Source organism: Manis javanica, chromosome X (assembly GCF_040802235.1).
Source record: "Manis javanica isolate MJ-LG chromosome X, MJ_LKY, whole genome shotgun sequence".
NCBI classification, from domain to species: domain Eukaryota; kingdom Metazoa; phylum Chordata; class Mammalia; order Pholidota; family Manidae; genus Manis; species Manis javanica.
In genome coordinates, this window is record NC_133174.1 from 8,115,694 (window position 1) to 8,259,872 (window position 144,179).

A 144,179-nucleotide genomic window follows, 5' to 3' on the forward strand; every position below is an offset into this window, starting at 1 on the left:
TCCAGGTAAGGAATGATGTGTCCTTAATCATGTTAGTTACCATAGGTTTTTGCAGGTATCTAGATAAGAGATGATGGTGGCCCTAACCATGGTATGGACCATAGGATTTTCTAGGTGTCCAGGTAAGATTATCATCTATCGACAACTATGTTACTTATCCTCAGATTTTCTTATGTATTCTGGAAAGAGACAATGGTATTCCTAACAACACTGATGACCTTAGGATTTTGCAGATATCCATCAAGAGATGATGGCATCTCTGTCAATATTGGTGTCTGTGGGAAGGAAAGAAAATGGAATACTTTTTTCGGTTAGCTATGTATTTGGTTAAAGGGATTTTTAACATTCAGTGACTGATAAATCTCATTCACAATCATATTTCCTTATCTCATTTACAATCATATTGTCTTTATTTGTTCAGTTTCTCCATGATGATGTTGGTACCAGGCATCTCAGGCCCACATTTATGAAATTTTTTAATTTCTAGGAACCATCAACACAGATAAATTTCATGTACAATGTGGTTATTCCTAAAGAAAATTAGGCTATAGAGCCACTTCTTAGTTAAAGGGTTGGGGCAACCAAGGGGAGAGGATTACTGGTGTACATATTCTCGAGAAAAACATTTGTGTTCTCACTTTCTTGATGGAATAGATATTAGATGATATGTGGGAAAAATATGTGAAACATGATGTAGATTAATGGGGACTTGAATAGCTCTTATCCAATTAATTCAGTTATTTAATTGCTATTTAGATTATACCATTGAAACGTAGAAAATGAGAGCCAAAGAACTTGGTATTGAACTAGTCCAACACTACCACGAGTGGGAGAGCCCTGAGTGCAGAGAGGTTGATCAAGGTCACACAATTGTCTAGTTGTCAAGTGCTCTTCTACCACCTTGTTTTCTTTGTTCTGAAAGCCTGAGACCGGTTCAAAAGCAATAAAGGCAAGTGCTCCAGTGCTTGTTTGAATCAGTATGTTTCAGGAAATGCATTTCCAATCGGCCAGACTCTCCATCGGGCACTTGGCTTTTTTGCTCATGTATTCAGTGTAAAATTCTCCTTAGGGAAGCCCTGGGTCCTCCTCCTAAACCCCCAGCTACGTGTGTGTCTGGAGAAGGGAAGCAACCTTGTCTAAATCGGTTCAGCCAAGTGGGATCCCTGTGAAGTTCCCTTCTCCTCCTAGGTAACCACTCTGGGGTCCATTTACAACCATTGTAGGTCTGAGTATGGAATCGCTGCTCTGCATCTTGACACCATTGAACATGTCAGGCCAAGACCCCGTAAGTGTAGTCTTACCCACGGGAAAAGAGAGGTAAAGGGGTTAACCCGCAATAGTAGATGAGGATAATGATGGAGAAAGAAAATTAAAGAAATGAGGCTGAATAAACTTGCCCATGTGCCTTCACGCTGGCCCATGCACAGAGTACACACTCAAAAAAATGTTTTTTCAGTCAATGAATGCAGCTTGATAGTTTAGATGATTGTGAATTAGCTTGTTCAACCACCATTCTTTCTTCTAGTGTGTGAAGGCAAGAGAGCAAAAAACTCCATTTCCCAGACTTCTTACAACATGCATGTGAGTGTAATTTAGCTTCTGTCATCAATGTAACAGTATAAAACTTTCATTAGAACTGAGTCCCTGTTAGAAAGGCGGGAAGTGGACATCCATCTTACTGGCACGCGTTGTGGCAGGGGTGCCTTGTTTTCAGACCATTCATAAAAGGGGCAACCCTAGGTTGAAGCTGCAGTTGAGGATCAGATATGCTGCTTAAGGAAACATTCTTTTTCCCATTTTTTTCCTTTGAGTTTTTGAAAATTGTACTGACAGTGTTCTTACAGGGATAAAGAGGTTGAAAAAGAAAATGCCAATCATTGCAACACCATTGCATGAACACCTAAAGTTGTCCTGTTCTTTATCAGTTATTATCCGTATTAATACATATTACATAAGAACCATAAGGTGGATATACAATTTTGTATTCTGATTCCTCTTAAAATTGTAATGTCAGTATATGGAAAAATGAAATGTGTACGTCTATGCACATTTAAGTCCTTCGTTCAACAATAAAGTTCTACCCGTTGTAGGTACAGCTCCATGCTCTGGGGATTGATGGTGAAGAAGCCAGACAAGGTCCATGCCTTAAGGAAGGCTGTGTTCTCTAGTGGGCCACAGCTCCCATGACCCACACATCCTGGTGTCCCTATTATTGCACTGTCCCAGCCTAATTATTAATAGCCCACCCTCTGCAGGGTGTCTCAGTTGGCCCAATACATTACATGGACACACTGGATAGAATAGATAATGTAGGTCTTCACCTGTATATTAATTACTGAGGAATAAGTACTCTACAAGTGATAAAGTGATAGTAACTGGGGAAAGGGGCTTGTTCAGTTTGAGGGGTCAGGGACGTTCTCTCTGAGGACAGCTGAAACGGAATGGCCGGAAGGGGCCAAGCAGCTGAAGAGTGAAGGGGTAAGCATCCTAGGAATAGCAAACGTGGGAGGCTGTGGCCGGGGGACAGCAAGGAAGGGCAAGGGGGTGCAGGGTGTGAGTGGGGGTAGCCCAAGGGGAGGGCTACATTTCTCAAGGCCTTGTGTGTCATGGGGAGGAGCCTGGCTTTCATTGGAACTGCAATGGGCAGCCATTGAAAAAGCAAAATAGCCTGATCTGTGTGTCTTTGCCCAGTTGATTCAAATCCATAGTACAGCAAGTCAGGATCTGCTAAGGCACTCATGCTTCTAGTACTGTGGCTCCTGGAGGAAAGCCAGAGATACCACAATGTATGGGAAAATCAGATCCATTTATTGTCCATTTATTACCAACACTGAAATGAAGGATAAATTGATAGAACTTCAGGCTTAATACTAAGCTTAAATTAAATTCCCAAGAAACACACATATTTACAACTCTTCCCCCCAAAGGATAAAATGTTCAATTTTATAAGTTTAGAACGGACTTGGAAACCAATGCAAATTTTTACAAGTTTAATCAAGCTCTCTTCTCAGTAATGCCATCAGTTAAGGATTATGTAGTTAGAAGGTAGTTGGGACAGGTCTCCAGACACAATGGAATGGCAGTTGGAGACAGACTTAATCATATGGCTGGACCTGGTTTGGAGAGGGAGGGAGGCCCGAAGTCTGGTGGAAGTCCTGGGTATTCTGGCAGCTTCCAGGTTCCTTCTGAGGCACGTTAAAGTGGTACAGCTCAGAGGCACAACTCCGCCCTCTTATGCTTGGCCTCCCAAGGCCCAGCCCTTGGCCACATAGGGTGTGTCCAACACAGGGATGCCAGGCTGCTGCAGAAGCTGGCTTGAAGGCCAAATTCTGAGTCCCCTCTGAGCTGAGAAAGACCTCGTCTGTTTGCCTTTCAGTTGTATAAATCCCAGGCTCCTCAAATATGTGGTACCTCTGCCACGACCCCTTGTCAGTAAAATGGACGTCCACTCCTGCCTTCCTGCCTCTGACTCCGGGAAAGGGCCATGCCCACAGGGACGCCATGAAGCCTTCTGGGCTAAGCAGCACTACATGTCTGGGACATTCCTGGGGCCCTATGGCCTCGGAGCAGTCCCCTTACTGCCTGAGTTTCTTAGCCGATGCACCCTTACCAGCTGGCTGATTCTGTCTCCTGAAGCTCATTCTGGCTTTGAAACCGTAGATTTCTTGTTTCAGCAATATCTGGGGCATCAGAAAAATAGAAGCCTTTCTATGATTTACCACATAAATCATAAGTTGCTCAAGGCTGCCCTGGATGGTAGGACTATACGCAGCATACTGGCTACCGAATCTATCATTATCTTGAGTGCTGCCTTTCCTGGCGCCAGGAGTCCTGTTAGGACCTCCATCATCTCTGTTATCCTTCGGTATTTCTAGTCTTTTCTGTCTCCCTCAGGACCTGTTAAGACAGATGCTAAAGTGTGCAGGAGGTTTTGTAAATAATACTTTTCATTGCAGCGGTTTGAGCTAATGGTGTTTTCCATCTCAAAAATGTTTTATAAATGTTAATTAAGCTGCTAGCTCCCTGGTGAGCTTAGGCCGAGTGTGCTCACCCAGAAAGTGTCTGCTTTTCCCTCAAGCCTGAGAAAGCCCTCGAGGAAATAGGAGGCCTAGGGCTTCCGTCCAACAGTCCCTTTCTTGAAAGAGGGTTTAACGTACTTTTAGAACTTCCCTGATGCTCAGAAAATGAAGTATTTGTGATGCTTCATAAAATGAAACCCCTCAGAATGCTTTATTAAATAGTGAAGTCTAGCCAGCATAAACCACCTGTCAAAAAGTTTTTTTTGTTGTTGTTATAAAAAAGCATGTATGTGTTGAGTTAGTGCAGGAGGAAAATAGAGCCAACTGCAAACCTAAATCAGCTTGATAAGGCAGTACTCATTTCTCAATAGGAAAAGGGGGGAAAAGAAACCCTAGCAGGTATGAGTAAGAAGGAAGGATATGAGAGCAGGAGGTCTGTGAAAGCGCTCCTTCTGTTTCTTCATTCTGACACATAAATGCAAACAGAAAAGCCTTTAAAAGAAACACCTGCAATAACAGAACCTCCAGATTCAAAATGCAGAAACTCAGTCATAATGCCATGGTGAAATTCATTCATGGCCATTTTCATCTAAATCAATGAATGTGTGAGATTTTTGTTTCCCCCCAGCCCTCCAGGAGATTGACAATGTCTGGAGACGTTTTTGGTTGTCATCACTCATGGGGCGGGTGGGGTGATACTGGCGTCTAGTGTATGGACGTCAGGGACGCTACTGTAAACATCTTATAATGCACAGGACTGCTCCCATTGCAAAAAGTGATCGGCCCCAAATAGGAATATCACCAAGGTTGAGAAACCCCACTCTAAATCATTACCCTGTCAGAGGGGAACCCCCAAATGTCCAGATCGAGTTGGAGTTGGTGATATGCCCTTGACAGGCTGACCTCAAGCCCTGCCCTCCCTGCCCTGAGCTCCAAGCAGGCTCAGCACGGCGCCCTTGCTGTAGGTGCCTCTAGCACGCCTTCAATAGGCCCGGGAACCCAGTCTGTGCGTGGAGCCTAAACTCTAACAGGTTCTGAGCTGTTACACTTGATTTTCTCAGAAGGTAATGGCTGTATTTTTATTTTGAAGTGCTCCAGGCTCCTTTTATGCAGAAAGATGGGTATACATTTCTACACAGAGATGTCAGCCAGTTCAGTTCATTTGAGTAGGAACAGGAGCAAATGCCGGGTCAAGGAAAGGCCCCTCTGGTGAATCCTCTAGAGCATATCGTGTTGACTTTTCCAGGCTAACTAAAACTGAGAAAGGGGAGAGTTTGTATTCTGCCTTTGGCCCTTGGTTACAGACCCTTCTGTTGACGTCCCTCTGGCATTGTATTTAACACAGTCGTGCACTGGAGTCCATAGAAAATGCAGTCAAGAGGACGGCGCATGAGGAGAGACAGAAGAGGTAGAACAAACCGTGATGAGCAAAGAACCTCCCTTTCTTTATTGACAAGTTTTACTATGAAGCAAAAAGATGGAGAGATGGTAACTTCAACCAAAACTACATTCGTGTTAGAAAAGGTCTAGGAGCCAGCCCTGCTTATATTTCTTACTCCACTACAGTCAAGGTTTAGTACACTGGCTAGGGCACAGAGACAACTAAATTCTGGTCTTATGAATTCAGCTAAGCAGGGAGATGGGCAATAAAACAGAAAGGAGAAGAAAGGTTACCAGGGCCTGGGGACGGGGAAGGGCAGGGTGGGGGAGGCGAGTTACTGCTTCAGGGTTACAGTCTATTTGGGACAATGACAAAGTTTTAGAAGTAGATCCCAGTGATGGTTCCACAGGTTTGTGAATGTGATGAATGCCACTGCATTTTACACCTAAAAACGGTTCAGATTGGAAATGTTATGTTATATGTAGCTTACCACAATAAAAAACACAACTATGCATGAAGGGTGCCAGCAGCTATAGATGAGATACGCGCGAGAGCTCTTGAGAGTAAACAGAAGGCTCGTTTAAGAACAAAATGTCCTGTGTTCCTGCTTCTTCCCAGGCACTTTTGTAGGCACTTGGCTACTCAGCGGCTCAGTCTGGGTCCTCCAAGAAGCAGGCGCCAAGATCAAATGTGGAATGAAATGTGCTCGAGACGCACTGGGGAAGATACCTGAGCAGGAGAAAGGTGAGGACGCTGGCAGAGGCTCTCCCCACTGCAGTGCAGGTCTGCAGGGGGCAGGAGGAGGGGCCACGGGGCAGGAAGGGGCGTGAGCCCAGCGGCAGCGTTGCGCCAGGTTCCCTGGGAAGCCTTCACACCCAGCTCTCCTGATGGAGGAGGCTCACCCTAGCAGTGGCACATCTGTGGCCAGCACCCACCTGTCACACTGAAAGCTCACAGCCCCTCTTTGAACATTTCATTATCTCCAGTTAACAAAAGGGGAAAAAGCTTTTTTGGAGGCTTTTGTCCAGTTTTGAAAGACCCCAAAACCAGTGTTTTATCTCCTACAATATAGTAGATGAAATGATTGTTCAGCAAGTATTTGGTCTCCCATCCCCTGCAGTCTCTGTGGAGGGATCACCCTGCCCCACGGCCACAAGCTTGGCTGTGTGTCTCATTTTGCTCATGGAATGTGAATGTAAAGGGCCATGGGCCGGTCTAAACCTCACCTTGAGAGGAAGTATGTGTTTGCACTCATCTCTTCCAGGAGAAGGCTGATCCCATCCACCCCAGCCTGAAGCAAAGCACCCCACCTCGCCAACCTGCACACCCAAGAGTGAGAAATAAAGGCTTGTAACTGTAAGCCTTTGAGATTTGTTGCCTTTGAAGGAGTAACTGGTCCTGCCTAGATGGGAGATGGCAAAGGCTTCATGGAGGAAGTAACATTTAAGCAGAATATTCCTTAAAATATAATTACACTTCATCAAAAAGTTTATCTTTTTCATTGTCAAATATTTGTAAAATATGGAAAACTTTAAAAGTGAAATCAAAGAGATTATATCCCTTGATGTTTTTTTTATTAGAATCCTCCGTGTATACTATGCCTTTATGCACTACAAGGCTTTGCCTTTTTTACCTAATATGTTATCAGCAATCTGTGTTGATACATATGAGGAAATATTCTTTGAAAACATAGTTTTCAATAGTTGCATAATATTCATTGTAGCAATGACTTGAGCTTTAAGAACAAGTTGAAGCATACCAGAAAGACATTCTTTCATTCATTTCTTTTGAATTATTGAGTACTTAGTATGTGTCAGGCACTATAAAAACGAGTGTTACAAAGCAGACAAAATCCCAATGTCTATCAATAGGTAATTGATAAACCAATATGGTATATCCATACAATGGAATACTACTCAGCAACAAAAAAGAACTAACCACTGATACATACTACACCATGGATGAACCTGCAAAACATTAGACTAAGTGAAAGAAGCCAGACACCAAAGACATAGATTGCATTTTAATGAAACTCCAGATAAATTCAAACAAATCTATAATGACAGGAAGTAGACTAGAAGTTGTGTGGGAAAGTGGGGACAGGGAAGGGAGAAAAAATTATAAGGGGCATGAGAAACCTTTTGGGGGTGATGGGATGTGTTCATTGTCTTGACTGTGGTGATGTGCTCATGAATTATGCATATGTCAAAACTTAAGTATGTGCAGTTTATTTCATGTCAGTTACACCTCATTAAAGCTGTTAAAAGCCATAGGAGTAGTATGGAGACTGACAAAGTGGAGGATGAGAATCTGAGCAAAAGGAAAAGAACATACAGAGACACAGAGGCATTTTATTTAATAAGCATGTGGGATTTACTGTCTCCTGGGCAATGTTCCAAGAATTTTACAAGTACTAACTCATTTTGTCTTCATAGCATCCCTATGAGGTAAGTCCTATTAATGTCACCCCCTTGCAGATAAAGAAATTAAGGCACAAAGATACTAAGTAACTGGCCCAAGGTAACAGTAATTACTATAGTTGGGCTTTGAGTCTGCAAGCCTAGATCTAGTGTTTATGCTTTTATATATGACGGCATGCTGCCTCCACATATCTGGGAGCATATTTGGTAGTATTGCAGGTATGTTTGAAAAGCCACATGACTGTAGCCAAAAGTGAAGGGGGATGGGAGGAAGATTTGGCAGTGTAGGCTGGGGTAAGTTCATTTAAGTGTGAATAGTCCAGTCATGCTTCGTGAAGATATATTGGAAGCCTTCTGAAGGATATCTTTATTTCGCATGAGTTAATTTTCATTCATTATCAAATACTAATTATATCCTCAATGGAACTCCTCTGGAAGCAACTTCTCCACCACTCTTACAAAGGCCTCAGTCCCAAATGCACAAATTGCTCAGATAGTGTATTATGCTCCGCAAGTAGCTTAGGAATCAGGTGCCATTACTCACACAAAGAGGCATGTTCCCTTTCAGAGCAGGCATTCATGCGCTGTCCTTTATGCCCACTTGGGGAGATGCAAATACAAAGGAGGACGGAGCACAAAGCCTCCCCGTTAGCAATCCCAGACTCCTATTGCCTTTCATTCTGGCTTTAACACAGACCACTTACAACGTCTCCTTTGCCTGCCTTAAACCCTGAGAAGGACAGGACTGGAAAGTGGGCTGTTAATAAAAAATGTAGGCTGCGAAGATTCTTTAAAGTTTATACCAACTACAAAATACACCTTCAGCACAGATGTGTTAGGGACAAGAGCCTTAATGTCCTGTGCCTTCTTGGGTCCAGGAGCTCGTTGGTGCCTGCTCTTGACTGGGCTTGTATCACTTCATCTGGGATCCTAGCCTTCAAATCCAAGACACCTCCTAAGTCTTTTTCAGCTCATTTCATTTGCCACCAAAATACATGTCCAGAATCCTGAAGAGGTGAACGTGGCATCAATATGGTTTCCTGGAGTGGCTCAGCCGCTCATCCTTCACAGGGGCCGGCAAGTTTGACCAGGCTCCCTGTTAGTCTGCTCTGGCTGCCGGAACAAAGCACCATAGACTGGCTGGCCCGAACGGGGGAAACTGATTTCTCGCAGTCATGGGGCCTGGAGGCTGTCGATCAGGGTGCCAGCAGAGCTGGGTTCTGGTGGGAGCACTCGTGGGCCTGGCAGACGGCCTCCTCCCATGTCCTCACGTGGCGTGCCTTCAGGGAGGGAGTGTGCAGAAAGAGATCTTCCTTCTCTTAGACAGGCACCAGTCTTCTGACCTGATTGAACCTGAATGAGTTCCTAAAAGGCCTGTCTGCAAGTACAGTCACACTGGGGATCCTGGCAGCAGCGCAGGAATTTGAGGGAAACACAGATCAGTCCTCGTATTGCCCCTCCTCCCAACCTGTGCTGCACCCACTTTATAGCGTGGATCCCAGCGTCTGTGCCTCGCCTTATACAAAACCATCTTCCCTCAACCCGTGCACTTGGGATTGTAAACTTGAGATCTGTGGGCTTGATTTAGCTTTCACAAATATTTTGTGTGCCCCACAGCGTTTAAACAAACTTGAATTAGTTGTCAACATTTAAAACTTGGCATATAACAAATCTGCATTTGCATTCCCAACTTTTCTTGATGGAAATCTCTAATGGACTGTGTTTAAGCCTTTGTCTTGGCCTTGAAAGCTCAAAGTCAAGCTTGTGTCCAACAGCTAAAAAAGCAGGGCAGGACCTTATAGAATCTACTGGGGGAGCTGAATAGCTTCTGGGCCTGTTTCATTTCTTCTGCCCCTAACTAAGTTTTCTTCTCCCATTCATCAAATTATCTTTTATTACCCCTTATGGATATTTATACTCCACTTCAAAATTACAGAAGTAAAAGCAGATATATATGCATATATATTTAAATCAACCCTCAATGTGTGTGTGCTGCAAGGATGAATGAAATGCATACATATGGATTCTCAAAATGTCTGGAGAGAATATTATTTATCAACTTTGTTCCAATAAAAAAAGAAACATCCAGAGAGAACAACTTATTAAATTCAAAAATAAAATATTTGATAACTTTTTAACAAAACTTTAAGGACTAATATATAATAAGGGAGGAATGTATCATTCATAAGTAAATCCAATGGCACTTCACAGTTTGTGAAGCACTTTGCCATATAATATATCATGTACGGTTCGTATCTGTGAGCCAGCAGGAAGAGCAGGGCTTGATGCTTGCAGCGCATCTGTAAAGATGACGCAACTCCACTCAAGTACATTTGTTGGTTTGTCCCCATTCTGACAGAGGCCCAAAGACATGGGCTCATGGGCACCTCAGACGGGTCAGTGAATCAAAGACATTGAATGTAAGTCATGAAACCATAAAACTCTTAGGAAAAAACATAGGCAAAAATCTCTTGGACATAAACATGAGCAACTTCTTCATGAACATATCTCCCCGGGCAAGGGAAACAAAAGCAAAAATGAACAAGTGCCACTATATCAAACTAAAAAGCTTCCTTTCCGTACAGCAAAGGACACCATCAGTAGAACAAAAAGATCCTACAGTATGGGAGAATATATTCATAAATGACATATCTGATAAGGGGTTGACATCCAAAATATATAAAGAGCTCATGCACCTGAACAAACAAAAAGCAAATAATCCAATTCAAAAATGGGCAGAGGAGCTGAACAGACACTTCTCCAAAGAAGAAATTCAGATGGCCAACAGACACAATGAAAGATGCTCCACATCGCTAGTCATCAGAGAAATGCAAATTAAAACCACGGTGAGATATCATCTCACACCAGTTAGGATGGCCAGCATCCAAAAGACAAACAACAACAAATGTTGGCGAGGATGTGGAGAAAGGGGAACCCTCCTCCACTGCTGGTGGGAATGTAAATTAGTTCAACCATTGTGGAAAGCAGTATGGAGGTTCCTCAAAAAAGTAAAAATAGAAATACCATTTGACCCAGGAATTCCACTCCTAGGAATTTACCCTAAGAATTCAGGAGCCCAGTTTGAAAAAGACATACATGCACCCCTATGTTTATCGCTGCACTATTTACAATAGCCAAGAATTGGAAGCAACCTAAGTGTCCATCAGTAGATGATTGGCTAAAGAAGATATGGTACATATACACAATGAAATATTCAGCCATAAGAAGAAAACAAATCCTACCATTTGCAACAACATGGATGTAGCTAGAGGGTATTATGCTCAGTGAAATAAGCCAGGTGGAGAAAGACAAGTACCAAATGATTTCACTCATATGTGGAGTATAAGAACAAAGCAAAAACAAGGAGCAAAACAGCAGCAGACTCACAGAACCCAAGAATGGACTAACAGTTAAAAAGGGAAAGGGACTGGGGAGGAGGGGTGGGAAGGGAGGGATAAGGGGCGAAAAAGGGGCATTATGATTAGCACACAGAATGTAGTTGGAGGGGCACAGGGAAGGCAGTATAGCACAGAGAAGACAAGTAGTGATTCTACAGCATCTTACTACACTGATGGACAGTGACTGCAATGGGGTATGTGATGGAGACTTGATAATGGGGTGAGTCTAGTAACCATAATGTTGCTCATGTAACTGTACATTAATGATACCAAAATAAGAAAATAAATTTAAAAAAAAAGAGGAGTCAGAACTCTGATCAAGACACATTTCGAAATGTTCGTCCAAGGCTGGGCCCTTGAATATATAACACATTGTATCAAGGTGTCTTCACATTAATGATCTCACTAGAGGCTCACAGGCTTATGTTTCCATTTGACAAATGTGGAAATTACAACAGAATTACGATGTGCCAAGTTCACACTGCTATTTGGTGAGAGAAGTAGAGCTAAAACCCCAGAGACCTGCCCCCAAGCCCAGTTTCACTGCAGCAACCTCACCCAGCGCACACAGGCAGAAGTGCTCGGGGATGCCAATAGGCCTTATGCAAAACAAAGTTATGGGAAAAAAGTTCCATGAGGAAATAGACTTGGAAAGTTTGGGATTAAATGAAGTCCAGCCTTTTGCAGGCCCTCTCAGAGACTTGAACATGCTGCCGTCTATTGCCGAGCTGTGAGGGAGAATCTGGTAGGTGGCATTTCCCAGATCATAAGAGCATGCAAGCCGTTCTTTGGGGATGTTTTGCACAAGTAGTGTTCTTGAGGACATGCTTTGAGAAGCCTTTTCCTTCATCAGTCATGAGTTACATCCAATCATGAGTGACATCACGGCCCCAGGGACTGCTCATTCTCAAGGCTGAGCGTTATTGGGTCCAGGGACAGAGAACAGAAGCTCATTTGAAATAAGGGAAGGTTTCTGTGTGTAGTCACTAGCACTCTCCAGGAAAGGGTCAGCCTTCCCTACCCCATTAATGTCAGGCTTGGCCACATGACTTGCTTTGGCCAATGAAATAAGAGTGGATCCAACTCGTGACTTCCAGGCAGAGGTTCTGGAGCCAGCATGTGGTTTTTCTATGCCCACTTCCCTCTGCACTGATGACCAACCTTGATTCAGGTAGAGGAGGCTCCATCAGCCTGGGAGCTGGGGAGGGGAAGGTAAACATATTTGAAATTGTGTTTGCATGGCAAATACACAGTTTTCATCTTAAAATTTATATTAAGTATTGATATGATATTTCTTCTGCAAATGCTCAAATGAATACTTGAAGAGTCATTAGGACTGGGCAGAAAGTTCAGTGGTCCCAAATTTAGATCTGTTTCTGACTTGTTTGCCCTTGATACGGTCACTGAACCCTCCTGAACTTCTACTTTAAAAAATATCTACACAGCTCACCTCACACGAATAATGAGACAATCACATATGTGGAAGCATTTTAGAAACTGAAGTGCCAAACAAACATAGGACCTATAAGTCACTGTGCTGTCCTAGGCTGGATTTCAGAGGTCCTGCCTTGTCAGTGAATGACAATGAACAGAGTGACCTACAAGTGGGGAAGCAGGAAGTCAAATGCTCTGGACCCGTGTCTATGGTTCCTTTTCATTGTATTCCAAACATTTTATAGCAAGAGATTTCTAAATTAATGAATATTGAAGTTTTTTCATCTATCAGGATGCTTTGGGCTCTAAGGAAAAGAAACCCCAGCTTACACAGACTTGAACATTACAGGAATATTCCATCTGACAAAACGCCATGTGCAGAGGTCAGGCAGTTGATAGGTAATCAACAGCTCAGTAATATTAAAGAGTCAGGCTCTCTGATTCTCCTTTCCACTGTCCTCAGCACCAGCTTCATCCTAAAGCTAAGGTTTCCTCATGGTCACTAAATGGCTGCTAGAAGAAATCACATCTAGCATCTTCTTTAGTCATGTCAGGCAAGAAAGAGAGTGGAGATACAAACACCTCATTCACACAAGCACTCTAAGTCCTTTAATTTACTGAAAACATAACAAGGGCTTGCTGGACTAATGATGGAGGAATCAGCTCAGGAGCTCAGACGAGAGTATCAGAACAAAATCGAGGTTTCTTAGGAAGGAGGAAAGGAGGAAACAGAGAAGAAACTAGGACTTTGCAAAGCAGCTCAATAGGAGAAAAGCTAGCGCCTCACACATCTCTTCAGATCTGTGAAACTGTTTGATATTCACATTGGCAAACCTGGTAATTGGGCATGAGTAAAATCTCCTAAGACTTAACTGTACCCTCTGTTGCTGACTTAACAATTTTACATAATATGAAAAATGCCAGATGGAAGCCACCCCTTAACCATGTCCAAGATGTTTTATGCTCACAACATACACGGAGCAGAAGCAATAGCTTTGTTCTGGGCACCACTGAGCTCGTAGTTCTCCAGTTATAATTCTGGCCACTGATGGAGAAGGGCAAGTCCGGAGCTTTCCAATCACTTATGTTCCCTCAGTGTTTGCAAAGCTGCAGTGTGGTGGCCCCAGCACTTCTATCCAGGACCGACTCAGAAGCTGGGGAGGGGAAGGCAAACATATTTGAAATTGTGTTTGCATGGCAAATACACAGTTTTCATCTTAAAATTTATATGATGATAAATAATAAATTTCTTTTTACCTATCTCTTTTTTTATTATCATTGATACACAATCTTATGTTGGTTTCAAATATACAACACAGTGATTCAACAGTTACCATATTATTAAATCTTCACGCCCTTAGAGCCGTCACTATCTATCAACATAGGAAGATGTTACAGAACCATTAAGTGTGTTCTCTGTGTTGTACTACCATCCTGTGACCAACCTATATTCTAATGACAAATTATTGTGTTCGTTAACACTCTTCTCCCTGCCCCCCAACCTCCCCAACCCTTCGCCTTTGGTTATCACTAGTGTCCCTTCTCTGTGTCTATGAGTCTACTGCTATTTTGTTCCTTCTGTTTTGCTTTGTTTTTATAAGAATAGTAAAGTTTTTTAAAGATTTTTTTTTATTTTTCTTGCATAAAAGACTGAGAAAATATCAGTTATCCATATCATAGAATAAGAAGTCAAGGAATGGCTGTTGCTTTGGAACAAAGGTAATGGAAAATGTTCTAGGGGAAATAAGATCCCTACCATAAACTTTCCCCCAACTGAAAGAACTTTATAATGTACAGACAACAATTTCCCCATTTGTATTATAAAATGCTTCAAACATATATTAATATAGAGAATAATATAACAGACATCCCTCTGCTCAACACTCAAATGTACCAATGTTAACATTTTGATGTCCTCCATTTACCCATTTACTCTCTCTTGCCATAGAGATTACCTCTCTCCCATATTAATCATCCACATATTTTATACTGTTACTGCATGTGCATGGATCCATAATAAGACTATAGTTTTGAAGATGGCCTCATATGAGGTATCATTCAGCAGCTTGCCTTCTCACATGTGTGATGAGTCTTACCCTTGTTGCTCTAGTTTGAACTGCTTTTGAAGTGCTGTGTAACATCCAGTTCCTGAATAGGGTACAATCTACTTACCTGTTCTGCTGATGAACACGTAAACTATTTCCGTTTTTCATCACCACAAACAATGCTGAAAAGAACAATCTGGTGTGTGATTCCTGGTGCACACGTCAGAGACCTCGTCTTGGTTACAGATGCACAAAGGTAACAGTGAGAAACTCCACTCCACCAGGCATCATCAAATGACATCCATTTATTTGACAGTCAGGTTTCTTCTTCTGTGAATTTGTTTCTTGATATATTCTGCCCATTTTGGAGTATTCGTCTTCTGCTGAATTGTAAAAAATGTTTATATATTTTAGATACTCACATTTGTTGACTATATGCATTGCAAGTATCTTCCTGTCATGACTTGTCTTTTTGGTTTAAGGTATTTGCTGTTGTGTTTAGGTTTTGTAACTTTAGTAAGTTATATTTGTCTATCTTTTCCTTAATTAAGGGCTTTGTGTTCTTGTACTCACCTACGGAATCCTCCAAAGATTCAAGATTATAAAGAGATTTTCCTCTATCTTTTTGCGAAAGTTTTCACGGTTTCTTTTGACATTTAGATATTTACTCTGTCTGGAATTTGTCTTTTTGAGGTTTAAGAGGTGACTTAATTTTCTTTCCAGAAGGATAACTAATTTCCCCTGGCTTGTTTGTTGACAAGTTCATACTTTCACACTGATTCATAACATCTTCTCTGGCCTGTATCAAGTCTCTATATATGCCAGGTCTGTTTTATCCATTCAAATAGCATGCTGTCCCCATTACTACATCTTTTTAGTAAGTCTTGATAGCTGGTAGAGCAAGCTCTCCACTTGTGTCTTAGCTACTGTGATGGTGAATTTTATGTGTCAACTTGACCGGGCCATGGGGTGCACAGACGAAACATTATTTTTGGGTGTGTCTGTTAGGCCATTTCTGGATGAGGTTAGCATTTGAATTTATGAAACTGTAGAGCAGATTGCACTCCCCAGTGTAGCCAGGCATCATATCCACTGAGGAGCTAAGCAGAGCAAAAAGCAGAGGCAGGGAGAATTTGTCCTCTTCCTGCCTACGTGTTTGAACTGGGACATCGGTTTTCTCCTGCCCTTGTACTGAGATTTATGCGATCAGAAAGTCTAGTTCTCAAGAGTGGAATTACACCACCAGGGCTCCTAGGTTTCCAGCTTGCAGACGGCAGATCATGGGACTTCTCAGCATCCATAAATAATTGCACGAGCTGATTCCCAGTTCCTCGTGATAAATTTCCTTTTGTCTCCCATTGGTTCTGTTTCTCTGGGGAATCCTGACTCTGATGATCTCTTTTCTCTCCAGTACAAATATTAGAGTCAGCTTGTCAAATTCAATGGAAAACCCTGTTTGCAGTTGCATTTTAATTCCACTGCATTTACAGATTAATTCTAGGGGACAAGTGTCATCTTCCGGATCTTGTCTTTCCTTCAGTGAACCTGCTGTCCCTGCATATAATCAGATCATTTAAAAATCCTTCCGTGCTATTTTGTAATTTTCTCCATGAAAGACTTTTCACATCTTGTGTAAATTTATTCTTAGGTATTTTGTAGTTTGGGTTGCTATGATGAGAGCTTTATTCTAAAACATTTTCTAAGTGGTCATAACTGTGCGCAGCAATGCTAAAAATGTTAGTGTGGTGATTTTGTACCCAGCCCATAGCCAAACCTTATCAGTCTAAACGTTTGTTTTAGATTCTTATGAATTTTCTACTGAGATAAATCACACTGTTTACAAATAAGAACTGCTTTATCTCCTTTTAAAAGGTTCTTAGACCTCTTCTTTCTTGGACTTACCTAGAACCTCTCCTACAAAATTGACTGATGAGTTTATTCTTTCAATTCTGATGTAAATGGGAGCGATTCCAAAGTTTCCAATGAAGTACAATATCTGCTATAAAGTTGATAACGGATATACCATGTCAGGTAAAGGAAATCCCCTTCTATTACTGGTCTATTAGAAACTTTTACCATGATTACTTTTGTTGAATTGTTTTATTAATTGAGAAAAAATGTTTTTATGCTTTAATCTTTTAACATGCTATATGACATTAATAGAATTCTTAAAGTTAAAATATTCATTCAGTGCTAGGAGAAACCCTACTTGAGATTTTATATATGCATCATCTCATCTTTTTGACATAAACAACTTTTCTATTTTTATATTGTTAAGTATAATAACTTCATTCCTTTTCTTATTTTCTTAAGGAAATCACCTTATTTCCTTATTCTATAATCATCTTATTCCTTTTAACTCTTTTCTCAATTTATGCTTACAAGGTCCTTCCCCACTCCAATAAATATTCAGCTATCAACATTTTCTCTATTGTGTTTTACAATTCTTAAAAGCATTTGCATTTTGTTCTTTGCATGATGTAAAATCGAACTTTAACAGTGTCTCCCCTGATAGTCGACTCTTTTTAACTCTCTGATGAATAACCTCTTGACCATTGGTTTGTGATGCTTGCTTTATTATGTATCTTCTCATATAGATTAGATTGTTTCTCTACAATCACTTTGTTTCCATTGATGAATACACCCATTTTCACGCTAGTGTCATGATCTTCCCATTTCTGTAGTTTTTTAACTACACACACACACAAGCACACACAAAATAGAACAATGAAACAATGCATCTCTTTCTACAGAAAGTATTGAACCAGGATCCACTGACGTAATTATTTAAACTTCACATTATGCTTTCATTTCTAGCAGAGAAACTCAATTACTGTTGGAGTGTTTGTGTTAAATCAATATGCTAATTTGGAAAAAACATACTTCTATAAAATTCAGTCTTCTCATCCCATTACATGGACTATATATTCATTTATTCATATTTTCTTTAAACTGTCTCAGTAAATTTTCTAACTCTCCTCATACAGATTTATTTTTAAAATTAAGGTTGAATCTGGATGTTTTGAGGTCGAGTGTTGTTCCCCCAGCCTCTCATATATCCTTTGATTAGTTAATTCAGAGAGAGCAGAAAGGTGGCTTTCTTTTATACATTTATCTTTAACCAGCCATTTTAGTAAACTTCATACAGGTAACCATGGGATTTTTTTCAATAAGCAGTTTTATCATCTGAAGCAATACATTTTGTTTTCTCATTTTCAATGACAATGTTCCTATAGCTGTGCTAGAATTGTATTAACTAGTACGTTGCTGTGGAGATGGTGGCTTTCTTTCTGATTTTAATGGGATTCTGCCTCCTTGTTTGGTTCTTCGTCCAGTAATGCATGGTGCTGATTAAATGACTTCATTTGTGTTTTGTCTGGATTCTCTAAGCAGCTGGCATGGTCCTTGGGAAGACAGCCCATTCTATGCAAACATATCTGATACTCTGGGTCTGGTCTCTGTAGCCCCTGGCACAGAACAGGGAACTTGGTCAGAGACAGAAAGAATCCGTCTTGTGCTGGATTCTGGGGAGACCCAAACAGACTTCTCTCTGGAAATGGCCATGTGTGTACACAACTGTCTTCTCTCAGAAGCCTGCACAGCAGGCTGGAGCAAACATTTGGGTTTTCCTTACATGCTACTGTCTGTTGTTGAAGACATACTCAGGAATAACATATATTGCAGCACTGTGTCCACCGGGTTCCACATGACAGACTGAGAAAGATTCTAAACAGAAATATCTACTACTTATAAAATAAAATGTTTGAACTCCAACTTTCCCACCAATCATATCACAAGATATCACAAGATGTAAATACCATTAACCATGGGGGCAGGGAAGTCTATAGGCATACATACATGTAAATAACATGTGTTTCTATACTTGTGTTCTGTGCTTTTCAAATATATGCACATGTTTGAATAATGTGAACATATTTTTGTGTGCTCAGTTTTTTCCAACTCAATACATATAAATATTGTTTATTCTTTTTAACATAATACTCCATCATAATGCTATTCCATAATCACCCTTTCCCCAATTAATGTATATTTCCAGATTATTTCCTTGTACCTTGAACCAAAATATACTTAGGATAGATTTCTAGAAATAGGTTGTTGGAGTATAAGGTAAGTGTGTTTGTTTACAATTTACCTTAATTTTAAAAGATACTTTCAACTAGTCCTTTGTCCATGAATTTACAGTCTGGTTCATGAACTGTTACTTACTATCCTATGATGAGATAAGTACAGAATTTGAAAGTAAGTGTTTAGAAACCTTTACATAATTTGATATTTCCATGATATCCAAACATGTGACTTAATATTTTATAAAATTATTGCGTTAAAAAACCCTGATTATTTTTAAATAATAATAATAATGCAAAAACAGAAAAGATTATGGAAAGAGTCCATTTGGAGAATATTGATCATGTGAGATCAAAAGCTTTTCACTGCAAAAATAAATATATTTTAAGAAAACTTTCTTAAGAAATGTGAGGGATAATTGAAAAAATTGTTATAATTTTTTAAATATTATAAAAAAATATGCTGTACTATTTAGGGTTATATGTGATATGTTCATATGTGATCAGTAATATAATACATTCTTTTTTTCTTTGGATCATTAATCTACAATTACATGAAGTACATTATGTCCACTAGGCTCCCCCCTTCACCAAGTCCCCCCCACATACCCCTTCATAGTCACTGTCCATCAGCATATTAAGATGCCGTAAAATCACTACTTGTCTTCTCTGTGTTGCACAGCCCTCCCCGTGCCCCCCCGACACTATACATGCTAATCATAATGCCCCCTTTCTTTTTCCCCGCCCTTATCCCTCCCTCCCCACCCATCCTCCCCAGTCCCTTTCCCTTTGGTAACTGCTAGTCCATTCTTGGGTTCTGTGATTCTGCTGTTGTTTTGTTCCTTCAGTTTTTTTCTTTGTTCTTATACTCCACAGATGAGTGAAATCATTTGGTACTTGTCTTTCTCCACCTGGCTTATTTCACTGAGCATAATCCCCTCTAGCTCCATCCATGTTGTTGCAAATTGTAGGATCTGTTTTTTTCTTATGGCTGAGTAATACATTCTTATCAGACACAAAGAATAAAAGAACCCGATTCTTCACCACAAATAGCTGGGAAGTGCTTTTCCCATGAGCAGTCAATGACAGTTTATATTTTCTTTTCTAAATCCTTGTCACTAGTTGGTATTGTCTAGGATTAAAATGTCTATTAATCTGTTGGTTATAAACACTCTCCCTGTTGTTTCAGTGTGAATTTCCCTTATTACCAATGACGTTCATGTCTTTATTAGTCATGTGGGTTTCTTCTTAGTACTTATATTGTGCTGTGTTGTATTGGTTTGGAGATTTTTCTTTCTGGTATTTGTGGGTTTCACATATGTATTTTTGAATTCCTCTTTTATTTGAGAAGTATTTTTGTTAGAGTTTATTCAGTAATTCTATGTATTTAGAGTGAGGAATTGGATCCATTATAGTTTTGAGCATTGATGAGATTTAATCAACAGCTATAGATTTTGTATAGGTATTTTTTCTCTGAACCCCTACTGGTGATACTGTTTTTTTAGGGAAGATAATTTTCTTTCTTTCTGTATGCCCTTTCTTTCATACTCTTTCCCAGTTGTACCATATATATATATTTTTTACAGCAATACCATACTTATTGGACATGTCCTTATGGACAATTTCAGTATTTTTGGTACCCTACATCATGATCTATAGTCTATTGACCTGTCATCATAGTCTGTATGACGGTCCCCCCAAAAATGCAATTTAAAAATGTAAACTTGCTGTTCATTAAGTAGAGAGTATTTGAAAAAGGAAATGTGTTTGGAATCCCCAAGGGTTCAGTCTCTGATATCAGGACTGCTGGATTCAAACAAATACTGTCCAGCTTCTTCAGAAGCTTCCAGATTGGGTCCTGTTTTTATCCTCTGTCCATGAATTGTCTACACTTACCACTTCACCTCCTTTCCCTAAAGTCAAATAGGTCAAATGAAGTCCTGAAATATAGCCATCTGGAGGTGGTAGAGCAGGCATGGCTGCAGTCAGCTTTGGGAAGCTAAGCCTGTGTCAGGGGAATGGCTGCTCACAGATTTGTAAACAACTGCTGGGTGGCGAGCTGACCGAGGGCAAAATATGCATGGAAGCAAATGAAGAGATTCAAGGGATCAAATGTCAGTGTAGACAGCTGGGAGATGAGATCAGTTGACACCACCTGCTGCAGCACAGCTGTCAGGGAAGGGGAGTGCCAAGCGTCATGGCCATGGGCAGTGCCAGCCCAACAGGTGAAAGCCAAGACAGAGGAGAGCCCAGAAGCTCTGAGGTGCAATTGGGTCCTGGCCTGGGATATGCAATCATGCTGCATGCCCAAAATGAAATGCCAGCAGCTATTCCTCTCTCTCTCTACTAAAAAAAACTCTTCCCACATGTCTTAGCTAATTAAGATTTAAGGTCTTCAGGCAGCCTTTTCAGCCACACCAGACATAATAAATATATAGTCAGTGCCACTGGCCTGCGTTTTGATATTACCAATGGTCAGAAAGTCCTGTATGGCATAGGAAACAAAATTAAAAATGAACAAGTGGGAGTATATCAAACTAAAAAGCTTCTGTACAGCAAAGGACACCATCAGCAGAACAAAAGGGCATCCTGCAGTATGGGAGAATATATTTGTAAACAACTCATCTGATTAAGGGATTAACATCCAAAATGTATAAAGAACTCATACACCTCAACACCCAAAAAGCAAATAACTCAATCAAAAATGGCAGAGGACCTGAACAGATACTTCTCAAGAGAAGAAATACAAATAGCAACAGGCACATGAAAAGATGCTCCACACCACTAATCATCAGGGGGATGCAAATTAAAACCAGAATAAGATATCACCTCACACCAGTTAGAATGGCCACTATCCAAAAGACAAGAAACAATAAATGCTGGCAAGGTTGTGGAGAAATAGGAACCCTTCTACACTGCTGGTGGGACTGTGAATTGGTGCAACCGCTGTGGAAAGCAGTATGGAGGTTCCTCAAAAAAACTAAAAAAAGAAATACCATTTGACCCCGTAATTTCACTCCTAGGAATTTACCCAAAGAAAACAAAATCCATGATTCGAAAAGATATATACACCCCTGTTTATCGCAGCACTATTTACAGTATAATAGCCAAGAAATGGAAGCAACCTAAGTGTCCATCAATAGATGAATGGATAAAGAAGTAGAACATAAACACAATGGACTATTACTCAGCCATAAAAAGAAAATGAATCCTGCCATTTGCAACAATGTGGCTGGATCTAGAGGGTATCATGTTCAGTGAAATAAGCCAGACAGAGAAAGACAAATACCATATGATTTCACTTATTTGTGGAATACAGAAACAAAGTAAACAGAAGGAGCAAAACAGCATTAGACTCATAGACACTGAGAAGTGACTAGTGGTTACCAAGGGGGAGGGGAGGGGGCAGGGGTGGGGAACTGTTGAACCACTGTGATGTACATTTGATAATAAAAAATAAAAAGTCCTGTATGTCTAGACTACAAGGTAGGCTCCAACCAATACAAGCTGCCAAGGTAAGACACAAGGAATTATGCCAGAGACATAGAGGACAGAAGTCAGGTGAAGTGACAAGAATGGACCCAGGATCAAACAACATGGCAAAGGGTTGAGGAAGACACTGCCCAGGACACAGTACTGGTCAACAGCAAAGTAGAAACCACCTGGCAAGTCTGGAGGCCACACTGGAAGGGTTGATTGAGAAAAATGACTCAGTAACTAGTATCACACCGTCTGTCCACAAGCTACTTTTTGGTGGTCCACAGTCCCATCCCCATGGACAAATCTTTGTGCTTTAAATGTGCTCATTTCTGAACCTGTGTCTGATGAAAAACCTGTGAGAAGGTAAGCTGAGGCCTTTCCAGGGAGTAATGTGGTCATGAGTATCAAACCCTTCAAATGCACATCCCCTTTGATCTAGCAGCCCCACATCCATGAACTTATCTCAAGGAAATTATCAAGGGTATACATCAATGTGCAAAGATATTTGATGCTATAAAACACAAGAAACCACTGAAGCAGTCATGCACATGCTCCATGCCACCCTTCTCAGCCCCCTTGCTCTTAGTGCACTTGTGGTGGACAGTTCAATACACAGTCTGTCTCCCACCCCAGGTTCACCTTGGTAGCTCAAGGCTTTTCTGTTTCAGGACTTTCTTGGATGCTACAGCAGGCCATTCTACCAAACACAGAAGAGAACCAAGGGATAGTTAATACCCCCAGGGGACCACCCTTCACCAATGGGAGAAAGAGACAGAGAATGAATGCCCTAATTTCTTCCTCCAGTGAGACCATTTTGGGCACTATTCTACATGATTCCTGAGAGGGATCCCATGGGATTGAGCTCCAGTTGCCCATAGTGATCAGCAGCTCACCAACACACCTTTTTGGCTTTGCTCCTTTTTGACTCACTCTCCCCACCCCTTCTCTTCTGCTTTCTAGGATCATATCTCAAATAAATTACCTGTACCCAAATCCTTACTTCATCTCTCAAATAAATTACCTGTACCCAAATCCTTACTTCTGAACTTGTTTTCAGGGAACTCAAATCAAGAGCCAATCTAAATATCAAAAGTAAGGTGAAATTAACAGTTGTACATCCATACAATGGAATATTACGCAGCCACTAAAATTACATTGGAACCCAAGGAATAAGAAAGTATATAACTGTACAAAGATTTGTACATGAATGCTTATAGCAGATCTGTTACAGCTCCAAAATGGAACAGTCCAAATGTTCATAAGTGTGTGAATGGATAAACAAATTGTGGTATATCCATACAATGAAATACTATTCAGCAGTAGTGTTGCTGAATTAACTATTGATTGATCTATTGATACACAAACAATGTGAACCTCAAAAATAAGTATGATCTTACTACACTGATGGACAGTGACTTCAATGGGGCATGGGGGGACTTGATAATATGGGTGAATATAGTAACCACAATGTTTTTCATGTGAAATCTTCATAAGAGTGTATATCAATAATACCTTAATTTTGTAAAAAAGAGGAAAAAAATACTTATGCTGAGGGAAAGAACCTAGCCAAAAGGGTAGTAGTGTATGATTTTATTTATAGAAAAGTCTAGAAAATACAAACTAATCTGTAATGACAGAAAACAGACCTGTATTTGCCTGAGGGCAAGAGGCGGGTACAGAAAATGGGAAAAGCAGGATTGCAAAGAGGCACAAGGAAAATTTTGGAGGTGTAGATATGTTCATTACCTTGACTGCAATAATGGTTTCATGTGTGTATATGTAACATGTTAAAACACACCAGAAAGTACCCATTAAATGTGTGTGATTTATTGTATGTCAGTTATAATTCAGTAAAGCTGTTAAAGATGAAAAAATGATCTTGGGTAAAAATAATTAATGACATGAAAATCATATTAAATTGTTAGTTTAAAAAAAGGCTAGTTTAAATCAGTATGTGCAATGTGAACCTAGATACACATACAAATTCATAATGAATGATTGAAATGACAAAGTCCAAAATGTTATTAGTGTTTATCTCAGTGTTTGGAGATTACAGTGATTTTCATTTTCTTCTTTTTGTGTATCTGTATCTTCCAAATTTTTATAATGAATATATATTACTTCTGTAATATAGAAAATCCATAGATAAAACACAACATGCCATATCTTATGTTACATGCCAGAAAAATGGTAGAAGTCAATGATTTTCAAATTTATTTTTTCCTTTTTTTTTTTAGAGTCTTAATTAGTTTTATGAAGATGTCTCAGGGATTAGCCCAGAAATAAAATAAAGATACACAAGCCAGGGACTTTGCTTCTCTAAGCAGAGAAACTGTTCATTTGGGGAATAAATTTAAAAGTCTGAAGAGGGCCAATTACTGAGGCCAGGACAGTTGTGGAATGCTTTCATGGTGAAGACAGAAATTTGTAGGAAAGATGGGCCTTGACTAAGCAGAGAACAGGAAGTAAGTATTCTAACATAGTCTGAGTAAAGACACTAATGGAACCTGTTACTCTAGGCAGCATACTTTTTTCCTACTCCCACTACATTCAGTACTTCACTCAAGTCCGAACTGGCCACTGGAAAATGCCAAACCCAGTTCTAGACCTACACAAGGTCACTCAGGTTGATAATCCAAGGGGTTTAATAGCAGTGACGGGAGGGGTCTGGGGGGGAGGGGCAGGGGACACAACACTAACAGGTGAGGACTCAGGAATGAATTTCGGATTTCCTTGCAGAAAATATAAAGTTCCTTTTCATCTCACTAAAGATGATCCTGTTAAAGTGACAGTTTTCAATGTAGCATGTAGGACCAAGAAAAAAAGTGTCAGATGAATGCACTGGTATTTCTCAGTTTAGAAAAGAGTGAATAGTTAAATTTAGCTTTATCAAAAAAAAATACTCCACGTATCCCTGTTCAAGGAATTTCAATAACTTTAACACAGTGCTTGTATTTGTGGCTGCTTATTTCCTGTCATTGCTTCCCAACCTTTCATGTCCAAGCACACGTGGAAAATGACCACATATTAAGTGTACACTGGGGTACAAAGACTGCTGCTCACTGAAGACCCCACCTGGCCACCCTGAAGTGGGGGCTGCAGGTCGGGGGTGTCAGTATCTCTGCACATCTGCAACCCACTTGGGACCAGATGAGTCTGCTGCTCCAGGTGGGGATACGGGACTGATCAGTTCCCGGCTGTCTTGCCCCTGGAAGGGTTTAGGGCAGGCGTTTTCAATCCTGCGTGCACACGAGACTCACCTGAGGAATTTTAAAAGCCTCATGCCTATGTCCCACCCCCAGAGATCCTAATTTAATTGGTGTGGGGTGTGGCCTAAGTTTACAAAGCTGCCCAGGTGATACTGAGGCACAATCACAGTTGAGAAGCCCTGTTTTTGCAAATAAAGTTTTATTGGAACAGCCACCTTTGTTTATATGTCGCCTGTGACTGCTTTCCTGTCAACAGCAGAGCTGAGTAGGTGCAACAGAGACTTCATAACCTGCAATGTCAAACATTTACTGTTGGGTCCTTTATGGAAAACGTTTGCCAAGCCTGCTTTGGAGAGAAACTTCAGGAGGACTTTCAGTATCATGTGAAAAAATAATTTGAGAGGGGTTTTTGCTCAAGAGCTTCTTACAGAGACAAAATATAAGAGTACATAAATATGAAGGTGAACGAGCCTCCACAGCCGTCCTGTTTCGCCTGCAGCAGCCAGAAAAGAGGAAGGAAAGGCCAGGCAGCCAGGGAGCCTCAGGTAAGAGTTTAGAGGGTTTCAGGCGGAGAAGGGGGGTGGCACAGGGAGGCTGGAGACAGTGTCGCCCTGTGACACTGCAGAGGTGGACGATTCTGGAAACGTTTAGAAATCTGGCTGTGCTATGAATCATATTCCCCTTAGTCTAGGGGACTTCCGTAAGGTTATATGAGTTTTCTGTACTTTGTTAGTTGTCAGCTTACTCTTTTAGCAGCAGGACTTTTTCCATGGTGACTGGCCCCATGAAAGCTGGAGTATTTGGGCTACAGGACGAATGTGCCTTGAAGCCACCAACTTGCATATGCTTGTGACATGGCTGCATCAGTTCTCCCAACTCTGAGCTCTAAGTAGCTCCGCTAGGGCATGGGTTAAAGGAGCATCTGCTCAGCTCCTGGTCACTGGGGTCCAAGAACACAATATGCATATATGTCCATGTCATTTTGAGGGAAAAAACACCAGCACTTTAAGGGATTGTCCAACATTATCCCCAAAGTACCAGCCTGGGATAATCCCTTTTTGGATTGCAGATAAGCCAGAATCAAGGCTTTTAAAAGGTGGAGGAAAGGAATTGGAGAGAATATAAAAGCTTGACCCTGGAGAAGGCTTTCTACAAGTATCAGCAAACGCTTGTGAAATAACAAGACTAAAACAATGTAGGAACAAGCCTGATGTCCTTTACCCCAAGGAAAACACTCCACGGATTGGGGAGCACTCTTCCCAAGGGACTTGGAGCAGGAGTGGGGTTGATAGAGTGTTAGAACAGGCAACGTGGAAACGGCACAATTGGCCAGGAGGCCAGGGGTTTCCTTCTGAGGCTAACCAGTCCTGCTTCCTAGGGTAAAGGGAGCCAGCTACAGCTGAGTTGTAGGATTGTGACAGGTGCACGTTAGGTTTCTCTGACAGGTGTTTCTGTCAGTGTGGGCTGACAGGTTTAGATTTGGGATGTGGGCCGGGTCCACTGGGGCAGCCTCCCTTTTAGGGGTCCTGGTCTACAAATTAACTTTATCATACTCCGCTCTTCCTTGGTTTATCAATTCTCCCAAAAAGAGAGGAGTGGCTTGGGAGCCTGCATTCCTCAAGACACTGATGAACATGGAGGTGACCTAGAACCAAGGTGAATCATGGGACTATTAGCCTTAGAGCAAGGGATTAAATCGGAGGTCAAAGCCAGGAAACCAACCTGGGCTTCTAGCATCTTAGACAGCCAACAAGAGCTGGGTGGTCATCTCCAGTTCAGAAGCCATCATCCTTGTCATTTATTCATAATCAATATTATAGTATTCCTATAGGTTGAACCCTAAGAGCATCTAACCCAAAAAAATACTGCATTAATATACATAGCAAGAGGAAACATGGGTGTGCATAGGATATTTTTTTGCAAGTAGAATCCTTGAGTTTCAATTATTTTCCCATTTCTATCCATCCTTACTTATCTCTCTATACATGCTTGTCATAGTGTTTTATAAATACTGGAAGCTTTCATTATCCAAGGGTAATTTGTACTGAAAAAGGCCATTTAAAACAAATCCACCTAAAATAGGAACCAAATGTCTCAGTAAGTCCTGAAAGAAAGATCAGGCTGGGATTTCATTCCAAAAAAGCAACCAATTGGTTCTGAAAAGTTTGAAAATGATATTATACACTTTCACATATTAAAAATTCAGGATATAATTGCCATATATTGAACAATAATTGCCATAAAATGAACAAACGTGTTGATTTTTCTCTTGGCATATTATTCAGGAAAAACGGGGGTAGTTTTGTGTGGCCCTCTGTTCACAGCTGACTTTCAAGCACAGTCATAAAAAGGTCATCTTTTTATGATTCTTATTTGGGCTTTGTCAGCGGTTTGAGCCATTCGTCAATTTTCCCACAGAGACCTCTTTAATGCTCTTGATATTCAAACCCCATATTTTGACGTTGGAGGGCATAAAAAATAATTTTCCCTCCACCCTTCTAGGTTCTTGCTGAGAACCCCACCTGCCCCATAATAAAAGGCAGATTAACAGGAGAAAAACAAACAAGTTTAATAATGTGTGTGCCTCGCGTATCCATGGGAGAGCCCCAGGCAAACTGAGTGCCTCCCCGAGACAGCCCGGGCCACCACCTGAAATACCGTCTTCAACCGCAGACCAGAGAAAGATGTTGGGGGCTAGGGGGGCCAGCTGGGGGACGTTATCAGGAAAAGCACAGTAAACAAGGGTCTGGTTGCCTTCTCCACTAATAAGTCTCTCCTCCTGATACAGAGAGGGAGACACCCTCACAAACAGAGATTTCCCCTAGAAAATGTAAACTTCTCTTACAAAAGAGGGAATTCTATTGTTTTTAGAGCTTCTCCCGTGTCTGCTTTTTCTCAGAAATAATCAGCTCAAAATAGTCCTTGCGCCCGAGAAGAACATTTTGGGGTTGACGTATTCTGCTACCCTTCCCTGGGAGATGAGGACGGGTTTGCTGCTGTTGGGTGAGAAGGCACTGACTCCTAACGCCCTCATTCTTTGCACCGGGTATCCCCGAGAATCCTTGTCGATTTTCTCTTCTGCCAGTGTTAACTCTCCCAGATTCTTATTTGGGCTTTGCCAGTGGTTTGAGCCATTCTCCTGTATCCTCAGCTTTGTGAACTCCTCCACGTCAGCCAACTGTGATTTCAGTTTAAAAGGTATTTGCATTGCATCATTAGATTTTACAACATCCACGTTCAATGACACAGTTACTTACCAGGCTCCTTCGCTAGATTAAGAGCTCTTTAACGGAGAGGATGTGACTTATTTATCTTCTACCGCCAATGACTGCCATACAGTAGGCACCAATTAATGTTAGCTGAATAAAATGGCTTTTCATTTGAGATCTTCATCTTCATATACTGACAGGCAAAGACACTGACAAGAGATGGCAGGGATATATGCCTTAGTGTCAAATAAGGATGCTTGGTTGGGGACACTTTATTAAGTGGTCAATTCCTTAGTGTATATTTTTAATGTTATGTTGACTTTTGCTTCGCCATCCAATCTGTGAATAATAAATTTGGATAAGAAATATTTGGACCATAAGCACCACTGACATTGTTTAATTACCAGCCTCCTTAATTGAGAGGCTGTGCCTTATTCATTTGCTACCCCTAATGACTGCTATAAAGTAGGTATCAATTAACAGTAGTTGAATTAAATGTCTGTTCACTTAATGTCTTCATCTTCGAATATATGCAGGTCGACCAGAACCACACAATAAGCAGCATGTAACACAATTAGATCATTGGCAATGTTAAAAAGACAATCTAAAAGTGACATGGGGCACATACTAAGGATTTCAGAAGTGTTCTTTGAATTGAATAATGGATCTTCAAGACAGAAAACACTATTTTACCTGCAACCTTACATGGAAATCTTGAAGGACCAGAGTAGTAATCCCCCTTCCTTCCTCTCTCTTTCTCTGTGAGCACTGACACCCTAAAGGACCAAGGCCATTACTGCAAGGGCCAATGTCAGTGCTGATAACAGTATGATAACAGAGACTTAAGAAGCCCCCAAACAAACAGTATTGGCTAATCTGGGCATTGTATGTATTCGCTTTCAGTGGGAAAACATTTACCATGCTCATTCAGTCCTCCAGGCCTCAGGAGATTCTCTACACATTGGGCTTACTGACTCTGACTCTTTTATGAAGTAGCCATGAACGCATAGCCCTCAAGTGGGAAAGTCTGTTGGTCTCACGTAGAAGGCCCCTTTTAGTCCAAGTTAGGAAGATGGGATATAAAGATCCAAGATCCTTTCCCATCCCCCTTGAACTTAAATACACAAATGAAAAAGTACATTAACTCTTTCCTTAAAAAAGAAAGCAAGAATGTTGGAAAAGCAAGAATAATTCAAATGCGGTTTAGGCTAATGGGGGAGCTGTAGCCTTTCACTATTTTGTTCTGGGAGCTTTCTCATCAGTTAGCATTGGCAAAGTCTCTGAACAGAGACAGTAATTACCAAATAAAATTTGCCTTCAGTGCATTGTCTAACTGTGTTCACAGTTTGGCATGAACAGATTTATGATCCTTTTATTCCAACAGGAACTACCAGTTCTCCCTTCACTTCAAATATCCTATTCATCTCAGCATAAAAACAGCTAAAATATACCCGCAGAATAGGCTGCCTCTGCAACCCGAGCCACAGACAGCAGGCGTCAGCTTCTCCCAACGGCACAGATATAACAGGCTTTGAAAAACTACAAAACAAAGACCCTAAAGAACTCTTGAATATATGTATTTTTTAAAAAAACAGCAGTTATTTGATTCCAGTTCTTTTTACTACTTTGTATCTTTTATTCAAAATTAAATTAATTCCATTTTGTATTAAATAATCAAAAATGCAGATTACAGTAGGGAGTTTATGCTTATATAATGACCTATGGCTGTTACTCAGGTACATAGGTCAATGCTTTCTCTTTCTTAGGGTTAAGTGGCACACAGGTAGATACAGACATAGATACAGATCATAAAGAACCACCTTTTTAGAAACAACCTAATTGGTGCCATCACCCAGGAGTTAACTTGACTCCCAACACCCATCTGCAATGCATTCTCTTTTTCTACCCTTTATCCCATACTCGTGGTGAATGTGTATGTACATACATATAAACTATGTATTGGATTCCTAGGACAGCATTTATATGGGTGGTAGCTGACATTTGTTCTCTGGGTGAACCTAGAATGAGTGAAGTCAGCAGATAATATAAGTGCTCTGTCCTCAAACCTGAAAGGGCCTACATTTTGGCTGCTATTTGGTGGGAAATGCGTACAGAGGAATATGGCGAAGACTCGTCCCAAGAGTTCATTCTAACTGATATCAATTCATTCCTAGTACTGGGGCTCTAACACAAACACAAGAGTAAGGGGCTTCACAGTCTAAACACTTTTCAAGGGGGTATTGCCATATATGGCTACAATGCAGTGCAGTATGGTCTAAACCTCAAGGGGACTTAAAACTGTGGAGGATGTTGCTTGAGTTGTGTTGGTCAGGAAAGCCTTCCCACACAGAACTTTGGGTTGCATTATAATACAGAGCATGTTAAATGTTGACCTAAGTCTGTCTGCATGTATAATGGTTACAAGATCCATTCTAACCACAACTTTCTCATTGGTCAGTATCACATTATGTCCTCACGGCAGTTGGCAATTGATCCCTTTGACTCTGGTTATCAATGTTGCTCCACTGATATATACCAACTGTACACATTGGTTTGTCCCCCATGTACACTGGACATGGTAACTATTTGACTAACATGGGTATATAGCTATAACAGAGTGGGCCTCCAAAAAGGGCATTCTCCAAAATGTTGGAAGTCTTGTTTCTACTCCTCCACCTGTTTCTGTCTGTATATGACATCAGGTAACTCTCTTTCCGTCTCTGAACTTCAGATGTTACTGTTAAAAGATAGAGGCGGAAGTTGCTCCAGATCATTCCTTTTGTCTCAAAGTATATCCCATGCAGTAACGATCTGATGAGTTGCACCACTGCCCTTCTAGAAGAATCAAGCCTCTGGGAATCCCTGCAGTAAATGAATCTGTTTAACTTTTGAACTCAGCATTATATGAACTTACATAACCACAGAATTCTTCCTTTTCTTAGTGGAACACTCATAATATCCCCACTCTAATTGTTTGTCAAACACACTTGACGAAGCACTAGACTAGATCCCTTCCAAGTCTAACATTCTGTGATCTAATTCCAGGCTCAATCTCCATTTTTTGGACCAATGTCAATAGACCTCCATCATGATCACCTGCTAGAGAGTCAGAAATTTTAAAAACTCAGTGCAAGTTTTTCTGTCCTCCAACATTCATAGGGACAGAAAAGGCCTCTCTGTCCATATCTCCATCCTTCAAGCACATGCAGAATGTCTACCATCCCCAGGCCAAAGCTAGAAGCCCTAGTCATGCAAATCTAAATTCTGCAAGTGTATCCTTGCCTGGGATCCCTTGGTAGATGTAGACAAAGGGTCAGCCCTGAGTAATGGAAGAATTCATATAGAATACATATGAAACAATAATATTTTGCCTTGCCTATCTCCTGTCTTTTGAAATCAATGTAAAATACACCTGTAAAGAAAATCCACACAGATCCTATAATCTGCACTTTTAATTTCCCAGCACTTCACTGATCTTGTCAGGGCTTTGCCTGCACATCTCTTTTAAATCCCACTGCTCCCATTTTTGCTTACCCCTACTTTGCTCATTCTAGATGCACCCAGAGAACAAATGTCAACTACCATCTATATAATAGCAATGTGCATATTTAAAGTGTAATTTCTCCCTCAGCCTTCTTTTCTTCATTTCACTTACCATTTTTTCTATACTCCCATCCTTCTAAGTCTTAATGGCTTTGATTGCTTTTCTCTGGACTCTCTCCAAGTTCTACATTGCTCCTTTGAACTAAAAGTTCCCAATTTGAATACAGTGCTTCCATGGAAATATGACTGATAATGCATTGGCTGGACATTGAAATCATATTTTCTTAAACTATAGATTACTGAACTCCATAAAGTCATGTATGGAAAACATTCATTAAAATTGTTATCATATTGACTTTCACTGGAATGACTTCCTTCCAAAACATCCAGGCCCATTTCTATTGTTACCTCTTTGGGAAGGCTTTCCTGACCAGTGCAAGTCAGGCAACATCCCTCACAGTTTCGAAGTCCCCTTGGAGTCTAGACCATACTGCACTACATTGTAGCCATATATGGCAATACCCCCTTGAAGAGCATTTAGACTGTGAAGCCCCTTACTCTTGTGTTTGTGTTCGAACCCCAGTACTGGGAATGAATCGATTTCAGTTAGAATTAACACTTGGGACAAGTCTCCGCCATGTTCCTCTGTACACATTTCCCACCAAATAGCAGCCAAAATGTAGGCCCCTTCAGGTTTGAGGACAGAGCATGTATTATTTGCCTCTCACCACCACTTGATGTGCCATACAATAGCTTTTTTTTTTTAGTTGAAATACTTTTTTTTTCAATGAGATTTGAAGCATCTAAAGGTGGATGTTATGTCTAAGAAAGTTTTGCATATCCTATAGAGACTATACCTAGTAAATATTCCTCAGAAAATGTACCATGAGAATGCAAAAACTGAAAGTAACTTGAGGACTAAACATTCTAAACCCTCATTTCACAGATGGGGAAGCTGAGGCCCAGTGATTTGCCCAGATAAAAGTAGGTATCATACTGGACCTCAGGCTTCCCTATTCCCTATGCTTACTCCATGCATCCCGTGTTGATTGACTGGCATCCTCACACTATGTCCAGGAACACTAAATAAACCATCACCACTGAACTCTGGAAAGACATGTCTTTTGAAGGATGGAATTTCCTATCAAGGAAATGCCATTGGCAAGAAGGTGAAGACTAACTTTGATTTACTCTTCTAGGCATGATTTTAATAACTAGGCACTTATACATATATGGAAGCCATACCAACATGGGTAGATTTGAATAAGGTAAGGCAGCATAAAATATAAGCACAAGCTAGGCCATGTTCTAATACCTGGCCTCATATAAGTCAAAACCATCAATGATGAAAATAGAAAGATGTCACTTCCATTGAATTCAGTTAGAAATACTTGCATTTCAATTTCAATTAGCAAGATTTCATCAGAAAGGTTCCGTAAATTGAGTTATTTGGATTCTTTGTGTGTATGTGTAGTTTTGACTCCCTTAGTGTTGCTGCTACCGCTGCTCTGTCTGTTACTGTGGGATGCCGGGACTCTGATCTCCAACCGTGCTTTCACCCAGCTGAGGAGCCTCCAAATCTCTCCTTGCTGGTGAGTCAGATCATCTAGATAGACTCTCCACAAGAACCACCAGTGAGAAAGGGCCAACCAAAGTGGCCGCAACCCAGTCCCTGTGAGACCAGGACCTGAGCATAATAGGTTACTTGATACACATTTAAAGGGATTCCAGGAAAAAACAAACATAGTAAGGGAGTCTTTAATTTACAGATTATATTCTTTGGAAGTGGTCCCCAAAGTCATCTAAACTCCCCTCACTTGCCCAGATACCAAAAACCCAATTCAAAGCTTCTGGTGAGCCTCCCCTGTTTGGTAGGGTCAGGGAGCAGGGGAGTCACTCAAAGAGAGTGCGGCTCCTTTGGCTTATGTATCTGAAAAATTCTTCAAGTCCAACTGCAAATGAGTCAGCAGAGTTTTCTGGAACATCCAAGGAGAGGACGCTTTCTTTAGGAGACTGTTTATTTGGTTGCTACATAATACTGTAGATTGATTAGGAGCAAGAATGAGTGAAACTATCTGGAAAAAGTGATAGCAGCTTGAAAGCATCGCTCACCCATGACCCAGCGGAGGAAGAAGCATTACAGTTCCACGCAGCTCATTATTTTGTGGTGGAGTAAGAAAGTGACATCATCCAAAATGTTATTATAAAATCTTTATTCATATTGGCCCAGATATCAGCCTTAGAAGGTCAAGATTTCAGAAAAAGTGAATTATTTCAAAATTTAAACCCTTGATATTTAAAGGTGTAAAACATGTCTAATGTGGCTTTCAGTATGCTAAGAAATGCGTCAGAGCAAACTCTAGACAAAATATAAATTAATATAGCTTAGAAACATCGTTTCTCATTTTCTAAATGTTTCCATATCTGGCAAAATGACCAGGATAGAGGGTGATGGTTTCAGTATGCTCAAGAGTCAAACAAGAGTTTATAGTGATTATTTGAGAGGCTCGAGTCTCTGAAACCCCATTGCCTTATGCCAGCCCCTAAATTCGGGCTGTCCCCCAGAATTATTCTGGCTGGAGCCCGAATAAAGGTAACAATATTTGGTTTCTGGAGGGAGCCTTCACCCAAGTCAAAAGACTCAGCAAGAGGGATGCCCCCACCTGGAATTCCACAGTCTCAGGCTCTCCATTTCAAGGAGCAGGGGCTCATCAGGGTCACTCATCAGCACGGCAATGGTACAATCAATGCACGATTAGTAGAGCTGGGCTTCTTGACCTTGGCACTGTTGACATTTGCTGTTGTGGGGGACACATTTGCTGTCTGTGCACTGGAGGAGATATAACAGCATCCCTTCCTCCACCTACTAGATGCAGGTAACACTGCCCCCTCCTCTCAAGTGTGACAGCCAACATGTCTCCAGATGTTTGTAGATGTCCTCTGGAGGCCAGAATCAACCCCAGTCGAGAACCACTGCAATAGAAGTAATATTTTATGAGCCATATGCAGCATAAATGTTGCTAAGCAATATAAAATGGACTATTTTAGATATCAAGTCTTAGGAGAAACCACTATCACTGAAAAAAGAATGCTGATAATTAGAAATAAAAACAGTAAATGAAAACTAGTATTGCTTTGAAACATCCCCTCAAAGAAGAGGAGCTTTGTGTAAATTCTACGTTTTCACCCATGAAGATGACCACAGTAGCAGGTGTGGTAAAAGGCATTGCTCAGAAGCCTTTTCCCGGTTTGCTGGTACAAATAGCCCCTGGCTTAGGGCTACAGCTGCCATCCATAGTCTGTGAGTCTCTCCCAACCACTCCCAAACATCCCACATCATGTAAACTTGAGTATTATAATGAATTGCCAAGACAGGTTCTGAGAGCCAAAAGCGAAGCTACTTGACCAGAGCACTAAGATACAGACTAGACTATTGGGGATGGTATCTTTCCATTTTCATGGTTTCAAAGTACTTATAAGTGTGATGGGGGTTTTGGAGATAACCCTTAACTTGTTGGGGACCGTGTCATGTTTTTACCCAGAGCCATTGTAGGGAATCCAACGTGCGTTCTAGAGTATTGTAGAAATACTCTTTATGAGCCTGGGTTGTTGTGTGTGAAAGTTAAAAAGAATGAAGTTACGCACATGTGGGCACACTGGCCATTACATCCACGCGCATACATATATATGCATACATGGTATGAATTCATCTCTCTAAATGCCTACGGTGATGATAGTGATGGGATAGTTGAAAATGTAAGCACAAATTGGGGCTGAGACACTCAGAGAAAAATGATCTGTAATCCTGAGAAAGAGCCATCTGCCATGGCTGGAGGCTCAAGCAGAGAAGAGATAAATGGGGAGGCCCCAGGAACAGATGGGGAGGCTGTACCCCCGCACAGAGCAGACGGCCCAGCAGCTGGCCCTGATTCATACAGACAGCTGATGATCGCATCCTGTGTCAGATGACACCCAAGTGAGCAGCTACCCATTACAAGCCAGTTCAGGCCGACGTGGAGGCACATCACAGACTGTGTCTACCAGGAAAACAGCACTGAGCCCTGCCTTGTTGTCCTCTATGGAAAGAGCAGCCAAAGGGGTGTGAGCTGGTCCTGCCTCTTCTTTTGTACTCGCAGGGTCAACGGGAGTAGGGGAGGGGAGAAGTCATGCTTTGCAAGAAGCTTGTTGGCCTCAGTCTTCCATCTCTGTTTGCTCTCCAGATTACATCATAGAGGGAAAGATAAGGAATTTTAGTGTATGAAATTCAACTCAACAAAGTGATCCCATAGTCCAAGATGTGCAAAGAAAAGTTTCTGTGGATGAACTTGATCCACTCATGCTTTCTAGTGATGCCACAAGCCCTTCTAGCAGCGTATTAGAAGCTGTACTCGACACCTGCACCCTCTCCAGCGTGCCCTTCAAGTGAGAAACTCTGAGTTGCCAATTAGCTCCTAAGTCTTGTACACTCTTACCTCTTTGGCATCTCTTGCAACCATCTTGACTTCTCTATCCCCACTGCAATTGCCTTAGTTCTGACTTTCATTAATCCCTGCCTGGACTGTTACAATTGTTTCTTCTAGTTGGCCTTTTTGCTCCAATGTGTTCTTTCCATAGCTTCCAGAATAATCCTTTAAAAACTCAAATATTTTATTATTTTCATGCTTACAACTCTTGTCCAACTGCCCATTCCCAAAGTTTTTTTAATTTTCTTTTTGTCCTGACAGACACAGTACAGGTGAAATTCATCAGAACAGCAGAATCCTATAGGTATAGCCAAGTTTTAACCATCACCACCACGCCTTTTTTTTTTTCAGGGAAATAAAGTTCAGTGCAGTGAGTCATGGTGCTTGATGCTTCGTTACAAGGTAGAACGTAGATTACAGAGACTAGGCAATGATCACAGTTGTGTATGTGTTGGGTATAACACATCATCTCCCTCTCATAAAAGGATATGTGCTGGTGACAATGTTAAGGTCTTAGTTTTGATAAAGGTACTATGGTTATAGAAGATGATAACAATAGGGGAAGTTGGTGAAAGGTATATGGGAATACTCTCTACTATCTTTGCAACTCCTCTGTAAATAGAAAATCATTTCAGAATGTTACTATTACCTATGCTCTTGATGTGCTTTATGTCTACTATATCCAAATAGTGGAAATACCACGTAATATGCTACCATGCATCTCTCCCCCAGCTCCAACATTCAGTGATATCTAGTTGGTGGTTTGATATCAGCCAATGTGGGGATATCTACATCATGGCAATTGGTGAAGGTTATACACATGTGTCAGCACACCAAAGCAACCAGAGGTTGTGCTCTGTGATTGAACAGCAGAAAGATACTGATAAATATGTGTCGCCACAAGTGTGAGGGAGAGGAGAAAACGGCAAATGTGAAAGCCAGCTCCCTGCCTTCTCCGTAAGGGCCGTAAGCCTCCTGCTATGGGTGTTGCAGAGTCGCTGGGCAGCCAGGTTGCAGGCATAAGGCCGAGATCCCTGTGCTGCTCCAGCCCCCAGAAAGGCAGGGTATGGAGCCCACCATCTGAGATCCTGAAAACTTCGTGCAATAGGGACGGGGTAGAAACAATAAGCCAAGCAGGAGGATTTCTGTAATTTTAGCCAATGTGCATAAATTGAGCAACATTCAAAGCACTCAAAATTTGGCATGGGGGCAGGGCCCATCAGTTCTGCATAGCCACCAACACAACATGTTCCAGCAGGCTTTTCTGTCCGTAAAAACTTTAGTCCATTAAATGATAGTGTTCTGTGTCCAAATCATTGGAAAGATAGAGTATATAAAGAAAAAAGGATCACTTCCAGGGGCCACACATCCAAAAGAATGAGAAGTTGCAAAGATCTTGCAGTACAGAGATGATCAGGGTATATTTTAGTAATTTTTAAGGCAAAAATTCTATTCAACTTTTCATAAACATGGGGTTTCATCTTTGGGGGAGGAAAGGCAGGGATCAGATTGGGGTAAAGTATGAAAATCAGCAAACAAGGCAAAAATAGCTCAAAATTAATGACTCTAAAATCCCTTCAGTCAGTGGTTTTGCAGAGAGGGTACGCCCCTAGAAGGAGTTTAGGATATTTTGTTGTGTGTTTTGGCTTTCCCGCCAATAGGGAGGGGGGAAGTGGCCTTAGACATTAACAAGGTCCAGCTGGGGACTTCGGGCGTCCCTCATTGCTCAGAAAGCCCAGGAACACAAAGGAGCCTTAGCTTTGTGTCCTGAGGGACATCTGCATGTCCTGCTAGACACACAAGTGTGCAGAGACCTGCTTAAGACCATCTGAGGAGAGACACCACATCATTTATAAACAAAGTCTTTTTAGCACGTTTCATAAGTACTGAATTTTTCTGGAAGCAAATTACTGCGTAAATCAGGTCATGTTTTGTTTTGTATGGAACTTTAGCACAAGTTGTTCACTGTTCCAGAAAATCCTGACACCACCAGTCTTCTATATGGCCCACCGGTATCTGTTGGCATCTATAGCTATGGCATTCTTGGTGATCTTATGAATTGGCGCAGGCCTCTGATGACTTTATCTTCTGAGGCAGCTGTATACAAATCAAAATGCATACTATTTTACTATCCGTTATCTTTTTATTTCCCCTGGATATATTACAATCATAACATTACATTGATACTTTCAAATTATCTGTATAGATATAGGTTTTATTATGTATGCATATCATTTCAAGATAGAAAAGAAGCTGTTCTAAAACATTTGTTATAAGAAAGGTGCGCTGAGCCTGATAATGTTGAGGATCACTGTCCTCCATTTCCTTAAATCACTGGAACCTAGACGGCTTGAAACCAAGTCACGAATGAAATTTGTTTTTTTTTTATTATGCATCAGGCCCTGGTCTCCTTTCGGGTCCTGGAGATCCTGGCTTTGCCTCACTGGACGCAAAGTTTCTCAGCCTCAAAACTGTGGACATTTGGGGCCAGATCATCCCTCACTTGGGGGAGAGGGTAGGGCCCTGGGTACTGCAGACTGCTGAACACAGGCCCTGGCCTCCACCCACCAGATGTGAGGAGCACCCCTCCCCCACAAGTTGTGACAATGAGGAATGTCTCCAAACAACTGCCACATGTTCTCCAGGGGGCAAAATTGCCCCTGGTTGAGGACCTCTGGTGTTAGGTGACTCCACTCTGGAGTTCTTTTCAGAGTAAGGGGAACTTTGGGCACGTTTCTCAAAGTACGATCTTCATATTGAATCCGAAAACATAGGATCCGCCCAGGTGCTGACAAAAGTACAAATCAGAATCTAGGGTGGGGGCAGGAATCTGCATCTTAATATGCATGTCACCGAGGTGCGGGAGTGCACAGATCCACAGCCACAAAGATCTGGGCTTGATCCCAGTTCGGCCTGTTCGTAGCTGTACGACTTCGGCAATTGAACTGCACTGAACTTCCAAGTCCTCATTGACAAATGGAAAGGGAAAGTCACGCCACATCTCAAGGTTGCTGTGACGATTAAATGTGGGGGTCTTATTCGTCTTTGTAAAGCCTTGTTATCCTAACCCAAGCCAGGCATGCACAGAAGGTGCAAGGTTGAGGCCAGAGACCCCGGGGACAGGGACTGAAGAGCCAGCCCTGGCTTCAAGGGGGCAAATGCTTTTTTTACAGGCAGACACCAGAACAGGGTCCTCAGTCCTTGTCTTTGTGTATTAAAAAAGAATTTAACACTGAGACTTAGGAGTATGCAAGCCAGCAGCGCACTTTATTAGAGAAGTGAGGAAACAGAAACACCTTGACAGAGCAAGGTGGGCTGTTCAAGGGAGAGTCAGCCCTGAAAACAATCAGGGTGGGTCCTACTATGAGGAGTGAAAACGTTTGTTCATCTGTTATTAGGTCACCTAGCACAAGAGTACGGAGGGTTTTAATTAGCACATGCGCCACTGCATTACATACATACCCGTACGTTGCAATGTCACCTCTCGCAGCATCAGCATATAAAATCTCCATGGGGTGGGGGCGGGGGGGCAACTTAGTATTATGATGAGGAAAAGGCAACTATCAGATCCCAGATTTTCCTTTTGCACATACCACAAGTTGTTTGTGTCTTGATCCATTACCTGACCAAGAGTTTTCTAAGCCTAGGACATGGTGGCTATGAAACTTGTTAAAACAATAGGGTGACACAAAAAACAAGCTGTACTGCAGCATTATGGAGCCAGTGGTCCGAGTCCCAAGGCTCGGACACTGCTGTCAGGACAGGTGTGCGGGGTGGCCCGGGTCTGTCCACGTTTCCCCGTCTCCCTGTGATGGGCGGCAGCTCCTCAGCTCCCAGCCCCGCCCTCGACAACAGCTGCTACTCCAAGGGGCCCAAGACTCCTTCCTCCTCCTTGCCACCCTCCTTTCAAGAAATCAGCCATAGACAGTCCCAGGGAACAAAGATTGAAAAGAAACAAGCCCAGAGCTCCTGGGGTGATGACCGTAGCTACCAGGTGCCCAGCTCTTCTCTGGGATGTCTTCAGCCCTCCATCCAGTAAAGATTATAGGGTCAGGAATAAGCTAGGCTCATCCCAGCCATTCCCTCCTATTTCCACGGGCAGTGGTTACCCTTATGAGGTTCCAAAACGTTGTCTCTCAGCCAAGGTCGCCCAGCTCACAAAGGGAGGAAGCAAGGATTTGAGCCCCGTCAGTCTAACCAGAGTATATGCTTCAAAAAATATGAATGGGAAAAAACACGTCCAAGTAGCGATGAAGTATGACGGCGGTAGACCAGTGCCGTCTAATACAGTAGCCCTGGACACATGGGGCTATCTAATGTGAATGGATAGTCATTAAAATTAAATTAAAAAGTCAGTGTTTGGGGCACACTAGTCACATTTCAAGCACCCAACAGCCGAACGTGGCTAGGGACTACTGTATTGCACAGCATAATTATACATTCCCATCATTGTAGGTTTTATTGTACAGCATTGTATATTTTATATAACCACAGAGACTGGCTCAGTGCTTCTGTCATTTTTACTAGGACTATATTAAACTAAAATGAAAATATGCATTAGGAATTTCTAGGGAAAAGCCACATTTGCTCACCTTAAATGGTTGATTCTTTTGTCACTTGGAGGAAATATAGCAGAAAGGAAATTAATCAGTGAAATATTCTCCTGTATTGAGTCCTCATGAAATTAACAACTGAGGCACAGAAAAATCTCCCTTTCCTAATACTCTTTTGTAGAGAAATTGTTTGAAAAATGCCCTATTCAGAATCAGCGTTTTCCTCAAATATGAACTTCTGTGTATTTTTTAAATGACTGTAAGATCTACTACAACATTGACCAGAAGGGAATTATTCATAAACAGCCATACGTCATTTGTCACTGGTTATTTCCAGGAAGAGCAAAGAAAAACAAAGTGTATTAGATCTTTCATAGCAGAAGATTTTGTATTCACAAACTCAGTGCTAATAGAGAAAACTTGTGGATGTTTACCAAGGAGAGCACTTCACTTCGGGAAGTTCCCAAATGAGACTAGTTGGATCCCTTCACTTCATGGAATGAGAGACCCTTGGAATTTACTAGAATCGTGGAATCATGAGGTGTCAGAACTAGAAAATAGTTCAGAAAATACTTTCTCTGCATTTGTAGATACAGAGACTGAGATGCAGACTAAGGGGACACAGCCAGTTCGTTCGGGACTAAGGGAGTGGCAAGGATACCTGCGGCTTCAGCTCGCTGGGGCTTTCCTTCCCGAAGCTCGGCCAGAGCAGTGAATGCCCTTTGGCTGCAGTACTGACAACACACCAGCATATCTGGGGTGTCTGTTATACCCCACATCAGGTGCACCGACATCACGTGACTTCCCCAGATAGTGATTGTCAAACTCCTGACACAACAGAAAGCTACAAACGGCCCTTCCCATTCACTAGCTCCTGGTGATTTTGAAAACATAAGAGATCAGCCCCTTTTGCCCTTTAAGATTTTCAGCTGCTTCCTTCAAAGGAGGCAAAGGGGCAATGTGGAGACCCACGATTTAGGCACGAGCTGCCTTGGTTTCCAAGGCCTCAGGGGACTGGGGTGTTAGGGACCATGGGAACGTGACTAGGCCTTGAAGCAGCCTTTCATGAAGTAATCCTTGAGAAGGTCTCGTTCAGGTTTGTTCCCCCCTGAACGCCTTGCTTTGTCTCTTCTACAATGCAGAGGTCATTGGATGTTTATGAAGAAAACCCCCCCAGACTTCAATATTCCCCTAAAGCATAAAATTTTTAATTCCCGTAGCTTTGAGATCAGGAAACAAGTGCCTACATCACAGGATTGTTCCAGGATTAAATGCAATCCTTTATTAAGGGAGTTGGAGACTCTGGGTTTATTAATTTCTTAAGGGACTTTCTGCCACTAGAAAACATACTAACCAAGCAGTGCTCTTCCCTCAAATGGAAAATCACTTCAGAAATTCTTTACACTCAGCAGGGAAGATATAAAGAGTCATGTTATGTCCCCCTATGTCAACAGTCCAGGGAAGTCTCTTTAGTGCCTTTTTCTTATATGAAGCCTACATTGCTACTGGATAGACGGCTGAGAGGAGGAAAATTCCCAGACCCTAAAAGATGACAACTGGGCCCAAATAATGACACTGTGAGGGCCTGCATTAGTTATCTATATATATTGCTTGGTAACAAATTATCTTAAAATGTTGTAGTGACTCAAAATAATAAGCATTTATTAGCTTGCAATTTCTGGAAGTCAGGAATCCAGGTGGTTCTATCTCAGGGTCCCTCTTGGGGTTGCAAACAAGATGTTGGCTGGAACTGCAGTCATGTGAAGGCTCGACTGGGGCTGGTAGATCCACTTCCCAGATGCTGTACTCACATGGCTGTTGGCAGGGGGCCTCAGTTTCTCACCACTAGACTCTACACGTGGCTACTCGAGTGTCCTGATGACATGGCAGCTAAGCCATGAGAGAGACAGCAAGGAGGAAGCCACCATTTTGACACCCTCGAATCTGAGAAGAAATCACTTCTACCATATTCTCTTATTTAGAAGTGAGTCACTAAGTCTATCCCACACTCAAGGAGAATTAGTCTCCACCTTTTGAAGGGAAAGAGTTTCAAAGAATTTGTAGATATGTTTTATTTATTTATTTTCATTAAATTATCACTAATATACACTCTTATGAAGGTTTCATAAGAAAAACAATGTGGTTACTACATTTACCCTAATTATCGAGTCCCCCCCATACCCCATTGCAGTCACTGTCCATCAGTGTAGTAAGATGCCAGAGTCCCTACTTGTCTTCTCTGTGCTACACTGTCTTCCCTGCGACCCCACACACACCATGTGTACCAGTCAAGATACCCTAAAACTCCCTTCTCCCTCCCTCCCCACCCACCCTCCCCCACCCCTCCCCTTTGGTAACCCCTACTCCCTTCTTGGAGTCTGTGAGCCTGCTGCTATTTTGTTCCTTCAGTTTTGTTTCATTGTTATACTCCACAAATGAGGGAAATCATCTGGCATTTGTCTTTCTCTGCCTGGCTTATTTCACTGAGCATAATACCCTCTAGCTCCATCCATGTTGTTGCAAATGGTAGGATTTGTTTTCTTCTTATGGCTGAATAATATTCCATTGTGTATATGTACCACCTCTTCTTTATCCATTCATCTACTGATGGACACTTAGGTTGCTTCCATTTCTTGGCTATTGTAAATAGTGCTGCGATAAACATAGGGGTGCATATGTCTCTTTGAATCTGAGAAGTTGTTTTCTTTGGGTAAACTCCTCGGAGTGGAATTCCTAGGTCAAATGGTATTCCTATTTTTAGTTTTTTTGAGGAACCTTCATACTGCTTTCCACAATGGTTGAACTAGCTTACATTCCCACCAGCAGTGTAGGAGGGTTCCCCTTTCTCCACAACCTCACCAACATTTGTTGTTCCTTGTCTTTTGGATGTTGGCCATCCTAACTGGTGTGAGGTGATATCTCATTGTGGTTTTAATTTGCATTTCTCTGATAATTAGTGATGTGGAGCATCTTTTCATGTGTCTGTTGGCCATCTGAATTTCTTCTTTGGAGAAGTGTCTATTCATATTCTCTGCCCATTTTTTAATAGGGTTATTTGCCTTTTGGATGTTGAGGTGTGTGAGTTCTTTATACATTTTAGATGTTAACCCCTTGTCAGATATGTCATTTACAAATATATTCTCCCACAGTGTAGGGTGCCTTTTTGTTCTGCTGATGGTGTCCTTTGCTGTACAGAAGCTTTTTAGCCTGATGTAGTCCCATGTGTTCATTTTTGTTTTTGTTTCCCTTGCCCAAGGAGATGTGTTTAGGAAAAAGTAGCTCATGTTTATATTCATGTAGGTATGTTATAAAACTACAACAGGGCCCCTGCCTGGGTGGCTTACCAGTCAGCTTTCTTGTAGCTCCCCATATTGGCTCTGAACTTTTCACACCTCAGTGACCATCAATGTATAAGCTTGGTCATATACAAAAGGCTCTGAAAAACTGGGTAGAAAAAAAACTTCAAAATATAATAAGCATTGCATTACTTTTTCATTATCCTTTATTAAAATGCAGATTTCCACAAACTCTATATATTAAAACTCCTTTTAGGGGTGATTACTAATCTAAAATTTGTGGTGATTTAGTCAGGGCTGGAGAATAAAAAAACTCTGTCCATAAGAACAAATAAAAATGTATAAATGTGATCTGAGAAGCAGCATTTACATACTTTAATGAGGTCACTGCTTTCAGGGACTTTATAGGCAAACTTTCTATTTAATTGAATTGCCAAGGCCAGATTTAAGCTGACACACAGAAACGTTCATTAAAAAAATTCATCTTGTACCCTGGACCTGAGGGAAAGACAATGAAGCCTTCATATACACAACCACATTTTGAGGAAAGTGGCTCAGCTAGTTTTGTAAAGCTATTTCTCTTTGTGTTATTTTTCCCTAAAATCCTACTGTGAAAAGTTTTAAGCATGCAGAAAAATTGAAAGAATAACGCAATAAATAGTTGAATATCCTCTACCTGGATTTGATCATTTTGACATTTTACCATATTTACTTCTCATTCTCAAACTATATACATATTTATATTTGTATATATATACACACACACAAATCATGGCAAAATATTGCCTTTTTTTGTTGCTGACCCGTTTGAAAGTAAGGTGCAAATGTCATGACACTTCCTTGCTAAATACGTCTTCCGAGGGGCCATGGTCTTGTATAACCTTAACATCATCAGCATATCTAAGAAAATAATTTCACTATATGATCTTCCTCCACTGGACATGCCAAAATGACAGAGAAGCCAGCTTGAAGGTGCTTCTTGACAAAATCAGGAAAAATTCGAGCATCAAAATAAATAATGAAAAAAGGGATTACAGCCCACTTGATAAGATAAGAAATCAGGAGTCCATATTCTATAAATAAATAAATGGAGGTGAGGGGAACTTGTCCTAATAATAGAAAGCCAGCCCTTAAGTAGAAGGAGCAATGGGATGAGGAAAATCATCAAAATAACAATTGACTTAGGCAGAACTCATCAATGACCACTAAACTTGGTGAAAGCCTCAAGAGGGTATTAGTTTCCTACGGCTGCTGCCACAAATTACCACAAATTTTGTGGCTTGAGACCACACACTTGTATTCTTTTATAGTTCTGTAGGTTCAAAGACAAGCACAGGTCTCACTGGGCTGAGATCAAGGTGTCCGCGGGCTGTGTTCCTTTCTGGAGGCCCTAGAAAAGCCATTCCTTGCCTAGAGGCGTATGAATCATGCCTTTTTGTTTTCTCTATTTCTGATGCTTTGACATCGTAGGGCCTCGCTGGCTCTGGAGGGGCTGCCCCTCGCAGGACTAGACAATTCCTAGAGAGAGTGAGCTACTCACCTGTAAATGGGCCTTCTCTATGCAAGCCAATGAATCCAGAGCCCATACCCCCAAACACTGCCTGTGTCAGGCTCTCACAGTCTCAGCCACTACCCCCTGCTCTAATCATTCCAGGGCCAGGTATTAGACAACTAGACACAGGCCTACACACAGAGCACATTGAAGTCATTCATATCAGCCAATCCTAAACCCACTTACTCTGCCTCACCCATTCCTTCCCATGGAAACCATAACAAAGGCTCCTGCTTGTGTTTTTCCCTTGCTTCCCTCTGCTTCCCAAACAACCTTGGTACTTCCCCTTGTAGCCCCCCATGGTTTGGTGTGCCTCATCCTCCTGGGATCTGTGAAGGTAACAAACTGTCTTTTCAATGGCAACCTTCTCCTGATCTGTCTGTCTCATCATATCTGAATCATAATAAAACCTACATTTTAAAACATGGGGCTGTTTGCTTTCTTTGGCTCATGGTCCACTTCTTTCATCTTCAAAGCCAACAATGGTAGGGCGAGACCTTCTCACATGGCATCATTCCAGTTTGCTTCTGTTCTTACGTCTCTTTCTCTGACTCTTCCACTCTTAGGGACATTTGTGATTACCTTGGGCCCGCCAGGATAATTCACGATAATCTCCTTTTCTTAACATCATCTGATTAGCTATCTTGATCTCGTCTGTAGCTTGAAACTTTGTATTTTGACATAGTTTCAGATTTACAGAAAAGTTGCAATGTAACCTCACATAGTCACAGGTTCCAGGATTAGTACTGGGACATGTTTGTAAGGCCACACTACCTACCACAGGAGAAACAGGACATTGCTGTCTCAACATTTCTCCCTACAAGATATTTATGAAGTGTGAAGGGAAAAATAGTAGCTTTATAGTAGAGAAACCTGTCATATAGCACTTTAATCAAACGATCACATGTAACGTACCCAGTAATGGGCAAACTGACCTCATGTGACCCACTGAATATGGTGCTGAGACAAACTCAATGTCACTCCTATGCTCTCCCTGCTCAAAGTGCATAACCTGAGTCAAACCGTGAGAAAACAAACAAACATAAACATAAAGTAATTGGCCTGTATTCTTCATCAATGTCAATGTTTTGAAAGACTGAGGAATTGTTTAGGGTTAAATGAGATTAAAGAGACAGGACAATTGGCAAAATTTGAATGAGGTCATAAATTAGATCACAGTACAGAATCCATGTAAATTGCCTGACTTGAATGATTATGGAGTGGTTATGTAAGAGAATGCTCTTGTTTTTAGGAAATTTTCACTGAAGTACATAAAGGAAAGCAGCATCATGCCTGTAACAGACTTTGAAATGGTTCAGGAAGAAATTATATATATGAATGTATATTCCTATGTGTTTATATATGTGCATATGTGTGTATGTGCATAAAGGAAAAAATATGGTAAATCGTTAGCATTTGGGTATTATGAGTGAAGTTTATATGGTAATTCTTTGTATCACCATTGCAACTTTTCTGTAAATCTGAAATTATCTCAAAATACAAAGTTTAAAAATTTCCTAATTTGTTTTGGATTGCATATTTTTTCAACCCAGAGTCCAATCATAGTTCACAAAAACATTTAGAAATGATGTCCCTTTAGTCTTTTTTTAACCTATAATAGTCCTCCCCACTTTTCTTTTTCTTTCATGACACTGACTGTCTAAAGAGTCCATTTCAACTGCCTTTTTCTACATGGTGGATTTATCTGTTTCCTCATGGTGTTATTAAACTGACACCTGACGGTTTACACTATCAGCCTTCTCCCTCCAATCTTACAACCCAAAGGCTTATTATAATTGTAGGCCAATCTCTGTCAAATCCACATGTACTTATTAGCCAACAGGCACAGAGAACTAGCACATAAGCCATTCAGCAGCACAGGAATCCCCCCCACCCTTTCCCCAGCCCCTCTCCCCCTGCATACACTGAGCAGGGACTTGCATGAATAGCTCACTCAGGAGTCCGATGGGGCAGGACTGGGCAGACTCAAGTCATATTCAGATGCCTCAAGAAGAGGAAGGCCATGGGCCACTGTGACTCAAGACCTTAGAGCTGCACATACTGTTTTAAACTGTTGGACATAAAGGATGAGGAAGTGAAGCAACTCAGGAATGCCCCACAGAACAAGCATGCGCAGGGCTAAGAATGGCTTTGTGAAAGAAAGAGCATCAGATTTTTCTTCTACTTCAATTTCTGCTAGCACCTCCCAAGCCAGCCAATTTTATAACACTCTTCAATATGCACAATTGACATTAACTTTAAAGAAAAAAAACGTATTTTGAAAACCACAAATTTACATTATTTGCAGATACCATATGATATATAGAAAATGCTAAAGACTCCACCAAAAACTGTTAGATCTAATCAACAAATTCAGCAAAGTTGCAGGATACCAAATCAGCATACACAAATCAGTAGCATTTCTATACACCAACAACAAATTTTCTGAAAAAGAAATAACTCCATTTATAATACCATCAAAACCAATGAAATACTGAGGAATAAATTTAACCAAGGTGAAAGATCTATACACTGACTATTAAAGACACTGTGAAAGAAGTTGAAGAAGACACAAATAAATGGGAAAGATATTCCATGTTCATGGATTGGAAGAATTAACATTGTTAAAATGTCCACACTACCTGTAACTCCAGGGGAAAATTCCGGGGCAAAATACCTTTGAAACGAAAATCAGTCAAAGGGAGAAACGCATTTATTTCTTACAAGCAGTTGTTCCTCATCTCTCTGAACCTGGCTGCAGAAGAGGAGAGAGTTCCACCCAACCTCTCTGGTCCAGATAAACCCTTCCTTTCCCTTGTAAGTACCTATTGTTATGGAGATGAACCACTTCTCTCCACCCCTGGGAAACACCTATTGATATGGAGATGTCCTAAGGCCAGGTGAGAGATTCTGGAAATATTGCAATTTTACCCACACTACCCAAAGCCATCTATAGATTCAATGCAATGCCTATCAAGATTCCAAAGGCAATTTTTACGGTAATAGAAATAACAATCCTAAATTTTGTAGGGAACCACAAAAACCCCAAATACCCAAAGCAATCCTGAGAAAGATGGATAAAACATAGGTTTTATTTTTATTTATGTATGATGAGGCCAACAGATCAGGAGACAATTACTATGGAAAAGATAGTTTGTTATAGTTTCCAAGAGAAAAGAACATGTCACAACACTCAGGGCCACAGGGGGAAGCATTGAGGTCAGTTCAGTGGCAAAGGGAGCAAATGGGAAAACATGAGCAAGAGCCTTTATTGTGGTTTCCTTAGGAAGAAAGGGCAAAGCACAGTAGGCAGGTTTAGAATTGGCTAAAATGAGTCATTCCAATAGGCTCCGGGTGTCGGACTCTCTCTAGTAATCTTGTGCCTGGCCCTGGGGTGTTGAGGGACGGAGAACAGTGGCGGAGGGTATAAAAACATCATAAAGGTCATTGGGGCAGTGGGCTCTCAAAGGGTTTATTTGCATATGAAAGGCACATTTGCAGGAAGTCAAGAACTGTCTCTGGGAATTGGCTGGCTCTGGGAGAGGCAGCCCTTCCGGAGTCAGCAAGGCCCCATGATGTCAAAGCATCAGAAACATATAGTTAATACACCCAGAGCAGGAAGCTCCCTGTTTGGTCTTCCAAGATGCCTCACTAACTTGGCTAGTGACCTGAGGCCTCAGTTCCCCTCCATGTGGACTCCTCCATAGGTCTTAAATATATGTATCTTCTGAACAGGAAAGGCTTGAATGGAAATGCTAAGCAAGATGGAAGACCTTGACTAAAGTACACACTGAGGTTTCAGCAACAGATGCCATACCCTGTGCTCAAAACAGGTTTTGATAGACTAGAGAAATGACAAGTCCCATGTCCTTGAAGGGGAAGAAAAGTTTGAAGAAAACAGAAAAGGGAGATTGATGTATGCTTCACCAGTTTGCCCAGGGCTGGATCTGTCATCCACTGACCATATTTGACCACAATAATAAATTGCTTATCTTTAAATTAATTTTCCAAGACCGCACTGTGTCACTGTATAGCCTTTATTGCCATTAATCTGGATTGTCAAGGCATCTCTGTATTAGCATCATGCTTCATGATGAAGCATTCACTCATTCAATCAAGTATTTACTGAGCACACATTATACGCTTCTGTGCTGTGTACTGCGATGGGTATTGGGGATTAAATGGTGAAAAACAAAGACAAATACAGTCCCCTCCTCCATGAAGCTTATTTTTCACTCTAGTGTGGTAGCCAGAAAAATCAAGTAACATACAAGTAAATGTAGGACTGCAATCGTGATAAAAGCTGCAAATCATGGTAACCACAGGGACCAAGAGGGGCAAAGAGGTGGCTTCTCTGAAGGTAGTTAGAAGGGCGAGTATCACATGGTGGTCTCCAAAATGGTGTACCTGTTGGGGGGAAGTGTTGTGTATTTTCCTGGGTTCTTGTTCCCACCACAACAAAGAATTGGGCAGAGACACAGTAGTAAAGCAGAGTAAAAGTTTTATTTAAAGTTACTTAGAGAAAAAGTAACAGGCGACTTCAGAGAGAGAGGAGCACCCAGAAAGGTTGGGGGTTCCCTCTTTTAAGGATTTTTCAGGAATGTGACAAAGAGCTAGGGGTGTGGACTTGTTAAGTGGTCCCAAGTATTTTTGATGAGGCTTTAACTTTCTTATCAGTCTTCCAGGTAGTTCTGCAAAATTAGCTTAACACAAGAAATTTACTGCTCTGGTTCCGTCCCAGGATAGCAGCTTCCTGGTTTGGGAGCATATCAGTTAAGACTGCCTGCCCAGCCCCCGCAAGGTGGGCTGAGTTATTGTCTGTTTGCTAAAGAGTAAGTTAAGAATCTTACTTTTGAACTTCTTGGGGTTTTTTTAAATGCAATTTTAGCTTAAAGATGGAATCTTCCCGTCTTTATTATGCTGTTTATAGGTGGGCCTTTTAGCAAGCTACAGTAAATCTTACAATGGCATGGTCTAATTGACACAATGAAGACATGGGCTGTGCTCAGGTACTTTTATCTGAGGAATATTCAAACATTCAAGGACAAGTTGCTCTTGACCTTTTGAGCTTTAACTGATTAACTCATTAACTCTGAGTCTTTTCTGGCTTTTTATTTTTAACTGGTTAACTGAGTCCTTTCTAGTGGGCTTTACTGACCTTACTCTCTTTCCACCCCACTTACACCTATTTTCCTTCCTAGCATACCCATTACTATGTTGCAGCCACCAAGGATCAATTTTTGGGGTAGAGATGAAACCTGTGAGCAAGGTGCAGAAGTGTTCCATGAATGATGGGGAGTCGCCAGGAAGTCGGTAGGAAAGACAAAAGGTGGTACAGGGGTTAAATAGCATGAGCCAGAAAGAAATTTCATTTTGTTTTTAACAAGAATATGCAAGAGAATGGCCAGGAATATATAATGAAGAACTAGAGGGAATAGTAATTTCAAAAAGACAAATGCAAATTATATAATTTTCTAAAAATGCCCATGAGCCTCCCCTCCCCCACTGGAAGGTTAAGACAATGCAAAGTTGATGTGTGAAAGGACTGTTGTCCAACATAGCATTCAGAAGCTCTTTGTTAGTGATTCTCCCCATCTCTGCCCTTCTTCCTTCCTATGACTTCATGCTTTGTCTCTCCTCCCAATAAACATGTTTCTGAATTACACGTTTTCCATTGCAGGCTGATATTCATAATTCCAGTGCCTTCTAATGCACAGTTTGTTCCCTATTTCAGTGTACTTCCTTCAGCAATAGATGTGCTTTCATAAGAGCAGCCTTCAGAAACAGCCAGCACAATATACAGTCCATCATCCAGAGAGCATATTTCTCAGCAGCCCACTCATATTTCATGAATCATAGAGCAATTGTTATAACTGATTTTGCTTGGGAAAGTTTCATTTTACTTTCAATCCAATTATTTTGATTGATAGAAGTAAGATGGTGAATTGGTTCTTTTCTCTAAACTTGTAAAATAAATTCAACCAAGTAAATTTAAAGATCTAATTGGCTGTATTATCATCTAATTGACTATATTATCAATGATTCATGAATCAGACACCATCCAGCCTAACAAATAGAAGGGTGCTCCAAAGAGTCATTTGAAGTAGAAGGCTTTTATAGGCAGAAACCAGGCAGGTCAAGGACGTTACTAACAGGAGAAAAGAAAGGTTTGTTTCAGGCAAGGTCACCTTCCCACCTGCGGGAAGGGCAGGAGGTCTTATCATGCAGATTACCTCCCTAGTGCTGAGCAGTTAACAGACTGATTGGTTTAAAATTCCACTCCTGAGAGAGAAACTGCAATCAGCACAGGTATTGAGTCTTGGTGGAACGATAGAAGTGACTCCGTTTGTGGCCTGTTGTTTCTTTTTAACACCGATTGGCATATTAAAATTGTGAAATCCACGGTAGGTTACATCCATTTGGTGAAAATCGTCATTTAAGAAACGAAATTAGCTCTCTGCCTAGTGAGAGAAATTGCTCAAATTTAAGAGCTGTGGCAGAAATCATTGCTAGACTAAATTCAGCCCTTGGCTTCCTTCTCCAGTGAATCTGCTTTCTCCATCCAACTCGGTATCTGCAATTCAAAACTTGTACCCAAAGATAGCTGGAATTTTCAAGGAAGCAAGTAACTTATTAATGACCAGAATGCTCGTTTATACAATCTCTCACCTTTATGTCTTGCAGGAAACTCTTACCTTACCTTTGGAAAAATTTTTTCAAGTATCTGTGAGATTGGCTATTACATGAAACACAGATCATAACAGATACAGTTTAACTTGCAGAAAAAAAGGGTTGAATTTTTAAAGGGATCATCAGAAAACAAAGCCTTATCTTTTTGTTTAGACTTTGGAGACAAAAAAATAAATAAATAGGCAGAAACTTGCATAATCCTTATTAGATCCCATGAGCTATAAATGTGTTAGTACGGACTAATATGAAAGAATGGTTAGCTCTGTTTATGGATATAAAGGAAGAGACAGCCTTGCAAACCTGTAGATTAAACACTCGCTGAATATTCCTAGAAGTATGTTGAAATAAGCTAAAGGGTTAATGACACAGATATGGGTGTTGCTTGAAAGAATATGACAAAGGAAGTAAGCAGCCTAATAAAAAGAGAAAGGCAGCTCATCATGTAAAATTGTCAAGACTGTTCTTAGCAACCTCCTGCATTTCTGTTGGAGATAATCTAGAAGGATTGAGTCAAGAATTTCCTATTGTGAAGGAAAGAGGTCACCATTGATCAGTGCCTTAAGATTCAGGTTAATGCCCCAAGAACTTTTTTAGCATCTATGAGTCCATAAATGAGCACCCTGTGCCACACAAAAAAGGAGTAAAGGATTAAACAAGGCCACGGGAAGAAGCAAATTGCCATCTAGCAGTAAGTCAAGCCTGCAAACTTGATACTCCCCACCCCATTCCAAAAATACAGTTCAGAGACCAAAGATCCTACCAGCATGGATGATTCAATATCCATGTCTAGAAAGTATTATATATGGTTTCCAAAGAGCAAATGCATACAGCAGCTTAGGTACTCACCATTGCTGGTAATGACTCAAGGGTCAGATTTTGGTGGCCAGGGTGGCTCCACTTTTACTGGCATACTGTGAGTCATGTGTTAGTTGGCTGCATGAGGAGACCATGCTGGCCTCGTGCATCCTTTTATTTCACATGATCCAGACACGGCAACCACCTGGCCAAAATTCCAAGACTCATGAGCAGATAAGAAGGGGAAGTTCTTTAAATGCTCAACCAGAGAAGAGAAAGCCTGAACCTTTTTAAACCTCCAAACCAAGAACAGAAAAATAAAACAATTTTCTACCACAGGACTTTTATATTACTAGTAACTTCTATGAACCCCAAAGAATATTTAATAAACTATTTGAGCAGTGTTAAATTGTAAATACTCTACACCCATGTAAATACTGTCTTTAAAAGACCTGCCTAGGTACATGAGCAGAATAGAAAGAACTAGTCAGGTATTTGAATCCTTTAAAGTCCTAGCTCTGGAAGCTCTAGCTATTTGACTGTCACCTACAGTTAGGTCAGTTGATTTAAGACAGCACTCAGGATTTCTCTTCTTGTATTGAAAAGTCCCAAGGCGGTCAGTCCCGGCTAGTGGGTTGGCTTAACCAAGTCGCTGGCAGAGGCCTCTCTGCCATTCTCATAAAAACATGACCCTCGATGTCGCAAGATGGCGCTGCTCCAGCTGCAGCCATTGCATCACATTCCAGGGAACAGGAGGGTAAAAGAAGGGCAAAAAGAAGCGCATCCTATTCCTTACAAGGACCCCCTTGGTAAGTGCCAGGACACAGCTTTCAGACTGGCTCCAACTCAGTTTTATGGCCACACCGACCTGGGAAATATACTCTTTCAGTTGGCTTGCCATCCTGAAAAATATCAGGATTCTTTGACTGAAGGAGAAGGGAAGAATATATATTAGCTACACGTAACAAGCAGTCTTAGAGTGATATTTAAAGCTATTAACTTCTCAGAGTCCATGGCCTCCTTTATAAAATGGGTAGACAATACCTACTTCACATGGCTGGCAAAGTGAAAAACATCCCACAAATTTTAGCCGTCAACAGTCTCCCAAAACCTACTGTAGAGTCATTGGCATCCGAGCGTACATTTAGCATTACTCCACTTTCTGGAACAACCAAGGCCCTGGCAAGTGACAGTGCAGACTCTGCTATGTTCTACTGCCCCATTAAATTCCTGGTAACAGGACATCTACTCTTTTCCTGTGATCTCATCCCTTTCTTATTGAATAATTCTTAAGAAATGGCTGTCTTCATTCTATCTTCCTACCTCTGTAGTTCTCCCAGGACCCGGCCCAGCCATGCTCTTATCATTATATTGCCACCTACCTTTAAAACCTGATACCTCTCACATTTTATGCAGATCTTTTCAGTGCCTTCCAAACACTTCAAGTCTCTATAAGATCATTACTTTCTCTTCTTGCGTCTTGTTGAATTGCCTGGACAACTGGACACAAGTACAATGCAATGTATATTTCTATGTAGGGGCCATGATTCCGGTTCCTACTTAGAAATGCGCTAATGACAAGTAGTGTGCTTTGTTTACCACCACTCTTTCCACCTGGTGTTTTACTAAAGATCAACCTGCCAAGTTTTAAAGACATTTCTCGTTTCTTTAATATTCTATAAGACATGCTCTTCAGGCATTTTATGCCATGTTAAGAATAACTTACTATTTGACAGATGTTAAAATTTTAGTTTAAGGGGTTGTGAATTGTTTCTGAATTTAAGTAGCTCATTCAAGACCTTCCAGGCTCTAAGCCGTAGGGCTAAGACCTATAACCACTGTCCATTTCCAAACCCATGTACTTTTTACCTAGAAGGAAAATACCTGACTCCTATTAGAGTCAGTGTGAATCACACTGCTGTATTTTATAAAACATTGAGAAAATTCAAGGTTTAAAACATAGGGTGTAAAATCTACTTCTATTGTGATAAACTGTATTATTGGCACTCAGGATTTCAAACACTGAAATAAAGAGGTGGGGGTGGGGGGAAAATCCATGCTAGTCATTAGTTTCTAAGGCTTTATTCTACACTAGTCTATTTGATACATAGACAGGTCAATCAATCTTGGCTGTAATGAAAAATCTTGGTTGTCTAAAGCAGTTATATCGCCTAGACCATGTATTCCCCCCAAATTATTTTCCTGTATGTAGCTTTATAAGTATAGAGAGACATTGACAATGTCAGATTTGAGCATCATTGGTGAAATTTCAAGCCACCAAGGCTAAAATAGTTGTTTCACATAAGCATGCATTGCAGGCTGGCATGTGAGATTGGGGTATATTGATGAGGAAAGGGAGGGTCTAACCTAATAGAGCCAGACGTGTTGTATAGAGAGGATACTGAAGAGTAGGCATAGAGAATTGACCGCATGAATGCCTGGAACTAAATGGATTGATTGAAAAGGTCAGCATATTAGCAGGAGCCTCAAGCCTTCTCATCCATTAACCCAAAATATTGAGTGTAACCAGGAAACCAAGGGGAAAATGGAAAGCTCTTAAACAATGAAATGGCTTTTGTCTTCCTGAGATGAGACATGAATATCTATGTCTCCAACCCTGGAGTGTTTTCACAGCAGCCCTAAGATTCTTGACTAGGATGGCTATCACTGCATGAAAAATGGAAAATCCATTATGGAGCACAGCTAAAAGGTAAAAGCTTGCTGAAGACTCACTAGCACGCACAATCAAATGAATCACTTAGTCACAACAACAATAAATTATCTCTAGTGCTAAGAATATTAAGAATTTACAGATAATGACCACCAAACAAGGTTAACATTACATATAATCTACATAGTGCCTTACAAATTAACCACATTTATCCAGGTGTATGACAGGATATAAGAGCTGCCTATGGGAAGCAATTTACGGCCAAGCAACCCTGGCCAGAATGACTTCATTGAACAGGCAAAGGGTATGTACGGTCCTTGGCCTCCCACTCTGTGTGATCTCATACAGACAGGAGAGTCTAACAACATGCCACCGGAACCAGGACATGGCTGTGCTAGTTTAAGGGTAAGGAAGGCTTCCCCCACTGGTCACTACCTCGCTTAGGCTCTGAAGTCCTCATTTTGAAGGAATGAATAGACAAGAACTTTGATTCGCCACTACTCTCCCTAGCCCTTCCTGTCCTTCATTTCTGCTGCTTGGAAATATCTGTCCTCTGCTTCTCCTTAATTAGGAGGTTTCACGCAGATGAGGTCCAAGGACCTATGTTCAAGTGTCTCTAAGTCTCTATGGGAATCATTAAATTTTGTTCATATCTAAGTTTGCCTTAAGAATAGAACACGAGCATATTCTGGGCTATCTGGTCAACCGTCTTAGACCCACGTGCTTCGATGCAATTTCACAGTCCACATTTGCGTTTCTCTTAATGACTGCATTGGTGCCAAGTGATCTGCTTATATAACCTGTTTGGCTTTTAATGCAGGGTTTCTCAAGCTAGGGTTAGCGCAGGCATCTACTGACATAAATCTGGGGATCTGAAAACCTGCCTCGTTCATCCTCTCAGCCCTTGAGTGTTTTGTCCAAAGGCAGCTCTTTAATATGATCTCCATGAAAAACTTTTAATGTCTAATAAATGTCTATGAAGCTCATCACTCACATGAAGATGCTAGTGATCTTGATGGGCACTGTGTCCTCAGTGTTTTTTCCTTCTTTCATTCAGTGCACTGCATTTAATATGCTATACATTTTGAAAGATCATCATGGGCAGATGTAGAGAATAGGTGAGGGGAGTTGGGGGGGCCACGTGTGAGAGAGAAAAGGAGCAGCAGGACAGTGGAGAGCTAGGTAGTTCTTTTCTGCTTAGGAGGGAGGGAAGAGCAGGCAAGGGCTCGGTGATGTGTTGTCCTATTTACAATTGATACAGACAGTGCTGCGATGGGAGAAAAGAGCCTGGACTGTGGAGTCATTGGAATAATTAAGCGACTGGGGCCAAATGCTTGGCTTTTTCAAGTCTTGGTTTGTTAATCTAAATAACAGGAATAAATATACTAATACCTCTTCAACCAATGGTACTAGAACAACTAGATGTACTTATTTTTTAAAATAAGAACTTGGACTCGTATGTCTCAGGCAAAAACTTAATTCAAGATGAATCATAGACCTAAATGTAAATGCTATTATTTTTTAATACATGTAAAATTACTGCACTTCTAAAATAAACACAGAAGAGTATCTTTGTAACCTTAAAATGGGTCACGATCTCTTAGGGAAGTCACAAAAAGCTTTAACCATAGGAGGAAAAATTGATACACTAGACTGCATCAAAATTAAAGACTTCTGCTCTTCAAAGGACACTGTTTACATCTCAGTGAAATTCTCCATAGCAACTCGGATACCCTATATCAGACAGAACTACAAAGGTATCTCCAAAGAGCAGACCCAGTGGTGAAAGATGCTAATGACCCGCAAGTGTTCCTTCTGAGGTGTAGAGGAAAGGGAGGACAGTTGGGCGGGAGCGGAAGGGATTGGGTGATGGAGTCCCTTCCTGTTGTAATGCGAAACAACATGAAGCATTTCCTTTCAGTTCTACAAACCCATTTTCATGTCACATTTTCTGAATATGCTTCAAGCGTTACTGCGAAGGCAAGGGGGCAAATGAAGTAATTCTGAGAACAAAGTGAAAGCCCTTTGGGCAGCTCAAAAGCAGCCAGTTGAATACTCTAAGAGGCACGGTGGGGGTTAAGCTTGGGGCAAAGTTCCAAAACTAAATTATTGAAATATGCAGACTTAATTATCCCCATCAAATAACACTCTCAAAGAAGTCTCAGCAGTTACAATAGACAGATTTGCATATTAATTCCTTAATATTTCTTGAAATATTGATTATTTTGTATTGATCTATCTCCTTTTTTAAGGCTCTAAATAATTTACATGTTTCTATAATATGTGAGAACACAGAGTGGCCTCAATAATTGTTGAGGCCATGCTCTCTTGTTTGCAAAAGACCACGACCATGTTAGGGAAACCACCTCACGGGTCTGATTGCATGTTTGACAGAGCAGCGATGTCAATGCTAAGTTTCAGAGAACACTCTTCTTTCTCTTATTGTTTTCCATATTCCTACCCAGGAAAAGGTTGTGTTGTAACAGCAGTTGGTAAACTTTTTCCATAAAGGGCCCTATAGCAAATGTTTTAGGCTCACACACCATATGGTCTCTGTCACAACTACTCAACTCTGCCATTATAGCATGAAAGCAGATATGGTGTTCCAATAAAACTTTATTTAATGGACACTAAAATTGCATGTAAGTTTCATGTGCTGTGGACTATTATTCTTTTTTATTATATTTTTAGCATTTAATCATGTTAAAACCATTCTTAGCTCAAGACGCAATACATAATTAAGTGACTGCCTGGATTTAGCCCAAGGCGGATAGCTTGCTGATCCTTAGAGTACTGATATTTTCTGCCCCAGTGACTTTCACTAAGTCATCAAACCTTCCTGAGACTTCGTTTCTTTACACTTGGGTTATCAGATACACCTTAGAAGGTTGCTGAGGATTAAATGAATAAAATATGGAGAGGTTCTGTGTATGCTGGAAAGTACTTAAAAAATTTAAATATGAATACATTTAAATGTTATTACTCAAAATATATTTATTGTTATATTTATACATTGGATATTATTATACAAGTGATCAGCCATAGTACCACTAGCATAGCATCAGAGAGGAATACAATAACAAAAACTGGCAATGGAGGGCCTGATGCAACACTATGCTAAATGAAGTGGAATTTTTTTTATTTTTAAAAAATTGAATACATTTGACATGTAGCGTTATGCAAGTTTGGAATTTCATTTTTAACCAAAGAAAGCTTGACCTGTGGTTCTCCCTGGTCCTGTTTGCTCTCATTGGATGGATAACATGATAAATCAGGGTCATTTGGGGAGTGAGGTAAAGGTGCAGGATGGGTAAAAACTGAGTGAGAGTCTTGTTGGAAACCCTTTGTTCATCTATTTAGGTGGCATTTTCCTCCCTGAGATCTTGTAAGTGAGAAAGGACATCTTTTCTGGATGATTCAGACCTTTGCCTGCCTCAAGGCAGGATAAAATGACCCCTGAGCCTTCTCCTGTCAGTGGTAGCCATGACCGCTTACTAACTAAAATGAAACTTAAATTGCTTACCACTGAGAAGATCACAGCAACTATCACTGCTCCTTATATAATCTCTGTTTGGGGAGTATCCAAACAGAAGCATAAGCTCTTATTCAAAGCTTTCACGTCTTAATTTTTGAAGAGCTAGTTTTCAAGTTACTAGACTGTCTATAGATGGGCACTTACTAGCCTCTTTCTTTACCTTCTGTTCTCTTAGTTCTCTAGTCATGCAATGTCAACACAACCAAAGAGAAGGAAAATAAATTTAATCCATAGGCTTATCTACTTACCCAGGAGCACCTAGGGCTTTGAACACTCTAGGAACTTAATAATATTAAGTTTGAAGGATGGCTTTTAATGAAGTAATTATTTCGTACTGAATAAATAAATAATTTTAGAATCATGTGGACCTACAGTTGGTGTCATGGCCCTTTCCTTGTCTCTTTGTTTCCTCCTGTCTTCAGCTGTAGAGGCCACTTAAGCCAGAATCACTATTATAGTTTTGCAATTTAAAATAGGCCTCCAGGCCTTGGTCTCCTGCCATCAGTCTAGACAGAGACGGATATGGGAGCCTCTAGTAAGAACTTCTTCAGGTGTTCACTGCACTGTGTTGAGAAAACCACACAGAAATGCAATCTTAATCTCGATGTTTTTTTTCTTTTGTATATTGTTGCTTTTTAACAAGCCTTGCTGTTATTATTTTATAACTACAAAGTGAATTAAAGCCTTTTAAAGGACATACATTCAGTCTAGCCTGAGAGTGAGCATTCTTTATCCATTGGCTCTAAAGTAGAAGTTTTGATAATGTGCATCTCCCTTTCAGCCAATGTCACTTGAGACAAGATCATTAATCCTACAAGTGGTAACTGGTTAGTATAGGACTGATAACAACCATGGGAAACACGTTCAGGACATGTATTTGAGTTGAAGTAAATAAAGAGGGAACATGTTTCAGACTTGTGGCTAATGCAAGTCTGACCTTTAACAATACAAACATTAGACTATTTATTATAGTGCCTCCCAACATACCCTACATTTCCCAGGGCAGCCCTTGAGTACTTTTAAACTCTCAAAAAGTATTAAAATCTGTTCAAATAACCTCATTTAAAATATATGAAAAATGGTATAGATTAGACCTCACCAGCTTGGGATTCTCCTTCATGGAAGGTTGAGCCCACCCATGACAGCCATGGAGAATTCCCACCCATGGAGTCAACAGCTCTTGACTCCTACCGTCCCAGCTTTTATTTGGAGCCAGGCTCTGGGCCAGGGGCTTTATACACAGTATCTGTCATTTACTCTTTACAGACAACCACTGCAGAAACAGAGGTTCATATATGGATGTTTGTTACGTTGTTCTCTATATTTTTTAATTAGCATAATAGCCCAAATATTCATCAACTGATGAATAACTAAACAACATGTGGTCTACCCATATAATGGAACATTATTCAGCCACAAAAAGGAATGAAGTACTGATACACATTGCTACAACATGAATGAACCTTGAAAATGTGATCCTGAGTGAAAGAAGCCAGACACAGGTCACATATTGTTTGCCAGGAGATAGAAGCGAGAGGGTTGGGGGGAAATGGGGATACTAATAGGTGCTAGGTTTCTTTGGGGGGAGTGTGACACAAATGTTCTTAAATCATGCTGATGGTTGCACAAGTCTGTGAATTTACTAAAATACGTTGAATTGTATACTTTAAGTGGGTGAATAGTTTGGTTTATGAATGACATCCTAATAATGCCGTTAGTAACAAACAGTCTGGGAGTGGGAGTTGGAGTTGGCTGGGGAAGGGTCTGAGTGCCAGGGTAAGGCATTTGGACTCTACTATTGTCCATGGCGGCCATGAATATTTTCAAGGAGTAGAGTCACATAGTCATCTTTTTGGTTTAAAAAACCACCATTTTAGTGGCATGCACGATGGACGGGAACACAGAAAATCTGACATGGAGAAAACAATAAGAATCTGCCATATTTTAGAGATTTTATGAGAATATTAGTTTATGTTTTGTTCTCATGGTATTTTTCCCTCCGTATCAGGATGGTAAACTCATCACTTCATCTGCCCAGAGAAGTATCTGTTGCAGGGCCAAGAGCAGACTGTGTTTGGAGACAACTTTCCAAAAGCTCCACCTCCTTGCCAGCAGCTGGCTTTGTCGGCCTATTTGATTCTAGCCATCTGAGTGGGTGTGGAGTGATATCTCTTTGTGGCTTTGATTCCTATTTCCCTAATGAGCAGCGATGCTGAGCATCTTTTCATGTCCTTATTGGCCATTTTATATCTTCACCTCCTTCTTGCTGAAGTGGCAGTTTTACAATTAGAGATGGATTCCTTTGCTCTCTCAAAGTAGAAATACATAAACCGAGTGGTTCTCAAGCCAGGCAGTTTTGTCCCCCAGGAAGGGTTGCCAAGCAAAATACAGATGCCCACCTAAATTTCAATTTCAAACAAATGGCAAATAATTTTTCAATATACGTAGGTCCTGAGGAGGAGGACAATATACACCCCCAAATACATTACTTTGCATACATATTGTTTTGAACTAAAGTTACTTAAGAAACAGCTGATGCAGGGACACTCTGACCCTTCTTTGTCCCCCTGAAAGCAGGCAATAAATCTCCCTTGTGGAAGGTCCCCGCCCTGTACCAGGAGGGTAGATGGCATCCTTATCACCAGAGATGGGAAAGTTAGGGCCAGGAAGGCTGTATAAACAAACCTGGTTACTTTCGTCACTAATTTACTCCCCCAGCACAAACCCCTTTGTCTTGTCAGTTCTTCACAAATTTGTTGTTTCCTTATCTAAAAAGCCTAAAAGCTGCCTGCTTTGGTCACTTCTTTGAGGCTTTGGTCACTTCTTTGAGGCTCATTATTTCTGTGAGCTCCCATACATACAAAATTAAATGTTTTTCTCCTGTTACTCTGTCTTATGTCAATTTAGTTACTGGGCCAGCCAAAGAACCTGGAAGGGAAGAAAGGAAAACTTTTCCTCCCCTACAGTCCCAAACATTGCGTGGCACATACATATACTAAAAAAATTATTAGTTGTTTATCTGGAATTCAAATGAACTGCACATCCTGTATTTTCATTTGCAAAATCTGGTGACTTTACTGCAAGGAGACAGTTAGCAATGTCCAGAGACAGTTTTGGCTGCCACAACTTAGAACGCGTGGGGAAGGCGAGCTGCCGGCGAGTAGAGGCCAGGTTCACGGCTGCACATCCCACCGTGAAAGCTCCTCACAACAAAGGATGGTTTCGGCCGCCAGTGTCAAGAGCTGAGAGGCCGTATAACCCTGCCCTAACCACGTACACGTACTGCCACTGTGAGATAAACAGGCGCTACTAGGAGCTGATGGCCTCTGGAAAAGAGAGGCCAAGGAGAGCTCTGTGTGAATAGGTGGGGGCTTCAACTGAATCCACTCCCTTTTCAAGAAGGACTGTGACCTGCCCTGGCTGCTCCCCAGGGTCAGATGGCCAGAGCCCTCTGTAGGCTGCAGGTGAGGAGGGACCCACTTGGCCATCAGAGAAACTGTCACCAAAACAGGCAGTGCCCCAAATGGCATCGTGTCTGCATTTGGCGGCGGCGGCTGCAAACCGAGCAGAGCCTCACCTCCAGAACCGAGAAGGACCTGAGGCCACCACCGTGAGCAGGGGCAGCGTCGCCAGGCAACCTCACCCCGGCCCCTGGCCCACAGGGATAGGAGGCCCCCACATGGCTCTGTTTGTGTGAAATGAACAAGTTTGGCTTGAAGAGCAGGCAAGCGGAACGAAAGACCGCTTCCCCTTCCCAGGCAGAACTGCCAACGCCACCCGTGTGGCCACTGTCGCTCAGCCTTCTCTTCCCCCAAACATACATGACAGTGGGGGTCCAGCTAGCATTTGTCAAATGCCAGCGTAAGCCGATCATTGCCAGGAATGTCTTCACAAACAGCAGCTTCTAGTCCCTCGTAGACAGAGATGAGACATTAATGACTTGATTAACCCCAAACTTCAGAGCACAGGTTCCTAGAATATTCCTTCCTACAAGTAGCCTCTGCTTGATGGTTTCTCTTCATGGGCCGTCATCTGCGCAGCACCCCCAGGGTGAGCTGGTTCACCTGAGGCACCCTGCGTGCAGAAAGCTGAGCCATTCAATCACACAGAGAGCTCCTCCCCAACCACAGGAAGTTACCTCAAGCAGTTCTCTCAAAAATAATTTAATTGCTCAGAGCCTTCTTCAGACTCCCAAGATGTCAGGCAATTGCTTCCTTCCAACAGCGCAAACAAGCACAAGGCCCATCCATCTCGAAAGAGCTCTCTACATCTCATGCTACAGAAATCCTATTGAGTGATCTCGGCTCTTTTATTGTACCTGTGTTTGTAGCCATGTTTCATTGAGATGTTTGGATCTCTTCTTCCCGCCCCGCAAATCTGTGACAGCAGGCAAAGAAGATACCCAAGATGACAGCTGTGTTTTTAAAAATGAGTATCAGGTTAAATTGCTATCGATGAACTGAAGAATAATTGGCATTGCACATACAATTTTTTAAGAAAATTATTCATAATTTCTCTCTTTTAAGTTTGCTTTTTTTTCTTCTACTAAACATTTTTTTTTTGCATTCCTGGCTGCCTCAGAGGTCCCATGTTTCTGTGGTATATTTGGATGACAAGTTGAGGGTCCAAGAAGAATCTGATCAAGTGAAAGTGTAAAAATAAACAATATTTTTAACATTCTGCAATGTCTCTCATCATGGGAGGCAGAATAATGTCCCGTCAAAGATGTCCAATCTACATCCTAGCAGCCGGAACTTGTAAATATGTTACCTTAGGTGGCAAAATGGACTTTTCAGACATGATAGAGAATCTTGAGATAGAGAAATTATCTTGAAGGCAGAAAGGGACAGTCAGAAGGTGATACAAGGATGGAAAAATGATCAGAGATGCAGTATTGCTGGATTTGAAGGTGGAGAAAGGAAACCATGAGCCAAGAAATGTGGCTAGAAAGTGGAAAAGACACCTGGAAGCTATGGAAAGAAAGGCAGCCAGGCCAACACCTTGATTTTAGCTCAGTGATACCCATGTCAGACCTCCAACTTACAGAGCTGTGAGATAATAAATTGGCATTGTGTTAAGCCACTAAATATGTCATAATTTTTTGCAGCATCGATAAAAACCTAATACAGTAAAAAAGAAAAATAAAAAACAAACGATATTTTACTATGCAGAGAAGAGGTAGAGCTCTGCTCCATAGAGCTGCTCTTCCAAAGCAGGCGATTTATTTCTAGAGAATGGAACTTTCCGTGGGGCGTGAAGGTCATTAGAGCATCAACTGTGTCTGCTCCCACTCCGCTTTCTCTTTGGGACAGCCGCCCCCACCTGGTGGAAAGGCGGTGCTCACAGGTCCCGCCTGACCTTGTATGGAGGCTGTGATACAGGGTCAGAGTGCACGGCGTGCTCATGGTCCCACGTGACCTCTTACCTTGGCAATAACTTTCTGCTCCATGTGACCTCTTCATCCCATAGACCTGTAACTGTTTAAGGGCTTGCCAAAACTAGGAATACTCCTCATCTGCCCGGGTGGCACCTTCCTTTTATTGTAATGAGATGGAAAATGTCAGAGACACGCAGAGACAGAGTTTATTGACCCTTTACTTCCCTCACAGGAAGGGCCACTAGTATGAAGGGATTAGCCAGGTTGCTCTTGCCTCTGCCTGAAGGTGGGATTCTTCCCTGCTTGAACAGTCCTGGGCCCTGGAGAGGGGGTCCTCCCCACAGGGACTGAGGACAGGGGCTGCCAACACCCCCAGGCAGGTCTCTGGCGCCAACCAGGCACACGTTTCAAAGTCCAGGGGTCCATAAGTAGACAGCTTATTTTGGTTAGACTGCCCCTCCGTAGACCTTAGGTCAGTAACCACGCAAATCAATCTTAGTGCACACCAGAATCTGCCATTCCGGGAGGGCAGCCCTTTACCCTCTGTCTCAGGAATCCAGGTGTATCCCAGCTTCATAATTTTCATTTGAGTACCACCCCCAAGTGTCAGTGTTTCCACTTCTCTCCCTAAGCACCAGACTACCTGCTTGGGTTGGGATCTGTTTTCTCACTTTTTATTCCTCCCTCCTCCAGCTGCAGAGAGCAGATATAAAATCTATAGTCTGTAAAAGATTCTTCCTTGACTGGACCCAAACTTGCCACCTTTGTATAATAAAAGAGCAGGAAAGAAAAGATGAATGCACATTTTAAAAGTGTGGTGGAGAAGAAAGATAAGAGGCGCCCTAGGGAGAAGGGGTTCAGCCCCAGCCCCCTGACAGCAAGCAGGGCGGACTGGAAATGGGGAACGTGCCGAGAATGTGGGAGGAGGCGACTGGGGAGACCAGTTCCGCTGAGACAGCCTCTGAAGTGAACCCCGGGAGAGATGCTGCTATTATCTGCAAGATGGGCCCCCAAGCCCACTCTAATTGAAAGGGTGGCAGTATGCCCCCGTGCATAAAGCACCTTACTCCCCACAACAGACAGTGATTAGACAAAGGCTGTGTGTACATTCAATAAAGGCCAGACTTCAGATACAGCTTCAACAGTGCATTATTTTTAGAACATGATTAGGTATTATCTTCAACTGCCCAATTTCCTGTTTCCTTCTAATCCGCCTCTTCAAAGACAGTACTGTATTCCTAAGGCAGAATGGTAAAAGCACACAGAATTCCAGAAGAGACAGCACAGTCATTGTTGGGAAGGCTTAACAAATGCCCCGAAAGGGCAGGGGATGGCCTCTGGGCCTGTTTGGACAGCTGCCAGAGGTCAGGAGTCACTTGGGACAAAGTTCACCCACTGAGAACTTTCTCTTGTGCTTGAGGGCCATTACACAATGGCTGCAAACTGAACACACCTTGGAGTAAACGCATTGTGCACATAGGAACGCGGGAGTAAAAGCAGCCACCAAGTATTTGGCTGTAATGGCTGTACCTGCCCAGTTTGTCATAACATTATATGAGTAAATTAGAATTTAACACACACACACTAGCGATGCAGATCTGAAGCTGTGCACACTCTAAACAGAAAGAAAAGATACTACGATCCAAAAGGAATAAGCTAGCGGAGGAGGCCAGATGAACAGAAAGAAGCATATGCAGTAACGATGCATGACAATGTGCACGATCATTTGCCCATGGCAAGGTCCTTGGGACTCAACGTACAAAGACCCGCGCTTCTTGAAGAGGAAACTGGGACATTTTTGGTTCTTCTTTACCTTGAAGGTATAACAGGATAGCCAAAGAAGAAAATCTCAATAATCCTAGAAATTTGCTACCAGTTCAGGGGCTGGCTGGTAGCAAAAAGCATTTAGCAATGGCCACTTTCCCCTAATTTGTGCTTCCTGATTTGTTCTTCCTCCTAAAGGTGAATCGATCCCACTCGTGCAGTTCAAGTTTGCCTAGAAAGTAAGCCTCCAAAGGCCAAGGGTGGTTGCATCTTCTCTCACTGTAAGTCTTCCTGGTAGAAAGGGTTGGCTCTGTATTTAGGGAACAGTCAACGCAGATTGACTCAAAGCCAGTATATTTCAAGGGAATCCATTCTAGGTGCTCAGATTTCTTTGCTTACATTATTTCATTATTTTTAGAAGTTCTGTGCTCTTGGGTCCTAAAATCCCTCCCACCAGCATGGCAACTAGAAGCGTGCAGGCAGGGAGTTGTGTCCTGAGGGCAGCCACTCTGCGAACGGTCCTGGGAGCTGAGTCTCTTGTGCCTGTGAGTGTCTGTGAGAGGGGAGAAAATGCCTTGAGCAGGAGGAAGAATCTCCCTCTGCGCCTCAAGGTTCTTCTAGCTGGTCTAAGCATCAAATTGACACAAAACAGAATAACAGGAGAAAATCAAGTTTAATTACATAGGTATGGGGAAGCCATAGACATGAGATTCCAAGGTCCTTCAGGCAAAATGAGGTCTGTATGTCATCCTCAACTAAGGAGAGGTGGTAGGCTCTGGGACTTCAAAGCAAAAGAAAGCAATTCACAGGACGATAAAAAGACTACATGTTTTTAAGTTAAGTGTTTGCTGGGACACCCAGAAACAATGGGACATAGTCAGGGATTTTAACAAGCAGCCTTTGCTAGCTCCTCGCAGCTACCTAGTTCATGATGGAATTACCTACGGTGGTGGCTCTCTTCCTGGAGCAGGCCCTCCATCTAAATTCTTTTAGGCAACTGGGGGAAGGTCAGAGTTTCTTCCTGGGTCTTCTGGGCCTGGATTGTCTTCAGCCTCACATAATCTGCCCGCCAAAGAGGCACATCTTGGGGTGGCCTGCCCTTGGCCCCAATAGCTGCAAGAGCAGGGACATCAAAATCATCTGAGCAAATTTCTTTATAATTTGCCCCAAAACCAGCCTCGCTTTGAGTACCACAGAGAATCAAGTAAGACACTGCCTGACACACTCCGGAGATGCACCAGCCTCTGTCCCCTCCTACACACACGGGCAGGGCCCACGGAATCCTCAGGACGGGTAGGCCATGCTCTGTCAGCCTTGAGCAGTTGCCCTCACCAGGTAGGTTCTATGCCTACCTCAAGTCAATTGTTCCCAAATCTATTTATGCCAACCGTGCTTCGAACAACAATTCTGTAATTTTCTTCCAGCTTGATGGAGATATGACTGACATAAAAATGGGCTCTCTTTACATTGTACAATGTGACTGTTTTCCAAGGCATACAGCAGCAGTGATTTATACACTGTGAAATGCTTACCACAGTCAAGTTAATTAACACATGGTGACCTTTGTGTGTGTGTACATGCGCGGGTGTGTGTGTGGTGAGCACCCTTCAGATCTACTCTCTCAGCAAATTTCAAGTATGCAATGCTACCATTTTGTGCTTTTACGAAAAGTGATGTGTGATCATTTTCACAGCACTCAGAGGAGGACTGTGCCACTGAGGCATGGCGATCAAAGGTTCAGGAGGGCCAACAGCCCAACCACTCACTCACCCTCCCGTGGATCTGCCAGTCTCAAGGGAAGGTGGAGACAGAAGACACAGCCGGGTCTTCTCCCCTAAGCCCTCCATGGGGGAGCTGGCCCCATACCCTGGAACCAGAGGTTGCAAATCAGATTCAGAGCCCCGAATGTCTAAAACTGCATGAAATAATATGGTCTATTGGGATTTGCAAAAACAACTACAAAAAATAACTTTTCTTTGGCTTATAAATTAGACAAGAATATTTGTGTTTAATAAAATTACTAATTAATTCAGAGCTATCACTCAGAGGAGAAAGGTCTGTGTTTATATTTAAAATTCTGAAACAGGGAAATATTTAGGATGTCAATCCACAGCTCTAGCGAATCAATATTACTGAACATTTCAACAAGATTGCATAATGTTTCTAAAAGAGATCGGCATTAGGGCTTGTTTCCCCCCACCAGTAGGTATTAAATGTAAATATACATTAAAGCAATAAACAGTAGAAAGTGGCTCTGGGTTTAGTTTTATTTCACATGTATGTGACATAAGTGAGGCATGAAGTGACCCAACGCTATTTATTGTGGAAAAAGAAAACAACGTTGGTAGTGAAGGAGAACAAATTTTGCCACCCCAAGATATGCTTTTTTGTCAAAAGGATTGTTTTAAGCTGCTTATTTTTAAGAAACTGTAGACACAGGAGATGCTCTGAAAACCGAGACGTTCCCCTTTTGTAAGAGACATTCCCATTATAAGGGTGATCTCCTGTGTAGAAAATCTTATTAAAAGGTTCCAATTTATATCTGCGTAACAACCTGACCCTTGTTTGTTGTACTCTTCCTAAAAACCTCCCATAAATGCCTCCCCTCTCTGAACGTCTTTTGTCTTTAGCTGGGATGGTATCAAAGGTGGTGGCTCGGGCCATCTGGGGAAATTATTCCGTTTGCCTGGCCCTCTCCCGTGTATACAGGAGGTACACAGGTTATTACACTCCTGTTTGTTTTTCTCCTGTTGCTCTGCCTTAATGTCAATTTAATTATTAGACCAGCCAAAGAACCTAGAAGGCAGACAGGAAAACTTTTCCACCCTGATAGTAGAAAGACTCTTTGGTATTTAAAAATGACTGTTAAAATACGAGTATGTCAGAGACATTTGGGGTTTAGATGCTCCAAGGGTAGCTACTTCCATCCCTTCCATTATTAAGGTACCCTCGAAATTAGAAACGGAAATGTTCTTTTAGGATGGTCACCTATTCTTGGGAAGTGTGGCGGAATTGTTACTTCCAAGATGTTTCCCTGTTCTTGGTACACTGCAGAGTCCTTTATGAACAAAGAATTATTCTCAATTCAGGCGGGACTGAGCTGCCTCAACTGAACTCCAGCATTATTTCCAAGGTTCTGTATTCACTGGGGAGGATGGAATAAAATAATCAGGAGACGGGGCCCAGAGACCATCAGGGAAAGAGAGTCTTGCTGTGTCCCACAGCTTTTTCTCCAATTTGTTTCTCTATCTTTTTCCAGCACTCCCACCACCTCTTCATGCCAGCGAATAGATGGTCCTGGAGAAGACGACTGTATGTTCATTCACTGGTTGAGTTACTTGGAATTGACATCCAGGCATCACAAAGCTGACTGTTCAGGTATTTGGATCAATTTTTTTACAGCCTGCTAAGAACAGTTGCCCATAAGAACCACTGATTCTGCCTCATTTTCCATACCATCATGTATAATAGGGCATAATGCACAGCATCTTGTTTACTTTTAAGCAACTCTGTATTGAACCAGCCACCGTTAGTCACTTTCAAGTTCTGATTTCCGGCTCTTGCACGTGGGTATTTAGGCTTACACAGGTCAGGGCAAATGTTCCCTTCCCGTGCAGACCAGCCTAAGGGGCACTACATGAGATGCTATCAGAATATAAAAACATGGCCCTGGCTTGCTCTCTTAATGACTGCTTTGAAATTGAGGCGATTCACTAATTCAACATTTATTGAGTGCCTACTGGGCACCAAGCCATGCACTAAGCTCTGGGGATGTTTCAGAAGGAATGCCCGGTAGCTACAGGATCTAACATAGATCACATTGTGTGTTTTATGCAAATTAATAATCTAGCTGGGAAAGAGACGCCGAAGCAAGTAAGAGTATTGGCACTGGTGGTCTGCCAGGCATGCCCACAAAGAGCCAGGAGGAGGAAGGGACACTGGGACTGGGTCTCGGTAGAATGCATACACGTATCTTTCTGTGGACCTTTGTTTCCATTTCTTTGAATAATACCTAGGAGTGAAATAGCTGAGTCAAGGGGTAATTTTCTTAGAAACTGCCAAACGATTTCCCCTAAAGCTGATGTTACATTCCCACCTGCAAGTGTGAGTTCTATGAGTTCTATTTTCTGCACAGTCTCACCAACACTTGATACCGTCGGACTTTTAAATTTTACCCATTCTCGCGCATAGTGCTCTTAATTTACATTTTTCTAATAATTATTAGTTATATGTTATATATAGCTAGGAAATGATAGTTAATAAATTAATTATATAGCTATTAGATATGATATATATTAGTTATGCATTATGAGTCACATAGTTATTATATGTTGAACAACTTTTCATATGCTCATCAGCCTTTTGGATATCCTATTTTGCAAAGTGCCTGTTCAAATCTTTTGTCCATCTTTAAATTGGGGTTTCTGTCCTCTTTCATTGATTTGGAAACATTCTTTATGCATGCTGGTTACAAATCCTTTGTTGGAAACATGTATTGCAAATATCTTTCCGTGAAATGAATGTTCTTTTGCACCTGGTAAGGAAGCTTCAGGAATGCACCTGGGCAAGCACTGTTCATAAGGATAGAGTACATTCTATAGATTTTGCTTTACCACCTCTGCCTGCCCCAACATGCCTATTTGGGCCATAAATGAACCTAAAGTCTGATGTGGGATAACATGCTGAGTTTCAATCACAGGCTTGGTGGCTCTTCAGGCATGTACACAGTAAATGTTGAACACACATTTGTTGAATGAACTAATAATTGGGAAGAAAGTTTCTTTTTTAAAATGAAATTTACTTTAAACTAAGCTTCCTAAGAGGAAAAGTACCATTAGAGCAGACACATTCTTGAGATTACTTTTCAACTAAAGCATTCATTTATTTGTCCACTAAATAATTGAGGGCCTGCTAAGTACAGGGTACTTCTGTTAAACCCTGTAGGGGATATAAAGAAACATAAAAACAATGCTTTTCTTTGAATAGCAACTCATGATTCATAACGTGCTCTCAGAAGTTGTAACTGAACTTGAGGACTCGCTTCTCAAATTCTCTATTGCTTATTCATTCATTAAAAAAAAATCCATCATATGCCTACTGTGTGCCAGAACAAACATTTGGAACAAGACTGACAGTCAATAATAAATACGTGAATGGTGGAATCGCACCAGAACCATAATCTCTCTCTTCCTCCCACCACAGTAACCACCTGCCTTCATGATACCTATGAACTTTGGACAAACTTCTTTGTTTGCTTTAATTTTTTTTAAGTAAGTAATACCTTCACATGGTTTAAAAATTAAAATGGTCTAAGGAGTATATATTGAGAAGTCTTACTCACATCCATGCGTGGTCACCCAGTCCTCCAGCCCAATGCCTGACTCCATTTATTAATTTCTTGTGTATCCTTCCAATGGTCCTGGATGGAAATAAGCACAAATATAAAGACATGCCCCTATTTCTTCTTCACTCTTACATAAGAGTTAACATGTTACATACCATTACATAAATGGGTGGAAGGTGGTTTCTGCACATTGGCCTCTGCTTTGTGTAGGTCTTCACAGCAGGCTAGGACCTGCTCAAGGCCCACACCATCAAATTCTTATACAACCGATTACTTTAAATATAAGCCCAAATAAGCATATTTTTAGCCATGTAGAGCCTGGCTGCTTTGTATACCTGGTAAAGCTGGGCCAGGCATTTGCTATCCATAGGTGAGATGAACTCTGAGCACACAAAAGCCCCCAGATGCTGTGCCCTTAGAGCTCTCTGACCCAGACACCTCCCCCTGCCCCACTGCCCAGGCCCTTGCTGCCACAGACATCACCTCAATGCACGAGCCCTCTCTCCAAGTCCCCTCTCCCCCAGGAGGTCCCTTGCTGATCAGTCCCTTCTGGGCGGTGGCCCCATGCTGCTACCTCCGGAAGCTCTCCTGCTCTGAGGGACTTTCCCTCCCACATAACCTGTTCAAGTGCAGCCCAAGCAAAGCTTGTTCCGTGCAATTTATTGTCATCTCATGGTCATGTCTTTTCCTTGATTAGCCCTGAAATCCTCAATCTCATCACAAATATGCTGCATTTTCATCTTGCCTTTTTTTTTTTTTAACTTAACAAAATATTCTGGGCAAAGTACCCTCACTCTATTATCTGGCTGCATAGTACTCCATTGTGCAGATGGGCCAAAGTGTATTAACCAGTCCCAAGCAGATAACACTTGTATTATTGCCAGTCTTTTGTTATTACAATATGCTGCAGTGAATAACCTTGTACATTCATCATTTTGTTTAGGATAAATTCCCAGAAGGTTGGTTGCTGGGTCAAAAGGTGAACCCATCTGTATTTTTCAAAAACATTGCTAAATTGCTCCTCTAGGCAACCACATGTAAGAGGGTTTGTTTTCCCACAGTCTCTGGTAGGTAAAAGTAAATAAGTATCTAATATTGCATTTCTCACGTTATAAATATTGTTGGCATAATATTTGTTAACATGTCTGTCCCTGCCATGGGATTGCACATCCTTGAAGTCTGGGGCCATTTCTTACCCATCTTTATATCCTGTTGCTTGGCTAGCCAAGTTTCTCATACAAAATAGCTTCCTCCACCTCCCTACCCTGCAAAAAACATATTACTGAGCTGAGTTAATCAGCACTTCAGCCTAGAGATGTGCCCCCACTCAGGCCTTTCCGATGTGGAATGTGCTACCTAACATTCATACTCTTGCAAATATTCTCTGGAGGCTGGGCCTGCTTGGCCTACCCAAAGAGGCCAGAATTCTCTGAGAATGAACACATTGCCACCCAGCAGCCCTCAACCAATGGCTGAGGAGAGATGATGTTTAAACAGCCCATCAAGCATATCCCTTGAGGGCATACCTCACAGGTACATGGTGGTCTACTCTGAGAGATTCGACCGGATGAAGCTCCCACTGCCCAGAGTGGGAAGTGGCTGGATCACACACCCTTTATTGGCTTCCCTACCTTCCCCTTCCGGGCTCAGTCTCCAATCCATTATTGGAGTTCCCTTGAATCCCCTCCCAAATACACAACTTGCACTTTCTCTGGGTCTTTTTATGGGGGAACTGAAACAGAGACAGTAGCCTTTTTTTCCAAATAAAACAATCAAGGGCCTGAGAAAATGAGTGAAGTGCCCATGGCACATTAGTAAATGGTGAAGCTATATCCTCTCGCTTCTAGAAACATGCTCTTTAGAACATGGCGTTTGTCATCATGAGGGATAAAAAAAACCATTGACACATGGAAAAACAGTATACGAAGAAGAAAGAATCTATATCTCAGAGACAGCACAAAGCTATATAAAATGAATGGCAAATAAGCAAAATGGTTCTCACCTACAGTGCTTACTTTCAAGTTGTTTTCAGTGCTTTTTGGGCACTGATTCATTGAACACAAAACCCTATAAGGCAGGTGCATTATTATCATCATCCCCCATTCATATCAACATCCCCCATTCATAAGGAAAATAAGACACAGAGTTTAAGTCATTTGCCTAAAGTCAAACTTGCCCAGATCTGACTTCTGGATTTGTGCTCATAACCAACAAGCTCCACTGCCTTTGCGGAAATGCCAGAGGAATTCTAGAAGTCACAGAGTACTGTTGGCTTTTGACAGCAGGGGTCTTGAAAAGAGAGCATGGGATTATACCTAATTAAAGACGAATTCTTCCTAGGGTCATCAGAGACCTCATTCGTGTGAGTGAGGATATTTTTCTGGAACAGAAACTTAATACCCAAATAAAAATGACTTAAACAACAGGGGTTTACTAATAAATCTCACAAAATAAGAAATCTGGAAGTAAGAGTTTGCAAACTTGGTTAACTCAGAAGTTAAATGACATCAAAGCAACCACAACTCACACATTTATTCTTTCTTTTCCATTCGATTTCACCTCCTTTGTGGTTGCCGGCATGGTCTCTGGAAGTCTGGCTCAGTTCTAAGCAGCAAGTATTAATGGGAAAGGGAAGGAGGAAACGTGTCCCTGGAATTTCCCAGAAGACATCCCCTTGGTCCCATTGGCCAGGATTGGGTCACATGATCTAGACACAGGGAAAGCTGAAAAAGTGTCTCTGGCATCCTCTGTCTCCGTCATGGAAAGCAGGTTGTGCTGGCAACAACAAAATGGACAGAGACTGGCAGGAGAAAGCAACCGATCATGATGCCACCTCACTTAAATCCTGCATTGAAGCCTTTTTTTCTGGCTTGCTGAAATTTGGAAAAGCCAGAACCCAACCGCTTTGCAAAGTCAGTCATGAGAAAACAATTTGAGACGCTGCCCAGGATCAGGGCTGGAGATGGCACCATTTGATGATGTTGTATTTCAGGGCAGGCCGTCAGACAGGCCGGAAACGAGGACCGGTAGTCTGTCCTATTCGGAACAGGGAGGCACCACATTGACCATATTTAGGAACCCTCAGGGACTGGCTACCAAATCCAGACCAGAGCCAGGAGAAGTGGAATTGCTGAACTCAGCCAATCAATGGTTGTTCAGTGAGTGTTTATTCTGCTTAGGGCAGTGTAGGAAGCACTGCAGGGGAGGAAGGATACCGAAATACCGGATGTGCACCTTGACTTCAAGAAGGACATAAAATATAACAGTCAATGTGAACTGAGCACTTACTGTCTACCAAGCCTGTTTAAAGCAATTGCATTGTTCTAGACACTAAAATGTACATGTAATCTTCATGGTAATCCTACGAGATAGGTCATATTTATTAGCCCCTTTTACCGATATGGAAATAGAGACCAGGAAGCAAATGGAGGCATGGAGAGTTGAAGTAATCCTGAGATTAAGATACTCAGTATTTCTTGAAAGATTTTATAAAGTAAAAACCCAATTAAAAATTGAAAACAATGGGGGTGGGAGGCTGGGTGAAACAGGTGAAGGGGGAAAACATCAGTGAGAGTGTTTGAAATCTGGATCTGGGCAATGGTTACATGAGTGTACACACATGTCAGAATTCATCAAGCTGTACACTAAGACTTCTGCATTTTATTCTATGTTCCTCAATATAAATTATCTCAAAAAAGGCTGAGTATATTAAATATTATATGACACTATAAAGATTGGGGCACATCTTCAAACTGACTTTTTAAGAGAGTGAGGCTCAACCCAAGACAGGTAGGCAGAAAAATCAGCCACCAGAATGACACAGCAGACAAGGGTCTGCCTGTTTCCACGACTATTGGGAGCTACAAACACAGGGCCTATTTCTCTAGTTACAAGGAACCTAGAAGGTCGTTGTACGCAAGGGGACAGTTTCACCTGATTCAAGGAGCCAGGACAGCGGTCAGGAGGCCAGAGACAACTTCAAAACATTCAAGAGTATAGCAAAGCCTGCTGCTCAGGCTCTAAGGACAATTCCCAGGATCTCAAGTTGACAGAACACGAAGGTCCAAACTAGCTTTCCGAGATGCTGAGAGGCCTCAGCCTTTAGATTTACAGCTGCATGTGAGTTCAGAGTAGAAGCACCAATAGGCCCTCCCAGTAGCATTTAACCTTTTCCTCCAAATCTAGGGGGACAGGTTCATCTGGGTTTGCCTGGGTGTCTCTGGGTGTCAGCACTGAAAGGTCCACACATGAAGAACCCTCTCAGTCCTGGGCAAATAAGAATGGCTGGTCACCCTTCAGATGATGGATGCACCCAATTGCGGTTGCCCTGACAACACAACTAATGGGTAATGGAGAAGGAAAAGTTAGATTTGAGAGAGGGACTTTGCCCCTCTCTCAATAATAAGCTCCCATAACAAAACCCACTGGAGACAGAATAAAAGTGCTTCTGTAAACCTTGGGTTTTCCCTCTGTTCATGTCATAGCATCCAAGCTGCCCAAAACGGTGACCACTTAGCTACATGCGGCCACTGAGCACTTGAAACGTACAAGTCTGAATAGATATGCTAGGGAAAAAATCAACTGTAAAACAATGGCTTGATTCAAAGACTTACCAAATAAAACAAAAATTCAATGTTAACATTTCTTGTTAATATGCTTTATATTGATCGTATCATGAAATGATAGTATTCTGGATATATTAGTTTAAATATATTATTTAAAAAATTAACTTCATCCATTTCTTTTTACTTCTTTTAACGTGACTTTAAGATTTTTTAAATTATGTGTGTGGCTTATGTTGTGTTTCTATTGGGCAGAGCTCTTCCAGACAGGTAATTGTACGGAGAATGTCTCTATTAAGAGGGTTGTTGCTTGAGGCAGAAATGCTGCCCAGAACAGACAGAGCCAAGCTTTCCTGTGACTGCTGATTCCAGGCTAAGCTACAGTGCATATAAAATAACACTGCTGAGGTCATTGTTCTGAACTTACGGCCACAGGGGCTGCTAGCTCTCTGCACATAGTTTAAATTTTTTATGGCCAGGAGATACAAAATACATTTTTAAAAAGAGTAACTAATGCAATCCAAGTCTTTTTTTTTTTTTACTTTTGAGTATTGAGCAATTTTTGGCTCTCCAAAGATGGTAGTGATGGTGATGCCTTATATTTGTATACATCTTTGTATTTTCAAAGTTCTTCCCAGTCTTTCTTTTGTTACTTCCATTGGAATGTGACTCTCTATCCCCATGAGGCAATCTGAGCTGTTGTTTTGTGCACATGTTATGGGGGAGAAGCTGTCCCAAGTGTGACTGATCCTGGGTAATGTTCTTGCGGCCTCACCCGGTGCTGTGATGGAGGCCAAGTCCGCCCACTCATGAAGGCTGGTCCGGCACATCGCCTCACAACTCAGCATCCACGTGGTGCTGGGAGCTTGAAATTAGCCATGGCGTGAGTATTGATACCACAGTAATTGGCAAATGCTACAAATCATGTTTGTTTATTTTGTTGTTTGTTTTTTTGTTCTCTGGAAAGCCAGTTATTAAAGAGCTTCAGGATTAGAGGACATGTTTTAGAAAACGTGAGCAGATACGTAAATTCTGAGTTCAAGAACTGAATTCTACAGAGGTAACTTTCTTTTAAAATGAAAAGAGTCATGCTACCTTCAGTTTTTACACTGTAAGGAAATGATGCTACTTGTTTACCCAGATAAGGCAAGGCCAAAATCATTTAAACCTGAGCCGGCCCGCCTCCAGGAAAGATGGAAATTGCCCTCCCAGCTCTAACGCAGTTGCTGCCTTCTGTCTGTCCCGTGGTTCTCCCTCCCGCCCTCCACCCACCCCCTCCCTTTCTAGTCCTCTTTCTGTTTATGTTTTTCTGCCTTTGTGTATGTATCTTATAAGGAAGGAAAAATAACTTTCTGGGTTCTTAGCTGAGACAACCCCCCCGTAATAAAAACATGGATAAGAGAATAGGAAGTCTAGTAACATATATACCTCATGCATACATAGGAGACACCTAGGGAAAAATGAGTAACTCCCCGAGGTGGCTTAGAATTCAGGCGTAAATACCATCTTGATAGGGAAAGGGGAGGAGGCACGTAGGCCTCATATGGGAGAAGAAATGATTTTGGGGAGAGATGAAGGGGCCCTTAGATGAACAGATGGGAGGCGTGATAGTGTGTGACTAAGTGTGTCTGGGTATGGGGTCGACTTCTAGTTTCCTCCTCTGTGACAAGAGTCGGTCTTCCCCCGTTGATGAAATTCCCTGGATGGGGATGGATGACAACTGAGTTCCTCGGTCTTTAGGCAGAGAAGGGGAGTTCAGAAGTTTCCCCCTGCAGGTGTTGCTTTCAAGTGCCTATAGCTCAACATAGTCAATATCCCAAAGCAGCATATTTGGGGGCAGCATGTGCTGGACTCATACAGGCATATTTTGGGGCACCAATTTCTGCTGTGCTTCAGTCTATGTTATGTTATGCATACACAACGACACACACCATTTTTACTACATAGGTTGCTATGGGACAGAGCTAGAAATGCAAGAAACCAAATAACACTAGTGCAATGCCTTCATGCAAAGAAAGCTGGGGTAAAATGCTTCATTTTCTTCAATGGAAAAACAATCAAGCACCAGATTCCCTGGTGAGGGGAAATCTTTGAAACCGGAAAAGAAAGGAGACACTGGACATAAAACTCTATATATACCTAAAATGAAATCACTCCATTCATCTGCGGCTGTCTCATATCAAATCAAGCCCAGTTTTTTCTCAATTACTTCATTATTTCCCAACAAGAGAGCCAGATTAGATAATCACATATGAATTTCAGATTGTGCTTGCTAACTAAAGCCTGCTCTTGGCTGTCACTTGAAAAGAGCCGCTCTAAGACAAACTCTTTTAAATGAGTGCCTTTGGGGGGGTCACTTTCCTTTAACTCATCTCCTCCTGCCCCACACATCAATGAGCTAAGCAAAATGCTTACCAGATGGTTCTAACTCTGAACCTTGGTTATTTCTCAAGTTCACATAGTACAGAGACCAGAAATCTGTTGGAAAAAGAACCAAGAGCCGGAGGTCTCAAATTGTATGCTGTCAGTCAACCCATAAAAGTGTGGCTTAGTGTGTTTTATTACAATGCTCTTATTTAAAAAAAAAAAAAGCTAACATTGAAAAATTAGGAAGTTTTCCATAAAAATATAGATTTGGGGGTTTCTTTAGGAATCAGAAGCTGTCACAATAGGCAGGTGGTCCCTCAAAGCAGGAGGAGTAAATAAAGTGACACTCATTTGTTACCTGCTTGCCCTGGAGACGTTTAAGGGTGCAACCTGCAATAGAACCAAAAAATGCATCTTATCACCCTAAACTGATAAGAGGCAAAGAAAAAAGTGAGCATCATGTGGCTCTTTGGATTCTCAAGACCTTCTATATTCAGTGGGCTGTGGTTCCCAGCAGGCCACTCTAGCCCAGGCACCATCCAGAATTATGGTTACAGCTCCACCACTCCTATCTGCGCTTCTGAAATCAAAAGGTTGTGCAAGCCAAAAGCTTTCTCATAACTCCTTTGGTGGCAATGCCTGATGCGAAGTAATGGGAGGCTGTTTATCGTCTTTGTCCCACTTAGTGTGAACATGTCTGCATGTAACTGCAGAAATATAAACGCATTTGACTCTATGGTGTTGCCCCCGACCCTGCTGGTAGTGTCTGCTGATATACAACACAGGCACCACATTACCTTTTAAAAAGCCCCCAAATCCTACAGTCTGAGCATACCTAGCATATTTCTTCTTTTCCTGGACTAGGATAAAAATTTCTCAAGCAGAGACAATTTTTTTATTTCTTTATCTTTGTCACCCCAAAACCTCATGAAGTGCCCAGAAGACAATCAATGTTTGTTGAATGACTTATAAAGTCAACTTGACTTCAGCTCATCTTCACTTTACTCTGCCTCATCCCCAAGGACCAGAAACTCTAGGCTCTGAAGGACCAAGGGCCTCTCTGGCTGATATGGACAAGGCCACACACTCAAGCTGAAACTGCCTTGCGGGCAGCTCCCTAAGGCCTTGGATTGGTGGATCAGCCCCATCTGGTAACATTCCTCTAAAATATAGCTCCCCAAATCATGGGTCTCTCCTTTAGGGTCTTCAGTCGGAATGGACCATCAACTCAAATGGTTTCCCCAGTTCTTCCTCTGATTTACTTGAGGCCCTGAGACTATTTGCTGTAACTCCACCTTTATCCCTCCACCCCGTTCAGACCTTTCCTTAACACTTTCTGTTCCTTTCCTCCTCTTATACCTCCTCCACTCTTACTTAATCTCCTTGCACAGGGTTCCTGGTCCAGTGCAAAAACCCAGCCCCAACATCAACATTCATTCCTTCATGAGTTTATGGAGCAAGGAGTCAGCACCTGTACTGTGTGCTGCTGAAAAGAACAAAACAGAGACCTGGCCCCTGTTTTCACAGAACTTACAGTTTCATGAGGGGTTCAGGCGTTAATCCTATAAATACACAAATCAGGATGTGATCACAAACAAGGACACAGAAAGTCTTCGATGAAGGTAGACAAGTGGTAGGCCAGGCTTGCTTGAGGAAGCGTCGTGTGAGCCAAGTGATGGAGGGTAACTGGGCACCAAGGAGAGAGAAGGGAGGACCGCATGTGCGGGCAGTGCAGCAGGCAGGTGGAAAGCCTGACTACGGAACTGAGCCATCAGAGAACAGAACAGTGGGGAGATAGGGGCCAGGTGCCACTGGGTCCTGTCAGCGTGCTAAGGGTTAGTATGAACGAGAAATCTCAGACGCACTGCAAAAGGAAATACAATGAAGCACGTGTACTGTTACTGAACTGCACTACCCCTTTCAGAAGGAGGGAGTATGAGAGAACAGAACTTCATGTATTTTTTTTTCTATGTAATTACAACAGACTTGCTTTCCTCCTTGTGTGAAAGATTCTAGAAAATTATTGTCCAACTTGTTCTAAACTTATTTTGTTTCGTTCTAGTGTGTTTGAAATGCTCAGTAGGAAAAAGTTTTAAAACCCACTCACCACCCTGTACAGGGGTCAAATCGGCCTGGGCCCACTGTAAAATTATAGGCCCCGGCAAAATGGAGACTCCATGCTAATTGCCTATCGATTGAAGACGAGAAAGAGAATTAAAATAAGAAAGTCATTAACATCTTTGCTAAGATAGTTTCTTTTCCTGATTGGAAGGTAATTATAACAAGATGAGAGATGAGCATTTTATATATACGGCATGACTGTGGTGTGGTTTACAAAAAATTATAACAGGAAGATAAACCCACATTCCCCAGTGACTCGCTTAGGACCGGTGATAATCAAGCTTTGTAATGCAACCCTGCCACTTACAAAGATGTGTGGGGAGGAAATCCTGGCTAAAAACTTTGATCATGTTAAAAAATATTTTAATTTCATAGCTTCTGCTGATTCTTTGCTGCTGAGGGTTAACATTTGGTATTGGAGGCTGTTTTATTTATGGCAACATCTAGCTATGCAAAGTATGCCCCTAATGCTTGCGTGTGGGGAACAAAGCTGTTCTGATTAATAAAGTAAAAGTCTGTCATCACTGAGGGCAGGAGAAATCCTTGTGGATTATATTGCCTTTAGGAAAATGTTTTTCTTCCTCAAAATATTGCTGAAGTACATTGTCTACCATAAACTTTGTTCATCCTGGGGAGACATGTTTTGTTTCAGAGCTATTTTTACCTCATCCTAGTGGAAAGTGCCACATAAGTGCCAAAGTCCATCCATTCCAGACTATTCCAGGAAGGCCCTGTGCCCTCCTGTGATATTATTTAACCTGAGAAAGCCAGATTTGAGTGAAGTATTGTAGAGTAGCATAACCGTGGTTACCCAGGTGGGAAATGGCAGTAGATTTTAAGATTAAACCAAAGCTATAGATTGGAGAAGGGACTACCTTGGAAGTAGGGCTGGTTGAGATTCATACAATAAATAATTAAAGGAGGGCTTTCTGAGGATGGAAGGAGAAGGAAGTTCTCATCTGAAGGTTCAGCTGTGAGAGGATTTGTTTCAAGCTCACATAGTTGGTGGCAGCTTTCAGTTTCTTGTGGGTTGCTGGACTGAGGCCCTCTGTTTCTTCTGGGCCCAATTCATTCTCCTTGCCCAGATTTTGTCTGACTTCCAAGCTCTGATGGTGTTGCTCATCTGTAAGGTGATGTTGCAGAGCAGTTACTTATGTGGACTGCTGCTCACTGCTTGGCTCCGATCCCCCATTCCACCCCTCATCAGTTGGGTAAATTGTTCACACTCTGTGAATGCTTACTGACTGTAAAATAGGATCATAATAACATCTACTTCACAGAGCTGATGGAATGAAACAAGTCGCAGCATGGAAAGTGCTGAGAACAGCACCTAAACACAGTGAACGCTTCATAAATGGTAGCCACTACTATTGTTCTTTGAACAGGTATCGATCGGGTGTCTGTTGTGTGTACAATTAGACCATTGCTTTCACCAACCAGTTATTCTAGGACCACTTGCAAATTTCATCATGTGTTTCCATATTTGACATTGCCTTTGTGATGGCCTTTAGTACTGCAGGACTTGGCTGTCTCAGACATGTTCTCTTACTAAAAAAAACACTGACTCAATGCATCATAAAGTTCTGTATTGATTGAAAATTACTGTAATTCATTGGAATAGCACTTAATGGATGTGGTTCAACCAATTTATTTTCCCCCTCTTCAAGGAGAAAAAGTAGGATCCACAATCCCTCATCTATCATTAAGAGTGTAGTCAGCATCTTCGGAATACCTGCCCTGTCCTGTAAAATCACCCACATCCATAATAGTGGTCACCCTTTCTGCATTCCGACCATGAAATTCAACCTCACATTTATCCTCCATTTTCTGCCTCCCTTAGAATTTAAAAGTAGAGTCATGCTAATGGTTCTAGTTTTCAAAACCATTCAGTCATAGTAACTCCTAGAGCCTAAAGAATGCCCTGAAATGTGATGATTGTTGCTCAGTTTGGGGATATACGTAACTCCTGACATAACAGCTCACTGCTCATTGTGGTAGCTCTCAGACCATACTCTTGGCCATATTTTTGTCTTTGCTTTACAAAATCCCTTACCTATTGCATTTGTGCAAAGGTGAGTTTAAAGCAGTGCTTCTCAAACTTTAATGCACAATCGCATGGGAATGTAGTTGAAGTTCAGATTCTGATTCAGGAGGTCTGGGGTAGGGCCCGAGATTCTGCATTTCTGGCAAGCTCCCAGGTAATACTCCGGCTGCAGATCAAAGGACCACACTTTGAGTAGAAAGGATTTAAAGGACAGATGTCAAAATCAGTTACAAAATCAAACTCAGATGAACCTCTTGAGCGCTTCCAAACCACTGTCAACAGTGAAATCAGCTCTCAGTGTTGAAATTAAATCCTGGCTGCTCTGTGAGCACCACCCACCACCGTGGCTTTGCCTAAACAGAGGCGTCCTATGGGTGATGGGTCCCAAGGATGGTGGCTTCATCCATAATCAGTCTTTTAAAAGGAAAAGCTGTCCCCAAGTCAAAGAGAATTCACCTCATATTTCTGGTTGCAAGAATGGGTTTTGGTGGAGGGGAGGGAGAGAGACAAAGGAGGAAGAAATTATATCATTGATCTTCTGTTTATGCTCAGAAAAGAGTATGCATCCTGTCCCCACAGCTTCGATCTTGAGATTGTGTTTCTGGAGCACATGTGTTTTTTCACCTTCTGCCAAGAGCAGCAAATGAGCACAGATGGGCCCAGAGATGGCTTTGACCTTTCAGAGCCCAAAGTAAGTGGTTGAAAAACATGCCCTATGAAATCAGTGGATTGAGTAGTTTTGAAGACAGTTGCCAAAAGGGACAGAAACGCTGACAAGATCACAGACACCAGCGATGGAGCCCCATCTCAATATGCTTTGCGAAGAAAGGAGAATCTAACAGTCCTGTTGTCACAAGCTTGGGTGCATGTCAGAATCACTGGGAACTTTAAACACTGATACCTGAGTCCGACCCCCAGAGTCCAAAGTCAGTGGTCTAGGGTGGGCCCAGGTGGTTCTAATGTGTAGCCAAGGCTGAGAAACCCTGTCCTCAGCAGTGAGTCTCCAAATTGAGATAGCATCCGCATCACCTGGAAACCTTGTTAAAACAGATTCCTGGACGTTCTGTGCTGAGAGTTCCTCATGCAGTAGGGTTGGGCCGAGCCTGAGAATTTGCAAATCTTGCAGTGGCATGACCGGATTGACACGATGAAGACACGGGCTGTGCTGGGCTACTTTTCTTGATCTGGGGTCACATCCTGCTCTCCAGCTGCTTTCGGTCAGTAGTTTTATTGGAACACAGCCTCGCCCATTCGTTTACAGAGTGCCTGGGGTGGAGTTGAGCCTTTGCGAACATTGCTGAGTCCTTGCAACAGAGACCGTTTGGCCAGTTAAGTCCTAAAACGTTTGTTATCTGGTCTTTTACAGAAAAAGTTTGCCAGTGCCCGCTCTAGGTGCAGAGGGCTTCCAACAAGGAAACTACATGATCTGTCTTCACACTTTTACTTGGGAGAGACATGAGTTCCAATGAAGCTACGATCTCACCTCTCTCTTTAAAGAAACTCAGGGTGATATATTTGTTTAGCTCAGTTCCCAAACGTGGTCCCTGGCATGCAGCATCACCATCACATGGAACTCGTGGGAAATGCGAGTTTTGAGGTCCCAACTAAGACACAGTTTCCGAAACTCTGGGGGTGGAGCCCAGCACTCAGGTTGAACAAGGTGACTCTGATACACGCTCAGGTTTGAGAACCACTAGCAGAGCACTCAGATTACGAAGTACCTGCACTTCATTTAACTCATAGTCACAAGATGAAAACCTTACTATCACTTTGCTCTTTGAATTAATTCAGCACTTAGTTAACCTTCTGAACATATCATTTTTTATGAAAATGTAAACAGATGGTATGACCTCTTGAAGTAATACTTTGGTTAATCCAAACAACCAGAAGTTGAAGGATGGCACCAGTTGGAGCAGTAACTCAAATGTTAGGGTGCCAACCGCAAACAGAGGGTTTGTGAAAGCAGATGGCTGGGCCCCACCCAGAGTTCCTGACTCAGAGGGTCTGAGGCGGAGCGTGGGAATTAGCATATCTAACAAGCTCCCAGGTGATGTGGGTGCTGCTGGGCCAGGGACCGCACTTTGAGAACATCAGAGTTTTAAGTATTATCTTTAGCATTCTGTAAAAATGGACTTTCTTACATGCTCTGAGTGTCTAAGAAGAGGAGTACGAACGGGTATGTAGTGGGTCTAATGAAGGCCCGGTCTTTTTCATAAATCTTTGTCAAAGACAACAGGAGCAGAAAAGAATGGCTGAGCTGTTACTTTGGGATTTGAATCTGGGAGAAACCTCAGTTGCAAAATCGTATGTTTCTTCTTACAGATACTAGATGGGAAGTCAGAGCAGCAGGAGGCAAATGACTTTCTTCTCTGGGAAGCTGTAATTAACGGTGACTTGACATTGCTCACAGGCTCAAGCTGGCTTGAATAGCGGTGATAGATGTAAAAACTGTGAAATAGGATAAATTAGACGGAGCCAGCCCTATGAGGTCTACAGCTCAGAGGCAATGAGAAATCAAAGATATCCTGGAAGCAGAACGTGCAAGTTCACATAAGTACAGCGGGTAGCGACCTTGGTGAACTCCTGTCGTGTTCCGTTTGCTTCATCGCTCCCTGGCCTTTGAAACTCCCGCTCTGACATTGGTCAGCGTGCTGTTAACAAGCTTTCTCTCTCTGTGTCTCTCAGCTCGGCCTTCCTTTGTGTTCCCTTCATTCTCAGGCCTGGTCTGGTGGCCCGAAGCTTTCCCAGGCTCACATCTTTGCAGCTCAGCACCCTCACCAAAGGAGAGCTTCTCTCTCCCAGTTGTTGAAACCCGAGTCCAGGGATCAGCTTTGGTGGGATTGACTTTGGTTGGTGCCTGTCCCCAAGTCACTCACTCCCATGGATGGACTCCCCCAGGATTCTCCCCGGTTGCCTGGGATGGTGTCAATCTTACCTAAACCCCCTGGGCTGGGAGTGGCCAAGGGGAGGTCCCTGGAAGACAGCCGGGAGGAATGGAAGCTGGGAGTACAGCCAAAGATCCATTGAACCTCTCCTCACTGGGAAGTGAGACACGATAACTTTAGTCTTGAGAGCCGGGAGCCAAGTGTCCCGTTCCGGCCTTCATTTTTAGAATCCTCAGGTTTGAGGCCGGTACACAGAGGGCTTTGAATGGCAGGAGAATGAAAAGGAGCTGGGCATTTCTGTCACTAGTGGAGGGCCAGTAACAAGGTTTGAAGCCACATAATTGTGTAAGGAAGTAGTATTTTGAAGGAATTCATTGACTATATTTCCTAAGGAAGTTTGAAAAGCAGGGAAGCTTTTAAGGGATGATCGAGACAGGTCGGAAGTAGGAGGTTGTGAACAAGGGCCCCGAAGCCGACAGGAGGAAAGGCCCTCGGTAGACAGGCCCCCGACTCGAGCGGGTTGGTAGACATATTGGAGACGGATGCCAGCTCCGTGCACTCACGGCCCTGGGCTGGCGCTGACAGGGTGCAGCCTAGAGCTTCGGGATCGGCCAGGTTCTGTCCTCAGCCTCCCCTGGGCACCTTTCCTCCCTTCCATCCCAAGTCCTGTCCCCTCTTCCTGCTTCTTGGCCTAGGCTCAACCTGGGTCACCAACTTGTGTTTCTGTTCCATTTCTGCCCTGCAGAGATGTTCACCTTCTTTTGAGTGTGGTTGTGTTTTCTAATATTAGTTCTGCAGGTGGGACTAAGGAGTCCTCCAGCTGTAAGCTTAACAGTGCCACCCTGTCCAAAAGTCTGCCACCTCCCTCAGCGTAAAACATTTTCCCCAACATTTCATGACGTGTTCCCATCCTGGCTTACCCAGTGATGTGTCTTTGTCCCCTTCGAGTGTAAAGGGAAAAGCAGAGATGCTATATATGTTTTACTTTATAAAAAATACAGTTGGACAACCTCTTCTATATATATAAGTTAAAAAAAATACTATGATTAGAATCAGTGCTGTAACAGATCATGGTAAAGTGATTTTCAAAGTGTACTCCGTGAATTGTGAATAAATGTACCGACAGTGTAACAAAGAGGACATGGAGAATTTTACTAAAAATATGAAAAGCTTATGATTTTCATTAGTAGAGGAAGGAAACCAGTGTTGTTGTCCTGGGAGGAGTGGGACAAGCGCCAATCAGTGTCACCACTGGATGTGTGACTTTTATCAGCATGCAATGTGGGTCTCGCCATGCAGTTGGCAGGTGTATTCTAAAAGGGACATAGCCCCACATCTTCCAGCAGTGCTCACCTGGTGTCCTGCTGGGTCCCCATGAGTGCCTTTCACTTTTGCTGTCTGGTTCCACAAGATGCCTGCGTGGGTGAGCCTGAATGGAGGAAGAAACTGGATAGGCTGAATCACAGGTACACTCTTGCAAATGTGGCATTTCAGCAGCCTGGAGAATTACCAAGGCAGATGATGATTCTGCAGGCAAATTTAATTACTTTTAAAGAGTGAGCAATTCCAAATCCCCAGTCTCGGCTGACATTCTTATCTACTTTCTCAGGTGTTTGAACAGGTTACTTTCACATGGAAATATTAACCTAGGGGAAAGAATTAGAGCTGATTTAGAGTTTCTCAATTTTTTTTTAATTACAGAGGTACTAGAGGTTTATAAAAATTATTCAAAACAGTGGTTTAGAAATTATCAAATGCAAGGCTTCTGCTTGCTGAATTCATCTCTCATCTCATTTTCTAGGAGAGCTTGTTCAGGGAGCTTCCAGTCCATTTTCTGTGAAGGTATCTACGATTATACCTGTAATTGTAGCAATGGGTCTCAGCTGGAGGCAATTTTTCTCCCCAGGGGATGCTCGGGACTGTGTGGAGACATTTTTGGTTGTCGCAGGAGGTTCGGAGGAAGGAGCTGCCCTCCGCTGCTGCTAAATACTCCCCAACGCACTGGGGCCCCCATGACAGTGAGCTCGCCTGCCCCAAATGTCAAGAGCGCCATGGCTGAGAAACCCTCACTTCCAGATTTTCTTCATATAGGAAAACTTTCAATAGGGACAACAATTTTAGAAAATAATTCTCAGAATCACAGCACCATTATTTCTTGGCAGTTCACATGGGGTATCTACCCCACTAATGATCTGGAATTGTTTTCTTTTTCTTCTTAAAAGTCTTTAAAGCATTTTTAGAGCAGACATTGGAATACATTTTCTCCCAGTTCCACACACTCGTTTCGGCAGGGAAGGTGGCCTTGGGGATGTGGCCAGACTGGGGAGAATCAGGACAACACGTCCGGGTTTGGGGGCCCTCAGTGGCTTGGATGATTAGCCCAGGGGCACTCACGACCGGGGTGCAACTCGGGGTGGGGGTAGGGGTGGTCCTGGCTGGGACTAGACAGGATCTGAGGCACAATCACCTCCTTCCTTCCTTCCTTCCAAAGAATAGTCTCTTTGAAAACTTTAAACTTCTTAGGAAACCACTTACAGAAAACAACAAATATGCCAAAGGAGAAAACTTTAATGTTCATCACTCTGCATGGCGGAGGGTGTAGGGAGCAGGACGGAGACAAGTTTAAGGTCATTCATGGGTGTTTGTAAAATCTTGTTATATGCTTTCATAATGCACTTCGGTTTCAAAATACATTAAATCATTAATTAGCATTTTGTCACCAATAGATATTTATTATTAAGCTCTTAATGTGGGCCTAACATTTTGCTAGACACGATGCATATTTATTTCAGACAAGTAAACATGAAAATCCTTCTTGTGACCTTTATCAAATGCCATGATTTGTCACTCCACATGAAATCTAAATATTCTTTATCCTGGATTTAAGGCTTTGTCACTGAAAACAGGTACGTGGTTGAAGAGACAAAATACAGAGCTTTGAGCCAGACAAACCACCTTTAATTCCAAATCCCACCATTAACTTGCACTAAGATGTGGCTGCCATTTCCTGGGACAAAGACATCCAAGCTTTACCCCAAGACAATATCACTCACAAGACCTTTCTCCCAGTGTTTGTTTCTTCCCCCACTTGGCTTCAAAGGAAATCAAAGGGAAAACAAATCTATCCAAAATCCAACACTTCCCACCGTGACCCGTGGGCCACCCTGATCTTAGGCACAGTCTTCTCCACTAGATTAATGCCCTCATCTTCTCATCGGTCTCCCTGCCTTTTCCCTGACCCTCTGCACCCTGTTCTTCTAGGAGCTGACCAGGTGATTTTCCCAAGAAGGAAGAAAACCATCATACCTCTGCTCAAAAGCCTCCAGTGACTCCACATTTTGTTCAGAGCCAGTGCTGCATCTTTGGCTGTCCTCTCTTTTGGGCCTTTGCACATGCTGTTCCCCCTATCTGTAAGGCCTTCCCTCCCTGGATGGTCAAGGCTCACTCTCTCAGCTCCAATATCACTTCATCAAAGAGGCCTTTGCCAAGCAGCTTCCCCAAGCAATTCCTACTCACTGCCACAGCACTACATGTCTTTCCCCAAAACCGTTCCTCCAAATCACTTATAACTCACCCAATGCACTTGGTGTGTTAGGCAGAAAAATAGATATGAGTGGAGTGGAGAGAGAATAAGGCCTGTAAGGCCCACTAAAAAGGGACTCAAAGATAAAACTAGAGAGCCAGAAAAGACTCAGAGTTAATGAGTTAATCAGGAAGCTCCCGAGGCCGGGAGCAACTTGGAATGTCTGGATATTCCCCAGATAAAGAAAAATATCCAAGCACAGCCCATGTCTTCATTGTGTCAATTAGATGGTGCCATTGTAAGCTGTACTCCAGCCTGCTAAAAGGCCCAGTTTATTCTTTAACTTAACCTATATGTTGTTTTTTCCTCCTCCTCCAGCCCCTAATCAAGTAATTTACAACCTGGGCAGGAGAGGAACAGCATGATTAATTATCCAAACAAGCCCAGATATAAACAGTATAGTAAGAACAGGAAAGATTCCATCTTAAAGCTAAGATTCTATTTTACAAGCCAGGAAGTTAGGAAGTAAGATTCCTAACATATTCTTTAGCCAACAGACAGTACCTCAGCCCACCTTGGGGGCAGGGCAGGCGGTCTTGATTGACATGTTCCCAGAGGGAAGCTGCTATCCTGGGGAGGAACCAGATCAGTAAATTTCTTGTGTTAATTTTGCAGAATTACCTGGAGGACTGATAAAAGAGGAGAGAAGACACTTAATGTTTCTCACCAAAGATAAACATCTCGAGAGCACTTAACAAGTCTATACCCTAGCCCTTTGTCACATTCCTGAAATATCCTTGAAAGAGGGAACCCCCAATCTTTCAGGGTACCTCCTCTCTGAGGATGCCCGCACTTTAAGTAAAACTTTTACTACGCTCCACTGCTGTGTCTCTGTTCTTCAATTCTTTGTAGTGGCGGGGACAAGAACAAAGGAAAATAAATTCACCTCCCGTAACAGGTGTATTGATCATGACCTGTCTGCCCCGCTCCAATGGACATTCCATGAGGGCAAGAATTTTTGTCTGTTTCCTGCATGGCTGTATCCCCAATGCCCAGAATTTGTGTCTGGTAGAAATAATTGTTTAATAAACAAAAAATTTAAATCACACCTCTTCAATAAATGCTTCTGCTTTTCTACTCCATTGAAACGAGTACAGGTAGATACAATCATGAGAAATGCTAAGCAGATTAGGATCTATCCAGATTTCTTTATGTCCAATTTAAAATTAAAAATATCTAGTTAGATAAAAAAAATCTTTGATTAAGTTGCTAATCACAAAATATTTTGGAAAATAGGTTAATACATGCAGCATGCATAAAAGTGCAGTGAGATGTATTAAATATGAGTAACTAATATATGCAGGTATATCTAAGAATATTGCAAGCTAAAGTTTTACCACCAAACAATCCATCTTGTCAATCAGCTGGAGGGAGAGCCATGTATCAATTAATCTCTTGATTTTTCTCTCTTTTTTTCTGCCAGCAGAACTCACTAACAGCAGTTCTCCTATTTCTGTATGTGACTATGTGTGTGGGTGTTGAAGATAAGCACATAGCCCAGCATTGTCTAGGAGAAACACAAGTGTGAGCTACATTTTAAAGTTTCTAATAGCTCAATTTAAAAAGTAAAAGAAAACAGCTTAAAATTATATAATTTTAATAATTTATTTAAGCCAGTATATCTAAAATATTAATTCCACAAGTAATCAATATTAAAAAGATTAATGGGATGTTTGACATCCTTTTTTTGTACTGTCTTCAAAATCCAGTGTGTATTTGACACCTAGAGTGCCTCTCAATTTGGACATGCTTCAAGGGCTCAGTAGCCACATGGGGCTAGTAGCTACTGTTATGGATTGAATGTGTCCCCTCCAAATTCATATGTTGACATCTTAGCCCCCAATATGATATTATTAGGGGGTGGGGTCTTCAGGAGGTACCTAGGGTTAGATGAGGTCATGAGGGTGGAGCCCTCGGGAATGGGATTAGTGTCCTTCTAAGAGTCACAAAAGAGCTCACTGCATTTTGCTTTCTGCCACATAAGGCTATAAGAAGATGGCTGTTCGTGAACAAGGAAGCAGGCCCTCACCCAGACACTGAGTCGGCCAGCACTGTGATCTCGGACTTCCAGCCTCCAGAACTGTGAGAAATTCATGTTTGTTGTTTAAGCCTCTCAGTCTATGGATTTTGTTACAGCAGCCTGAACCAACTAAGACAGCTATCATATTGGACAATATAAATACAGACTTTCTTTTGAAATGTCACACCCATGTTAATAACGTTATGACTAATTCAATCAAAACAAATTTTTGCGTGTCTACCATGTGTCAGGAGCTGTTCTAGGCCCTAGAATACAAAAGACAAACTTCCCTTCCTGCCCAGAATGTACATTCTAGTCAAGAACAGAGTAAGCAGTAACCTTCATAGCAGGGAAGTTACGGGTAGTGCTGTGGAGCCAGGTGATAGGGAATCCTGGGGTGGAGGAGGGCCGCATTGTAAGAGGATGGTTCTAGAAGGCTTTGCTCACACAATGACCCTTGAGCAGCCTGAGGAAGATGAGGAAGCAAGGCATGGGGACATCTGGGGATAAAGGGCTCCAGGTAGAGGGAAGAGCAGAGACCGACACCGTCTTTGGACTCTCCAGGAATCTGTAAGAGGGCCACCGCGGCTGGAGCGGGGAGTACAAAAGGCAGCCTGGTAGGAGATGGGGTGGGGGGGAAGGGAGCACCATCAGGACTTGGTGGGACTTTGGCTTTACCCTGAATGAGAATGGGAGCTTTGTGAGGGTTTTAAATGGAAAATTAATACAATCTACATTTTATCAGCACCTTCTGGTTGAGCCCACACATTTGTGCCAAACCTGGTCCTCTCTGTTTTCTCCTGTATTTATTTCTGCACATTGCCCTGGGTGTATGGCACCAGAATGCACTGCTTACATGTGAAATGCTATTGATCTCCTCAGAGGTGGCCCTCATCTTGTTATGTGTTCTGTGGCTCTTTGCCCGTTCGGCCCCATAGAAGGATGGGAGGACCATACCTTCAGCTCTCAAGAAAGCCACCGTATGGGAGGGAAAAAAATCAGTTTCTGGGCAATGTCTTCCACCAGGCAGATGCCCTGTGGAAAAAGACCACACCTCCTCCAGGCAGTACATTCCATTTGTTCAGATGAACGCATCTCCTAGCTGAAAGGCCCTCTAGACCCCTAGTGCTCGAATCTGGTCCTGGACCGGCGGCATCAGCACCAACTGCAGGAGCCCCGGCCCCGGCCTGGATGTGCTGGGTCAGAATCCCACTTTAATGAGCTCTCCAGGTGATTTGAACACCCAGTACAGTGTGAAAGGTGCTGCTCTGGACCCTTTAGTTCTTAATCCTCTCTGAATTTCTCCACAGCAATAATGTCTTAATGGTTTAAAACAGCAATAACCATTTATCATTTTTCATGATTAGTACAAAGGCTAGCTGGACTCTACTGGGTGATCCTCTGTACCCCATGGGGGCAGCTGGGACTGCGGCCACCTGGAGGCTTGACTGAGCTGGCATGGCCACGATGGCTCATGCACATGGCTGGCAGGGGCAGGGGGTCACTGTCCAGGGGTCTGCTCTGAGGATACAGCCATCCAGGGGGTCTGACTATCTGACTGGGCTGAAACACCAAGAAGGCTCTCTCACACGGCTGAGATAGTGCTGGCTGCCAGCTGGGAGCTCAGCAGGGCAGCAGCTGGAGTCTCAGTCCTCTGTAGGGACTCCCCGGGTGGCTTGACTCTCTCAGAACATGGCAGCTCTGTTCCAAGATGGAGTTTCCAAGGGTTGAAGCTGCAGATCTCTTCCAAAGCTGCCCAGCTTCAGGAGTTACCCAGTGAGACTTTGCTACACTCTATGGAGCAAAGCAAGTGACAAGGCTAAAGTAGATTCCAGGGGTGGGCAAAACACTCCGTCTTTGATGGGAGGAGTGGCCAGGGATTTGCAGCCATCTCTAATCTATTCCCAAAGAGAGTAACTGACATTTTTTGAGAAGTTGTTGTGTAAGTACTGTTATCCAATATTATCCAATTTCATTAATTTTAAAACACACATTTTTACCTTTTATAGACCTAGGAAGTTGTTAAGATAGCACAAAGAGGTCCTCTGTACTCTTACCCAGTTTTCTTCAATAGTTAGACCATACATAATTTTAGTGCGTTATCAAAGCCGAGAAACTGACATTGGTACAATGTGTGTGTGGTTCTGTGTTATTTTAAAAGTGCATCACTGACATTCATTGGGTGGTTGCCAGGTAGGTACTATTTCATCAATTCTAAGATGCACTTTCTTTCACATTTAACTTCTTTGAAATGAGAATGTGTCTTCTAATCAAACACACCATACAATTAGAAGCATCATTTTTCTTAGTAGTACATGAAACAATGGTGTATTCTACAGAATCTATATATGATGTCTTAGGCTCAGTAAAATATTGTAGTGGCCGATTTTACAGATAAAGAAACTAAGGTACAGGGAAGTTAAGAAACCCGCCCAATGTCATGCAGTGAGGAGGGCTAGTGATGGGAACACAGGGGCAGAACTCAGACCCAGGCGCTCTGACCCCAGAGCCAACATGCTTCACCTGTACTCTCTGGGAAGTAACTCCAATAAGACTAAACGTAGCATCTTATGTGTGTGTAGCATGACATTGGTGAGGTTTACTGAAAAGTAGGTCACTAAGACACAGACAAACCTCTCTTCTCTGGCCCCAGCTCCAGCATGCTTCTCCTACATGACACTACTTACCACAATTAGTTTAGCATCCATGCATTCTGTGGGGACAGCTTTTCTGATCATAAAACCAGACAAATTAGAAAGTTCACAGGAGCAACGAGCTCCCTGGCTGTCTGACTTTAAACTCTGAGCAATGGTGTGCTCCGTTTCTGTCCCTGCTCCTTGAGCAACGGACTCTTACACCCTTTGCATTCAAGGGCAGTGAAACCTCTTTCCTTAGTGAGCACATTCAACTCTGCATTTAGTCCATCCTTTGTAGGGAATAAAAATTGCATAGGGAGAAGTGAAATTAAGAAAATGGAAAAGAGGCGATTAGTTTGATTTTCATAAATGTAATGGAAATAATGCAAAGTCTGGAGACACACAGACCACATATGGGTTGAAAATTTTTTTTTCTTTTTCAACCACATTGTCTGTTTCAACCACTTGTAATAGATGATGCTCCCCCACCTTTTTTGTACCACCAGAAAATGCAAAAAAAAAAAGAAGAATTTATTCATTGGTAAATTAGAGCTAAATATGATGCTTAACATAGACCACCACCAAGAAAACAGGAAATCAGTTTAACCAGGTGGGATATATACAAAAATAATGACAGTTCAAAAATTTAAATTTTGCTCCCTAGGCAGCTCTTTGCAACCCTAATCTCTATCGTGGGGTTAATGACCAAAAACCCTCTGGTTATTTAATAAAGCAGGGCTTAGAAGACAGTCATCTTGCGTTCTAAATGCTGTGCCCAACGACAGACCTACCTGGTTCAAAGCATACTCATTCTTCCTTTGATCGTGCTTCCTTTGATGTGAGCTATTTTGGGGAGTCAAGAAATGTAGAAAAATTTAAATCTATTGATAACGTAAAAGCAATTATTTATACCAAATGGGAATTTGTTGATTTTGATTAGTCATCATTTCTGTATAATCAGTTACATCTTGTCCAGGTTTGTGTGGTCACATAGTGTACTTGAAGGAAGAAAGAATGATTTTATCACCTTAGCCAAATACACAGTCATTTTCTTGGAGTCATAGTTTCTAGACCTTGAAATAGAGAACGTGGCAGAGGACAATGGAATAGCTATCACTTATTGAACACTTAACTCAAGGCTGCACCATCTCATTGAATTCCTGCTATAACCCGTTGAAGTAAATGCCATCATTCCTATTTTACAGATGAGGAACTCTATCTCAGAAAGGTTAAGTGATTTATCCAAGGCTACCCACTAATAAAAGGCAGATCGGGCTCCAAACCATACTATTATACATGCATTTCTGCTTTAGATGTGCAAATATGAATTTCAAAACATGTCTAGTCCCAGTAATTTTGGGTAAGAGATTATGGGCCTGTATTTTATTAAGGTTCCCATTTTCATTTCTTATATTTCAGGAATAAGATTTCGGTGAGATGGAAAAATCCAGCCAGGAAGTAATAGGGTCCATTTTCTGCTATGGGGTCAGATAACTGTGGTGCTTTGCAGAACGTGCCTACTTAGGGTAAATGTATAAAGGCCATCCTGGCCCACATAGACCTGAATTGGATTTTTTATTTTCAAAAGTCAATACAGTATATATATATACTGTCCATTATCAAGTCCCTCAGCAGAGTCAGGGGTGGCACCCCACAATCAAACATGCTAATATCTCTGCAGTGAAATGTATGACTCTTCACCCTAAATGGGAAAATTACTATAAGTAGCCCCCAGATAATTGGAGTCAAACTTTGCTAATAAATCACTGATGAGAAAAACCTTTGAATTTTCAAAGAATTTGATCTATATTTTGCATACTTGTTTAACATTTAGAAATATGATTCTAAAATATCCCAGTCACTGGCTCCAGAAAGTTCTCCTTCTTCCAGTAAATGTGTAGCACATCGGGCTTCCCCTCTGTGGGGCCCTTTTCCTGGTACATGTGCGGTTTTAGCTATGCACCACCTTCTGTGAGATCATGAGAGCTCAAGGTGGAGAGACTCTCTGAAATGTGCTTGTTATCTTTCCAAACTTGACCCCCCAGAAGAGCCTACTTTTTATTTATACCTCTGGTGCTAGTGGTGTATGTGACTGTGTCTCCTCCACACAAGACCAGAGGACCACTTTGCTAGAGGGAACCTTCACGTGCATCTAGCCTAATTCCCTGCGATAACAGCCTCCAAAATGCCGCCGATGGTCCCTACCTCCTGCATCAGCACCTGGGACGGTCCACTCCAACAGTGGACCAGTGCTGGTCCCTTTGACCGAGGAATACAGAAAAAATTGCTGTCCCTTCCGAAATCAGGTTATAAAAGTCACTATGGCTTCTGTCTCTCCTCCTCTCTTTCCCCCTCCCTCTCTCCCCTCCCTGCCTCATCACCAGCTCTGGGGGAAGCCAAGTGGCCATGTCATGAGAACATTCAAGCTGCTCTGTGGGGGGTCCATGTGGTGAGAGACTCAGGCCTCCTGCCAATATCCGTGTGAGTTCCCCATCTCGGAAGCATATCTTCCAACCCCATAGGCCTTCAGATGACTACAGCCTGCCTGACATCTTGACCACAGCCTAATGAGAGTCCCTAGGACAAAACCAGTCAGCTAAGCTGTGCCCTAGTTTCCAATCCACAGAAACTATGAGATACTAAAGATTTGTTGTGTCATGCCACCAAATTCTGACAATACTTTTTACACAACAATACATAATGAATACATTCTCCCATTGCACAGATGAGGAGATTGAGTCCCAGAGACATGAGGAGATGCTCCAAAGCCTCTCCAGTTCTGTGGCACCAAGGGCCAGCCCAGCTCCTTCTGCTAATGTGGAAATGACAGGATGTCTCTAAGATTTTATGATCTTGGGTTCTGTTTGCCAGTCTTCCGTTTTCTCACAAAGAAACTAGGAGCCCCTGGGAAATCTGGCCAATAATTCAGCTGTGAAAAGGAAAGTTTGGCACAGATGTCCTGGTTCTGGAGGGAGTCTGCCCACTTGCTCAGTTTCCCCGAATAGCCTTCCTTCCTGGGTGTGTTTCGCGGGAGATGGCTCTTGTTTTTTCCTGTAAGGGTGAAACTTTCCAGACTGCAGTCCTTAAGTCAGGGAAGATGAGAAGGCATTTAGCCGCTTTCCTTTCCTTGGTGCTGAAGAGCATGTTCCTAATAACCCGTCGGCCCTCCCTCAGCCTTCCTCTCCATGCAGGCTCGGCCCCAGCCCGTGGGATTGGGCCAGAGGGCAAAGGCCCGGCCATCACTGGCTGTGTCACTGGGGGAAGGATTCCATTCCTGCTCTACTGCAGTGTCTTCTCTCACCAGCTGCAATACACACACAGGATGCATATCCCGTTTGAAGCTCCCGTCTGCTTCCCTTAGCTCCATAAGCCATATGCGTATGTGTTTTAAGTACAGATGGAGACGTTTATTAGTCATGTAATTCATCATATGGGAAACTTCAGAGGCTGGCTATTTCACTTCAATGTAAGTGTGAATTTCCACCTTTGATACCGGGAGAAAACTCCAAAAATGTCAATGGGAATTGTAGGTAGAATATCTAACACTGCTCAGTTTTACTGGATTCTTCCTTTTAAGGTTAAAATGGGGCATGACACATCCAGAAATTACAGAAAGAGACAGAAAGCTCATGTGGTAGATTTATTGCAGTGATGGCCCCACTTCTTTACCCCACGGCTCAGCCTGTGACTTCGCAGTTCCCCTCTCTAAACAAGCCATGTCTACTCCCCATCCTTTGGGCGACCTTGTGACTTGCTCTGGCCAGTAGAATGTGGCAGGAGTGACTTCATGACAGTTCCGAGCCTTAGCCTTAAGAGACCCTAGAGCTTTTATTCCATCTCTTGGGTCCTTACATCTACCATGGGAACGTGCCCAGGCTGGCCAGTGATTGGCTGACAGCCAGCCAACCCCTAGACGTATGAGAAAGCCCAATCAAGATCAGCCCACCAACCTGACCTGGAGCCACCATGTGACCACAAATGTGTGCATAAGCACAGCAAAAACAAAGACCTACCTGGTCATCCTATGGACTCACCCAGCAATAATAAATGGCTGGCTTTTAAGCCATTGAGTTTTGAGGTGACTTGTTATGCAGCATTATTTGTGGCAATAGATAACTGGTATACATAGGCCAGGTTTTGTTTTGGTATTATGTGGCATGCTGAGAGACCAGGCAGGAGCCAGGCTATGAGAGGTTTGCAGAGAGCACTTCTGTGTCCTCTCTGCAGAGAATGGGCCTGCCTGGCAGTCTGAGATCCCAGGAAGAGGCAGGGCCTTGGGTGCTACCCATCAGCATGCAGACTTCCAGATGACAGTCCTGTTTGCAGCACGGCACCACCACCCTTGACTGGGTCTAGCATCCCTCTTCCAGAGCCCAATCCTGCCAATCCAACATTTCTAGAGTAAAACCTTCTAGCCCTGCCAGGGGTCTATCTCATCGTGTAGAGACGTTAGACACATCCACCTGCTTTCAGCTGCACCTGCCTCCCCTTCCCACAGTTACCTGGTTCTACCCACTCCTCTACATTGTGTGGGGGGGTCTTGCTCTGACTTGAGTTGGCGTTCAGCTTTCCCTACTGCCAGCTCGGTGTTCTCTGGTCAGATGAGGCAAAAGCCTGAAGACAGAGCAAACTGTCAGGCTTCCTTCCTGGACAGGACCGGGCATCTGCACGGGCCAGGGGAGTGAGAGCCTGAGCCCCAGGTTTCTCAAGGTCATGGGCAAGAATGAGCCAGGGCAAAAGAGCACTGATGAAAGGAATGCAGGGAAAAGAGCCATGGGAGCCATGGAAGAGAGATTTCCAGTCCTTAAATTTAGCTTCACCAGCATTTTCAGTGACTGGCATTTTTAAAAAATGCTAAATTAAAGCTTAGAGACAAAGACTTGCTGTGATGAAATCTCTCAGCCATTTACAGCTCTTATCTTCCCAATTCCATCTCAATGGCCCAAAGTTCACTTAAGCCCTAAAACTATAGCTGTGTATTTTGGGGCCTGAGTTTTTCTAAAAGTTGAGTTTTCATATCATTGGTTATGGGTAGATCCATGTGAGAACTATTGCATTCTTAGCATGTTTATTAATTGTTACTCTTGTTTGTGCTTTTCTCAGTTTTTCTTCAACACTGTTCCCTGGGTGCTGCCCCCCAACACGGCCAAAGAAACGAAAGACAAACAGAAAAATGTTCCTTGGTCCCTCTAAAGTATCAATAATTCCATAACATTCTTCCTCCACGTGCTTTCTCCCACCGGCTCTGGTTCCTCAAGTAATTGTTTTAAAATAAATCTTTAATGCAAAGGAAAATACATCCCACTCTAAGATGGTCAGACCACCTACTGCAAACCTCTAGCAAGGGGGGAAGAACAGTTGTTTGGGCTCTGTTACACCACGCCAGGATGGTAGGTGGGCTCAGCGGTTCTACAAGTCTTGTAGAGTGGTCCCCAGGCTGCAGCCAGGGGATCCTTGCTACAAGGTCTCCTGGGACTTTTCCCCCAACTATCTGCCCTCCTCTGACCTCACTGCAGTGTTTGTTTACAGTGTTTTCCTCCATAGGTAGGAATGTTGTTTTCCTACTCATTTTGTGCTTGCACACTTGACAAGTGCTATCTTGCCTGCCTTGGAGACCAGCATCTGGGTCCTCCCCCAGCTTGAACCAGAGCTGACATTTAATTGCCCTTGTAAATTCTAACCCCATTTCAGAATGTAGGCTACTGCATGATTTATGTAGTGCTTAAAAAAAATTGAGATATAATTGACATACAGCATTATATTAGTTTCAGAGGCACTGCATAATGATTCCATATTTTTATATATTGCAGAATGATCACCACAGTAGGTCTAGTTAACATCTACCACCATACATGTTTACAAATTTTTTTTCTTGTGATGAAAACTTTTAAGATCTACTCTCTTAGCAACTTTCAAACAGGCAATCCAGTATTAACTATAGTCACCAGGCTGTACATCCCATCCCTGTGACTTATTTATTTTATAACTAGAAGTTTGTACCTTTTGACCCCATTCATCCATTTTTTACCACCCTGCTCTGGCAACCACCATCTGTTCTCTGTATCTGTGGGCATGGTTTTTGTTTTTTATTTTAGATTCCACATGTGTGAGATTATTTGTCCTTCTCTGACTTATTTCACTCAGCATAATTGCCCTCAAATTCTATTCATGTTGTCACAAATGGCAAGATTTCATTCTTTTTTATGGCTGAATAATATTCCATTGTGTATATGTACCATACCTTCTTTATCCATTCATCCGTCAATGGACATGTAGGTTGTTTCCATATCTTGGCTATTGTAAATAATGCTGCAGTGAGCAATGGGGGTGGGGAACAGATACCATTTTGAGTTAGTGTCTTCATTTTCTTCGGCTCTATGCCCAGAAGTGGAATCAATGGATCATACAGTATTTCCGTTTTTAATGTTTTGAGGAACTTCCATATTGTTTCCCATAGTGGCTGCACCAAACTGCACCAATTTACATTCTAGCAGCAGGGCGCAAGAATGCCCTTTTTTCCACATCTTCACCAATACTTATTACTTCTTTCCTTTTGGATAGTAGCCATTCTGACATGTGACGTGATATCTCATTGTGGTTTTAATTTTGTACTTCCCTGATGATTAGTGATGAGTGCTTTTTCATGTGTCTGTTGGCAGCCTGTATGTCTTCTTTGGAAAAAATGTCTATTCAGATCCTCTGCCCATTTTTTAATCCAATTGTTTGTTTTTTGCAATGGATTTGTATGTTTGGTACTTTTATTAAACATGAGCAAGGGGTGGTTTGATAAAGGTATTCAAGATTAGGGATGATTATAATGCTTATGCCATATTTATTCCATGCCTTGGTATCTAAAGAATTCTAGATGGCTCCCTAGATTTCTGAAGGTGAAATAGATATAAAACTGAAAACTCAGGGCCTGTGAAAATACACATGGACAAAACCAGGGGACAAATAGAAAAAAAATTATGCAGGCTCCACTCTAAAGATGAGCCAAGCACTTGGCTCTAAGCTTGCTGATGGCGCACTCGAAAAGGGAAAATATAGTCAAGTGTGGGGTTCATGTTGTCTAAGAAATGAAGCCTGCCAGGAATTCTCAGGAAGTAAAGCTTCTCCTAGCACACAGAACTAAAAGAACATTCTCATGCAGGTCTTCACATGGGGCACGTCACCTCTAAAATAAACGTGACTGCTGGTGTGCTAGGGGTGTTTATTCAAAGACCCCTCAATATGAAGCTGAGAAGGGTAAATATCAGTACACTTTGTGGCAAAGTAATTTTTCACGGGCATCCTGCACAGAATGATCTCAGCATCCAGTCGGCTCTCCCATGGCCCACCAAGAACACCATAAAGAGCATGTTCCTAATAACCCGTCGGCCCTCCCTCAGCTGGCTCATGCTTAAGATAAACTTCTGTTGATACCATTTCTCTCAACAGAGTTTTGACATTTCCTCGTCATTCTTTTGAGCAGGGAGTATCAGTAGACAGTCCTGCAAAGGCTGAATAAAAGGAAATTAACTTTCTTGGCAAGATGAGACTTTCAGGTTTGTTACAAAGAATGTCCTGACAGTGAGAGCTAGCTTATACCGTGGATTGCTATGAGAACGGATTCTTTTAAATATAGCTTTGCCCTGTTCATCTTCAAAGACGGCAGATCTGCATATGGCTTTTCCCAGCCCTGTGAGGTGGTGATTGTGACACTTCATTTCCACCGTGCTGGAAACATGAGACTGTTTCACGACAATGCTTACCTCCGATGCTGGGTCAAGTTGGAAGAAGAAAAGGAACTTTAGAAAAGGTGGCTCCTGGCCAACCTAGAGGTCAGTTTCATTTGGGGTGTGGTCCAAGGTCCACAAGCCCAGAGTCCAACTTGCAACCATCTGTTTGAGGATTTGTGGGAACCAGGAACTCCAGAGCCCAGGGAGATGAGAGAACATCTTTGAGGGAAAAGCCCTTCCTCGGGATTTTAGGGCTGGGAGAGGAGCTTCCAGGGTACCTTTGGTGCTCACACTTGGCCGGATTGTGGCCCTTCCCCACTGAGGAGCTGACCCTTGGCACAAGATCTTTGGACACTCCATATATGCCTCCTGAGACGAAATGACCCCAAACAAATGCAGATGTCTCTAATGACCACATTGAATTCACCAATGATTTCCAACCTCAGCAAAACCAAACTGAATGTTGCACTTATCCCAGCGATTCTGGCTGGTGAAAAGGAGATCATCCGTCACCTAGAATCAATCTGTATGAGACTGAATTACCCTCTAGTCAAGGAAACCTTCAAAATTATAGGTAGGATGTGACCATTGCGGATATGAGTCTTCAGGCAATGCAGATGGGTGACCCAAATCTGGGCAGTGACCCGCTGCAAGTGTTGTCCTGATACTTTGGAGATACAGCGCCACACGGCCATCCATGGGAGGAATATCTATGAGGTGCACTTGCTAATTGTCTTGGGTCAGGTTTCCCAGCAGCAAAACCTGAGCTTGGGGTCCTTTGGCATGTAATTTATTGGGGGCTGTTTGCGGGAGAAATCTGGAAGGGAGGGAGGGAGGCAAGGATGTGGTTTCAGAAGAAGTCTCGCCTCCCTCTGCCTAACCCACTGGGAGCTCTGAAGTGTAAGCGGCAGAGCAGAGTCTGGTCCATTTTGAGGCAAAGGGGCTTTGTTGATGTGCCCCCATGTGTCAATTGGCTCCCAGCAACCCTGCACGTGTGGGGGGATGGGGGACGTCCACGTATCTCCAGTTGAGGCAGCTCCAGGTGCCCAAGAGCATCCTCGGGGGAAGGTGTCTGGTGTGAGCTCTTAGCTGTGGCGCTTGCAGCACCGAGTGAAAGGGATCTCAGGGTATGAAGCAGGACACCAATAGCAGCTGCTAAACCAGTGCTTCTCAAACTTGAGTGTGTTCCAGAATGCTCTGGAGCGCTTGTTAAACATCATGGTCGCACCTCGCCCCCAGGCTTTCTGGTTCAGTAAGTCTGGGATGGAGCTTGTGAACCTGCATTTCCCAGGGGCTGCTGCCGCCACTGGCCCAGCACCATGCTTTGAGAACCACTGTGCATAGCTAACATTTTTCAAAAGCAGTCAATCACCTTTGGAAAGTTAGGTCATGGATATCTTCACTCCCTGGGAATTTGCACATCAAACATATTTACAGAGGTGAAATCAAGGGCGGGTGGACTCATCAAAATGTAGACAGACTGATTTTATCAGGCCATTGATTCAGATAAAAATTGCCTTCTCTCATCCATCACCAATCCCAACTCTCATAAAAGAATTTCACCACAGACTTGAAGAATGGTATCGTTGTCCCTAGAAATACACCTCGGCAGTTCAGTGATTGGGTGGAAAGAAGGCTGGATTGGGAGTTCACAAGCCTGGGCTCCATACCTGCTCCCTGCTGAATGGGCCAGTAGCCCCAGCCTGCTACACTTAGTTGCCTCAGATACAATGTAGAGACCTTAAAGGTCACTTCCAGCCCTGAGCTCTTCTGCCACTTACACCAGTTTCTACCTTTAGGACCCCAAGCAAGCTACTTGGGCTGCAGGACTTTGTTTCTTCATCTGTTAAATGGGTGTGTGGCGCACTCAGTTACTATCTCTCCAACACTTCCTCCTAGCCTTCTTTGCTCCTTCCACCCAGAATATGTTGGCCACCTGAACATGAATGCCAGACTCTCCCAGCTGAAGAGGGCGAGAGAAAAGCAGCCATACCTGGAGCACCTTGTCTGGGTTTTCTTTGTGTTACAAAACAAGGAAGCAAGAAGAGTCACTGCCCTCGTGTGGGATGCGCTCTGTCATTTGATACAATCACAGTTCTTGGCATCTTGTCATTAATCACCAGGCTGACTGGGTCCTGACAGATCACAGGAAGCTCTAGATTTTCAGCAGTAGTTTTTTTCTAATATAAGGTCATTTATAAACATATTCCCAATATCCAAAAGGTAGTAAAATATTTTTTAAAACCCATGACGGTCTTAAATAAAACTGGTCCTCCAACGAAGCCTTGTGGGTGCAGTTTTGCAATAGTCTGAGGGTCAAATTAGACAGCTGGTCACCTAGACCCAGGAATAATTAGGCCTCTTCCATCCATAGCTCCATGCCTTGTGTAAGAGATGGTCAGTGAAACTGGACTTCATCAGAATTAAAAACTTTTGTTCATCAAAGAAAGTGAGAAGATAACCTACAAAATGGAAAAAAATATTTGCAAATCACCTATCTGATAAGGGGCTCATGTCCAGAATATATAAAGAACTCTTACAATGCCACTTTTTTAAAAAAGACAAACAACCCAGTTTTAAAACTGGGCAAAGGACCTGAATAGACATTTTTCCTAAGATATACAAATGGCCAATGAGTACCTGAAAAGATGTTGAACATCGTTCGTCATTAGGGAAATGCAAATCAAAACCACAACGAGATGCCCTTTCAAATACATTAGGATGACCGTAATCAAAAAAGTGGAAAATAGCTAGTGCTGGGAAGGATGGGGAGAAACTGGAACCATTGTACATTCCTGATAGGAATGTAAAATGGTGCAGCCACTATGGAGAACAGTTGGCGGTTCCTCAAGAAGCCCAACATAGAATTACCATGAGACCCAGCAGGCCCACTCCTAGGTACGTATCCAAAAGAGTGGCAACTGGGGACTCAAACAGCTACTTGTACACCAGCATTTATGGCAGCATTATTCACAATATCCTAAAGGTAGAAACAGCCCAGCTATCCATCAGTGGATGAAAGAATAAAGTAAGTGTCATATATATATAATATATGATTCCATTGATATGCAATATCCAGATATGTGAATCTATAGAGGCAGAATGGTGGTTGCCGGCAGTGGTGCGGAGAGGAAGGAATAGGGAGTGACTGTTTAATGGCTACAGGGCTTTCTTTCGGGGTGATCAAAGTACTTTGAAACTGCATAAAGGTGGGGGTGACACATGGCGAATGTACTAAATGCCACTGAATTGTTCACTTTAAAGTGGTTAGTTTTATATTATGTGAATTTCATCTCAAGGAAGAAAAACCCTGAAAATTAGAAAGGATTGATGAAAGAAAAAGCTTTGAAAAGGAACTGTCAGAGGCAGACCCTGCCTCCGCAGCAGGAAGACACTCTTCCACAGGCCTTCATAAATCCGCCCTGGGCATCTGTGACACAGACTCAGTCAACGGAACAATCTCCTTTATGCCAGAAGAGGTAACGCTTTCCAAAAAAGCGAGCATCAGATGTTGGTTGTTTCCCGGATTTACATCCATTGCATTTATAGATTTCGTTGCTGGTGTTGGCGGAAGTGTTTTTGAAAATAACTAAACAGAATAGCCTGATGCCTTGTTTACCAAAAAGGAAAATGAAAGAGACGGAAAGGCAGGGCCGGGCTAACTGTGCCTGGGGCAGCACAGACTGCTGGGGAGGGAAATGCTGCTGTTTTCAGTCTATTTTCAGTCTTCTGTGGGTGGGAGGATCGTAGGCCTCTGGAAACAGCTGTTTAACAACAGAATGTGAGAAGTCTCCTGGGAGTGGAAGATCCACCCTCTGCAGTGAACTAACGGAAAGTCCAATGCATTAAAAGAAAATTGAAATGGGAATTTCGCACTGGGGGCTGATTGAGCCACAGCATTTAGCAAGGCTTTGCTCCCTATGTTCAAAAGGACAACTCCAGGAAACTGAAAAGCCAAGCAAGGAACAGACATGGTATAATTTCTGGAAGAATAACAACCCTCAAAGCCACTTACGCAGGGATCCAGCCTCCCTCTAGGGGTCTGGCAACCTGCCCACTTCTGGGAGGAAACACACTTGGGCGGAGGGACAGGTGACAGACCCCTGTGCAAACTTTTGTTTCAGGGTCCAGCATGAAATGCAAACTCTTTGTTAAGATGAATGAGAGAAGGTGATTCGAAGACTGAACTTGGTGTCACTTCTGTTTTGATGAATCGTGATATCCACTTCTCAGAGCGTGTCCCCACGCACTGGAAAGTAAAAGCACCCCATTTCCACCCTGCTACAGAGAACACACTATAAATAGGACCCAAATGGTCCTAATGCACCTATTTAATGGTGCTTTAAAAGCAGGGTAATAAGTCGATCCATTTCTTTCTGCTTTTCCTATAAAAAACTGTGTCTTAAATATAACATAATGAGAGTAAGGAAGAAGTCTTGTAATTTAAGGTACAAATTACCTTAAGAGTGCCACGTCTTGAGCCATATTCTGGTCCACACACATCATTCGTATATATTCATTCTACCGCCCATTCATTCAGCAAATACGTGTTTATTGCTTGCAGCACATTCAGCCCCATGCTCTGTGTGGGGATACAGTAATGAGCACAGCAGATGGGGTCCCTGCCTTAGGGAATAAAGAACTGATTATCCAATTAGGGGCTGAGACAGAGGGGCATATTTTCCATCACCCAAGTTCAAGGCTCCTTTCCAAATCTTTATTTTCTGTTCTAAAGGTAAGCTCCATCCATGATTAAATCAACTCCCACGGTGACCATCTGCTCCCTAGAAATATGGCCCCTCAAAATCATCAGAAGAAAATAGTCCAATTATACATTTCCCAAGGTCAGGATGATTCTGAACTGTGGCAATGCTCCAGGCTGAGCTAGAACTCATGCCTGCTGATTCTTCCCACAGTTCTCAGGGTCTCAACTCTGGGCTCCTGTAAACAGCCCCTAGAACAAGAACACAATAGAGTCCTTTCAAACAAACAATGACTTACTGTTAAATTTACTGAGAAAAGTAGCTCAGTTCTCCAGAAAACTGAAGTCTACAGAGAACTAGCCCAGAGAAACTTACCTAATGTAGCTTACCTAATCAAAATGCATGCAGTATGTACAATCAAATAGGCCTGCTGGGATTCCCAGTAAAATCTACTTTCTTGATAATGGTCTAGCCTTCCACAATTAACAGTAATGAATCACTTGCTTCACACCTGTGCAACTAAATGGCCCATTGTAATAGTTTTCTCAAAACAAACAGCTAGTTTACCTCAAATGTAAATCTACATCTCTACCTCTTTGGAGGATTTAATCCCCAATGTTTAGCCATCTGTTTTTCCAATATGTGCTCATCATTGTTCCCTCAAAGCCTTAAGTAAGGTCCAGTCCTAACTGGGATGACTGTGTTATGTCTGTAAATATTTTGACAAAATTTGCAGGTGGTGGAAAGTTGAGTGTGGGTTGTGAGATGGGCTCACAGGACTGTGGTCAAAATAAGCCTTGACAGGCTGGATTCAGGCACCAAAATTGCCCAGCTGACAGGTAACCCCCAGCTTAGGGTCCTCCACTTCAGGTGGTGACCATCAACCTCAAAGGGATCAGATTGGTGTGCTGCCACTTCGCAAGCATGCACAGGACTCCGGGCCTACACTGACAGTATGTGAAAAAGCAACCTGATGGAAAGACAACTCTGGGGATTACAAAATAGGGTTCTCTCCCTCTGTTGAATGTCTCTCAAGTTCAGTTTCTGTAAATAACATGGTAATAGCCCCTTTCTACCCTGAGGTTCTTTTAGTAAATTGAGGGTGGTTTCCCTCTCTCCCACACTTGGGGAAGAAAAGTCATGTTTTGTGTCCTCATGTTAAATGATTTTAGTGAGTATTTGGGTGGGGCCACAGAGAGGCAGTTGCCTTGAGGTCAAATGGTCCAAAGCCAGTTGAGTGATGATTGAACAGTTTATCATAGTGAACAATTGGTCTTCCTAAGTTTAGGTTTCCGAATCGCTAGAGGAGGTCCTGAGGGAGGTCAGGGACAGGGTTCATGGGCTACAAAGCCCTCTTTGAAAACAATTTACATAGGAAAAAAAGTAGGGGACATGGGTTGGAGATAAATCTCTGTACCTTTCTCTTAATTTTGCTGTGAACCTAATATTGCTAAAAAAAAAAAAAAAAAAAAAAATCCTACAATGACAACACTCCCACCAGTGGCACGCAGCCTCTGGAATAGCCTTGTGGCGTTCATCCCCTCCTCTTAAGGGTGACTTGAACCTAATGACTTCTAAGTGGCTTCAAACCAAGAGGACACTGCAGAAAAAATGAGATGCCACTTCCAAGATTAGGTTACAAAGACTGTGGCTTCCATCTCATTCGCCTCTTCCTTTTCCACTCGCTCACCCTGATGGAAGCCTGCTGCCGTGCGTGAGCTGCCCTGTGGAGAGGTCCACGCGGCAAGGAACTGAAGGAGGCCTCAGCCAGCAGCCAGCGAGGAAGTGAGGCCCTCCGTCCACCAACCTGTGAGGAACCAGATCCTGCAACATCACGCGAGTGGGCCTGGAAGAGGATGAAGGAATTCGGTCATGTAAGAGCTCATGGGTAACAGGTAGGTAAGACAGATCTGGAACTAGAAGTACCTACATGCTCTCCGCTTCCTTTGAAAAGAGCACCGAACATGCCGTGGGCAGGCTTTTCCTCCTCGTCTTCCTCCCTCTCTTCTTCTTCCTTCTTCTAATGAAAACAAACCCACAGAAAGACCTTGCATTTGTCGCAGTTGACTTAGGGAAGTTTGAGAGCAGAGAGCAGAATGGGACACTGGGGAATCACCTGGGTGACAGGAGCACCAGACAACTTGGCTCAATTCATCTTCTTGAAGCTGCACAGCAAGACAAGAGTGATGACTGGCTGTTCACACACATTTGGGTTGGCAGCCTGGATTTATTCCCAGTTGCCAGGAACCCCGTTGGAGGTGATCTCCTTCCAGTGTCTTCTGATAACTGCTCAGCTCACCGAGACAGCCTTCTCAGTTTCTTCTTGGATGGAGGCACGAGGATGTCAAAGATGGAATGGATGTGCATGTGACCTCTCTCTACCCCGAATAGGATGATCCTGATGCTTCGGGTCGGGCCTCCACGAGGTTGTGGGCCACCTTTGATAGATTCAGCTTTGATGCCTAGATATGTAGAATGCTCTAAGATGTTAAGTCAGGTCTGAAGAAACAAAAATGGGTGACATGTCACTGCCACACCAGCAAGGGTACAGTGGGACAGAGTCAGGAAGCACACACAGTTCTTAAAATTCTAATGCTGGATCTGCTGCTGGCAAGATCTTTCCAATAACACGATTGCCTTTATTTCTTCATCAATGTATAGTCATACCACCTACTTACCCCAAAGGAGCAGCGTCAGACTAACCTCGCATATAAATCTTACTCTGACACTGTTTACACTCATAAAGATTGTGAGATCTGTACTGGGCCAACCCACGGCTGCTTAGTTATTGGACAGTAGAACTGCCGTCTCCCTTATATGGTCTTCTGGAGCTTATGCAGCCTTATTAAATCACTCAAGATTTATCAGGCATTTTACTTTTAAAATATTTCTCATTTACTTTTTTATAACAAACTTGAGTGGAAGGTCTTTTTATCCCCAGTTGACAGATGAGTATGCTGAGGTGGAGGAAAGATAAGTAACCTCAGGCTTACGGTCTTAGCAGCTTTGGGTTCAGTTAGGTTTGGACCTCTGCTCCACTACTATCTGCCTGGGTTGGAACCCAAGACTGGCAGATTCTTTCTATATTCCTGGCTCACCCTCCTGCAACATGAGAACTAACTCCCCCTGTTAACCGATGCCCAGCAGGCTCACACTAGGGCTCTGGTCAGCCTATGTTCTGACTAATTCCTGGGCCCAACTATGAGCAGAAACCAGCTTAATGCAGTTTTCCAGCTTGAGAAGAGGCACTAAAAGAGGGCAGTTTCAGGCAGGTGAGGGAATTTGGTCATGTGTAGTAGCAGGTCATGTGTCTGGGGCGGATTTGTGACAGTCTAGAATCAAGCAATCAAGAATTTTTTCTGGTTCACCTAGTTTTCCCAAAAGAGATCTGCTCCTTGGGATTTTTGCTGGGTAAAGCTAGCAGGCAGTGATAGGACTGGGAGGAAGGGAGAAAGTGCTAGAAGAAGAGAAGGGCTATTCTGTAACCTCAGGGCACCTGGAGGAGAAAAATACCCCAACATTTACTAAATTCCTACTATGGACCAGGCCCTGTGTTACACACTGTGAGACTAATAAGAACTCCCATATAGCCCATATTCTGTGCCAGGCAGTGAAGGCCAGTACTTTACATACAGTAACTCACTTAAGCATCTCAGCAGACCCATCAAGAAGATGCTACTACTGTGGTCACTTTACATGTAAGGGAAGTACAGCACAGACAGGTTTTGCAATGTGCCTTACGTCACACAGCTTATAAGTGGCCAAGCTGGGATGTGAACCACATCTGGCTCCCAAGTCTGTGCTTTAACCATTGTACTGTGCTCCCTCTCCACTCTTTTAAACCTTGTCATTGAACTCCCACAGACTCTCTGACATAAGTATGATTACTCACATTTAACATATAAAGACACCGAGGCTCAAAGAGATCGAGTAATTTGCCCAAAGCCTCCCAGCAGAAACCATCCCTCTCTCTTCATTCAGTCTGTCACCCAGGTCACTGAGCAGACTGGGCCCCACACTCAGCTCAGCCCACACCCAGTCTTTTCAGCACCCATACCACACAGCAACCTTTCTCTTCGTTTGCCCTCATCTGAAACTCCCCATCACTGCATTCTGGTCTCCTCTAATGGCACCTTCTCCCAGAGGCCTCCCTTCCTCCTTATGCTCTCCATCCTCTCCGGCCCCTGGCCCAGCTTCCTTGGGCCTCTGAGCTCTACACTGACCTCACATCCTACTTCTTCATGTTTGCCTCCCCCACAGGAACACAATCACCACATGAGTAGGAACCTTGCCCTCTTCACGGTGACATTCCTACGGCCTGACACAGGGCAGGCATTCAGAAGTTTGGTGAACGAATTTGTATTTCTTCCCACCTCGTTGTGACTGCCTTTCCTTATGATAAAGATCCCAACTTCCCCCACCACTATACTTCCAACGATATTTCGGAGAGTTGACATTGGATGCTGCAAGTACTAATACTTCACAATTGGATGGGACCCTGGAAAGTCATCATGTATCCTCTTATCAACAGATTACTCAAGAGCAACTGACATTCTTCGTTCCCTACCATGTGTCAGGCATGGTGCTCAGCACTGGAGGTACTAAGTGAATTAAAGCAGTCGTTCTTGTTGCTTTCTGAGAGGAGACAGAGATGCATAATCAATGACAACACCGTGAGGCAAACACAACACGTCTGGGAGACGATGGGGGCAGAGAGGAGGGGCCCTTAGCCCAGTGAGAGGAAAAAAGGGTATCAGGGAAGTCTCCTTGGAGGAGGTGACTTCTATTTGGAAGAAAGAATCCAGAAAAGGAAGAAAGGGGGATAATAGGCAAGGCAACAGCAAAAGCAAGGCACAGAGACATTTCAAACAGTATAACTACTTGCATTTCAGATTAATGAGTTGGAGTGGGCACTAGACCAGAGCCCATTTGGAAGGTGCCTAGTAAGTTCTGTTTTGACAAGTGGAGTTAGAGCAGCCTGCAAGACGTCCAAGGAAAGAGGTCCAAAAATAACTTCAGCTCTGAATGTTAAGTTCCGGATGCACCCAGCCAAGGCTTGAAAGAAGAATGTGGGAATCATCAGCATATCAGATGAGAAGCTGGGACTCAGAGCAGTAAAACAACTTGACGGCCATCACACTGCAATCACTGAGGCCTGGAGTCCATGTCTTCTCCCTGGTAGCATGGAGATCCTGCCATCACTGGCCAGCTTCCACCAAGCCGGGCCTCCACACTGCCACGGAGGGGACACCCCGCTGAAAGGCCTCACCACCTGCCCTTCCCAGGCTTCCCTCAGAGCCGGTAGTTTACCACGACTGTAAGGAGGCCAGTGCTTGCCCAGGGATTGGGGCAAGATACTCCGCTCCCTCGTGTGGCTAGAAGATTCGTTATAGTGGGTGGCTACCCACATACCAACAATTATCCAGCCTGTTTAAACCCCTCCCCTCCAATAGAACAGGCTCTGCTTCATTTTGAAGGATGTCGAATTTTAATAATATTGTACTTCACATGTAAATATAATTACTAGTAAAGGAATAAATACAGGCAGAGCACTATTTATCTTCTGTAGTGTCTCTGATTTAGAATCTGGAGAACAGCCATTTTTACATAGCCCCTAATCTGTACACTGCCCCGTAAAAGCCACGGGGGAAATAGGCACCATATCCCCTGTCAGACAAAGGTCAGATTGCAGGTTGACTTCCAATGTTTGTTCTTTCTTCCATTATAACAGAATGCCCAGTCTTTATTGGATTCATGGATGCCCAGAATAAAGACTAAAAATCCAGATTTCTTTAGAGCTTGACATGGCCAAGTGGCTCAATTCTGGCCTGAGAAATCTGGCATTAGAGAAGAAATGATGCCTTAGCAGAGAAAGGCTGTGCCACACCCTTTCCCTTTTCCACCAGGCACAGATGACAAACGAAGGTAGCAGAGCTCCCAGGAGAAGGAGACTGGCTCCCTAACGTGCTGTGCTAACAGAGCGAAAGAAGCCCTCTCAAGCCACCCTTGTGGTTTCCTGTTATAAGTTGCTGAATCAATATCTTACCTATTGCAGGTGCCATTTAGAGAGAATTCACCAGAGAATCTGTGGCACTGTGCCTCTTAAAAAGGAAAGTTTTATCTTATTTTTTTAAAACAGATGCATGGCATTCATATACATGTGCATGATCTTAAGGATAGCCAGCCTAGCTTGATAAAAGTTTCCATATGTATATACTTATAAAACTATCATTGAACTCAAGATGTAAAAAAAGGGGTGGGCAAACTAGAGGCAGACTAAATACGACCCACCACCTGTTGTTGTAAAGTTTTAGTAGAACCCTGCGGGCCCATTTGTTTATGTATCATTTATGTCTACATTTATGCTACAGCAGCGGAGTTGAGTAGTTGACACAGAGACTGTAGGGACTGCAAAGCCCAAAATATTTACTATCTGGTCTTTTACAGAAAAAATTTGCCGGCCCCTGTTACAGAACATTCTGGAGCATGCCAGAAGGCTCCCTCATGCCCTAAAAATGAATTTTATTCATCAAACCTCGGAACTGGTGAGCAAGAATGAGTATAGGAAAAGAAATAAGTGAGGAAGGTTGCATTTGCCATGCAGGCTAGAACCTTCTGTTGGTTTTCTCATCCTCATTGGAACAATCAAGTGTCTAACACTTTTAGCTTGTCAACAAGTAGCCTGCCAATGCATTGCAGAGCTTCTATTTTTAAAATTATCTCACAAGAATGACTAAGGATTACATTTAAATGAACAAGAATGAGGAGAGAAACAGATTTCCTAGGGATGTGCACGCCTTCATTTGGCCTGTGGTTCTGCAGGCAAGTCTGACTGTGGCTTGGTTCCTACTTTCCTTTGTTTAGGTATTCAAACTTCCAGGACGTGGAAAATAGGAAAGGGGGCTGAGATGTCACGAGTTTGCTTTGGCCCTGTTTCTTATATTTTTCCTATTCATTTGACTTTACAGCATCTATCACATAATTTTTTTGTACATTTTGCACAGTCTCCACCCTCAGTCGGCTACTTGAGGTTATATGGCAGTTCCCTAAGTGGTCTGCTCTCAACAATACCAAGAAAGAGCCAAATAAATCAACCCAATGGCTTAATTGCATCTGTCTAAGCCAGAACACACACACCCACAATAAATCACCACTGCCCAACCATAGCACGCCCTGGAATGATGAGAAGCTTGGCCCTCTGTCCAGAATACTTCAAGAACGTTGAACATATTGGGATGGCAAAATGGCTCCCTTGACTAGATGGCAAAGAACAGGTGCTCTCCCCTGCCAGAAAATCTTGGAATAGATGCTTCAAATTCTGAAGCATTTTATCCTATGCTCGACCCCATTTATCCAAATACAGACAAATGATAAAGAGGACGCCCTAGACACAGCCCCCAGAGCATACCCAACTCATAGAGATTCCGTTCCAAAATTTTGTGTTAATATTTTAAGAACTCCAAAAGGTACACTTACATTGGAACAGTGATTTAATGAACAGAAGGCTCTCAGCCGATGTCCCCCAAATGTAGTCTTTCTATTCCCAAGCTAAAATACAACAATTATTTCCCCACTATGTTGGAAACTGAAGGAAGCAGCCTTTCCTGGGCTGGCCTGGAGAGCAGATGACTATGTATGCCGTTGCTGCAACGGGCAGTCAGCAGAATGTAAGCACAGAGGGCGGTGAGCTTCCTCTTCTTGCTTCAGCAGAAGTCCTGTTTCCTCCCACGGTCTTTGCTCAGGGGTTAGGGTTTGGCAGCCAGGTTGAATATTTTTGCGCACCCTCCCTTCCCAGGTCCCCTTCCTCTGGCATAGAGCACCCCGACTCCTGCACCCATCCATGTCACAGCCATTTTCCCACGCTACCCCCAGCTCTGCCATGCTTTGCCGTCACTGCTCTTTACCACCAAGGTGGGATTTACACCAAGTGTCTTCCCTCATCCCCCGGGCATCAGGGGAAGAGCCGACTTCTCTTGAAGAGCCACACACTCTCCATAATCTGTCACAACATTAACACAGGGCTGTATGCGTGCTGTCAGCTTTCACTGGTAGGTAGAAAAGTGACAACACAGCAGTAGCTTGGACTTGGCTTCTACATCCGACTGTTCCCAGAGTTTAATAAAGCTGTAAGGAATAAAGTCACACCTTTATCCCGAGTGCCTCTGGGTACGTGAGAGGCAGGCAGCATAGCAGTTACGTGTATGTTCTGGTACCACTGGAATGCCTGAATCCAAAGCAAAGCTCTACCATTCCTGTGTGGCTTTGGACAAGTTACTTAAACTGTCCGTGCTTTGATTTCCCCATCTGTAAACCAAGGGTGATAATAGTACCTTTCTCACAGGGTGGTTATAAGAGATGAATGAGCATAGAGTACTTAGCACAGAGTTTGACATATAGGAAGCCCTTATTAAATGTTAGGAGTTGTTATTACAAGCCAAGATCTCAACCTTGCTTCTCTCTCTTCAAGATGGAGCCCATTCTTAACATCTCCATTCTCTTTAGAAAAAGCTCTCTTCCCTACTAAGAATACTTACGCTTACCCTAGATCGTTTCTCCACCATGGAGACCCTCAGTACATAATTACCAGAAAAATTCAGAATGGAGAATCCAGAATCTGGACTACTCTGAAAACTCTTTGTGGTCCCTGCCAGTGGAAGTAAAAAGACCCCTTCATTCTTCCTGCAAACTTCCAGCTTCCTAGGAGTAACTTCTGCTTTGTAGATATGCATACACATGCACACATGTGCACACACACCCTTCTGAAGGAAAAACAGTAATTCAGTGGAAATGGCAACTTAAATTATTTTTATACAGAAGGCCAGTTCTCTTTTCTCATCTTCCTGCTAGGGGCATTTTAGTACCTAGGAAATAGTCTCTAACAGTATCACTTCAAACAGCAGAGCCATTTACCCTTAATTTTTACTTTTAGCTATAGAAAGATTTGGATCAAGACTTGAATGGTATGCTTTACTTTACTTTGGACCAGAACAAATTCTTAGGCAGGGCTTCCACCCCTTCTAATATCTATAAAGAAAATGAAAAATTATAGATGTGTTTTCCATTTGCCCAGAGCAAAAACTGAGGGGTAGTTTTTCTAATTACATTCTTTCAGCACTTGGTAATTGGGCTCTGTAATCAGTAGGTGCTGGACACTGAATGGAAATCAAAGAAATCTAAATCTGGTCTTATCTTTAGACAGATTATGATCTAGTCAGAAGAAAAAATGCTGGAGAGGGCCAGAGAAAAGGAGTGGTGCCTTGATCACCACTTTGTATCACCTAATGAGTCATTGGCCCTTGATAGCAGAGTTAAAAATGTGGTTTTAGTAAGAGTTGAAGAAGTTTGGGCAAGTCTAGCATATGTGAACAATCTATTTAGAGCCCAGAATTCATCCTCTCCATAGTTTGCAAAAGCCACCTAATATGTTACGGTTTTTCCTTTACATAGTGTTTCCGTGTGCTTGTACCTTATAAGGTCCACAATACACACGTGCATCCTAGATAGTCTGTGCTGCCCCACGATTCCTACCAAGACCCTGAAATACTTGTCAACTGCCATCCAGCATCCGAACAAGTTTAGGGCAAGAGTTTTTAGGAAAGCCTAGCATTTTTAGGAAAACATTTGTAGTAAGAGATTGAATAGATGGTGGTTCTCATTTAGGACATCACCACTGCCCCAGGGCATTCATCTTTGGTTAGCAGATGACGCCAACGTAAGAAAGAGAATACCAGGCAGTCCAACAGGAGAGATTGCTGACAGAAGACATCGCTCCCATGTTATCTCTCCAAATCAAAGAAACCACTAAGTGAATGGTGGTAAATACACACCCCGCTCTGATTGGCAACCTTTGCCATTCAACCTGTAAATTGAAAGGCATGTAAGCCAAAATTCACCCTCCTCTCAACCTAGAAGGGATGAATCACCAAATCAATCCTCACATTTCTTCATGCAGAAAGGCAGGAGACTTTCCAAAAAAGGTTGTGGTTTTCTGTTTCCTTGGATCCCTGACACACAGCCCAGCCGTGATCACATGCAGGGACAGGCAGGAACCTGCTGCCTTATTTGGGAATCCTGTAGCCCCTTTTGTAGGGGGAGGGATCAGACAGAGAAGTCCAGGTCAAAAAGACAGTAACTCACAAAAATAAGAGACTCAGATAAAGGAAGTGAGCATTTTATCTAGAATAAATATAGAAAAGTACCTGATCCAAGGAACAAATATTTCCATACCAATTTCTTTGTAAAGGTCTCCTAGGAAAACACTTAACCATCTTCCATTTTCTGTAATGCGTTCTCCCATTATCCTTCCAGCCGTATGCTGACTATCTGCATTTCCCAGCTGCTGCGAGGACAGTTCTTCTGGTGGGGGGAGGCTATGTGAGTTACATTCAGCCACAGTTCTCTGAACAGATGCTTCTCAAGTGTCCCTCATTCTCACCCCAACATGTGCTATGTGGCATTCATTGTGGCTTGCAGACAGCAGGAACAGTGTCAGCCCAAAACAAGAACAAGGTGGAGTGAAGAGAGGAAGCTCAGGGCCCAGATGCTTCGGATGCTTTAGCTTTCAGTCGGCCTTCCCTGAGCCTGAGACCCCTGGGGGCAGCCCCGACGCAGATCCCAACTGCGTATTTAGGCCTCCACCGAGAAGCAAGACCTCCCGCTCATCCTGAGCACTACAGAACACATACATTCCTCTGCTCAGGTATTTCTCCAGCACGGCTGCTACCAGCAACCACTCCTTTTTATTTTGTTTCTCCAACTATGACATCACCCAACTAAGAGAAAAAAGGACAAAGGGAGACAATGAAACAGGAACGGGTGTGTCAGCTCAAACTGGAACATGTGTCCATTGTCAGCCCTGAGTAACCGAGAAAAACAAGCCCCCAAGTCCCTCTCCTGGTGCCCGTGTCAGCGGCATAGCCGAGGGAAGGGTGCCCTCTGCTGTTAGCTGTGGTGTTTTGTTTTTAGTTTGGAAAGAAATTTCAAGCTCCACATAAAACAGATTTAAGAAGCATTTCTTCAGTATTAAGTATTAAATAGGGAGGCCAGCTTGGGATTTCAGGCGTTTGAAGAGGCTGTGCTCCGGGTCGGGTGAGGGAGGCGTGAGGGATGGCCCAGGCAGCCATGAAAATGTCATCTCACCTGGCTGCTAAGAGAAATTCATGGCTTGGAAAGGGGCCTGTAGGCTTTAGAGATCCAGAGCATTTTGCCTGGAAAACAAAACCATTTCTTGGGAGCACGGTCCTTCTTGAGTGGCAACACACTCTGAGCAGCATCTCCATTTTTTCCCTGTCCTTTCCCAGTAAACCAGTTTGGGCTTGTTATTAGGTTCCTTTATTTGTTTCTCTAGGAAAGAAAAAAAAAACCATAGTTCTCACATAGGGAGATGAAACTCATTGGCTTCACTCACAATTACTGCATGAAGATAAGAATTTAAAATAAATACTAGTGCCCGACTCTAATGAAAGGTCCATGTTGTTACTCAGTGTGTGCTCCCAGGAATATCAGCTGAGAGAGAATAATGGGCCCCCGAGCTCACCTTAGAGTTAATCCAAATGCAACCTACAAGGGAAACTTCATCATGGTTATAACTAGCATTTTGCAAACGGAAGTGCTGCAAATGAAAGGTCATAAACAGCATCTATGTTAATGCTTTAATATTTGCTCTCTTCCTAGTTTTTGCTTTCAAAGTGGGTTTTTTCCCCTGTATTTTGGAAGGCTTCAAGAAAGTATACATCACTGCGCAGGTTTCCTTCACTTGTCAGAGAAAATGCAGTTATTGGATGTTCCACAAGCGGCCTTCTAAGGGGAGGAGGAGGGGGCAGTGGTGACCCGTCTTTCATCACCATCTTCCTTGTCATCTTCCACAGGTGTCACATCTTGCACTTTATAAGGCACAGAGGCCTCTTTTTTAGCTGCATTCATCTCCTTATCAGAAAGTCAGAGTTGGAGTGTCTATATACTTAGATTTTTCTAGATATTTCTGATTTCAAACACATGTATCACTTAAACCCTTTTGGACCCAACTTGACAAAAGGAGAACTTATTGGCTCGTGTTAATGAACATCAAGGTCAGAGGTGGGGCTAGATCTCAAAGAGGACAGAAACCAATAATCTGAATTTCATCAAAGTAGTCTTCATCTTTCACCATATGGATTTCATTCTCTTTTTCTTCACAGTGACTTTTTTCCAAGACACAGGAAGCATGATGGCCGGCCACTCTCGCATTTACATTTCCCCAGCTCCACCTGCCAAGGAAAAGACAATGTCTTCCCTTAAGCCCTATTGGTTTGGAAATGGGAAATAGGAGAGTAGAAACCGATTGCCTTTGCCTGGGTCACGAGCTCGCATTTGTGGCCAGGGTGAGTGGGGTATTAAGATGAGCAATAAGATGGGAGTGAGGCTGGGTAGACAAAGGAAGAGATGTCCGCTACAACCTTCCTCTCCAGTGTCAGGTCCTTGAAGGGGGCAGGAGGGTGGAGTTTTCTCTAATTGGATTTTCCTTGTGTGTTAAGCACTGTGTGCTAAGCATTTTGTTCATTTTTCGTACATAATTTCCTTTCATTGCCACCACAACCCTATGAGGGAGGTGTTATTATTAGATTCTGGAATTTAATTTCAGAGTTTAGTGACTTGTCCAAATTTGCACAGCTAGTAAGTTACAGAACTAAACCCAGAGCATTTTGATCCCAGAGCGCAACATAGTAACTAGTACCCTGTATTTCCTCCCATTTGTCAAATGATGTATGTTGGTTTCTCCTTCAGAAAAATTAGTCTCTAGAGTTCTGGTCAAGATTACATGCAACCTATTTATACTCAAATTTTGAATATAGAAATACTCTTTGAATCAAGAATATATTAACTATGATCCATTCTTTCTTCAGTATAAAGACTGAATTTTGTTCAGTTTTGTTTTCTTTTTAACAACTCATCTAATGTCTTAGACATAGTGGGTACCAAGTATAAGTGATTTACAGAGTATAGTGAAGGGCTTTCTAATTGCAACTCAAAGTGCAAATGAAATAAGAGAAAATATTGATAAATTTGACAAAAAATATTTTTTGCACAGCAAAAAACTATGTAACCAAAGTCAGAGGACAAATGGCAAGCTGGAAAAAACTATTTGCAACATATTTCACAGATAAGAAGCTAACATTCATAATATACAAAGAACATTTATGACTCAGTTTAGAAAGACCAATAATCTTATGGGGAAAAATGTGCAAAAGACATGAATGGACAATTCACAAAAAGAAGTGTAAAATTGGTTTTAAAACTTATGAAAAGATGCTCAGCTTCATTCATAATAAAAGAAATGCAAACTAGAACTGCTGACACACCATTCTCACCCATCAGCATGGTGACAATTCAAAAAGCTTGACAATATATTGTTAGTAAATTGTGGGACACTCTTCTTGCTGGAGGGAATGTAAAATTGTACAGTCTCTATGGAGAGCAGTTTGAGAAAACCATATAGGCACTTACCCTTCCACCCACCAGGGCCACGTGTAGGAATTTATCCTGAAATACAACTTGAACAATATGAAAATATACATGCAAAAGGTATGCATTGCAGCATTATTTGTTCAAGCTTAGGAGACTCGTTGAATAAACTACATATGCCCATACAATGGAAGACTGCAGATAAATTAAAATCACCAGTGAAGACACCCCCTCTATTGCAGTCACTATCTATCAACATAGTAAGATGTTATAGAGTCATTAATTGTCTTCTCTGTGCTGTACTGCCTTCCCCCTGACCTACCTATATTATGATTATGAATTATAGTTCCCCTTAATCCCCTTCTCCCTCCCCACCCTCCCAGCTGTTCACACTTTATAACACTTTTCCATAGAGCCCCAGATTTCAGCTTTTCTTTTCTTTACCCTTTTTCCTCTATAGTGAAATTTGTACACTTAACCGGTATGGTGGCTCAAAAGTGAGCCAAGTAAACGTTAAAATAAGGAAGAAAGACTCAGAGGACTTCAGAGTAACAGGCCCTGGAGTGGGGGTGGGAGCGATAATACACAGCATGGGGGTCGCGTGAGCTGACCGCTGGCCATTTTCTCTCTTTGATCTTCCACTGTGGCCTTTTTCAAATTACGTTCATTTACTCAGCACGTCTTGACCCTGCTGGGAAGTCTTAAATCAGAGATGTGATTGAATTGGTCTAGGGGCTGAGGTCTCAGGCTTTGGGATCGGTCAGAAGCTCCCGGGCCTGATCCTCCCGAGCAGCAGGGCTGAGAAACGCTGCCTGCCGCTGCGTGCTTTTGGCTGCCTCATTGTGGGTACTTGACCACACCTCTGATGAAACTGAAATTCATTTAAAATTCGTGAGGAAAAATGCACCTGCTCAGGGTATACTTGTGACCTGTGCTAAAAAACGACGAAATGGAAATTCATTTAAATTATTTAGTAATTATTTAATAATTCATTTAATAATTTAAAATAAAAACCTGTGCTAAAAACGACCTTTGGGCAGCCAAAACTAGTGATCACAAAGTTCCTGCACTGAAGCTCAACTGATTTCTTCTCCAAGGGAGCGCTGAAGGCCAAGATGTTTCTGAATTATCCTGTTTCCTCAGTTATTCCCTTGAACAACTTTGTAGGAAGTTGGGATGGAGCTTGTCACCAATTTAAGTAACTTGGGTATCTGGTTAAGTAGGTAATTTGGGGACCTTCTGGGCCCAGTCAGTGCAAAGGCAGTTGATTCTTCACAAATAAAAGCAGAATAGGCCGTCACCAAGAGCTGGAATGAGTGTCCACCATTGTTTGCACTGGCTGTTCTGCAACCAGGGTCCAGATGTGGCAGATTACACCAAGACTTTCTGTCAAGTCCAATCGAACCACATTCATATAGACCAGGGTTTCTCTGACTCGGCATTATTGATAGTTGGAGCGGGATCATTCTCTGGGGGCAGCGGGGGCTGTCCTGTTCCCTTTGGGTGTTAGCAGCCTCCCTGGCCTCCACCCACTAGGTGCCAGCAGCATCCCACCCCCTGGTGGTGACCATCAAAAATGTCTCTTGAATTTGCCAAGTATTCCCTTCAGGCCAAGGTCGCTCCTGATTGAGAACCACTACTAGAGAGTCACTCTTAGTTTGTCAGTGAAAAAATAAATAGTCCTGTTTTGAAATTTCTCAGTTGGAAAAGAATCAGTTGAGAAGCGCTTCCTTCCCATATTCTCCTGCTGTCTTCTTCCTTCCAGTCCTTTGTGGTCCCATCAGGCCCTTGCACACTAGCAGTAAAATAAGCATTGTTCAGGGTCAGTGAGCCTCAACCAAGGGCAGTTTTGCTCCCCACGGGACATCTGACACTGTTCAGAGGCATTTTTCTTTGTCGGTACTGGGGAGGAACTGGCATCTAGTGGGCGAAACCAGGGATGCTGCCAAACACCCTACAGGGCACACGGCAGCCCCCACGATAATTGTTAGGACCAAAATATCAACAGTGCCGAGGTTGAGAGACCTTGATTAAAAGCAACCATAGCCACAAAGCCCAAAGGGAAGAACCACTTTGGGGGACCTTTAATAATACAGACCGGTGGTTCTCAGCTGGGAGTGTTTGCCCTCCTGGGTCATTTGGCAACGTCTGGAGACATTTTTCTTTGTCACAAGTGGGGAGGTGGAGTGCTGCTTCTGTCTAGTGGAGAGAAGGCTCGGGTGCTGCTAGGCATCCTACCGTGTGCAGGACAGCCCCCCACACCACAAAGAATGACCCGGCCCCCGAATGCCAATAGTCCAAGGTGAAGAAGCCCTGCCCTAGGGGCACCTCCGCCGTGGCTCTTAGGCCCCCTGGTTTTGTAACCCCCTTGTGGTTCTATGCTTTCACTCCCACACTTTGCGTCTGCCCTTGTATTGCCAATCCAGTCTTGGATGTCTAAACCCAATACAATTTTGCCATAGCAATAGGGTGGCTAAGAAGGAGGGAGGCTTGGCACAGAACCCAGCCCCCAGAACAGATCAACACTGGGGAGCAGGCCAGTGAACATCGGAGGTTCAGCCAGCTCTGGGGGAGGCAAGCCACAGTCACAATTCATGCCAACGGCACAAATGGCCCTGCAAGAGACACTTTGTCCTGCCAGGCACAGGGACAGAGTGGCTGGGAATCTGGGGCGGTAGAAGCTTTTACTGTAAAATCAGGCCATTTCCATAAAGTCAGGCAATAGGTAAGATGTCCCAGCCAGCAAGCTGGGGTTTGGGAGCAGGGCTAGATCCTGAGTGGGGCACCTGGTGAGACTGAGTGAGGACCTCAGGGAGAAGAGAGAAGCTGGATCGTTCGCAAGCCAGCTGAAGGAGGATTTGAGAAAGGGACCGATGGATTCCTATGAAACAGGACCAATGGGAGCTAGGGCTCAGATTAGCAAAAGAGCGATGGATCTTCATTTGCAAAGTGGAAATGCCATAGGGGAGGGCAGGTAGTGACATGGAAAGCTCTGACATCATCCCCAGCGACAAGCGACAGGACACTGCACCTTGGGTCTGAAAAATAGGAATACTGACTCCATAACAAAGAGCAGCTCTCCCTTCCTCCTAACCTCCCCCCCAACCCACAATCACACTCACACAAGCCCATGTCCAGCACTGCTCTGCCTCTAACCACCGCGGGAACTGCGGACACAATTCCCGCCTGCCGATGGGATTGGTCAAGAGAAGTGGGGGTCGTGTAGAAGCAAATGTTGCTCAGTGAGCAAAGCAGAAGCGACACAGTTGAGACCAAAAGTGTGATCACTTATTCATTTGTGGTTTTGTTTTTTAGTTGGCATTGGCTTTATTTTAAAATCATGTTTTTCTAAAAAATTCTAAATGTGACATACGTTCCTTAGAGAAAATCCAAAACTTACAGAAGAGTAAAAAGAGAAAAAATTACCCACATTCTCTGAATACCTCTAGTAATAAATCTCTATTAATGCCTCTGTTAATATTCTTCTAGCTTTTTTTTCTTTATGAAGATCCTATTGCTTTTTACACAAAGTGGAAATATTTTTCTTTGTAAGTTTGTATCCATAATATGACAAAATCGTTTCCCTCACTATGACAAACCTTATATGAATCATTTTTGTGACGTTTCTTGGTTTCACTGATTATAAAGTCAACCCATACTCTCTGTAGAAAATCTGAAAAATACAGAAAAGTATAAAACATTTAAATAATCTGTAATTCCATATCCCAAAGATGAACACTCTCAAAATGTTGGTGGGTTTTTCCTAATCCGTTTTTGCTTTGATGGCACTTTTTATTCCAAGGGCCAGTAGCTGATATGCACCTTACAACTTGCTTGACAGGTAATAATAATCTAGGCAAATACCATTCTTCCAGAATTTTGCTGTGGCCAGGTCCTTGTCTCATTTAAATCCATTAGAAAATGGGAATAATTTTTCTTCGGATTGACTCTGGATTTATACGTCACTTTGGACTCCTCTAGGTAATAAACCCACTGCCCAAGAAGTAGTGAATAGGGAAGCTTGCTTTTCCTATTCATCTCTACTTCTGCAGGGAATACTTTTTTTCCTTCTTAATGGAAGTGTTCTCCAATATATTAAGTTTGGTGATATGGATAAAACTATTGAAAATATACAGGAACCTGGAGCTAGAAGCTCATTAGGGATTTTGGTGATAAGTATTTTACATAATCCAAACCTGACTTTGTACAATGCAAATGCATCTACAAGCAAGAATTCTTCCCCAAGCAAAACTGAAGTTTGTTCTAAAACTGTTAGGAACAGAGATTTGTTTAAGGGTAACACAAAGTGTGGGGAAGAACTGTTGACGTAAAGTCAGAAGGCCAGAGTTTGGATTGACCTTGGTTAACCAGCCATGGAACCTGGCAAATTGCTTAGCTTCCCTGAGCCTCCATTTCCTTGTCTGTAAAAATGGGGATGCTAGCTGCCTCATACAGGATTAAGTGAAGTAACATCCAGACAACAGTGCCTGGCAGACAGGAGTCCCTTTATTAGATGCTGACAGGGAGCCGAGCAAGCTGCTACATCGCAAGCCAACGAACTATGGTCTAAGGGCCAAATCTGACACATTGCCCATTTTTGTAAATAAAGTTTTATTGGAATACAGCCAAGCCCATTCACTCATGTAGTATCTATGGCTGCTTTCATACTGTGCTTGCAGAGTTCAGATAGACTGGAGGACCCAAAAAACCTAAAATATTTGCTATCTGGTCCTTTACAGAAAAAAAAATTTCCAACCCCTGGGTTAAGTGCTTCCCTCAAAATCCAGGAGGTAGATTCTACTGTCTTCCCATTTCTCAGGTAAGGAAGCTGCCACATACAGAGGTTAAGGACTTGCCCAGTGACACTGATTTTATGGAAGTAGATCTTGACCTCATCTATCTCAATTCAAAGCATGTGAGCTTAGCAGCCATGCTATGATGGCTCTTCAAATATACTTGAGTTAAATCTGAGCTCTTATAGTGTTAACTTCTACTTCTGTCATAACACCTCCCTTGCAACCATTGACAATGGCTGGGCCTTGAAGGCATCAGTGTCTTTCACACAGATTCCAGCATGCTGTGATGTAACTCCTCTAACAGAGACCGCATCTCAACTCCAAATTAATATACCAAGCTGGAATGCAGGGAAGAGGGTGAAAGATTATCAGGATCAAGGACTGTGAAGGATCTGAGATTTGACCCTCCTAGCAAGCTCATGAGTTAACCTGCCACAGCTTCATGGGTGCTGGCAGAAGACATGGAACTCCTGGGCCAGAAACAAAGGACTTTATTATTCTCAGAACCCCAAGCAGCACAAGCTTCATATTCACATTAGATCCTTCTTGTTTCCCAAGTCCATGGAGGGGTACACAGAGTGGCCCAGGTAGATGCTGTGTATGCAACAATTTTGCATCACAACTGAGGAACCCCAAACTTAGGGAACCCAAATGTTTTATAATGGGAAGTAAGCAAACCTTACCTGACTTTTGCCTCAGAGGGAGATTGATCTTATTATACAGGGAAATAAGCAAATCTGCCTTTTGCTCTGGAGGGAGAAGCTGTCTCTACCTTTCAAAGGATGCTATATAACTTCCTTGAAAGAAACGTCCAGAACAAAGGCTGTCAGCACCTCTGCCTACAAGACATGCAGAAATTTGGGAGACCCATGGCAAACTGTCTCCAACCGTCATTGACAAAGGCCCTGTGTTACTGTGTTCTATGTGTTGAGTGATTTTTACTTTCTATAGGTCTTCAAATAGTAAGTATTAAATTCGTCTCTTCACAAACCAGTGTGGCATGAACTTGTCTTTACAATGAATAATCAGTAATTTCATTTTAGCCGAATGTGTTATCTTCTTACAAAGATATGCACTTTCTACTTTTTTTATTCATGAAACATGGCAGTGAGTATCCTAAAGCTTATTATTCTGATAGTACTGCCCAGGCTGAAAACCTCAGACTAGTACAAATCCCCGAAGTGTCAGTTCCAAGTCTTCAGCTCTTCTCTTTGCAGTTGATTGTCTTAGCATCCAGGAAAAGTAGAGTCTGGGTGATTTAAGTCAGGGGGCATTGTCAGTCCTTCTAAAGCTTAGGTGGGTGGAGGTGTGGGGAAGAAGCACTGGGCAGGTGGGAACACTGAAAGCAGGGATTTTAAAAGCCTCATCTGGGCAGCCAAGTAGTGGCATCTGATGCCAACTGAATACAATGCCACATAATTATCTTTTCAATATAAGAAATCATTTCTATCTTCTGAAATGCTTGATGCCACCAGATTTCATGAGAATGAATTAACATATTTAAAAGTGACAGTAAAAGATGGCTGTTAAAGGAAAAAGCAGACATATCTATTTGCTCAATGTCTGACTGTAAGCAAAGCAAAACAAAAACACACACTTGACATTGTCAAGAGAAAAGGCAACAGTATATCTTTATTCCAAACAAACATAGCCAGCAGGTGTGAAACACACATATGCTTCCTAGCCACACTTGCTGATGAGACTGCTGAGTAAACACACGTGTGAGCATGTAACTGAGGATGGTAAACAGCAGTGTACATCTGTCAGGAGAACAGACTTCGCTCCTGTCTTCTCTATTGGATGGCTGGCTGGCTCCCAAGCAAGCTCCTCCTCCTGCCACTGACAAGTCAAGGTCTATGTCTATACAAGGGTCTGAGGGTCTGAAAGTGGCTCATTTTCCATATAGTTTGGGGAACTGGATGACCCCATTTTAATAATCAGACCAAATGCATTCAATTATACCAGTTTATTATCATGCCAACATGGACATTGTGATTAAGTAGGCACCAGAGAGGGTGGTTTTCACATGAATTTGGGTCCCAGAAACAAAGAGTTAGCTTATTATTTGTTTTTTCATGGTTAGTGTTTCTATCGAATATACTACTGTTTGTCTTTGAAAGCCACCTTGAATTCCTTTTCAAATGAGACACAATAACCCCTGAGAACTGGATAAGGTAGGACACCCACCTTCGGGGGGCTGTTAACCTAGTTAAGCAGACTATGATATTCAAAAATATCCAAGCCTCATGAAAGAGGTACAACACACTAGGGCCAAAGGAAGAGGGCCCATATTTGGAAAGAAACCAGAACACAGTCCTTGGAGATGGAGATGGTGTTTGAGATGGACTCTTACCAGTGTTGAAATGCATTTCTAGGCCTGAGATGGAGCCACTCCAGCCCACATGCCCTGTCAGCAAACTGGGAGTTAGGGAACTTTCATGTCCATATAAATGCTCCACTTGAGCCCAAGGCAGTCCATCAGTCAGCCACTCCCCAAAGGCTATGCCAGCTCTGGGCCTTCCCACTTCAGGCAAGGTTCACTATCTGGCCTCAGCCAATCAGATTTTCTATGTGTCTTTCCTTGTTCTTTACTCCCTAAAACGTTCCTGCCTTCTGCCCCATTTGGCAATTCTCCGAATGGAGACTGTCCACTTCATAAAGTGTTACAGTTTGTACCATCTAAATTATCATTTTTTTAAATTGAAGTATAATTGACATACATTATATTAATTTCAAGTGTACAATGTAATGATTCACTATTTGTGTACGCTGCGAAATGATCATCACAATAAATCAAGTTAACGTCCACCCCCATACAAAGTTCCAAAAAGTTTTTTTTCTTGTGATGCGAACTTTTAAGACGTATTCTCTTGGCAACTTTTAAATACGCAGTACACTATTACTGACTACAGTCACCATGCTGTACTTTATATTCCATGACTTGTTTATTTAATAACTGGAAGTCTATACCTCTTGTCCCCTTCACCCTTTTTGCCTACTCTCCAACCTCTCTCCCCTGGCAACCACCATTCTGTTCTGTTTCTGTGACTTTTGCTCTGTTTACTTGTTTTGTTTTTTAGATGCCACATATAAGATCATTCCATACTTGTCTTTCTTTGTCTGATTTATTTCACTTAGCATAATAACCTCTCTGTCCATCTGCATTGTCACAAATGGCAAGATTTCCTTCTTTCTTACAGCTGAGTAGTACTCCATTGTGTATATGTACCACATCCTCTTTGCCCATCCATCTATCAATGGACACTTAGGCTGCTTCCATATTTTGGCTATTCGAAACAATGCTGCCATGAACATGGGGGTGCATACATCTTTTCAATTAGTGTCTTTGTTTTCTTTGTATAAATACCCAGAAGAGGAACTGATAGATTATATATTCTACTTTTAATGTTTGTTCATACTATTTTCCATAGTGGCTGCACCAATTTGCATTTCCACCAACAGAGCAAGAAGGTTCCCTTTGCTCCACATCCTTGCCAGCACTTGTTATTTGTCTTTCTGATACTAGTCATTCTAACAGGTGTGAGGTTATATCTCACTGTGGTTTTGATTTGCATTTCCCTGGCAATTAGTGACGTTGAACGTCTTTTCATACGTCTGTTGGTCATCTAAACATCTTGTTTAGAAAAATGTCTATTCAGATCCTCTTTTTTTAATCAGATTGTTTGGGGGTATTTTTGCTGCTTAGTTGTATGAATTCTTTATATATTTTGGATATTAACCCATTATTGGATATATGGTTTGCAAATATTTCTCCCATTTAGTAGGTTGCCTTTTCATTCTGTTGTTGGTGTCCTTTACTGTACAGAAACTTTAGTTTGATGTAATCCCACTTGTTTATTTTTGCTTTTGTTCCCTTCAAGGAGGCTCATCACAAGAGGTGGTGAGAAATTAGAAATTGTGTGCCATGTCTGAAGACTGAAACACACTCCAATATGGCCTGATGCTAAGTTACAAGAGAAAATAAAAACTGTGAAGGATGCTAAGGGTCAGGCTGAGGCATTTGAAGGAACTTGGGAAGATGGGTGCTGAGGACTTTTGAAGAGCCAGGACTGTGGTTTTATATGGGGTTCTTCTTGCACAGGCCCTCTTGATGGCTTCTGATAGTGTTAGTGGAAAGGGCTGCTTGGAGCAGATGCCCAGCTGTGTGGAGAGAATACCAAAAAATTCAGAGACTCAAGCCATGGTAGAGTTGCTAAACTACTCATTCTTGAGCACCTATGGCCACCCAAGGTTTAAGGAGGTTTACACGGTAATTTGAAGCCCTAGGTACCTCTAAGGAACTGGGAGGGAAGGCAAGACACAGGAAGAAAATATGTTATATAGGTATGTATGATCAAATGGACAAATAGCACATTAATATGGAAAATTAACCGGCAATGTGGGAGTCCATAAAGCACAGAAGCTAAGTCCTGTAAGTGAAGCAAGTGCAGCAAAATAGAACAATATCAAAACAGAGGTGTCATTTGTAAAGATACCATGGGCAAAATTTATCTTTGCTGCTGAAACACACAAAAGATGACTTTTTCTGTAAACCATTTATACAGAGTTACATTGTTCAATGGCTGTGGCTATTTGTATTTAAGTTTAATTAAATTTAAAGAGCAGTTCCTCAGTCATACTAGCCACTTTCCAATGTTCAATAGTTACATATGGCCAGTGGCTACCACATTGGCAATCACCCCCTTCCGTTATTCTCTTCCTTCCCCATCCAGCTCTGGTTAATTGGACCAGCATTCCGGCCACTCTCCTGCCAAGGTCTTTGTTCCCCTTGCCTGTTGACTGGCTCTCACCTCGGCCTGCCGAAACCCCATTCTCAATGGGTCCAGCTGTTTCCCCAGCTACAGCTCAACTGCTGAGTAGCAGTAGAAAAAAAATGAAAGCCTAGAATGTCTCAGATTTGTACTGCAGTACATCTATGGCTTCCAAAACCAAGTCACCAATGTGGCTGCAACCCTATTGTGTTTCCCTTGTCAAATCTTTCTCCCATTTTCCACATCAAACACTTAAGATATTCTCTTATCTGCATATTTACATGATGACATACATGCATAATGAGAAGAGCCCGGAAAAAAGCCATGTCCATTGTAGAGGGATCAATTAAACAAACTGTGACAAACCTACAAAATACAATACTATGTACCTCCTAATAAAATAAAAAATAAAACCTTTTATCTTCAGGATATATTGATTTAAGTACAATAATGTGAAGTTTCATAATTTATCATTTCCTTTGGCCCAATGGGCATGTTATGTAGAGTAACAAACTGTGATATCCCAGCAGCTTAACATCAGGGCACAACTCAATGTGGATCAGGTGATTCAGAAATCCAGATGCTACCTTCTGTAAACATGTGGCCTTTGAAGCCATACCAGAGAAAGTATAAACAAGACTCAGGAAATTGCATGAGCAGGCCCCAATGTGGCATAATCCCTTCTGCCAACCTCCTATTGGCCAGAACCTAGTCACATGGCTCAACCTAACAGCAAAGAAGGCTGGGAAATATAGTCTTCCTGTGCTCCTCAGAGAGGAACACATAGGGGGATTTGGTAACCACATAACACTATCTCTGCCACAGTTACATTTAAGTAAGAAATGTAAAAATATATTTATATTTGCATTTAAAAAGCTTAGTATAGCAAAGTTATAAACAGGAGTACTTCACTGGGGCAGAGGAGACGAGATGGACAGGGCCAGGAGTAGAAGTTAAGACTTATCAGTATAAGTGTATATGTGGGGGAGGGGGGGTAAATTATTGAGCAGGAGTTAACTGTTCAGCAAAACACCATTTTAAAAAATATTAAACTCAAAAATGAGTAGAACATTCTCCACTCTTCTCAAACCTGTGATCACCATGATGATTTTGGCAGATGGCTCTCCTACTTCTCAGAAAAAACTGAACGCATCAGTGATAACTCCCTGCTAGCCAAGTTCTACTCATCCCCCAGATCTAACTTTAGGCTTCATGTTCCCTGAGAAGCCCTGATACCCCCAAGTCTGGCTTATGCACCCGTCCGCACGAGTTCCTGGAGCATTCTGAAACTCCGCCATCAGTGCACTGTGCGCACATTGTTGTGATTTGTGGTTTACTTGTCCGTCTCCCCCGCTACACTTTAAGCTCGGGGAGGAAGCTCTCCTGCATGCTTGTGCACCGCTATGACCCGCCACTGTTGGCCGCAGTGCCCACAGCCAGTAAAAATGTATTTGAATGAATGAAACAATGGATTAACCCAGCAACAGTTAGGACATGTTAACTTTAATAACACTTGGAGTGTTTCACTGCTGAAGAATGAGTGGAGTTTGTGGTCAAATGAGATATTTTTCCTACTGATATCTTTGGTCTAAGTAAACACGGGTGATTTTTAAGGGGGTCACATCTTTGACCTTAAACTGATCACTTTCCTTTTTATCATAGATTATAAAATTACATCTACACTTTCTTCTTCAAAGGTTCATGTGTTCTCAGGAAATAACCTGATTTTCAGTAATTAAAAAATAAATGCCTAAACTCCCAATTCTTATTCACTCTTCTCTGCAATTCTTAAGAAGCCTAAAAACAGAGAGGGGGCAGTTTATATATAGAAATGAAGGCAGAGAGAGGGAGGGAGGGAGACGAATTCAGGCTTGACTGCAGTTCTTCCTTCGGCTTGCGCTGTACAGATGGAGCCAGCTTGGCTGCCACCCGAGGGGTCCTCACAGCCCTTAGCAGCACGCACTCCCCATTCTGGTGCATTCTCACCCATCCCTGCTGCCAGACTGCTTTTGGATATCAGCATAAGCTCCTTCTCATGAGAAGAAAGCTTCGTGTCTGACTCAGTGTCCTGCTGATGCATCAGGTCTCAGTCTTCTGTGAGCAGTAGTCGCTGGCCAGTGTAGGAGGCATTAGAAAAAGGTCAGGCCTTAGAGTAAGAAGCGTTGCTTTAAATCCTACTCCATCTCCTTCTGGCTCAGGAACCTCCAGCACATTATTGTATTCTCTGAACTTCAGTATCTTCAGCTATAAAAGAAGGATGATAACTTTTTATGGAGTTGTAAAATTTAAATAAAGTAATAGAAGTAAAGTGTCTCATGCAGTTTCTGGCATGTAATACCCAGTGAACAATCACTCTTATTACCATCATTATTGTCATTTTTAATGATTCTGTCACACAATAGTCCCTGCGTATGAAGAGGAACCTCACGCGCCTGGGAACACGTGCCCTACTGCACTGCAGACCATAGGCACAGCCTGCATTTGCGCATCTACATTGCCTTCTCCCACTTCCCACTGCAGTCGAGGAATGAAGGCAAGTACAGCTACTACCATTTTCCAAATGAGAAAAACGGGGCTCAGGGAAATCAGGTCACTGGCCCAAGGTCACACAGGTCATATATGCAGCCTGGACCCAGTTCTTCGGACTCTTCCCACCATGCCACAATAAACTGTTGGGCAGAAAGACAAGATATGAGTGGATGGAAGGAGAATAAGGCCAGCGGAGCCCACCAAAAGGGACTCAAAAAGAGTTAACCAGATAAAACCAGAGGGCCGGAAAGGACTCACAGAGTTAATGAGTTGATTAGTTGAAGTTTCAAAGGCCTGGAGTGACTTAGAATGTCCGCATTTTCCCCAGATAAAGAAAAGTCAGTCAAGGACTTCTCTGCCCTGCCCCATGAGGCAGAGCAGGGAAATAGGTCAAGGGTGATGCCACTGTAAAATCTACTTAGCCTGCAAAAAGGCCCAGCTTATTCTTTAACTTAACCTATATGCCACTCTTCCCCCTCTTCCAGGTCCTTAATCAAGTAACTTTGTAACCAGGGCAAAAGACACACCTCTGAAGTGCAAATAAACCCATGTGGACAAAGAATGCCAAGATCCAAACCAACACAGTCACCTAAATAACCCTATTCTTAAGACAAAACTTCAAAGGAATTATGAATCACCTGTATACATCACGCCTTATGCTGACTCCTACCCAAAAAGTCCTATAAAACCCCAGACCCTACACCCTTAAGTGCACCTCCTCTCTGAGGTTGCCCACACTCCCCTTTCTTTGAGTGTGTCACTCTCTCTGTTCTACTCCAGACAAGTAGGGAGGGGCTGCTGAGATCTCTGATCTGGGCTTGCAAGTTCCCATCGCCTGGGTGACCCAGACAGGACTGCAGCTGTACGATCATGATCTTGAGTAGCCTGCCCGAAAATCTTTCTTTGCCTTTGGGAAGTTCTCAGAACATAATCGCACTCCACCCCGTGCTCTGCAGCTCCCCCAAATCCCTAGAGGCTTAGTTCTCATGCTGTGCAGATTCAGGTGGGCCCTGGACGCCAGGTGACGCTGGCTTCAGGAGCTGGCAAGGGATCAGCCCTGTGCCGAGCAGGAGTTCCATGAGCTTCCCTTTCCTGCCTTCATCTCCCTTGACTCTGGCCCACTCCTCCCTTGGAGTGCATTCAAATAAAACTTTCATTCTGCTTTGCTGTTGTCTCTGCCCTTTAATTCTTTGTTGTGGTGGGGACAAGAACGGAGGAGAATAAACTCACCCCCTAACAAAACCAATCCTCATTCCTGCACTGCAGGAGAGGAGAGCAGCAGTGATTTTATTAGCAGGTTTGAGGCAGTGAGTAGCACCTTGGGTCAGTGAGGAGAACGAAGGTGCTTTATTGGGGCGGCACTGGGGGGATTACAGAGCTGGGGCGGGAGAGGGCCCTCTCCAATGCAGAGCTGCGGTCTGCCCCTCTGGTGCTCTCGGCATTCAGGGCCGCAGCGTGCTTTGTTGCAAACCTCTGGCCAGCCCAGCGTTCCGTTGGACGGCCAAGGCAGTGGATGTGACTGAGAGCAGGGTCCGACAGCAACCAGCGGAGCTGAGAGCATTTTCTTCTTCCATGATGTGTCTCCAAGACGCCATGGGCATCTTCAATCAGTGGGGCTGGAAAATGGGCAGCAAATGATACCTGGCAGGTTAGCTCCACCCAAAAGGCAAAAGTGCTTGGATCCAAACCAAGGCACATTAGCGGATGGCTCTCCGTGCACAGAGTAAAGAAATGGGAATAAAGACCACAAAGTAGAGAATACCATCAGAACACTGCTTTTTATTTCCTTCCTTCTGTAAGCGATTTGAGATGGCCAAGCCTTCTATTCTGCTTCATATCTGATGGAAAGTAATCAAAACAGAATCTATTGAATAACAGTATAAAAGGCATTTAAAAATAAGACAGGGTCAAATGCTTTAAAATCTGCTTTGGAATGGATTTTTAATATGAGCAGGAGCCTGTGTTCACGTCTTTGCTCCTGTCTGAATTGTGTGGGTTTACTTCATGTAAGCCAGCTCTCAGTGTTCTTATCAATGTAATGGGAGGTTTGAATGAGACAACCTCTGAGGTTCCTCTATCTATAGAATTCTATGTGATCTGAGCGCAGTATGTGATAGGTGAAAGAAATAGTGCATATACAGCTGAGCCTCACTAAACATATGCAGATTTCACAGAGTATCCAGATTTATCTTCAGAGGCACAGGCTGACTAAAAGGTTTCCAGAGTTTATTTCCCTGTAATGTGTTTTGAAAATATCCCGATTATGTAATTGCTGCATTACTGTGGCATTTTGTTATTTCCACTAAGATGTCCCACAAAATAACTCAGCTTTATTTAGACCTTAGAAACTTAAAGATTTAATATCCAAGGTGAAAGGCTATAGAAAGTACTGATACACATGCCCGCCTTAACCTTCTAGACTAACTCCCTTTCTAGCAAGGATCAGTTTACCATTGATGACGGGATCCCATCATTAGACGCTTGCATCTAGAGTTTGCAGGCCATCTGTCTCTGTCACAGCTATTCAGCTCTGCCATTGTCTCATGAAAGCAGCCACAGACAGTATGTAAATGAATAGGTGTCACTGTGCATCAGTAAAAATTTATTTACAGAATCAGACAGAGGGCTGCATTTGGCCTGTTGGCCAGAGATGACCCCTGAACCAAAGAGTTAACACCTGGCCCTCAGGGGACCTCCAGGACCCTAATCCAATGCTGAGAGTCTTATCTGATCTGATTGGTTATTACCCTGACTCTATTAGTTGTCACATATTTTGAATATCACCCTGGGGTTTGGGAAGGGGAGAGAATGAAGCATCCTTTAAACTTGCCAGTCCATGGTGCGTCTGCCTCTTCAGGTGTAGTCTCTTGCATGGCCCACCGTCTTTCTAGTAAGTGCTCAGTCTTTCAGATGTCTTCTCTCACCCTGCCTCTTTCTAAAATGGTGCCTGGACACATGGGGGCCTGCTTGCCAGACCTGTGGCAATGGGGAAAGGGGAACTCAGATCCGTGGGGGTCCTCTGGATTCTTGTTGCTCTCTGCTCTGGAGTAGCCGGTCTGGCCCAGGTTCTAGTCTGGTGAACAGAAAATGATAACAGCTAGACACATGGCTCTTTGTAGCCTCTCTGGGTCTTCAGGGCTCTAAGGTCCTCCCTGGCCCTGACTGGAGCACTCAGGGACATCTGGATCCCACGCAGGCCATCTGCAGGCCAAGGACCTGAGCATGGCCTCAGGCTCACCCACCTGGGCACTTCCTGGGCCCTGGCACACCAGCATCCTGAGCCTGAGAGACATGGCCACACATGGACCTGCTCTTGATATTCAGATTTCCTTCAGCCTGCCCACTACTCTACCCAGTGGGTCCTTGGGTCCCCCATACCTGTCAGCACACTTCTAAGGGCTAGTGTACCACTCCCCAGGTTCACCCAGTGACCCATGTGTCCTGCCTCTCCTCTGTACCTCAGTCTCTCACCTCCTTTCCAAAACCAGCCTTGAAGGAGGGGACTGCCTGGTCCTTCTTTCCCTCTCATCATGATATCCATGTCCATTGTGTCACGTCCTCTCCCCTCCAGAGCTGACATTTTTCCCGCCCTCTTTCTGGGGTCACAATAATAGGTAAGAGATTGGGAATAAAACTGGCTCACCAATAAATGAACCTAAGCCAAGAGGAAGCTCAAAAACATTTCATTTCTTTCATATACAAAGGTGTACATGAGGTCTCCTTCTTACTGTGGTGTGATTTTTTCAGGGGGCATTTTTTCTTTTCTGTTTGCTCTTAGATCTATAGAAAAATCATCCTTTCAGGAAGTATTCCAGAAAGGAAAACAACCAGGCCTGGGGTGGGCTTGGTTCTACCTTGTCCTCAGGCCCACCCAGACCACCAGCCCAGGCTGCAGCAGCCTGGCAGGAGGACCTCTGCCGTGGTCTGCAGTGGGCCACACACTGGGACAGAGTGGGATCCACTGACAGTCTGAAAATACCCCTAATTACGTAAAACCAGTGGCTCTCAACCAGAAGTAGGGGGGTTGGAGATTTTGGCTCCCAAAGACATCTGGTAATGTCTGGGACACATTTGGGGTTGTCATAATTCGGGGTCCTTGGGGCTCCTGGCATCTACCAGGTGGAAGCCAGGGAGGCTGCTCAGCATCCTGCAACACACAGAGAAGCATTCAGCCCCAAATATCACTAGCGCTGAGGTTCAGAAACCCTGGTCAAAGCCAGCCACATCTGCACATTAGCAGGGAGGGAGCAGGCTAAGAAGGGCGAGGACAGCAATTATTTCTCCAATTGAGCAATTGCTGGTGTTTGCCAGTGATCTGATGCCTTGAATGGCAGCAGATTTCTGTAGTTTCAGGACCGCTTGGCTTCCCCTTACTCATAATTATGCTTTGGATAAGGCCTCCAGTCTTCCTTCTCAGCTTTGTTCTTGCCTAAGAAATAAGAGAGAATAATGCAACTCTAAAGTTTCCCTAAAGTCCTCTTGCAAGATTAATGGCCCTTGACACTTCAACAATCCAGAAGTGTAGCTCCGGGGCAAAAAAATCAGTGAAACCAGTGAAGCCAAAATCAGTCAAGGGAAAAGCTAAACTGGGAGATACCTTTTATCTGCTCATAAGAGGCCTGGCTCCATTCGCCAGCTTAGCTGCCACACTCCCTCTCCTGTTTCTGCCTGCCTGGCGTGCGCTCGCCTCTCCCCCAACCCCTTCCGGTAGGAACTCTACAGGCGGAGCCCCGGTGACTGATAGGTGCCAGACCAATTGCGCAACAGAGGGAAGGAGAGAGCAGGTTCTCTCCACCCCTTATTCCCGGAGGCGGGGGAAGAAACACCTATTAATGTGGAAATGGACTAAGGCCAGGCGAGGGATTCTGGAAATATTGCAATTTTACCCACAGCACTCTTACAAATGTACAAATACCCAGCAATGGAGCAATGTAAACATCCTTGATTTTTCAATTGTTTAATTGCAGAGGCCTTGAATTGTTGAATGTGTGATCCCATATGGGAAAAAGAACTTAAAAACTCCTCCCATTAGGAGACTAGAACCACTAGAAACATTTGGTCTATAATAATGTTTCTCAGAGTGTGATCTATGGACCAGCAGCAGCAGCACCAAGGAGCTTGTCAGAAATGCAGATTCTTAGGCCCTACTCCAGACCTATAGCACCCACCATCAGAAACTCTGGGGGTGGGGCTCAGCCATCTGCATTTTAACAAGCCTTCCACATGATGCTACTGCGCATGAAGTTTGAGGACCACTGGTCTAGACCTACAGGCCCTTAAGCTGTTTTTGTAAATAAAGTTTCATTGGCACACAGTCACACCCATTCATTTACATATAAGTGTTTTCTTGCTACAGTCGCAGAGCTGAATAGTTAAGGCAGAGAGTGCATGGCCTTCAATACCTAAAATATTTACTATCTAGCCCTTTACAGGAAATTTTGCTAACCTCTTATCTAGAGTACTGGGAAAAATAAATTATAAGGTTTTTTATCATCATGGGAAGAAATCCTGAAATGCTTTATTCTTGGTTTTCAAACTCCTCCCCTTCTGTCCCCCAAACACAGACACAGACACAGACGCACGTTAGCAGTCAGTACAGCAGGTGGCATGCGGTATGTTTATGGGATTACCAGTGTTAACTCTTGAAGCCCAACAGCCTGGGTCTTCATTATGACTCTATCATTGACTAGCCTTGTAACGTTGGATGAATTATTCAAGACCTCTAGCCTTCCATTTACTTCTCCAGATAGAATGGGTATAACAATGGGGCCTGCCTCATCATAAGGCTGTTGGCAGAATTCAATGAGTTGGTGCATGTACCGAGCACTTAGTACTAAGCACTTAAACTAGTGCTGGCACATAGCCCATCTGTGTTAGCGCTGCCACTTCTGGCTATCAGGCGGAAGCTGTGCAATAAACGTTAGTTGCTATGATTTCTTAAGCCACATCTAGATACCCCAAGGACATTTTGAAAAGAGGGATGCTGTAACTCCAGGGGGAAATCCTGGGGCAAAATACCTTTGAAACCGAAATCAGTCTAAGGGAGAAATAAAGTTAAAGAAATCGTTTATTTCTTACAAGCAGTCATCCCATCTCTCTCTAGACCTGGCTAAAGCAGAAGAGAGCTCCACCCAACCTCTGTGGTCCAGATAAACCCTCACATACCCTTGTAATTACCTATTGATATGGAGATAGCTTCTCCTCTCCACCCCTTGGAAACACCTATTGACATGCAGATGCACTAAGGTCCGGGGCAAGAGATTCTGGAAATACTAGAATTTTACCCACAGATGGCTTCTCTTCAGACACCTGATTTCTCCATCATTCAATGAGTGGGGAAGATCTGAAGGTCCAAGGAGTGTTAGGAATTGAAGAGACCCCAGAAATGTGTTGTCCATCCAGCCCCTTCCTCTAGAAGCTTCATCTAAAGGAACCAGGTAACCCCCGTTCCCTGCACCCCAATGCAACTCCTCCCAGCTCTCCCAAGCTCTGCCAGGGAGGAGGAGAGCGTGAACCTGTGGTCTGTACGACAGTTGATCAGAATGTGTAACCTGGCCTTTAGTTTCAGTCACTTTCCTCTCAATCCCTCTACAGTGGGGCTGAAACTCAGCGTAGGGGTCATTCGTAGGCTCCAAGGTCGGCAGGTTGTCCTGGCATGCTCTACTTGCCCAACTGAGAGCTGGCCCCTTCACCTGAGACCCACTTCTGCATGCCCCAGTCCCCACAGGCCCCGCGCTTACAAGAGCCCCACGCCTGGCTGAAAGCTCTATGGTTGCCATCTTAAAATTCTTAACGTGTGAACAAGGGGCCCGCATTTTCGTTTTACACTGAGCCCATAAATGAGGTAGCCAGTCCCACCTTCATCCCTTGTAGGTCCTGATTGAAACCTAAGCCCCTGCCCATGCCTCACTATTTAGGACTCTGTAAAAGCAGAAAACCCGATTTTTTAAATAAATAGCGACAACAAAGACGACTTAGTTTTGAAGAGGGGCCACATCTCTGGCGCTTTACAAAATGAAGGTGTCTAATTGTGGCCAGCAGATGTCACTCTTGCTCCATGACAAAAGGGAGGATTTTTTTAAGAGGCCAGCTGATAAAGATTTTTGAGCCTTTAAGGAGGCAAGACAAGGCAAGAAGTTTGATCTAATAACTTTTATTATAAGATATTACTTTCTTCTCATGAGGATTCCACCACAAAGACAGGAAATTCACCACCAAACCTCAGGGGAAGAACTGCAAATAATAATTGTAACAAGGTATTAACTTTGTTAAACAAAAAATAATGCAACTAAATGCAACTCCTTCAGATAGGTTGACATATATTATGTTGACACTTTCCTGTCTTTTCAAACTGGTGGTTAACACAGAGCATACGTGATACTGTGATTTATAATAAGAAATATATATTTGCTCTCTGTCCCCGTTTCTAGCACAGAGCTCCGTGAAATCCTAGGAATTTCCTAAGTGGCAAGAGGGATAAAGGTGTCTTTTGTTATGTTAACCAGCGACTTTTGAAATGCACCTAACGACCCAAGGCCCGTTGCTAGGAGACCCAAGCCCCATGACTAAAGGGTTGGCACTTTCAGTCTACCCCACCCGTCCCCCAACCCAACTGGGCGGGTCCAGGCGGGGAGAGGGGCTGGAGGTTGAAGCAGTCACCAATGGCCAGTAATTTAATCAGTTGTGCCTACATAGTGACACCTCCATAAAAACCCCAAGGACAGGGCTTGGGGAGCCTCTGGGTTGGTGAGCATGTGGAGATTTGGGGAACGTGGTGCGCGCAGACAGGGCATGGACACCCCTCACCCTTTCCCCACACCTTGCCCTGCGCATCTCTTCCATCCGCTGTTCCGATGAAAGATGAGTCATCTTTTTATAATCAGCTGGTAATCTAGTAAGTAAAATGTTGCTCTTGAGTTCTGTGAGTGGCTCTAGCAAATTAATCAAACCCGAGGAGGGCAACATGAGGACCTCTGATTTCTAGCCGGTTGGTCAGAAACCCAGGTGACAACCTGGCCCTGTGACTGGTGTCTGAAGCAGGGAAAGGGTGTGGAGGGCTGCGGTTCTTGTAGGACTGAACGCTTCACCTGTGGGTAGACAATGTCAGAATTGAGTTGACTTACAGGCTACCCAGCTGGTGTCTGAAGAATTGCTTGGCATCAGATGTATGGGGAAACACCCTCTGCCTCCCTCTCTCCCCCAGCGCTGAAACTAGGTCTCTGAGCATCAAACAGCATCGTAAAGACATTTTACCAATGTGCTCCCCATTGTCTTGAAGGGTTGGATTTGTTGCCAAAAAAAGTGTCAATGATGAAAGTCCAGCAGAGAACTGATGCCTTCCATTCCAGGGCCCATAGCGAAAATGGCAGAATGAATCAAGGTTTCCCTTGGATGTGTTTCCTAATTTGCTGGGAGGTGCCAGCTGACCATGTATTCCCTGTCTGAGGTGCGTCATCCCTGTGTAAATAGACAGGGATGGAGTGAGATGATTCAGTTGCTAGAAAACCTATCAGTTGCTAAGACCAAGCTCCATTTTAGGTAATGGGATCAGTTTGCCCAATATTAAACTGTCACTAGGACTAAGGGAACAGTTCATCATAGAAGGACATTCAAATAGCCCTCACCGTCTCTCAAATGAGTTATTTTATGTGGTGAAAGATTCAAAAGCATTCTTTCAACCTTCCCCAGAATTCATTAGTGTACACAACAGTGCAAGATCAGCAAAGACTGCAGTACCTAAACACCTGCAAATAATAATGCAAAAACAAAATGATAATAGTGCCTGGGTTTCATTAAAGAAAATGGTCTTGGTTAGTCCATCGTGATCCAACAGTCTCTAAGCTAGGATCCCGGAAAGCTAGCCCCCCAAGTTTCTGGGCCTGGACCAGTTATCCAAGATGTATTTGCAGTGGACATGTAACTTGTCATATGTTGTTTTGGCAAAGCTAAACAAATGAACTCTGCTTACAAGGGGTGCTCAATACACAACTATATCACATCCGTAGAAGATGGAAGGCTCAGGAAAGCAGGAGGAGCCTTACGGAAATGGACGGCAGGCATCAATTTGTCCAATCACAGAGTAGACCAGTAAAGCTGAGCATCTCCAAAGAACGCCCATCGATGACCTTCGCCTCTTCTCTACATCAGTAGCGCCCTTCCACAGCCCCACTTTGGATCTTGTCTAACCCACCATTACTCCACCCAGCGCCTTAAATCTCAGTATACATCCAGCCAGTCTCCTATCCTTGCCTCACCTCCAGTATACCTTCACTTCATGCTTTTGCACATCCTGTGTTCTCCCAGTCTAGCAGTCCACTGCCGGCCTGATTTCTCTACCAGTATGGAATACATGGCTGGTATGGAACATGTTCTCACCAACACACTGACCGTCTTTGTACCGCTGACCTGCTATGACATGCAGTGGGCAAAGCTCCAAACCAGCAGCCTCAGCCTGCCTTAGCATTTTACCCCACTGAAGGTAATTCTACTACCAGCAGTGGGACACGTTGGTGCCATCACAAAATCCTGGACTCCAGCCACAGCTTGTCCCTCAGCATTGATGAAAACCTTCCCCATGACTGTCCAAGATATTTAATATGTGTCTCAATTCCCACACCCTACCACTTTTAGCAGATGACTCACTTCTTAACTTCTCTAGGAAAAGGGTTAGCAAATATCAAATTTCACAAGCCAAATCCTGCCCCCATGGCATGTTTTGATAAAGTGTTATTGGAATGCAGCCATACCCATTTGTTTACATAATTATCTAGGGCTGCTTTGCACTACAGTTGGGTAGTTGTGACAAATGATGTGGCCTTTAAAGCCTAAAATACTTACTATCTGGTCCTCTGTTGAAAAAGTTTACCAACTCCTGTTCCAGAACAATAAGGCCATCAGGTATTTCTTCCTGCCTGCTCCCTTCTAACCAGTGAACTAGTTGGCATCAGAACCTGTCCTCACCTCTTCCCCAAGGCCAACCCCTCAATCCCTGATTCTGACTCTGTTCCTTTTCGTCTTTGGAACCTTCTCCATCAATCACCCATTCAGCTTTCTCTGTCTTCATCTTCTCCCTCTGCACTGGCTTTTTCTTTAGGCCTATAAATCTTTTCAAGCGTCCCACTCTAAAAAGCCTTTCCTTGACCTTCAATGGTGTACGTGCTACATCCTATCTCCCACCTGCTCTGCTCAACTCACTTAGGAGGGTCCTGTACACTTGCTGTCACTACCCTCTTGTCTCCCTTTTCCGCCACAAGCAGCCTGGATTCTGCCCTCATCATTCCACCAAATCTGATCTGGGAATGGCCACAGATCACCACCACCACAGTAAAATCTAGTGAACATTTTGGATCCATATCTTATTGGACCTAACTGCTGTATCTAGCACTATTGGCCATTTGCTCCTACTTACCCTTTGAGACCCTTGATATTACTCTTGCCTACTTTCCCTTCTATCTGATTCTCTACATATGTCTTCTTTATGCCCTCTGATGTTCTCTCTAAATCTCAGTGTTCATCAGTGTCATCCATGGCCCACTGTTCTGCTCTCTCCATAAACTTATTGCTTATTTTCATCCACTCTTAATGACTTCGCACTCTCAATGTCTGTTCCATTGGTCTGTGTGTCTGTTTTATGCCAATAACATACTGTTTTGATTACTATAGCTTTGTAATATAGTTTGAAATCAGACTGTGTAATGCTTCCAACTTTATCAAGATTGTTTTGTCTCTTTAGGGTCTTTTGTGGTTCCATACAAATTTTAGAATTGTTTGTTCTATTTTTGTGAAAAATGCCATTGGAATTTTAATACGGATTGCACTGAATCTGTGGATTGCTTTGGGTAATATGGATGTTTTAATAATAGTAATTCTTCCAGTCCCTGAATACAGAATATCTTTCTATTTGTGCCTTCTTCAATTTCTTTCATTGATTTCTTATAGTTTTCAGTATATAGGTCTTTCACCTCCTTGGTTAAATTTATTCCAAGGCATTTTGCTTTTTTGGATGCGATTGCAAATGGGATTGTTTTTTAAATTTCTCTTTCTGATAGCTTGTTATTAGTGTATAGAAACACACAGATTTTTCTATATTGATTTTATATCATACAACTTTACTGAATTTGTCTATTCTAACAGTTTTTGGTGGAGTCTTTAGGGTATTCTCTGCATAGTATCTTGTCATCTATAAATAGTGACAGTTTTACTTCTTTTCCAATTTGGATGTCTTTTATTTCTTTTTCTTGCCTAATTGTTCTGGCTAGGACCTCCAATACTATGTTGAATAAAAGTGGTAAAACTGGGCATCCTTTTCTTGTTCCTGATCTTAGAGGAAAAGCTTTCAGCCTTCACCAATGAGTATGATATTAGCTGTGGGTTTGTCATATGTGGCCCTTATGTTGAGATACATTTCCTCTGTACCTACCTTATTGAGAGTTATAAATGGATTTGAATTTTGTCAGGTGTTTTTTTTCTGCATCTATTGAGATGATCACATGGTTTTTCTCCTTCATTTTGTTAATATTTGATTTGCATATGTTGGACCATACTTGCATCCCTGGAGTAAATCCCATTTGATTATGGTATATAATCTTTTAATGTATTGTTGAATTTGGTTTGCTAATATTTTGTTGAGGATTTTTGCATCTATGTTCATCAGGGATATTGACCTATAATTTTCTTTTCTTCTGGTGTCCTTGTCTTATTTTGGTACCTAATGCTAGTCTCATAAAATGAGTTTGGAAGT

General features: G+C 42.8%; 2 long non-coding RNA genes across 3 annotated transcripts; both read right to left on the bottom strand.

The window, feature by feature from the left end:
- Positions 1-34,477: 34,477 nt before the first annotated feature.
- On the bottom strand, positions 34,478-74,865 carry LOC108396035 (uncharacterized). Its single transcript, XR_001852833.3, has 3 exons — positions 74,791-74,865; positions 72,261-72,338; positions 34,478-35,196 (listed from the first exon to the last, which is right to left on the bottom strand). It is a non-coding gene; the product is annotated as an uncharacterized lncRNA (long non-coding RNA).
- A 31,381-nt stretch (positions 74,866-106,246) lies between these two features.
- Positions 106,247-109,396, bottom strand: LOC108396036 (uncharacterized). Of its 2 annotated transcripts, none has more exons than XR_012127439.1 (3): positions 108,833-109,396; positions 108,593-108,748; positions 106,247-106,781 (listed from the first exon to the last, which is right to left on the bottom strand). It is a non-coding gene; the product is annotated as an uncharacterized lncRNA (long non-coding RNA). The 2 variants fall into 2 exon arrangements; XR_012127438.1 differs by lacking the exon at positions 106,247-106,781 and adding an exon at positions 106,797-107,153.
- Between the last annotated feature and the right edge of the window lie 34,783 nt (positions 109,397-144,179).